We start from the raw sequence: 144,179 nt of genomic DNA on the forward strand, positions 1-144,179 counted from the left end.
CCCCCCCCCACCCACCAGCCAACCAGGAACCTAGGAAACTAGGATCCTGTCTACCAAACCCCCCCCCCCCCCCCCCCCCCAACACCGCCATGTGGAACTGCACTGTGACTGCGCAGCCAAACGTGTTACTGCTTCACATCAAGCCTGATATACTTGAATTACTGCATACTGCATATCAATGTAAATATACAGGTCACACAAGCACAAGTTTAAACTTCATGTAACTGTTAAGACTATAGAAATATACAACACAACTACCTCTATTTTTTTTTTATATATATGTCCTATATTTCTATTTTGATACATACATGTTCTATATTTCAGTCTTGCACTTTAACTTAATGTTTATTGTCTATGGCTATGTCCATAGTATGTCTATGTCTGTATTTAAAGCATGTCTATGTCTGCATGGGAAAGTAAGAAACGAAATTTCAATTCTTTGTATGACCAGTGCATGTAAAGAAATTGACAATAAAAGCCGACTTGACTCGACTTGATACTGCCACCTATACATCCTGCCTCAGATCATACTATACGTCCTGCCTCAGATCATACTATACGTCCTGCCTCAGATCATACTGCCACCTATACATCCTGCCTCAGATCATACTATACGTCCTGCCTCAGATCATACTGCCACCTATACATCCTGCCTCAGATCATACTATACGTCCTGCCTCAGATCATACTATACGTCCTGCCTCAGATCATACTATACGTCCTGCCTCAGATCATACTGCTACCTATACATCCTGCCTCAGATCATACTATACGTCCTGCCTCAGATCATACTGCCACCTATACATCCTGCCTCAGATCATACTATACATCCTGCCTCAGATCATACTATACATCCTGCCTCAGATCAGACTTTCTTGATAATCCAAGAAGAAGTTTCTAGAAGGTGACAAAGAGTTCAGATCCTTCCTCACTCTCTCAGGCTTGAATGTATTAGGGACATGTTCCTAACCTTTGCAAACACAGAGGAGCTCATCAAATAAGGGATTAAGATTTTCCCCCTTTTCCACCCTCACCACAGAGGACAAGTCTGGACAAGCAGGAAGAGGAGTGACCAATGTGGACGAGCAAGAAGAGGAGTGACCAATGGGGACCAATGGGGACAAGCAGCTCGGTGGAGTGACCAATGGGGACAAGCAGGAAGAGGAGTGACCAATGGGGACCAATGGGGACGAGCAGGAAGAGGAGTGACCAGCGCCGACTGGAGGCCGCTGCAGGGGGCGCTCAACGCTCTGGCGATCTCAACAACCCCCCGGCGGTCTTTCAAAACTCTCTCTCAATCCGGTCCTTGGAGCCCTTGGAGCCACTACTATTCTTATTAGCAGAAACAGAGCCGGGCTATTTTAGAGGGTCACCCTCCATCCTCCTAGGGGCTTTGTCCAAAACCTCGTCTTTGTTCCAAATGAACTGAACCTCTGTGGCAGCATGAGGGGGCGAAGAGGAGTGTGGGTAAGCAGATGGGAAGCAGCAGATGTCATGGGGTCCATCGCCATGGCACCCTGTGCTCCCTCCGCTCAGTCTCAGCATACAGACAGCTTCTGCTCTCATGCAGATAGACAGCTTCAGTAGACAGACAGCTAGTGGCCATTCACTAGTTCACACATAGGTCATCCATAGTGGCCTTTCACTGACTAGTGGTGGAGCATACAGTATAAGAAAGAGATACACGACTTTATGCTTATACTGTTTGAAAATGGGTGGTATTGGTGACGTTTTCACAAGCGAGGGCGTGTCGAGGTGTAATGCGGAGAGGCTAATGGCCTGACAGTCTGAACACAAAGGTCTCAGGGTCATGAGGCTTGACGGTCTGAAGCCGGCTATACACTCTGCAGTGACCATTTAAACACAATTGTTGCTGCCAGGCATCAGCCTACGAATTTTGTAAAAAAGTAAATCATGCATAATTAAAAGAAATAACTAGGCTTAGACTTAGGCTATCGTAGACCTCTTCCATTACAGCACAGCACACGCTCTATGAAGGAATGAAAGCGGCTGCCTTATCTCGCAATAAGCGGATGGAAATCCTGACACTCTTTCAACTACATGAAACTTAATAGTGAACCATCAAATACCCCACAGATTTCAGTGGTCATCAGTCCCGATATTTAGCAATATAATCAAACAGTCCAAACGTAAATTAAATCCCAAATCGAACATCTTCTGCTTTTGATAGCCTACCGGTATGCCGCTCCAAGCGAAGTAGGCCTTAGGCTATGTCTCACAATAAAACGCACCAGATAAGAAATAAAGGCCTAGCTGCCTCGAATACAAGCCTGCCCCAAGTAAAGGTGCTGTGCTTTGTGCAGCCTAAATGAAAGATCCCAGCCATAATTTGAGGATTTATGATAGTCTGTCTCCTAAACATTCCTCACCCGTTATCTAGACATGCATGAAAACATTTGAAAACAAAACTCACTGACATATTTGTAATATTTGATCGCTGTTTTGCTACAAATTATCTTTCACGTAATGAATTGCCTACTATGCGGTTCCTGATCGCTAAACTTTTGTTTTCCTTTCCTGTCGATAGCGGTTGATGTTGAAGCACCTAGGCTATAATTTGACTTCAGCGGTGACAAATCCTGCTGAGAGAGAGAGGCACCCGCAAAGTGGTCCTGCGTGCGTATGTGTGTGTCTGCATGGGGCTACATTCAATTGAAGTCAGAGTTGGTCCGTCCAGTCAATAGTCCCGCATTCAGGCCGCTCCATTATTAGATTAACGTTATCAGACTGCGCTGTAAAATGTGTGCGGGAATTTCTCGCATTATGATGGCTAGAGTTGCGGGACTTGCTTAATAACTTATACGCAATACCCGCAATCCCGTGCTGAAATTTACACCCTGGTTTTCAATGCACATCTTTTTCCACAGTGAAGAGATGTGTTTTGAGGTGTTTTTTGAACAGGCCCACAGAAGAGGCACAGCGGAGGAAAAGGCCCCCAAAGGTCTTCAGTCTGGTGCGGGGTGTAGCCAGCTGGTCCTTGTTAGAGGACCAGAGGGACCGCTGAGGGCTGTAGGGGTGGAGTAGGTCAGACAGGTGTCCAGGGGCCAGAGCACGGAGGGACTTGTAGGTGAGAGGCCAGAGCGCGGAGGGACTTGTAGGTGAGAAGCGGGATTTTGTAAATGATGCAGAATTTGACTGGTAACCAAAGGAGCATGAGGGTGGGCGCTGAGTTCTAGACACATTATATATCATATACATGCAATATATATAATATACATGCAATATTATACATGCAATATTATTGCAGCCTGTCCAGGGCCTTGGAGGGAGACCTGTGAGTATGACATTGCAGTAGTCCAGACGGGAGGAGATGAAACAGTGGATAAGGGTTTCGGTTACTAAGTCGGATGGTGAGGATCGAAGTCTTGAGATGTTTTTCAAGTGATAGAATGCAGATTTTGTGGTGTTTTTAATGTGGGATTGGAATGACAAAATATCAGTGCTGTTTTAAAACTGTTAGGACCCCCTAGTGCGTCTAGTTCATCATTTTTTTTCTGGGAGAGGACCCCCAGGACCAACACCACATCTGCAGTGCAGGTGGGCATGGAGCGGGCTGGTGGAGGAGGAGGAGGGGGCAAGCGCATGTGATCAGTGGTTTCATAAGGAATGAGTGAAGACGCTGAGCTGGATCACATGCACTCAGTTTGAGAGAGGGTGCCACCTGGTGGCATGAAGCTACAGTAATGTAATAGAACAGAGAAATTGACTACATATCCCATCGATCCATTCACCTCGGAAATTACGTTATTTCCTATTTACCTTCAGTTTCCCGCGCGCATTTGTTGCAAGTTGGCTGTCAGCGAGCGGACGGAAGAATTAAATTATTGAAGTAGGCTACTTAACGCATATTGCCATCGCATATACTGCTGCACAGATTGTTTTTTCCCCCTATTTTGCCGTAGACATGCCAGCCACAGATTATGATCCTGCCAGTTTACCAGACTTGTTACCATTGTACTATCGCCGCCTGTTCCCTTTCTCACAGTACTATCGGTGGCTAAGTTATGGAGGTGGTGAGTAGCCTATCTATATGTCTCTATCTGTATGTATCTGTCTGTATCTGTCTCTGAAATGAAACCCAGCTGCCCTGCCTACTAACTAATCAAAGATTCATATAGTAGACTTTATTCATTGTGAATTTATAAGGTAAACATCAGCCAACTAACTATGAGAAGTAAACTACAGCTAACGATCTCATTAAACTTTAAAACAACCAACCCTAACGTTACGCTGTTTGAAAGCTTACACAGCAAGTTGTCTGGGAAGTTCAGTGAAGGAACTAATAATATCACTTTTATCTAGTATAGTCTAATATTAAATTTAACGAGGCATCAGATTCGTTCGATTTCCAGGCTAAGATTGGAAAGTTATTATTCATCAGTAGCTTGCATCTGTGATGATCTAAACATTTCTGACCTGACAGTAACCAAGGGCTACTTCCAGAACCGTGAGTTCTCCTTCACCCTCAAAGATGACATCTATGTCCGATACCAGTCTTTCAGCACGCAGAATGAGCTGGAGAAAGAGATGCAGAAGATGAACCCATACAAAATTGACATTGGAGCCGTATACAGCCACAGGGTAACATTTCTACTATCGTATGAAATGACGCTGTCTTTATCTTCTAAAGGATGTCCACCACTCCCTTAAATGTATCTAAATCTAAATGTACTCTGTCTCAGCCTAATCAACACAACACAGGGAAGTTAAATGTATCTCTAAAACAGGGATGTAGTGGTAAAATAAGAGGTGGGTATTGGGTAAACTATGATTTCTGTGATCACGGTGAGGTGGGCTGTGCCATGCTGTATTGGATTCTTAAAGAAGGCATTCAGAACATGTTTGATGATGTTGGAGGTTATTCTTTCACACCACCTCGCGTCACAGACCTATGTCACAGGGCAATTCCATGCAAAGGTCATGGGGTTAAAGGTCACCATGGGGGAAAAAAAGGTCTTCATTTAGGTCTATATGTTATTGTTTGTAACTGATCTAATTGAATTTGATGAAAAATTACACTCTTTTTACATCATAAATATGGTGTGCAACCATACAGAAACAACATTTTTCACATGGTAATATTATACATATTTAAAAAGTGGATAAATGGACCCAAGGTTCAAACAAATTGTGTCATTTGACAAATTCCAGATTGACAAGGGAATGGTAGAGCAATGTCTATGCTCAGCTTGCCTTTAAGAGCACAACTCCTTACATTTGTAAGGCATTTGTTTTTAAGTCAGCAAGTTCCATGGCCATGTCACATCCATAATGTTTTATAGGAAAAGTTTATGCTACACATACAGTGTTGATGCAACAATGTCCATAGTGTCTGTGCAAAGCTGATTTATATCAATGTAAAGTGTGATGACCAAATTGTGCCTCTTTCTTACTTTTAAAACCTTTAATGGTGCGTTATGGATGTGACGTTATGGATGTTACATAATGTGAATTTACAAGACTGGAGACTTTATTATACCTCAAAGCCGATAAAACATCTGTTCTGGTGGCATGTCAGTTTCAACGCATTTCACCTTAGTGTTTACAATTGACATTTCAAAGATTATTAGATTGATCAAAACCACAGGGAGGCCTTGCCTAACCATTAGCAAAACAAACATAATATTAAAATACCTCCAGTGATTAGCCTAGCCATAGCCTATTTTCAAGTGGCCTAATAACGAAAATCGAAAAATTATCTTCCCGTAACTGTCATACTGTTGTTGTACAGTAACTGGATTATCGTGTTAGCTGGTGAAGATGGCTGACTTTGCAGCTGGAGTTAACATAGCAACCTCCTTCTGTTGCAGATCTGTTCAGCCTGCCGTTCACGTCTGCTTAACACAGTTTAATTAAGTGTGCTTGCTTGCAAAGCAGCACACTTATTGTTCTTCTTAAGTTTTATTATTATTATTATTATTATTATTATTATTATTATTAAGTGTGCTTGCTGCAAAGCAGCACACTTATTGTTCTTCTTAAGTTTTATTTTTCCCATCTCCCTAATTTTTTGTCAGCTCTAGCGCCTAGGCCCTTTGAGACAGAGACACCGTTCCAACTTTAAAACGTCCGGTCAGTACCGGTGTAAGTTGGTCGCGAAGATGACGTCAAGTGGGCGTGTCGTTCGTCCGCCATATTGGATTGAACAGAAAGCGAAACTACTAAATTTTCACAGGTCACAAATTTGGTCCGAACGCCACGAAACTTGACGTACATTATCCTTGGACCAAGCCTCACAAAAGTTACCAGAAGGATTTTTGATTTTCGAAAGCGTTTGCCCGTCACAGCCAAACGAAATCGGCGGCGAAGCTCCGAAACAGGAAGTCGTCCATATCTCAGGAACACTCGCATATCGATACCAAATTTTGTATTTGAACTCGGGACTCCAATGTGAGGGTGCATAAGCTAAAAAAAAAAAAGAAAACATTCCAAAAGTTTCCATCATTTGGCAAACCACCCACAGGTATTTGGTAACTCTCACCATTCACCTTCTATCACAATGCCTTCCAAGTATGGTCAATGTCTCTGGGCAGCCACAATGTCTCCGGGCAACCTTTCCCAATCATGAAATCCTTGCTCTGCCATGGGATAGTATGGACTTACGAACTGAAATAGCAAGGAGAACAGTAGCTATATATAGCTTACATAATAGAGTTGTTTTCACATTGACGGTATTCAAATTAAATTTTTCATTATTGTTAAATATCATGATGGGAGAGTATTATTAAAAATGTTACAAGTATGCAAATGCATATGTTTACGGGCATTTAGGTTTTACTGTATTGTTTTGTTGTAAAGACATGCAAGGCATTCTGGGCCGTAATGAACAGTGGTCGGCAGCACTCCATAGGCTATACGTATTAATATGAATAGGTGTTTCTGTAAACCTAGGGACAATAAACAGCTATCTCTGTTACAAAAACGAGCTGGTAATCGCTCATTGAAGAGGGAACTATGATAAAAAGATTGTTTTCCTAAAAGCATGGAGTTGACGAAAGAATAAGCAAGCAATGTCACGTTAATGTTAAATAGCCTACATCTGAACGCTAGGTGGCAACGTTGTATTGCATTTCACTAGTGTACTTGAAATATGGCATGAGCTTCACAAGTAAGGAAGGTGCAAATATTATGTAATTTATCATGGGATATTATTGGAAATGTTATTTCTTGTTTATTCTAATTTCAAACCACACACATCCATTCGTAATCACACATACACTTTTAATACCTTGAAAAGATTATAATTTTGTTTATTTGATGTTGCCTAGCAACAGTGTTCAGAGTAAAGATTCTAGAACAGAGCTTCAGAGAGACACGTTTTGAGTTCGTGGCCAAGTACCTAAAATATTGGTTTCCATGTGTATGTGCTGGATGGTGTGCTTCCTTTATGAAAGTAAGTGTTTTATAGAGTTACAGACATAATGAGTCATGTTGTAGTGGTCCACATAAATGTGCCCCTTCTGTTATTAGAATGCTAAGCGGAGATTTAACATCATTCATTTCTTGTGTGGCTAGAAGCTAGCTAGCTATGTCATAGGGAGGAGATTTTGCTGTAACGTTATGGAATTTAAATTTGATTAGCGTAATGCCAAATTTCAAATGTTTTGAAATGCGTCTAACAATCACGAGGGAACAGTTTTGCATTGTAGGCATAACTAAGGGATGCAGTAACACCACCACCAACAACAACCAAAACTAGCCTACTCATTGTTTACATGTACATTAAATATAACGTTTCATTGTGAATCAAATGAAAAGATTCTCCTCTTTGCAAACGTTGGCATAGGCATATGGTGACAGATTCATTTAATAATGTTGCTGCGTGAATCACGGTAAGCGCGAATGAAGTGGCCACTTCTTAATGGGACTCACTGTATGGAAGTAGGCTAAGTAAAATAGAGATGTTTAAAATAAGATAAAGTTAGGATATGCCCGCTTGACAACGGCAGAGATGACTGGCCTTTGGCCATAGCAACCATCCGTTTAGAACGACTGGCCTTCATAGCAACCGAGGATCTTAGCTGTGATTCATGTAGCTACAGTATGCATGCAATGTGATGCAAAGTATAGAAAGGTGATGAAATATACAGAGACCGGTCAAGAAATATAGTGCAATGTAGACAGTAGTATACAGTTGATTTACAGAAGGTGGTTTAGAGTAATATGAATTAAATATAAATATGTGCAGTGTATTAGCAGTTACAATAAGTAGAATAATGTATGTAGATGTAGCAGTAACATTATAATAGTAGAAATAATAATATAGATATATGCAGTGTATTAACAGAATATAATAAAACAGAATAAATATGGATATTCAATATGACATATATAACAGATATGTACATAACATACAGCTATGTGCAGTGTGGAAACAGTGTCATTGTAGTGCAGAAACAACATCATAAGAGTAGTAAGAATAAGTCTATGTGCAGGATGAATAGTATGAAGATCAGTAGAATAACTATGTATAAATGTAATTACAGTAGGCCTATGTACATTTGTAAATAAATAGAAAACTATGGGTGGGAGGGATAAATTAATTTTATTTAATTGTAAAAGTAAATTGCATTAAATTAAATTGCAATTAAAAATATTTCCAGTAGGCTTTAATGTCACGCAAAACGTACAACCAAAGCTGAGCTTGATCAACTACAACGTCTAAAGAACCAGAACTTCAGTGTAGTTTTTTGCTGGGTCCCAGGCCATGTTGGTCTGAGGGGAAATGAGAAAGCGGACAGTGCTGCTAAGCAAGCCCTCAAAGAAGAAGTCACAGAATGTCAAATCCGTGCCCCAGACCTTAAACCTATACTGAACTCTTACATCACAGATAAGTGGCAATCTGAATGGGATTAATGTACCAACATCAAGCAAGGAATGTGAATTTTGGCACGTTTTCATGATCCACTGGGTCGTTATGGGCCACACAAAATCACTGACCAAAATTGATGACAGTAAAAGAAAAAAATAAATTATTTTTTATATTTTAAATGACTTGTTGTCCTGATTCTTCCTGTGGATCTTAGTGGGCACTGAGGAATCAATAATTTCATCGCTAGTTTTTCATGATTACTATTTCAATTGTTTCATATCAAAATTCACTACTTAATTATGTGTTTTATGTAGTTTGTCGAGGACTGGTTCAGACATGTCACATCCATAATGTGAAACCGTCACATCCATAACGCCAGTTTTTCCCTACATAATGCATTACGAAAATGACGCATAGTTTCAAAAACACACTTTTTGTGTTCATTCAAGTCTCCTTCATGCTACATATATCATAGTTTCGGCAGTTTCCTTCAAAAACAGAGTTTGTAGAAAACCTGTTATCTCTCAAAAAATGTAGACTGGAGTAACTCAACATTTGACTCCTCCGATATGTTTAGTGTTCTAAAGACGTCAAATAGCCCGTTATCGTTACCAAATTGATAGCCAAGGAGCCAGAAGGGAACACGCATGTATGGCTATAAAAACTGTGCCTTCATTTTACAACTAAACACAAGAAAATACTTTTATAACCCTTGAGCCAGCACCTTACTATGTGATCTCAATGCCAATACAGCGTTTGTTTGCACCTTCAAAAGCATGGCGTACCTGGTTAACCCCCCAAAACGCCCTTAAACGCCCACAAATACCCATATGTTTGTGTGAAAGAATTGTCCAATGTTTATAACAATATGGTTATGGTTATGTTTACGCTTTTGTCCAAGTGACATACAAAACAATATAATACTTAAATTTAACAGGGAACAAATTAAGATGTTGGTCAGACTATAATAAGGAGAATAGCAATAATAAACAACAATGTTAATTCGATCAATAGCCTAATGAAATAAACAATGTAAATAAGGGAAAACAGCAATAATAAACAATGATATTCATTCAATCAATAATATAAAGTCAATAACATGGTAAGACTACATTAAGGAGAATAACAACAATAAACAACAATGTCAAATGAATCAACAGCCTGATGAAAATAAAACAATACTATACAAACCATAACGCATAAGAAGCGCTTAATGAACTAAGTGCATGTTGAACAGATACGCCTTTAGACCCCTCTTAAACGAACCAAAACTATCACAGGAACGGAGAGCACTGGGCAACTCATTCCACCAACATGGAACCACTGAGGAAAAGAGTCTTGAATTTGACCTGGCGTTCATGTCTGGTCGACACAACAGACGCTCATCAGAAGAGTGTGGTTGGGGATGTACAGTACAGTACTGTCTTGATAACTGAATTAAAATAACAAGGAGCAGATCCAGAGTCCTACGGCCAAAGTGAGAGATTTCCATTTCATTCTGGCTGCCCAGATAGCAAGGGGCGGCCCACTGGAGGCAGATCTGCTGCTCCGCTGGCATTTTGCTCATCGGTTCTGTGGCGGTCTGCTGGCATTTTGCTCATCGGTTCTGTGGCGCTCCGCTGGCATTTTGCTCATCGGTTCTGTGGCGGTCTGCTGGCATTTTGCTCATCGGTTCTGTGGCGCTCCGCTGGCATTTTGCTCATCGGTTCTGTGGCGGTCTGCTGGCATTTTGCTCATCGGTTCTGTGGCGCTCCGCTGGCATTTTGCTCATCGGTTCTGTGGCGGTCTGCTGGCATTTTGCTCATCGGTTCTGTGGCGGTCCGCTGACATTTTGCTCATCGGTTCTGTGGCGGTCTGCTGGCATTTTGCTCATCGATTCTGTGGCGGTCCGCTGACGGGTTGCAGACAAATTGCCCAATATTTTGCCACTATTGGTCTAAAATCTTTTTCATTTGTTCAGTTATACTCCATATATCATTTTAATAAATGTTCTTAATATTTATGACAAGTTAAACTGTTAAACAAGTTAAAGTGATGGTGGTCCAACGGTGGACCACAAGTGGCACGCCACCAGCTGTTCGCTATCTGCCAATCGGATTCTGCTATCTGGGTATAGGGGGCCAATGGGGAGCCAATATCAGTGGTATTGCTGTAAATAGTTCCTAGAGTGTACATATTCTGAATGTGGATAATACAGTGTGATTTTTAAATGTTAAAAGTTGCATTTGGTGAATAAACTCTTTTGAGAGGTGGATAGACTCTATTTCTGAAATTTCAGAGGTGGATAAACTGCGTATACTTGCGTTTAGCCTCCACCACTGCCCTGCTCTAAAGTCTAAATGTACTTTGTCTTAGCCCAATCAACACAACACCGTGAAGTCCGGAGCATTCCAAGCCCTGGAGAAGGAACTGGTATTTGATATTGATATGACCGACTATGATGATGTCAGAACATGCTGCAGGTATTGTACTCCCCAACACCCACACACACACCCACACACACAAACACACACACACACACACACACCCACACACACACACACACACACACACACACAAACATACCCACACACAGTGACGTTGGAAGTGGGGATGCGGCCCACCCCAAACTGCACCAAGACACTTGTCATTTTCTGTGTAAATAGACCGATGGCTACACTGGACATGCAACTGTGTTCTGTTCCCAGAGCTTTATCTGTCTATGATCTGCAGGGTTAGTGTGTGTGTGTGCGTGTGCAACTGTGTTCTGTTCCCAGAGCATGCTTTATCTTTTGCTTTATTTCTTGAATTTCCCCTGGGGATCAATAAAGTATCTATCTATCTATCTATCTGTCTATGATCTGCAGGGTTAGGGCCTCCTCGACGAGGAGATTGCTGGTCTGCGGATAATTTGCGGCACAATTTAATGGTATCAGACCCGCGGACCGAAAGAAAAGGAAACTAAACATTTTCCAGATTAGGAAATATTTTTTAATTTAGTGTTCTCAAATAAAGAGGTGTAGCATTAGGGGGTTGTGGTGTGGTTAGGGTTAGGGTCATTCAATGTGTGTGAGCATCTGTGCAAGTGAAACTGTTGAAACACTGGAGATAACGTAGGTAGCAGCAACAAACAACGTGATCTTCACACACATCATCCGCAGCTCCTCATAGAAAATACTTCCAACGTCCCTGCCCACACACACACACACACACACCTACACCTGAAGCCCACACACACACACACCTGAAGCCCACACACACACACACACACACACCTGAAGCCCACACACACACACCTGAAGCCCACACACACACACACACACACACCTGAAGCCCACACACACACATCTGAAGCCCACACACACACATCTGAAGCCCACACACACACACACACACACCTGAAGCCCACACACACACACACACACACACACACACACACCTGAAGCCCACACACACACACACACACCTGAAGCCCACACACACACACACCTGAAGCCCACACACACACACATCTGAAGCCCACACACATCTGAAGCCCACACACACACACACACACCTGAAGCCCACACACACACACACACACACACACACACACACACACCTGAAGCCCACAAGCCCACACACACCTGAAGCCCACACACACACACACACACACACACACACACCTGAAGCCCACACACACACACACACACCTGAAGCCCACACACACACACACACACACACACCTGAAGCCCACACACACACACACGCCTGAAGCCCACACACACACACGCCTGAAGCCCACACACACACACCTGAAATCTAGTCACATATAGTGACGCGAACACTAGTTACTTTTGACACTAGTGTTTGAAATCCCATTGTTGTGTTTTGCAGTGCTGCTGACATTTGTGCCAAATGCTGGACGTTGATGACCATTGCCATCAGAATTCTTAACCGGGCACTGAGAGGTTAGCATCAGACACGTCAGTGTAGCTTTTAACAACCTCATGCTATTTGGAAAGCCTAAGACACTGAAGAGAACATAAGGCCATTCCATTGACAAACCTTTGATATCAATAATCCTGTAACAACATATTTGATTCCTCTATTTGACTGATTCCAGAGGACTTTGGCTTCCGGCACCTTCTGTGGGTGTACTCTGGCCGGAGAGGGATCCACTGCTGGGTGTGTGATGATGCAGCGAGGAAGCTGTCGGTGGCGGCTCGTTCTGCTGTTGCAGAGTACCTCAGTCTAGTCAAGGTACGAGTACCTCAGTCTAGTACAAGTAGTACCTCAGTCTAGTACGAGTACCCCAGTCTAGTCAAGGTATTTCGTTCAAACTATAGACTGTATAGTTAGGTTGGTTCTAACAGGAAATTCTCATACATTCACCCACCCAAGTATTTTGTTTCTAAATCTGTATTGGATGTGGTCAGTTATTTCAGTGTTTCTGGTTTACTAGGGTGGTGAAGAGACCATGAAGAAGGTTCAGCTGTCAGATCCTCTACATCCATTCATCAGGTAGGGTGTTACTGGGTGTGTCTGTTTTATTGCTCTCCAAATATCACTTAGAAAAGCCAGGTTGTAAAATTGACCAAGTCAGACCACGACTTGTTTTACATAGCTTTGTAAATAAATACCATTGATTTACATTCTTTGCTGGCTGTAAACATGCTCAAAGTGGTTACAAATCTGTAATGTTATCAACTGTCTGTTTTTTTACAGAGAATCTCTTGTTGTGGTTGAGCACTACTTTCCCAAGTATGCCCTCACTGATCAGGACATATTGGGCAACAGCAAGACTGTGGACAAAGTGCTGGCTCTTGTGCCTGAAGATATCCTTCAAAAATGATGTTGTATATCAAGAAATATATGTTAATGCAATCAAAGGGGTTGGTAAACACTGATGCACTGTATACGGTTGTTGAGTGGTACAGGGAACACCATTGCCTGGCCTGGAGGTTAGCAGTTGGCTCTATTTGGCATTGGCAGTTCTCTCAGGTTGCACTAAGGCTTTGGCAGCAAAATGTACGAGTTCTGTTGTGAGGCTGTTTAAATTCATTGGTTCCATTACATTGTTGGTAAATGTTAAAATTAGTATACTGTCCATCAGTGGTCCCCAAACTACGGCCCGCGGGCCGAATACGGCCCACCACCTCATTTTGAGTGGCCCCCCAAAACATGTGTGTGGTATATAGCATCTGGCCCGTACGGGAGTACGACATCGTCAAACTATAACCTCCGTAATTTCCCCCATTCATTCTATATGGCGAGTCTTAACAGTACACATGTCATACTCCTTTTTTTTAGTCCACTGGTGGTTGTTTTGGCGCTGTTTCGCATTTGCCATCGAAAACGGAAAGAAATGTAGGCCAACCTGCAAACAATGTAAGAGGCCTATGCTGACTGCATCAGTGCTCAAAGTATTCTAAAAGTTTATCAATTAGTTAGTTATTAACAATTAACTTTTATTCAAGTCATATTTCTGGGACTTTCTGGGATACTTATTTCTATTTTTTATTCACTCGTTCAAATGTTCATACAGAGTTCACAAATGTTCATAGAAAGTTCTCTTCAGGTGAATGAAAGTTAGAATGGTGGTCATTTCAGCTGTTTTTGCCAACACTTCATAAAACTCTCATAGTTTGATGACTTTAAATTATTTGTAGGATATTGCTCGTTCACAACTTGAGCTATGTATGCAAAGAAACAGAGTTCAGAGTCTTTTTATTAGTATTATTTCATGTGAGCTACATTTTACACTGATATGTCATGATGGCAACATAAACATAGGCTACTGCAATTTAATACCATTGTTAGCTATGATTAAATGTAATGGAATATTCAACTAAGGTAGACTGCTGTTGTTAACTAGTAGCACTAAGCTATTTATGGTTGATATACTCCGAGTCTCTGGCCCTCTCTTAGAGCCAGGCATAGTGAGCTGGCCCTCGGAAGAAAAAGTTTGGGGACCACTGCTGTACATGATGTCTATTTTCCACACTAGCTCAGAGAGGAGTGGATCTGCTCTGAGGAGTGCGCTTTGTGACGTGTTAGTCCTTAACTTCATGGTGCTCTGAGGAGATTGCGCTTTGTGATGTTAGTCCTTAACTTCATGGTGCTCTGAGGAGACAGCGCTTTGTGATGTTAGTCCTTAACTTCATGGTCATACAGGTGCGAGAGGACTTGCAGACTCAGTTCCAGAGTGAAAAGAACCCTCAGAAGCGCTGGAACAGGCTCTGCAGTGTGGTGCAGCACCAGCGGGTCCGTGAACTACTGCTTCTGGAGTCAATGGAATGATCCGATGCAGATTTAGACATATTCTGAAAACACATCCCTAACTATGACCCAAGGCTTTACGCCTGTTAAGAATAAGGCTGTCATTAATCAATAAAATACCTTTTTAAATACAAGGCTTTACGGCCTGTTAAGAATAAGGCTGTTATTAATCAATAAAATACTTTTTAAATACAAGCACAGAAGTTTGCTCGGTTCTGTGAAACTGAATCTCACTTCACCTTTCCCCGTCTGCCCTCTGCCTGTGATGGGAGCGCAGGTGACGTCCAAGAAAGGATGCCAGTATATCGATAAGGAGATCATGCTGCAGTACTGCTATCCCAGACTCGACGTCAACGTCAGTAAAGGAGTCAACCACTTACTGAAGAGCCCTTTCAGTGTCCATCCCAAAACTGGTGAGGATGAGCGTCACACCTTTGCTCTGCGTTGCTTCTCTGGGGGCAGCTTCAGTAAGGGGTTGTATTGCACATTCTCTTTCCACTTTTTGAATGTTGCTCACAGCTACTAAAAAGCATCCTGGAGTGTTAAAACCTTAAATGTGTTTACTCATATTTATTTTGATTATTGGATCTGATTGCAAAATTGTTTGGAGTGACTAATTACAATACTATCCCGAATAATATGAGTAATAATTTGTCACACCCACAGGGCGAATCTCTGTGCCAATTGACCTTGAAGAACTAGACTCATTTGATCCTTTTGAAGTTCCAACAATCCGGTGAGTCACCAAAAAGATAAATGTTTTGGACATTCTGTCTCAGTAGAACCAAATGCAGCAGGCCTTGAGCATTATGGCCATTCTGTTTCTAGCCTGATCTGTGAGGAGCTGGACAAGCCCAGGGCTGCCGATGAGGAAGACGAGGGGGAGAAAGAGAATGAAAACGAGGTGGACGCAGCCGAGCGACGCAAAACCAGAGGTGAGACTTGTGTGGCCGATTTCAAGATTGATTTTTCTTCCACTATCTGGTCACCACAAGCATATTAATCAGCACAATTTTTGATTTTAACTTGGAGTATATTTGTTTAGAATAACAATGGCTTTTTATTCCCTGCCCAGACTACAAGAGAACAAGCCTCGCTAAGTATGTGAAGCATTTTGACCGATTCCTGGATGGGATCGCTCGCTCTCGCAAAGGGGAGATGCTGAGGAAGAGCGGTAAGATCGCTCGTCACTCAAAACATGCTCGTCATCGCTCGTCACTCAAAACATGTTTAAACGGCCAGGAGTAATCTATGTAGAGTATGAAAACAGTGTAATGTAATCACCACCTTTTTCAAGATATTTACATTTTTCATTTCTAATTTCACAGACCTCCAGAAGGACTTCTAACCCAGGGCTGAGCGTCCAGCCTTCACACCGCCCTGCAGACACACTGAATTCTGACCAGCTAACTGCCCCAGGAGACATGTTAAGTGCAGCAGGTTTCATGATTCCACTTGATGTACAGAGACATTTACTCAGCAGTGAAAAGGTTTAATTACAAACCTTTTTACTAAATTGTAAACTTAGTAAACAAGATATCACTATGCAGACTCTTTTCCATCTGTAAAAAGCTCTGGTGACTCACTTTTTAAATGAATAAAACAAGTTTATATATCAAAGAAGCGATTTATTAGAAATCATAATTCTGTTTCTGTAAGAGGGTTCACATTTACAAACTGTATAAAAACAGTACGAGCTGCAGCGTTCTATGTAACACCAACACATACATACACCAAGCCTCAGGCCTTTCTTCGTCTGTCTCGCTACTTGGCCATGTCGATGATGCTCTGGAGGGAGGTGGGCACCCAGGTCCTCTCGCCCTGCACGAACACCACGCCGCGGTCGATGTAGACCGTGATGCGGCCGAGCGTGTACAGCTGCTTGCCCTCGTGCCGCCGGCCCACCAGGGGCAGGAAGACGATGCCGTTCTCCACGGCCTTGGCCTGCACCAGGTCCTTGAAGTTGGTGGGCACGGCCATGGCACCGATGCCCCTCTGGGCCGCGCTCTCCGCCTCCTGCCGCTCCTGGGCAGCACGGTACTGGAAGTCCCTCCGACGCTCCGTGTGTGTGAGGTAAGCGATATTCTCACGCGCACCTGGCTGCATGTAGTCACCTGTGGGCAGTAGAGGCCAGGTAAGACAGTATAAGTATATATACTTTTTTGACCCTGTGAGGGAAATTTGGTCTCTGCATTTAACCCAATCGGTGAATTAGTGAAACACAAACAGCACACAGTGTACACACACTGAGGTGAAGCACACACTAATCCCGGCGCAGTGAGCTGCCTGCTACAATGGCGGCGCTCGGGGAGCAGTGAGGGGTTAGGTGCCTTGCTCAAGGGCACTTCAGCCATGGCCCACTGGTCGGGGCTCGAACCGGCAACCCTCCGGTTACAAGTCCAGAGTGCTAACCAGTAGGCCACGGCTGCCCACAAAGACACAGAGCATACGGACGAGTCCGACCGAATAATAATAATAATAATAATAATAATAATAATAATAATAATAATAATAATAATAATAATAAAGGCAACCAGAACCCAGGAAGGAAAGACTGGAAACCGTGATTGCACATCTAGAGACTAGAGGGTTTTGTACAGTGCAAGATGGCTGACCTATGCCGGAGGACACGGCTCTGTTCATGATGTCCAGGGCCTCGTTGAACTTGTCCTTCACCAGCGGCTGAGCCAGCAGTGTATCTGAGAACATGGACTTCCAGCCCAGATACCACTTGGTGATCTCCTCATAGTTAGGACTGTTACTGAGCCAAGAGCACAGCACCTACACCACACACACACAAACAGGCCATTGATTAAGATAAGACAACACCATCTTAAAAACAATGGTACAGTATTCATAGTACAATGGTATGCTGCAAGACAATATTCCTACTTGTACTACCATAGACCACACAAATTTCACAGAGACGCTGGTGTGTTTTACACGAGACGCCTGGGGGGTATTCCATCAACCTCGCTAAAGGCCAAACCTGGCTTATTTATAACTATGGGAATTTATGCCACAGAACTAACCTGCTCTGTAGCAGGTTAACTTTCAAGCTAAATTAAGCTGTGTTGCAAAAAAAAACAATCAGTCGGAAAACGGGTCCAAAAAGATGGTTCCGTCAACCTGTGCTTTCGTCACCTGTAGCCTACAACTTCAAAAATAGAAGTAGGCCCAGAAAAAAAAAAATTCCGACAGTGTCACCAAGCATGGATTTACACAGTCACTAGCTCCAAAGAATTTAAGATTATGACTTAAAATGTTTAACTTCACTTGCGTGTGGTTTTAGGAATCTTGCTACTCTGCGTCATTTACGTTCGGTGGTGGTGTAACGTGCGGCGAGACGGCATAGGAAAGGAATTACATTCTTGCGTGTTCGCAGGTTTGCTTCCCATACAGTTTCCCATACAGGCTCCATAGTTTATCACCTTGATAATGCCATTTTTAGTTATAATCTTTGATGAAAGACATATGTCTACTGCTGATAAAGGGTCATGCACATTTGGTAGGTTGTTCAGTGACAGCTTTGCCAGTGGGCTATATTATATCTGATGCAAGCCAAAGGATAATTCTATAGCCTAGGCAGCTAACAATTAAAACTGCTTCATGTGTCGACGATTGTTCATGAATGTCAAATCAACTGTGTGCTACACAGATTAAATACTAGGCATAAATTATCTTTTATCTTCAGCAGCACAAACCTGCAGCCATTTGCGGAAGAAGTTCTTGTCGAGCAAGCCGACCATGCAAGAGGGCGAGAGCATACCCTCCCAGTCCATCACCCAGTGAAACGGGTCCATGTGCTGCTGGTGCGGGTTGACCACCAACTCGGACAGACACAGTTCTGAAGAAAAGAGCGAATATGCACACAGATCAGGCCCACAAGCCCATCAAGAATGCCAGGATATGAAAACAGATTGGCCAACTCCCAAGGCTAAACCAGAGCTTCCGATGACTTGACCGACCTAGCTTGGGTACAATGTTCTTGACCATGAAGGCCTCCCAGGCGCCAGGCGTGAACACGTCCTTCCAGGGCTGCAGGATGAGGCGGGCAGAGCCGTCGCTGGGGTGCCAGCGCTGCAGGGCGTTGGCCAGCTTGCTGCGGATAGGCGGGTACAGCGGCTCCAGGCGGCCCTGCAGGAGAGGCAGCCATGGGTGCAGCCAGGCGTGGATGGGCACTGTGTCGGTCAGCGGGTTCCAGCTCTCCACCTGCACAAGCACAAGCCAGAACAAGCCTCAGAGAGCAGATACGTCAGGTAGAGTCCAACCAGTTACTAACACTAGCTAGCATCAACCATTTACTAACACTGGCATCAACCATTTACTAACACTAGCTAGCATCAACCATTTACTAACACTAGCATATCAACCATTTACTAACACTAGCATATCCACCATTTACTAACACTAGCATCAACCATTTACTAACACTGGCATCAACCATTTACTAGCACCATTTACTAACACTAGCATCCTATATTCCCAGGGCACTATGTTCCATGATCCCCAGTTAAATTTTCTGCTAACACACAGTGGCTGAATCTGAATGTACCCCCTCACAAATTTTGATTTCGGCTAATTTTGTGAGGACTTATAAATTGTGAAATTTATGAGGGCTCACTCACTCCCTTTCTGTGTCCTTTATATAAGTCTACATTTATGCACAATTTACCCAAAGGAATTACCAACCATTCATAATGTTGTGACGTGAAACACAGGGATACCCATTCATAATGTTGTGACGTGAAACACAGGGTCACCCATTCATAATGTTGTGACGTGAAACACGGGGTTACCCAAAGGGTGGCTACATGTTTGTGGTGTTGTCAATTCAACAGTATGTCACAGGTGATGTGCCAACATGTCACAAGTGATGTGCCATTCCTCTTATTATATTATTAGCTTTTTGAGCTCTTACAGCCTCTCAAACTCAGTTATCAATGGATATCACTTATCAATGGATATCACTTATCAATGGATATCAGTTAAGTTTTTGAGGGTTCAGGGCTTAGACCCTCAAATGCCCCTCACACAGAATCAATTACAACATATATGAATGTATTGAGATATATCTATATCTCAATACATTCATATATGTTGTAATTGATTCTGTAATTGATTCTGTGTGAGGGGCATCTGGCTCAATATTCTGCGTGAGGGACTGTGGGTGGTGTCTGGTAGGTGAAATTTCACGGGGAAACTACGATGATTGGTTAGCCTAGAAATCTAGACACACCCTAGCACCACAGCAGCAGCAAATGTAATTTGCAGCCAGGGTAGTCTAGCAACTCTCCGTTGGCTTGCGAGCTGGAAAAATTAAACTTCGATCAGGCCAATCACATTGTGTATAGAGTCGTGGACGGGCTTAACATAATGATGGCAGGCCGTGGCCTGTAAATTAAAGGCATAAAAGGCCAAAAAAAAAAAAAAACAATGATGGCAGAGTTGCAACTTGAAAACAAAGAAGATGGATGCTGCTGCTGGCGAACAGCGTGACTCGAGTTAAGCTATATATATCTATATATCTCAATACATTCATATATGTTGTAATTCATACTGTGATAATTACTAACAGCCAACTAAGTATTTAGTAATTTCAATATTTCATATTGATTTTTAAAATATTAGGTTACACTTCTCTTTAAAGTCATTACATTGTATTGGTGTTGTGTCAGTCTAATTGAGTGCCTGTCACTTTAAGGACGTGAGAGTAGCCTAATTACTTCTGAGTGGATTGGAAGGCTTGCATCTCACTGTGTTCGGCTACGAGTGGAAATAACTTTTTGCATAGTGCATTAGGATATGTGGATGCAATTCGATGTTTTCTATGGCATTAGTTAAAATAAATGTTAAAACTTCAATGAAATCTTTCATGGATCATAGAAATTAATAACATAGCAAGAAATCTCTTCTATCATTTTGGTAAGCACAACACAAACTAGGCCTACAAGCAAACATGACATGAGCTAACAAGGACATCTCCAGATGTAAAATTTGCCAATGGGTTGCATAGCCTACTCAAATGTCAGTAAACCAAGCAGGCCTACATGAACTTACTTTCATAGCCTAGGTAGGTTAACAACACCAGGTTTAGAGATGCAAGTAAGTAGATCGTTAACGTTAGCCTTCTATTTATTGTCATCAACGAACTAGGAATCGAACAAGTTATAGGGCAGTCTCTGGTGTCTGCAGAAGTGAGTGTGGCATCTGGCTCAATATTCTGTGCAGGGCTCCGAACCGGTTTAAGGAACGAAAACGAAAAACGAAAACGAACGGAATTTTACGAGGAGCGGAAACGGAAACAAAAACAAAATGGTCTTCAACTGTTCCGGAACAAAAACGTTATTCTGAAATCCACAAAACCGGTTAATAACGTTTTTTTTTTCGTTCTCTATACACCTTATTCAGCCCCGCCCATTTTTTTAAATTCCACATTGTCTTTAAACTTCCGGTCGGCTAGCTACGTCTAGTTAGCTTCATTGGGATAACACGGCAGAAGAGGATAGAGAGGCTAACTTACAGAACAGCCGCTCCAAAGTCAGTTTTTTCCTAACTTCAGATAGGAAAGCTGTATAACAGAAATGTCTTAAGTCACCAAAATCCTAAGTAAACGTTCCTAACTTTAGGATGACCCATTGTCACCCAGTCATCTCAATAGAGCTCTGCTATCTCAATGTATCGCAATGGATGTACTGCTCAATCGGAAGTTTGGAGACAATGTGGGCAAAGCTAGCGCCCCCATGTTTGCGCGCGGAATAAGGTGTATATATATTTTATAAAATTTCACAAAAGCATATCCTATGTCAGGGAGACTATTTCCGGTTGTGCGAAAAACAAGCCCGCATCTACACTGTTAATGTGAGCTAACAAGCCGCTATGTAGCCAACTACTGTAGGCGAACAGCCTAATAATTTGATTTCTGCAGTTTAAAAAAAAAAAAAAAAAAAAAAAAACGAATAAATGGACCTTTGGTCCAAATGTGTATATTTTGTCTTGCTGTTGTAATGTAACCTATCCGTCTGCCACTTCGGATCTTAGGCCAGCTCGTAGCGTAGGCTACTGAAACTGATTTGGAAATTGTTTGTAGCCTATGCGTAATAGCCTATTTTGCCTGTCCACGCCATTTTAAAGTCGGGATTTGAAATGTTTGCGCAATTATAGCCTATTCTATGTAGAAGAGTTAAACGGGAAATTTGAGATAGGCCTTGTCAGCAACAGACAGGTTCATTTATAAACAGGGTTGGAATTATAGCGCAAGCCTTTGAAGATCTCCATATGGATAAAACTTAGGCTACAACCAGGTAAAGAGTTTAGCACGTATCCAGAAATATTTTTGATACGAAATTATTTATAGGCATAGGTTAGGCCTACAGTAAGTCTGTAGGCTATGGGATGGATAGCATATCTGAATGTTTTTGGATGCCGCCTGTGATTTATTATTTTTGGGCATAGCTACGGTATAGGCTAAATCAAGGGGAAATAATGAGTACGTCTATTCTAAGGTAAAGTCCACAAAAATAGACTTTGTGGCCAAACACTGCCGGAACTTTAAGAACGAACGATTTTTGCGTTCCGAACCGGTTCAGGACCGATATGTTGGTGGCGGAACGCATGCAAGAACGAAAACGTTAAACATAGCCCTACCTGAACCGTTCGGAACGGAACGTTTGAAAAATAATTTCGTTTTCAAGCCCTGATTCTGTGTGAGGGGCATCTGGCTCAATATTCTGCGTGAGGGACTGTGGGTGGTGTCTGGTAGGTGAAATTTCACGGGGAAACTACGATGATTGGTTAGCCTAGAAATCTAGACGCACCCTAGCACCACAGCAGCAGCAAATGTAATTTGCAGCCAGGGTAGTCTAGCAACTCTCCATTGGCTTGCGAGCTGGAAAAATTAAACTTCGATCAGGCCAATCACATTGTGTATAGAGTCGTGGACGGGCTTAACATAATGATGGCAGGCCGTGGCCTGTAAATTAAAGGCATAAAAGGCCAAAAAAAAAAAAACCATAATGATGGCAGAGTTGCAACTTGAAAACAAAGAAGATGGATGCTGCTGCTGGCGAACAGCGTGACTCGAGTTAAGCTTTTTTTTAAGTTGCCAAAAGTTTGGATCAACTAGCCAACTAGCTCCTGGTGGGAAAACGCATGGGACTCATGAGTTGTAGTGCTATCCTATTGCAGGCAGAGGGAATTTGAAAGACAACCGTTTATCCCGCCCCTCGGATTGAGAACTGCCAATGGCGAGTTCCCAGATCCTACATGTTGATATGGATCTGGCTCGTCAGGCTAATGATTGGTCAAATTTGCGGAAAAGTTGTACAAAATTACAAGGCCACCCAGAATTAGTGGGGATTTGTTGAATTTGCATTAATTGTTGTGATCCCAACATTGCAAATTCCTGGAGGGACTGATCAACCATTTACCAACACTAGCTCAACCATTTACTAACAACCATTTACTAACACTAGCTCAACCATTTACTAACACTAGCATCAACCAGTTACTAACACTAGCATCAACCAGTTACTAACACTAGCATCAACCATTTACTAACACTAGCCCAACCATTTACTAGCTTAGTGCACTTCACCCGACATTGACTGCTGAACTCCAGCAATTAAGTGTATCCATGTGATAATTGAGACTTTATTGAATAGGCACCTATATTCTGTGATATTTCACTGACTATGACCCCAAATAAAGCAGGACTGTGACTTTGCCTAGAGAAACAGTGAGTGTGAGTGTTTGCATGTTACCTCTCTTTGTAGCCTGGGGAATATGAGCTGCTCCAAGACATGATCGAGGATCCAGAGCGGCAGAATGGGGGCCCAGCACTCTATGCAGTCCACCATGGGCCCCACGTTCCTGGGCTGCCACTGGGTCACCGCGGTCCTCATCACAGGGAGCCACACCTCCCATAGCAACCTGACCAACACAATCACGCATGTCACACACAACAGCTACCATAGCAACCTGACCAACACAATCACGCCGGAACCCAGGAAGAACAGATCGGTTTCAGGTCCCTAACAACCGTCGTCAAGAACAAACTGAAAGGACAAGCACTAATTTGTTAACACGGACAGCGCATAGAATGCAAGCTTGCTGAACTTGATATAAGATGAATAATAAAAGCATATTGTCTAAATATTTCGATGCCGAGTCTGGATTGTGTTCATCTAGAGGTGAAGCGGGTTTACCTATGCCTATACTGATGTTTTACGGAAGGTAGGCTAAACATTTGCCCTGTAAGATTAGGTCAGGCTTATATCGACTGCACAAACAATTAGTTTACATTTAGATCAAAGTGAGAACATTGCCTACTCATAGGCTACATTATGACAGGGGTGGCCAATAATTTTCCCCGGATGTCAGAGGATAATTACTTAGCCTAAAATAGCCTAAGCCGTGAGCCACACATTGGACGATTGACAGAAATACAATGCACAAAATGCATTGTGCTAGATGGTAACTGACAGGAAAGTAGTCTATAGATACATGACTGATTAGCTAGGTTAGGGTACTTTATAGTATGCATTAACGTTACTTGCAAGCCCATGTCTACTTTCTTAAAACAATCAACTCCAATGGAGCGTGAACTAAACTTTAGGCTACCCTACATCTTGTAATTTGTGTGAAATGTTAGCGTCCGGTCTCATTGAGCATAAAAAAGGAACAGAAACAAGCCTATATTAGCCTATATAATTTCAGTTTTTCCTCTTGAGCAAGATGAAGATGACATTTGTGGCATAACTTCGTAACTTCATAATGCTTCGTATCCAAATGTCTTTGGGCTTATTTGAAATAGCAATAGCCTACTTTATTGGCATTTTAATCATTTTTAGCTTTGAACTGACATGACAAAAAAATGATGTCCCTTGTAATGCACGCAGGAAATTCAGTCTTCTCTGTCAAACGTTAACTATTTTCAAGCCCCATGCGTCTTTGCTTCAATGTCTTGCTATACGGCTCTGGGTTTGCTTGTCCTCCGAGTTTGTCCTTAACGACGGTTGTTAGGGGCCTCAAACTGATCTATTGCTGGTACTAATGCCCCAGCTATAGATCCTATAGACAATAAACAAGAGCTACTACTGCAGAATGTCACACACGAATGCTACTACTGCGGAATGTCACACACAAACGCTACTACTGCGGAATGTAACACACACGAAAACTACTGCTGCGGAATGTCACACAGCTGATCTGAGAATTTACCATCTAGTAAGCTACTACTACTTCTATTTACAAACTTACTACACAGTACACAATTTGAACAGGACTTTGAACAATCTGTATTGCTGACTACTATTTGTATGACTTCATACTCCAGAGAGTGGATGTGTATTGTTTACTAATGAGGGGACAGCACTCCGGTCAGCACTGTTGCTCTGCAGATCTGATGAATGGGTTAGAGTACCTGTGGTAGGGGTCCATATTGGAGGCGTCAGGTGCGCCATGATGCATCTGGCCCGACTCTAGTATGGCTCTCCACTGGCCCACCTCCTCCAGTCCGTAAGAGCAGTCCTGCAGGAGAGGGGCGTTAGCATTAGCAAACCACTTGAGGCACAGTTTGCTGGAATTAACAGACAAAAGCTCCATTAAAGGTGCAGTCCATGACTTTAAATTAGTGCTGTCAGTTAAACGCGCTATTAACGGCGTTACCGCAAACCTATTTTAACGGCGTCAATTTTTGTTATCGCGAGATTACTGTTCTTTTTGGTCTAACAAACTTTGTAGTTTTTTCACATGCTGTTGCAACAACTAGTAACGTTAGAACAACTACAACACCACACCGGATCCAGCTAGACCGGAAACTAAACAATACGCACTGACGAATGGAATGGAACGTTGTATGTGCTGCACGTACACGCCCCCTTTTAGGGGAAAGATCATAGATGACTGGTTGGATATAATGGAAATCTATGCTGCATCGAAGTGGGGAGTGAAAAGGGCTTATATACTTACTAAATCTTGAAACAAACGTGAATAAAAGGCACAAAATAAGGTTGGTGTAAGAGTTATCTGTGTGTTTATGGGATTAATATGACCATTATGTTCCTATTTGTTGCTCTTGCAGTTTACTAACAGGAGTGTCATGAATGTAGGCACAGTCAAACTGCCCATGGCTGACTATAACTAAGTTAAAGCTTAACTTTACATGTCATAACATCAACTAAACATAAGTCACACATTCATTCTATCACTTGTAATATGAACGTAGCCTATTTCCTACAACTAGGAGATAATTGGCTATGTTATACTAAATTTCCTCAGTTAACTATAGCTAGCAAGCTAACCGTTATACATGGGATATTATGGTAAGTGTAGCTTTGAATGTTCTGTGAATTAATAACTAGATGTAACGTCAACGTGTGATTACTAGCTGTCTTTCCCATTGGAATCAATGATATAATGTTAACTTTCCGCTAAAATGGCGTGATGCAGATTAAATGTATCTTTATGATGATGCCCTGTTAGTAGGCTAGGCTATGTAAAGGCATGCTGCACACACTTGGTTGGGCTTACGAGCCGGCCAAAGAGTAGTAGGCTGACGCATTTATCGTGTGCCGGAAAATATTTTTTCCCCGTCACTTGTTCTGTTATCAACAATCCTCTTTGGCTGCTACTATTTTGACTCTTTGGCTTTGATGTCCTCAAACTGCCAGACACTTCCTAGCAGCAAATATTCTAAAAACTTTACTTCCTCCTAGTCCTCCTCCTCGTCGTAAACACCAACGCAGTTCTGAACTCCCGCAGTCGGTTGAATGGTGTTTTAAATTGCTGTGGACACCATTGCCGACATGAGTGCATGCACTCTGCTTTCGACATTCATTTACATTAGATTCCATTCTTTTCAACTGAACTCAAAGATAATGAATATAGTATGAATAAGTTATAGTATTTATACTTATAGTATTTTCTGTTTGTTATGGCCTTTATAATGTGTGTACATTTTGTGCATGCACTTCTGCGGTAGCATTTATTTCAGTTTATATCAGCTATATTTCTGAAGAATAGGCCTATATTGTGTTGCCTCAAGGCCTGCTGCACTTTTGAAATAATCAAATAGACCTACGTCTAAAGTTAAGTTAACTTGCTTTGCTTTCATTTGAATCCCAATCAAGATACACAATAATTGCTTTATATTGTCAATATGGACTCCTGGAAAGTTAAGAAATACAAAATAATAGATAAAATATGTGATTAATCATGATTAACAATAGGAATTCAGCGATTAATCGCGATTTAATCGTTTGACAGCACTACTTTAAATCCTTTACACCCCAAATAAAATGTCAGTCCTCTAGCTGTCTATGAGCCATTTGCGCTCCATTAAAGGGGCAGTCCACGACTCTAGCTGTCTATGAGGCGTTTGCGCTCCATTAAAGGGGCAGTCCACGACTCTAGCTGACTGAGGTGATTGCGCTCAAATAAACTCCTGTGTTTGAGCACAGGCCAGACTCTGTAAATCGGATACAAACATAGTGTATACCCATAACATCGTGGTTGAGACCAAACCATTAACAGTCCAACGCCAACCAACACATTGCTTTTATAGCACAGAAGTGCGGGGTGTAATTTAATTGGCTGTAGAGTTATTTTTAAAATGCGTTTGAGTATGAACTCGTTTTTAACCTTTAAAGGATTCCAACTGCTAAGCTTCCCCTTCAGTAAGGGGTGGAGCACTGACACTGCCAGGTCGGACAGCCCCAGGGTCTTGTACTCCTGGTAGAAACCAGTCTGCAGCTTCTCAAAGACCTCGGCGCACTCCTGCAGCGTGATAGGCTGGTCACCGTGGCCTTCCCCGGCCTCGAAGCGCTCCACCAGCTCCAGCACCTCCTCCAGCCGCCTCAGAGCCGCGTCCTCCTCACTCAGCCGCTCCTGCAGCACGCTGCTCTCATGGGACAGAGACACCACCGTGTCACGCTCGTGCTGCAGCTGACGCGCACTCTGGAGCAGGATGGGAGGAGAGAGAGAGGGGAAGAGGGAGAAGAGAGAGAAGAGAGACCGAGAGAGAGAGAGGGGGGGGAAGAGAGAAGAGAGAGAGAGAGAGAGAGGAGAGAGGGATAAGTGGAGACATACAAAAGGTTTATCCAAATCAATAGAATAAGGGAGCTGTGGCACAAATGGATGCAGCTTCCATACACACACACACACACACACACACACACACACACACACACACACACCCAGCTTCCATACTACATCCCAACCCACACACACACACACACACACACACACACACACACACACACCCAGCTTCCATACTACATCCCAACCCACACACACACACACACACCCAGCTTCCATACTACATCCCAACCCACACACACACACACACACACACACACACAGCTTCCATACTACATCCCAACCCACACACACACACACCCACACACACACACACACACAGCTTCCATACTACATCCCAACCCACACACACACACACACACACACACACACACACACACACACACACACACACACCCAGCTTCCATACTACATCCCAACCCGCACACACACACACACACACACCCAGCTTCCATACTACATCCCAACCCACACACACACACACACACACACACACACAGCTTCCATACTACATCCCAACCCGCACACACACACACACACACACCCAGCTTCCATACTACATCCCAACCCGCACACACACACACACACACACACACACACACCCAGCTTCCATACTACATCCCAACCCACACACACACACACACACACACACCCAGCTTCCATACTACATCCCAACCCGCACACACACACACACACCCAGCTTCCATACTACATCCCAACCCGCACACACACACACACACACCCAGCTTCCATACTACATCCCAACCCGCACACACACACCCAGCTTCCATACTACATCCCAACCCGCGGTCATCTCCCGATCCAACCCCAGCCCCCCCACTCACACACACACACACACACACCCCACGGTCATCTCCCGATCCAAACCCAGCCCCCCTCACTCACACACACACACACCCCCCCGCGGTCATCTCCCGATCTAACCCCAGCCCCCCTCACTCACACACACACACACACACACACACACACACACACACACAACCCGCGGTCATCTCCTCTCTCCCCCCACTCACTGTCCCTCTTCCCTATCCTATCTGAATGAAGCCAAAAGGCCCCTGAAGCTTCAGATCAGATGAGTGGGATGTACCTGTAGGATCTCCTGTTCAGTTAGCTCGATGAGCAGCTTGAGGTTGTGCTCGAGTTCTGGCAGGGCGAAGCCCGAGGGCTTCTGCTCCCGTACGGCTTCACTCAGCGTGGGTTCCTCAGGCACGCTGTGCTTCTGGCTCATCTGACTGTAGCTGTAGTAGACCCTCTGCTCCCTGCCAGTCATATCGATCACCTGAGAGAGAGAGAGAAGAGAGAGAGAGAGAGAGAGAGAGAGAGAAGAGACAGAATTCTCAGCGTTACAGACTTCTCACCAGACAGAGTTACAGACTTCTCACCTTGACCTTGGCCAGTTAGACTTCTCACCTTGACCTTGGCCAGCTCTCCAGCTGGAGTGACCATGCCCCTGTCCGACACCTTCCCATGAGCCTTCAGCTCCTCCACGGTTCTGTAGGAGTACTTTGGCTTCTTCTTCCCCACGCCTGGCTCTCGACGCCACTGCCCGAGCTCCTTCTGGAACTCCTGCAAACCAGAAGACACGAGGATGGCTGAAAGACTGAGCCAAGGCTACTGGAGCATACTGTCTCACTGGCACACTTGGTTACCTTCTCCTCCTCTTCTTCAGAATCTACCACGGGGAAGTCTTGCAGGGACTGCTGGGTCCGCTCCCGGCCATAGGCCCCCACGGCTCCTTTGCCTTTTCTGACCTTGGCCTCAATTGGGTTCACAATACCTAGAGGTAAAGGGGTGCAACACCATTGTTTACCACTGGCAGAAAACAACACTATGGTTCAACATCCTCTGTTCAACATCCATGGATCCACATTCCAAAGGGTATACTGAATGCCAAGTGGCATAGGGAGACGTTTGTTTACCCTGGGCGTTCTTCCCCAGGCCCTGGCCTGCTACGTAACCCATCTTCTGCAGGAGCTTCTGTCCGATTCCTCGAGTGTGCTTCTCCCACGTGCCCAAGTCCTGGCCGGGCCTGATGTTCCCAGCAAACCCCCTCTGGGAACTCTTGAAGTTGCTACCCTGGTCATTTCAAACAATAAAATATAGATCAATATAGATGAACATATGGTGAACTTCAGATGTAGACTGACTCAATGGTTAATGGGTTAAGACAGGTATGCTATTTAGTATTGCAACCAAAATCCCTAGCTGTATTAAATAAATATAAACAATAACAATGACAATAGCGTATGTGTAGCTAGTCTGTATTAACCAGAGGAATGGAACTCTGCCACAGATTATTCACCCCTTGCAGACACGTGACTTAAGTCACGTGACGGCTCCATGCTGGACAGCAAAAAGATGGGAGACGGACGGCAAATTACATTATGTCATAACGATAATGATGAACTGAACACCATTACTATAACATCTTTGTAGTTCAATGTATTGCTGTTTGGGGTCTGATAGTCAAGGAAAGATGCCAGTGGTGTTGTTAGATGAAATGGGTCATGATCGCAAATGTAAAGTTATTAAAACTGGTGGTAACAGCGTAAACAAGTGGAGATAACGTTAGGTCATAACGTTAGGCTACTGTAATTAACATTATGGTAAATGAACACCCATAAGTATTTCTAGACTAAAATATTGCAAAGCGATTTGGTTACTTTATTTGTCTTGCTTTTATCAGTTGTAACATAGTCAAAACGTTAAGAATGTCATAACAGAACATGAAATAATAACTTAGCTGCCACACTTAGAAGCTAGCTATTCTAGCTAATTTTTATCGTAGCTCATAGTGCTAGGGCTAATGTAACTCGTCAGTTTGTACGTTGCCCAGCGAATAAACTTACTTCTTAGGCCTACATGTCTTAAGTTAAAGAATTGAAAGAAATAGGACATAAAAAAACTTGAACGGTATTATCTGTTTACATTCAGATCTTGCCAAAGACTTTGCCTAAGTGCTATCTGCCGTCCTGTTCAGAGTCTATGGTTGCTATAGCAACCGCTGCTGTGCTTCATACACTGAGGAGATAAGCATGCAATTGTGGTTGAAATACTCCCGAAACACAAAGAAAACAAACCAAAATATATCTATGCAAGAACATGGGATGTTGTTGTATTCCAAACAATAAGCCAACAGTCGTGGAAGGGCATTACTACGGTTAAATCTCACTATAATCTCCTAGCTGTGCGATATGTCCCATTACAACCCATTGATTTGATTCGTGTTCTTGCCGTCCACTAGGCTATTTTGCTGTGGCGCGAACAAAACGTGACGTCACTTGCAAGGGGTCAATAGTCGGAGACTGAGAAACGGAGCTCACAGTTTGTAATTTCTTGGGTGCGGCAGCACGAGAAGGTGGGGGAGCTGGGGGAGCTTCTCCGTCGGCGTCTGATTCATCTGAGCCCTGTTCCTGCTTCTCTTCTGCTGCAGTCTTACGAATCCCAGCACTCACAAAGCTCACAGGTGCCGAGTAATCCTTGCTTCTGTTAAGAAAAAACAATATACAAATCATTTTCATGACATGTAAGTAAGTGTCGACATAGAATGATGGAAGTCTGATTCAACTAGATTGAGCACGGTCATGGTCGACAATACTTTGTTATCATCGTTCACCTCATCACAGCTTTCAATACAGCTGAACACGTACCTTTTCCCGCCGAAACTTGGCCGCTCCTCATCAGAGTCGTGCTCAGCCCAGATGCCATAAGTCGCTTCCTCTTTGGTCTGCTTGTGGCGCCGGCGCTCAGGGTTGAACTCGTTGGCCAGGTCCCACTCCGAGATCTCAAACTTCTCAATTTCCACCCCATCCTCCTCCTCCTCTCTACGCCCATACAGGTGGGACATCGACATGATCCTGTGGGGGAGTCAGGTGAGTCACGTGGTGTTATATATTTGAACTGAACAACTGCAGGGCTGTGGTGAGATATGACCTATGGATATGACCAGGCACATAATGAAATACCAGAAATGAAAGCAGTACATAATCAGACTATTAAAACTAATCTTGCCAACACAAGATATGACATTTCAATTCACTACAAGTTAAATTACAAGAATAGCTTAAACAGGCCATCAATAACAGTCGCTGCAACAGTTACATTAAACAACAATATGTTTTCTTCCTCAACCACACCTGGTTCGTTCATGCACTTTTCCATGATGCATAGATTGTCATTTTCTTTAGAAAGCCACAGGTCTTAAATATTACTGTCAATCACGTCATCAAAAATATACCATATAGTCCGGCAGCCCAATGCCATAATTTAGGTGAACCTGTTTTTTTGCTGTTTCTTGTTGTCAAGGGGTAACTCAATAAGATTAGAGAGGGTGCCCGGTGATATCCCTTGGGCATAGTCACATCACTCAAAAAATCCTCCATAGAAATGCATGGGGTTAGTTTGTAACGCCAATATGGCAGTTGTCTACACATATCCCGCCCCTTCCGCAGCAAAAAAGTCAACATGTGAATACATTGTGCCAATCATGTGGTGTGTTGTGAATACATCGTGCCAATCATGTGTTGTGATCTCACTGCTGGAGCAAGGTTGGTGTTGTGAAGTCTTGCGCACACCGAAATAGATGCCTGTTAAGTGCCCAAAAAGCGCTACAATATGGCTGCTGAGTGGAAGGACTTGCCTAAAAGGACTTTGGGTTTACTTACTGCGCAGCTATGTAAATGACTACTGTTGGCCTAAACTGGCCTCTTTTTAGCTGATTTCTACAGGGTGTCTGTTCTGCTGTTCTAATAAAATATACATTTATTTTTATTCTTTATTGCAGTAGTAGTCTATGCTCAGAGCCTAAACTCGTCATTCAAAAAGAGAATATGGGTCAAAGACGTGACGCTTGCTTTTTCTGTCCGACTGAACTTTTTACCAATTAATAAACATTAAAATTAATAAAATTATAGCATGTATGTCTACCATCTCCCTTATACATATGCCCACTCTTATTTCTTTAAAAATAATTGGCTATTGGTCATTTTCTGCCATCTGAAGTGTGAAAACATCATGTGGGGCGACCGTCCGGCCTTGACTTTTGTTTGGACAACTGGTTTTAAATCAAACTAAAATAATTTAAATATAATCCTTACCCTATTTGGCATAATTTTAAACTTGTTTTCCATTGATTGACAAAGTTATGAAACATTTGTACACACATTTCATTCATAATAAGCAAACAAATCTTGTCCGAAGATGTTCATTGTCTGAAATATCATCTGGGGCGACCATCAAGAAAATTAAGGGACTTTTATTTTGACAATCATCTCAAAGATGAAAGTTGCATCAGCCAGCCTCATGGTGAGGGTCCCACAGAGACAACTAGCAGGTGAGTAGTCACTCTCATTTTTACAAACAAATCCTCTTTAAAACTGCTGCAGTGTATACGTCACATTTTGATATCATGTGGGGCGGCCAACCTAAAACTGTAAATAATACGTTTTATACGCAAATCTTTATTTTTAATGTCAATTTGTCAGTGATATGTGGTGAGAAGAAGCTAGCTTGGGTTCTATAGCTAAGCATTAGCCTGTTATACTTGATTAAACTTGAAAACATCATCTGGGGCGACCGAGCATCATGTGGGGCGACCGCCACTGATTGCTTAAATGATAGAAAACACATATCATGTATTTGTAGTTTCTGTATGCAAATGTTTTCATTCATTATATGCATTTAGTTGTTTTAAATAACTTTCAACATTTCACCACATATTTTTTCTAAATTTCAATAATTTCCATCCTACTTCAGAGAGGACTAAGCTTACTTCTTTTTGATTATTATGTTTTTATCAGAGAAATGTGTGAATATTAAGCATTCATTCTACTTTTTCTAATTCCTTTTCTAACTCTGTGTATGTTTAAATATACTTTTTTTCTAGATGGCCCCACTAACAAGCAAAGAAAAGACTGCTCACTACAGGCAGCGGATCAATGCAGATCCTGTAGCAAGAGCTGACTATCTTGCCTAATATCCTGACTAGGGGTGGGCGATATATATCGTCTGCGATAATATCGTGATTGTTGTTTTAACGATGTGCAAATTTACATTATCGAGTATTTAAATTACTTATGGGGAAAGAAACACTCAAAATCACGCATTGAAACCCCATACATTCACTAAATCCAGGAGGTGTATGCAAGAGAAGCCCCGTTGCAGCAGAGCAAGTGTCACATGATCGCTAGTGGGTCCACGTTGTCACACGCAGGCCTAATGTTTATTTTGTGTAGCGAGATCCAGACGTAACCTACTTGGGATTTTGTGCAGCTACTTCTGTTCAAGTAGCATTAATGAGACAGTCACATTTTTTCCGACATGGTATTATATGGAGAGAAAACATTTGCCTTTGAGTATTTTAATAGTCAGTTGTAAAAAAAGAACTCTTCTCATGTAACCCTTTTGTAAATGGACTGAAGTTCGCTCTAAATATCTACGTGTATCGATTATGCTAACCGTTAGCATCTCTATGGGATTTCTCATATACATTAGCCATAAGCTAATGCATTAGTTTCTATTCTGTAACTTGGAATGCTAGCCTACATGATTTCTCTTAAAACAAAACATCGACGGAAATAACTTAGATGTACTCTGTTGGTCTGCTTAGTTTTACAGTGAATCCTAAGTAAAGGTTTTTGAAAGGAACTTCAGCTTCAGACTTTCTGTTGGGAAACTGTTAGGCCTAGTCATCTTCTTTAATGTAGCTGGCTAGACCATGCCATTGCCACACAAGTGGGCAAAATTGGAAATGTGTCATAGAGTGACAATGCATTGGTTGATTTGGTTAAAAAGTCACAGGATAGGTTATTGGTTATTATTGTATTGATGCTATTCATAAATAATGAGCTGTAAAGTAATTCAGACTTTATCGTCAAAATCACAAAAAATATCGAGATATTATTTTTTGTCCATATCGCCCACCCCTAATCCTGACTAATAGTGAGGAAACTGTTAATGTTATGAAATGTGTCAAATGAAATGGATATGCTGATTCTTCATAACATTTCATTAAATGTGTTTTAACTATCAAAATCATTGAATAGTCTTAATTGCTTGCTGTTTTTCATCATGTGGGGCGACCACTTGTCATGTGGGGTAACCAACCATATTCAATTCTGTAGTAAATTAAAAATGTTTGTCCATTTTGGTTGAAATATAATACATTGGTATAACATGAATAAGTGGATACTATATCTACACATTTTAAATCAGTTTTATGGATTATATGAGTAAAATAAATATGTAATTGCTTTATGAGGGTGACACTGCCATTATAGATAAAAATGTATTTAACATCATTTGCAATAAATGAAAGGACACATGAGTATATCTTTCTTAAACAGTTCAATTCATTACTGATACATATTAAAATATAACTTATGTAAAGGAAATCTATTAATTTTAAGATAAATTACGGTCGCCCCAAATGACTTTTTTAAGGTCGTTGCCCTATTCATTTGAGTTTAAAAGCACTAAAATATCTTTGTTTGAAGTTTTCACACACATGCATGTGTAGACTACAATCCAAATGTTTAGAAAATAGCCAAATATATTATTATTTCAAGTATTTTAAAAATGGGCCTCTCAAAGGCCTTATACGTCATTGACCCATATTCATTTTTAAGTATTGAAGTATTTAGAGCCTGAAACAAAGGAATACTTCAGTTGGAAATTCAACTGCCATTTGAAGAAAGATTCATTGATTCGTTACTGAGGCCAACCAGTCTACCAGAAAATGTCAAACTTGCAACAAACTGCAAGAGTGAAATTACAGGCAATATCTGAAATTATAAATTCATTATTTGACATAGAAAAGGGTTACATTTTCCCAATTTGAATGCATGAAGTATTGTCTGAACAACTATCACACTGCAAACTGTATTTTAGTATTCTATTTGAGTTGATTATTTGCTTTTCCTATTTTTTTTTTCTTCATGATTTCGGCACATAGGGCTTTAATGGTTAATGTAGGACATTGCCCATGGGATATCACTGGGCACCCTCCTAAATATTAAAGAGCCACCCCAAGTCAACAAGTCTAAGCAAAAAATGAATAAATAAATAAAACCAGGTCTGACCCCATGGCTCCCGGACTGGCATTATCTGAAATATAGAAATTCATTAATTCACTTAGTAAAGGGTTAAATTGTCAAAATGTGAATATACTGTCTGACAAACTATCACACAGAACACTCTATTTTAGTGCATTTTATTTCAGTTGATTTGCATTTAATATGAGTAGGCCTACTCATCTTGAAATTAGAGGTATATCCTATTTTTTCATGATTTTGGCACATTGGGCTTTTTCATATTTAAACATTAAATTACAGAAAACCTTTAATACAAATTTCCTGTGTAAAATACTTTTCATCTAATATGTAAACACAATGAAAACATAATTTTGAACCAGGCTTCATCTAATGTTCAGATTTTTTTCTTTTAAACTTTATGCAAATCAGCACATATTTAATTAGATTATGCCTAATTTGCATATTCAAACATTACATTTCATATAACTTGTAATACATGTTTTTCCATATTAATGCAAGTAATCAACTGGGGAAGTTTCATAGTGATATCTGATAGTTAATTTTTATGCCCTATTCACTTGTAGTGTCTCACCTTGTATTCAATACATTGAACAAGAAAGGGTTAATATACAAAATTGCCCAATAGTCCAGTCATTTTAAGCCAAAATAGGGGTCAAGGTTGAACAAATTGCAACACAAGCAAACTTAACTGATTTTGAATCCTCAATATGTCCTGAGTAAGGGAAAAAAAAGCCCCGAAGAATCCCAATAGGGGAAAGTTTCGAAAAAGACCCAAATATACCCTATTCATGCCATGCGCCTATACAGTATTTTTCTCACGTGAATAGGGGAAAAAAATTAACCTTCACATATCACCATGAAAATTACTGAGTTGATTACTTACATCAAGACAAACAAAAAAATGTATTAGAAGTTTTTTGAAATTGTTTGTTAACATGGGCAAACAGGGCATAATGTAATTACGTATAGTTAATTTATAAATATCACAACGGAGCTAATAGTCCAGGCAAAGGTCTGACCCAAAACTAATTGCAACAGAATTTATTTTCACATTTTTATATTTCAATTGGTGATCTTTACACCATAGTAAAAGAACATGAAAATCCAGTTGGTGGAAATATGTTAAAATGAGGGTTGTTTTATGCATTATTCTTCAGCAAATACTGACAAAACTGTAATTAGAATGTTGCAGAATACACATTCTAAAGAATATCTGACCCCATCTAACTTAAGTAAGGGATAATGTATAGAACGCCGGTCATTACTGGGAAAATAAGTCCCGACAGGGCGGACCGGACCCCGATGCACAGCGGAGGGGTCTTGTTCCGCCCTGAAGGGACTTATTTTCACAGTAATGACCGGCGTTCTATACATTATCCCGCTTATTATACGGCTACTTGCCAAAACTAAATAATAAACTCCCCACGATATGACTTTAGCCTACATAACCTAGCCTATTTGTTACCATTCATCGTAGCATTTGCTGAGAAACAAATAGGCCTAGTTCGCAACACACGCTGCTGAACTTGAATCAAACATTCTTTAGAACACAGCTGCTGATCAACCGTCTGCTTTCACGTTTGAATGAAGTTCCAGTCCTTGCGTAGTGATATGAAAGACATTAATCAGAAGCACAAAACCCGTTGCCATTGACAGCGGTGATTAAATGCTTTGCCGGTGATTTATGTATATTTAACATAGGCCCGAACGTTGGGAAGGCCCATTCATGTGAATGGAACGTTCTGCAGCACTCTGAAGAGCCGTGTAATAACATGGAATAAAACCATGAATAAAACATACATTTTAGAATCTTGCATTGTTGAGGAACATTCTTTTATTTTCAAAGAGTGAATTCCTTTAGCTTATTTCAGACTGGTTTGTTGCAAAATTGGTGTCTATTTTTACATTGTGGCCCTTTGAATCAATGGAAATGGTTGTTGAATCTTTAAATAGAGCCAAGTGGGTTTTTTGCATGTAAGTGTTCCACAATGTGTAATCTGTACAAACACATAGTTAGGCATTATTCAGCCTAGGAAAGTGGTTTTGGTGTTTACGTAATCGGATTTAGAGGTCACTGAAACATACAGTATATCACACTAAAGTATCAGTCCATCATTTTGCAAGTCTTATAGTAATTGACCTCTTGCCCAGGGGTGACTGATATACTGTCTGTCTAATCAGAGGGGCCTGTATGATGCCCCTTTACTTTGCACAATTTTTGTCTAAAACAATAATCGGACAGCACAGTATGTTTATGTTAGTGAATGCAGGAAAATTGTGAAGGCAAAGTTGAAGATGGACATGATCATGTCCTAATTCGACAGAAGGGTGCAGATGGGATAACTGCAGTTAGCCTCCAAGTGACTCTATTGTTGTGACATCTGGCAAAAATGCTATACTAATAAATATAGTTTAAGATGAATAATTAACAATGCATGCCTATGCATGGGTCATGGTTTTACCAAAGTCATAGAACAGTCAAAACTATACATATTCTAAAAGTATATGCACTGTACATGAAATATAGCATCAATCAACTTATGTCCCATCTTCCTCCATACCATGCATAACAGATACTCCTCTATTCTGTATAGGCGAATCAAGTGAACAGCTGATACATTTTGGCCTGCACTATTAAGGGAAACAAATTAAACACCCTAAACTATATATTTTCTATAAGCATATACCCTCCGGAGGAGATATAACACCATTTAAGACATTTCCCATCTTCCTCTATGCCATGCACAATACATTGCCCTCTATTCTGTAAAGGCGAATCTAGAGTAAAGTGGATACATTTTGGCCTATACTGTCCAGGCAAAATAAATTAAACACCATAAACTATATATTTTCTATAAGCATATACCCTCTAGATGAGATATAATACCAGTTAAGACATGTATTATCTTCCTCCATGCCTTGGACAATTTGTTTGTCAAATGTTGCAATTAGTTTTGGGTCACTATAGCTATACATAATTACATTATGCCCTGTTTGCCCATGTTAACAATTTCAAAAAACTTATAATACATTTTTTTGTTTATCTTGATGTAAGTAATCAACTCAGTAATTTTCATGGCGATATGTGAAGGTTAATTTTTTTCCCCCTATTTGCGTGAGAAAAATACTGTATAGGCGCATGAATAGGGTATATTTAGGTCTTTTTCTAAACTTTCCCCTATTGGGATTCTTCGGGGCTTTTTTCCCTTACTCAGGACATATTGAGGATACAAAATCAGTTAAGTTTGCTTGTGTTGCAATTTGTTCAACCCTTTCTCCTAAAATGACTGGACTACAAGGGATATCACTGGGCACCCTCCTAAATTTTAAAGAGATACCCCTAGTCTACAAGATTCTGCAAAAAAAAAAACTTTAACCGACAAAACCAGGTCTGACCCCATGGCTGCCGGACTAATATGAGTGATCATCTGTTTGCTACCACAACGTTAGTGACTGATCAGTTATCCCCAAATGTATCCATGCTTGCATTTTAAATTACCGGTAGTTACTGATTCATGTGTACCCTATTTCAAGCGCCCACTGGTAGTTTAAGATTGGGAAAAGTTGGATTAACATTACTTTATAGGTGATGAGGTTGCAGAGTAACAGTTAGCATACACCAGATATTGAGAGACTGCGTAACTGTAAACGAATGTGAATACACTCTATGCAGAACTCTGATTTTCACCACAGACGAATGATTAACGCCAACATTGGACGCTGGTGTGAACTTATCCCAAAGTACTGACAGCGCCAAGCTGTTGTTATCTATGGTTCTTACCTTACGAAGGATGAAACGCCAATGTTAGCTAGCTAAATCGCCTGGTACAGATGGTTTTCTAACAAACTAACGTTAGCTGCGGCGGATAATAAGACACAATGTGCCTCGCATAGTTCGTTTCTCTATAGCACCAGCAGACTTGGAAAACAAAAAATTACGTCAGTCGCAGTCACAGGAAAATAATAAACAAACGGCAACTCACCTAGCTTGTTAGCTGGATGCTCCGTGCTTCCTACCTACCGCAGTGTCGACCCGGAACAAGAAATATCGATAACTGTGATATCACAGCGCGTCTAAGGTCAGATTCTCTCTCTCACAGCCATCTTGGATCCCGAGTCCTGACCTAGTGAGTTGGTGTTATCAATCTACTTGCATCTAACATTTTAATCGCTTGTAAAATTGTCCAGTTTTCGATTCAGTTGTGGATAAGTGTTTAGTCGGTCGTTTGATATAAATATTAACCTGGACAACGCTTTGAATGAAAAAATATCCTAACTCAACCGATCGACTGTCAGTACAAAATGGGGGAGAGGCACACAGTTATTAGCTGGCTATCCTTTTCAGAGTTGGCTAAACTTGTTTGGCTCATGTTTTTGTGGAATAGTTAATTCAATTGATGTTGCTCTTGATGTTCGTGTGTAACATGAATATTATATGTTAGCCAGTAACTTGGTATTAGATCTAATCAGTGCTGTCGATTGACTGGTTATCTTGACTAGCTAGCTAGCTAGATATATTCCAGTTCCTCGAGAGGCTGAAAGAGGCAACTCGCTAACCATGCTATCCAGTATGGGCAGTGCTGTCAGTGTTATGATAACCCAAGTCTTTGTTCGCAGAGCTGCCACTGTAGAGTTGAGATTGTGTAGGCCAAAGCTACATTGTAGAGCAGTTTGTTTACACATTTAAGATACCTGCGTGTTGTCACCCGGTTCATGTTTTGGACTAGCACGCTGGCTAGAGCCATTCTCTACGAGTGAGCAGAGCCGACCCAACACTAACCTTAGTTACCACGTGAAAACTTGTAATACGGTCTCTTAAGAAAGCTCCAGAGTTTGGCGTAAGAAACTGAATTTAGAATAAATGTTTTTAGCAACATGGATCTGTAGGTGTGCAGCTTTTTAGTCTAACGCTGTAACGTAGAGCTAACTCTCCGTTTGGTTGTTACCTTTTTCTGATGAAGTTGGGTAACGCGATGCTAGGCTACATGTGAATTTAAGTTGGCCGCTATCTAATTAAGTGAAACACGTGCTTCTAACTGCGTCTTCTCATTCTGTGTATAGATATTTAGTCTTATAATCATTGTGGTCATTATGTTGCTGTATAAATGTGCAGTAGGCAAGTGTCGGGGAATGCTAAAGGAACATGACCGTTTCACTGGCTAATCCAGATTCATTTTTATTTAGTTATATAACTGACGTTTTCTAAATATATATCTAGTTATTATGTGATCTTATCAAGAGTGAAGAAAAAGGAAGAAAAAAAATACCCATTGATTGTGGAAGCTTATAAATGTGTGTGTGTTACAGGCAAACATGCCCGGTGAAGCCACAGAAACTGTCCCAGTGACAGAGCAGGAGATGCAGCAGCCACAAGTGGAGACGGGTTCGTAATTTTCTGAGCCATGCATGCTCCTACTAAACCCTCTGGCTAACAATGTGGTCCTGGAACTCAGAATCTATTCAGTGCTGTTAGGTTACTACTGATATTTAAACTGAAACACAAACCAGTTAAGGCAGGCTGTGGCCCATTTTGTCCCAGATACATTTGTTTCCGCTTCTCTCAGTTTGTCTACTCAGCTGTCACACCAGTCAAGAAAAGTTTTAGTTGGTTGTCGTAGCGTGCAAGGTCTTGTTCTGAGTAGGATTCCTGATCCAGGACCACTTTCCCCCTTAAAAAACACCTTGTTGCCTGCACTGAATGAGATTACACTTGAAGTTTGGTGATTAGATGTACAGAATTTCTCTGTGCATGAAACATGATGCATATTGCTGCATGAGTAGTGATGGAATGAAACTTACTTGTACCCTTTCAAAACATATTCATATTTTGTTAATCATTCTTTTAAGTCACCACCCTATGGATTTTCCATTCATTTATTTCTCATGGGATACCATATTTTGTATAACGTTAAAGTGAAGTTAGTTTCTTTTCTCATAGGAATAACTATACAATTCATTTATTCTTTGTGCTACATTCACCTTTGATAATGTTTCACAAAATATACACACATAGCCAAAACTTAATACATTTTGTTAGGCTGGGTAAATATCCATTTCCATCCAGCCTTGGACATGCAAAGCTTCTCAAGTGTAAGCAAGGCATCACATGAGCTTCCAAAGGATACATAGACAAAAGCGTATAGACGGTACTGACACAAAATGCTTCTGCGGTTACCCTTGCTGGAATCTTCTGTCCATTCGGTGAAGAATTGTATTGAAGAAGAGTGGACTTCTTCAAGACTGCAAGCAATCTATGAATGTTTTTAATAGACAACTGTACCTGTATTCTTCAGTCTGGTGCCATGGAACTTTATATAATGATGCCATTGAAGAGTTGAAGATGAAGAAGAATCAAGATGACAAGTAACCCATGGAAACACTCATAAAGATGGTTTTGGCTGGAAGAAACGGTCAACATTTTGCATAGATACTAATTTGGAAGCTCATGGTATGTCCTGTAGATGAGCTGTTCTAGCAGCACCTTGTAAAATTGCTATTATTTGCTTGTACTTTGGCTGGTTGGAATATCACATTTTAAAAAAGTAACGTTAAAGAGTAAACCCAGTAAAGTTAAAGCTTACATCCACTCGTCCAGTCCACTTGTTCTCCTGACTCCGCCTTCACTCTATTTCCCACTTCATTAGAGTAAGACTACCCTAGTTTTAAACCATTTCACACACCGCAAGGTGTTCTTTCAAACTGTCTGGGTATGCTACTAGGGGTGTGAAGATCCTCACACGTATTCTGAATGTAAGCACTGCATGGAGATGCTGGGAAAAGGGCACACTTAAACGTTTTGTTGTCGAACACACAATAACACTGAACATCAGAAAGCACAGTTTTCCACAACAACGTTAATATTCTTGAAAGATGTGTTGTCCAGTTGGTTTCTAAGCTGGTTGCCATTTTGTGTCAAAGTGATCAAAGTGAGAAGGCGTCAGAGTTCCTGATCTTGGTAAACATGACCGTATTCATCATCTACCTGCATCTTTAAGGAACATGTGTCTTTACACTTAATGATCACGTGGCACGAAATCTCCCCTCTTGCAAATTTGTCAGCTTTTGCTGATACTCTCGCTGTGACTACCTTTCCCCCTACTATTCCTGCTATTCCTCCTCTCCTTCCTCTCAGCTTCGGGGGTGTTGAGCGCCACCATCTCCCCTGAGGCGGCTGTGCCTGAAATTACCAAGATTGTGTCAGTGGAAACTTCTATTGTGGCTTCGGAAGCCACAGCGGTGGTAGACCAACCTGTGGAAAGCCCCATAACTCCAGCCGAAGTTGCGCAAGGTCAGGAGAATGGCGAAGTTCTGGCTAAACAAGTGCCTGAAGCTTCTGTGACTGCTGAGGAACAGCCATCTTCTGATGTGAAGCTTGAACAAGCCACAGAAGAAACTGCCCCGGCACCAGCTGCCTCCACAGAAGAAACTGCCACTGTACTAGCTGCCTCCACAGAAGTGTGTGTTTCTAGTGAAGTGCCTGCTCAAGATTCTGAAGCAGTCATCGAGGAGGATTGTGTTGCTAAGGAAGAAGTGCCCGCCACAGAAGAATTGATGGAGGCTACAGAAGAACCCGCCACCGAAGTGCCGAAGGAAACTGCAGAAGACCAAGAGTCTCTCAAAGATCTCTCTGCCCAAGAAGCCACTGAACCTGATTCTGCACCCGTTGCTGAAGAACCTGCTGAAGTTGATGGACCTGCTCCCGGACCTGCGGATAGTGAAACTTTGTCTGAGAACTTAAAAGCTGTGAGTCTAAATCCTACTGATGAAGCAGACTTGACAAAATTGGAACAGCCACCAACGGTTACCATCGACATAGCAACTCAAAATGGAACTCCTTTGGAGAAGGCAGAACCGGTTACCATCTTCTCTCAGGCTGTCCAGGCCAAGGTGGAGCCTAATTGCGCTGGCCCCTCCCTCACTTCACGGCACCTGTCAGGTGGGTGATTTTGTGTGAAGTCTGAAACTGCTGCTTCATTTGAAAAGCAGCTGCCTCTCTTGTCTCTTGCGTGTCCTCTGCAACATTCGTTAACCATTCTCACGACACCCAAGTATTTGCACTCGTCACATGAAAACGGTACAGGTTTTGTCTTAGCAGCTGGAAATCACTAGCATTTACAGGCACAATTTGATTTGAACAGAAATGCGGTCGGTCAGGCAGTTGCATCTTAAGGTTAAACCTCAAATGACGAAGCAGGTCAGTTATAAAGGCCCTACCATAACTTATATGATCTTGTTATATATTTTTGTCTTTGTTCTATATACCTCAGGCTTTGCGGTGTTGTAGACTGGAATATTAGGCGTTGTTCCTGTACTAATTGGTGTCTAACCTTGTGTGTTAGTGGGCATAACCAAAACTTTACAGTTAAACGTCTAATGAAATGCTTTTGAGAGATGGTAATATAAAGTGTCCTACTTGTCGCATGCAAGGAAGTGGTCCGCTTCACTCATTTTAGTTTGTAAATCTGACTTAAATTCGCCTGTAGAAGCACTTGTGAAATGGTTGCTCCTTCCCCAATCTTGATTTACTAGCTGTCATGGTCCAAGTTGATGTGCTAAATTCAAAATTTGCTGCTTAATTTTAACTTACAACTAAGCTAAGCTTGAATATTAGCTTCGTTGTGTGTTTGTGTGTGTGTGTGTGTGTGTGTGTGTGTGTGTGTGTTCACTGATTTGGCTTTGTCTAAGCCAAAGTCTGGTGAATGTGTAGTGCTTTTAACAGTTTTGGCGTTCCCTCCCCTTAATAAGATTTGACATGTTGTGAGGCATGGGTGCTACTTTGCATCTTTTGCTGCTGAGCCAGCAGGTTTGTGACGGAACACAAAGTTTGCACTCTAACACGTTTGTATTTGATCGCCCCTTGGCCCTCCCCAATCCGTCTAAACATGCATGGTTTGGGATTTGCTACCATGCAGTTAAGAGAAAACAATGTTTCCAACTTGAGTTCATTTATTTTCTTCAGCCACACCCTCTGCTCCTGCCGCAGCTGCTGCAGCTCCTGCCAAGCCCAAAGAGGGCAAGGCTGGACATAAGTTGTCCTCCTCCCCACGGTCCACTGCCCCTAAACCTGTCCCTTCTGGTAGAAGAAAACGTTCCTCACTGTCTGCTTCCTCTTCCTCACCTACCTCTCCCAAATCTTCTTCTGGTCCTCGTGGTACCCCTACTCTTTCTCCTTTGGCTTCCCCTCTGGCTTCCCCACCAGTTGGCTCTCCAGGTTCAAGTCATGGAGACATGGCTGCACCCAAAGTGGTCAAGGCCAAACCTGTGAAGCCCAAGAAGACTGAGTCCTTTAAGCCTGTTAGGTCAGAAGTCCCAGCTGCTGCACCAGAAGTTTGTGTCACTGCCCCTCAGCCCCCCATTTTGTCTGCTCCAGCTGAGTGCAAAGTAGCTGAAGTTGAAGCCAAACCAGTTGAATCAAAACCTTTAGTGCCTGAGGCTGAGCCAGTTGAGGCCAAACCCAAAGTAGTTGAGGCCAAACCCAAAGTAGTTGAGGCCAAACCCAAAGTAGTTGAGGCCAAACCCAAAGTAGTTGAGGCCAAACCCAAAGTAGTTGAGGCCAAACCCAAAGTAGTTGAGGCCAAACCCAAAGTAGTTGAGGCCAAACAAGTTGAACCTAAGCAGGAAGTTAAACCCAAAATAGTTGAGGCTCTGCCTGTAGACATTGAGGCCAAACCAGTTGAGGCCCTGCCTGTAGGAGTTAAACCCAAAGTGGTTGAGGCTCTGCCAGTAGAAGTTAAACCCAAAGTGGTTGAGGCTCTGCCTGTAGAAGTTAAACCTGTAGTGGTTGTGGCTGAACCAGTTGAGGTTAAACCCAAAGTGTCTGAGGCCAAGCCAATCGAAGTGAAAAAAAAAACATCGTTTCCTCTCCCTGATCTGCCATCCTCTCCCAAAACGGCAACTCCTGTGTCATTCAAAATTACCTCTCAACCAGCTGCTCCAGCTCCCAAGTCTTTTGCTGAAGCTGTGGCTTGTAGTCCACCTAAAATGGCACCGGTGTCTCCCAAGATTGCCCCTGAGCCTCCAAAAGTTCAACCTGTGCCTGTGGTGGTTGCTCCACCAACTGAGACAAAGCCTGAGGTCAAGCCCTCAGTGGTCGCACCTCTCCTTGATGATGATGATCTTCCCCCACTTATCCCCCCTGAGAAGCCAGTTACTATGCCTGTCTTCCAGCCCCCAACAGTTGAGCAGGCTCCACCTAAGGCCACTCCTGTTGTTGCCACTGTAGCACCCCCAGAGGCTGCCCCTGCACCTGCCCAGAAACATGTAGCAGCACCTGCCCCAAAGCCTACACCTGCTCCAGAACCTGCTCAAAAGCCTACTCCTACACCTGTAGCTGCCCCAAAGCCTGTGCCCACTCCTACCCCAGCTCCCACTAAAGCCCCATCAAAACCGGAGCCTGTGATCAAGAACGACAAGGGTACTTCTTTGCCTCTTATGTGTCTGTCTGTTTCTTTCTCACCCTTTCTGTGTGTACAGTCTGACCACTCTGCTCAGTAGTGCTCCACAGCTACATGCGCAATATACAGCTTCACAGTACTAATGTTTTCTATTTTATTTGTGTTGATTATAGAGTTTTCAATTTTGTACGGTTTTTTTTCCCCCTAAACTGGCCTGTTTCAGAGAGAAAATGGAGTGATGTGTTATGGGTGGTATGGGGTTTTCATTTGTTTTGGTTTATTTTGTATTATACATAATTTCATCTGAAATTTGTAGTGACGAGTATTCCATCCACAGTCCACACACATTATTTGCATTGCACATTGGCTCTCACCCTCCCCCAGTGTTGCAGAATTCTACATGTATTCAGTCGGTTATGTGAATTGTAAGCTGTTTATGTTGTGCTCAGTGGACTGCTGTAGAGCTGCTGCTGTTTGCAGAGACTAAAACTCTTCTCTGGGTGCCATGCAGGGTCTGGTACTGAATCCGACAGCGACGAGTCTGTGCCTGAGCTGGAAGAACAGGATTCCGCACAGACACAGACACAGCAGGCACAGGTAAGGACGCCACACAGGGCTTACAGCAGGCACAGGTAACCACACACCACCACACACCACACAGGGCTTATAGCAGGCACAGGTCACCACACACCACACCACATACACCACCACACAGGGCTTACAGCAGGCACAGGTCACCACATACACCACCACACACACAGGGCTTACAGCAGGCACAGGTCACCACACACCACATACACCACCACACAGGGCTTAAAAGAACAGGACCTATTTTTTGGATATTGCCTTATTTATTGTCGATCCTGGAGTTGGATAAGAGGATGCATACTCTTATCTGTGCGTGCAATAACCCAGTTTGACGCCGTTGGTGTATCTTGGCATAATTGATTGGAAGTGGAGTTGCTCAAGTTAGCCTATAGCTAAAAGCTATACTGAAACAGAAGAGCATACACCTCTTATCGAACTATAAGGTAGTCAGGAAATAAGCTTTCCATAAAGTTGGCATGTTCCTTTTAAAAAATCTTGGACTCTGCTGGAATTCAGACATGGGCCAGGTTGTTTATTGTATTTAGAATATATAATTGTTTTGAAGATTTAAACAGCCCTGCTGTGTAAGCCCTGATCAGAACTTTATCTGGTGACTCCAGGCATCAGAAGCCCTGCTGTAAGCCCTGATCAGAACTTTATTTCCTGGTTCAGTTTCACGCTCTTGGGTCTGTTAGTTGGCCTATACCTGCTACTGTCAATCATCTGATCTGTCGTAATTATGTATTTGAAGAGAATTTGATGCACCTCCTTCCTGTCATAGCTTGCAGCTGCTGCTGAAATCGATGAGGAGCCAGTCAGCAAAGCAAAACAAAGCCGAAGTGAAAAGAAGGCCAGAAAGGTATGTCTAACAGGCTAGTCATGCTATTGAGCACACATATATGAAGTCTAACAGGCTAGTCATGCTATTGAGCACACATATATGAAGTTTAACAGGCTAGTCATGCTATTGAGCATACTTATATGAAGTGTCTCCTGTGCTTTCACAATGCCTTTGATTCAATCACCATTAAGCTGAAAATCAGTCGAGTGTTAGATGTAGTATTTTCCATTAGGTGGGGATCACCTTGGCAAGCGTAGCGCAATGCTCAGACCAGAAGTTATCTCGTTCCTAAGTAACACAAACGGTTTGCCAAAACTGACAATGGAATACGCTCGTGTTGCGCTTTGAAAGTTGAACCAAGTTTAACGCTCGGCTTGTTCAACACTAGTTACGCTAGCGCTGCCACCATTCCACTGGCGAACTGTAGAGAACAATAGGAAACGTGCCGCTGCTCAGTGTGATCCACGCGTTAATCTCTACCCTCCATTTTTCTCAGGCTATGTCCAAGCTGGGTCTCCGCCAGGTGACTGGAGTTACCAGGGTAACCATCCGCAAGTCCAAGAACATCCTGTTCGTCATCACCAAACCAGACGTGTACAAAAGTCCCGCTTCAGATACCTACATTGTGTTTGGTGAGGCTAAGGTAAGGAAAGGAATCCCAGTTAAATTTTGAAAAGGGATCACTTGTGTTGTCTAAAATGTCTTGCCCTCTGTGATGATGTAACAGTATGACTTTCGTTCTTCTGAGTCTGCTGAAGCCAAATCCATCTGTGCTGAGGGGGAATCGTCCTGTTTCGTGTGTTTTGGTCACGACTCCACTGCCAAATCTGTAGGTTAAAAGATGTGCATTTGTCTGTCCTTCCTCTCGTCCGTCAGATCGAGGATCTGTCCCAGCAAGCCCAGCTGGCGGCTGCAGAGAAGTTCAAGGTGCAGGGAGAGGCCGTCTCAAACATCCAGGAGAACACGCAGACGCCCACCGTACAGGAGGAGAGCGAAGAGGAAGAGGTTGGTCTCTAGTGGCACCACTTATCACAAGGATCTTATTACTCACTACATAACAATGCTTGGACCCCCCCGCCCTATATGGCACCCTACTCTAGTATAGTATAGTCGAGTGTAAAATGCAAATTAAGACTGCAGAGGCTGAACAGTTTTTGAATTTGCTGATGCATAAGTCTGCAGATTCCACTAACCTTGTTCAGCTCTACAGTGAATACACCTCTACAAAGCAAAATGATCTGGTGAATTTCTTTATTTTTATTTGTTTGTTTATTTTTAGGTTGATGAGACTGGGGTCGAGGTGAAGGACATTGAACTCGTGATGTCACAAGCCAACGTATCGCGGGCAAAGGCTGTACGGGCCCTGAAGAACAATAACAATGACATCGTCAATGCCATCATGGTAAAAACCTGCTCTGTTGTTCATGCCAGTCTTTTTTTAAATGTATTATTTATAATAATAATAACATTATTGTTATTTTCCCACCAATACAAGAAATTCATCATATCCACATTTTTGCCAGTAATATACAGTTTGAACTGATGTCCACTCTTCGGTGATGACTTAACAGTATGACTTTCGTTCTTCTGAGTCTGCTGAAGCCAGCCTTTCTGTCCTGAGAAGAGCACTCCTGTTGTTTTGTTGGCTATATAAGCCCTGGCTTTCATACTTACCTCTGTGTTTTTCTTTCCAGGAACTGACGATGTAGGAGGACTCCAGTCGGGATTGAAATGAGATGTTGCTGATTTAATCTACTATTATTTGTACACTTTATACCCAAGCGAAATAAAGGTGTGGCTTGACAAAAAGTGAACACCCCCTCCACATGATTTCTTCTGGGTGCAGCTGATCCTCAGACACTGATGTATTTGAATGGATGGACTTGCGCATGCTAGACACAATATATGAACGCATAATGCTAATATATGAAAACTTAATGCTAATTTGCTCCCTAGAGCAGCTGATCTCTTCATGCAATAAAGTGTGAGTGACTTACAGAATGAAGACTAGCTACAATAGTGGGTGTGTTGATGACTTATAAAGAGCTTATGCTGCCAAATGCTGTCACTGTATACTTATATACTATACTCACTGGCATCACTGCTACTGTGACCTCGACAATCCAAGTCTACTCCAGAAATGGGACGTTGGGGATCATTTTTACACTGTTCCAACAAAAATTAAGGGAATACTTTAAATTTCACTTATCACCCGGAGAGAAGAAATACTCTTTTCTGATTGGCTGGTTATTCATTCTGAATAAACAGTACACCTATGAAGTAGATCTGGTAAAAAAAATGTAATCACCGTTCCATATCAATGGTTGTTATACAGTAGTTACCATTCATAAGCATAGTAGGATGACTGACAGCCTGGGAGCTGACTTGGCAACAATGAAATCAGCTACATTTCACTTAATCTTCCCCACCCTCTTCTCCACCCTCTTCTCCACCCTCTTCTCCATTCACAAACTAGCCCACTCACACAGAACCTAAACCAGCAGATCTTTTCAAAAGTGCAGCACGTCTTGTAAACAAATAATTGAAATGCAACTGTTTACTCAATTTCAGAAAGAAAAAAAAACAAATGCACATCTGTTTAAACCCTGCTGCCATGTGCTCTATGGAATGCACATCTGTTTAACCCCTGCTGCCATATGCTCTATGGAATGCACTGTTCCATCCCTCATCCTACAAGGCCAGCCCATGCCCGAGAAAACGCCGGATCCATTGAATCATGGGTTCAGTGATTCTCACTGGGTGAAGGGGGGAGCAATAGGTCTTAACCGATCCGCATTAAAAAAAAAGAAAACATATCTAAAAGGTTTTTTTATTATTTAGACAAAAACAATTAAAATGCTTTATATTAAAATTAAAAAAAAAAAAAAACTAAAACTCTTGGGAATTCACATCTTTGCTTGTGTCAGCCCTCATGGTCTTCTTGGGTAGCAGCTGAGCGTGGATGTTTGGAAGTACACCGCCCTCCGAGATAGTTACCCCTCCGAGCAGGGTGTTGAGCTCCTCGTCGTTCCTAACAGCGAGCTGGATGTGACGGGGTGAGATCCTCCTTTTCTTGTTATCCTTGCAGGCGTTACCAGCCAACTCCAAAATCTCGGCGCACAGGTACTCGATCACGGCAGCCAGGTAGACGGACGCTCCGCTTCCAATGCGCTTTGCATAGTTGCCTTTGCGCAGCAAGCGGGCGATACGACCGACAGGGAATTGTAGACCAGCGCGGGAAGAACGAGTCATGCTGGACTTGGCCTTAACGGCGGCGACTTTCTTTCCACGACCGGACATTTCTGCAAAGGAGAGGTGGTGTTAGTGGATAAATCTTTGAAAGCCAGCCAGCTGGGCAAGTTACAGCATATGTGCTTTATCTTTAGCGCAGGAGTGAGCAAAAATTAAACTTAAAACCAAAACAGAAATGGATCACGCTAAACGGCTTTGGCTACGAATAACAAATTAAGCAAATTAGACGGCATGCCTAAATTATAGTTCGGCCTAACAGATTATTTCTTAGAAACAGAATAGTGACTTTTCAATCAGTTTTTACACAATAAGTGTGAAAACATTGTAGGCCTACTTACTCAGTATTCAGTGCGCAATGAGGAAATTCAACAGGACAAATCCACTGCTGCCCAAACCCTGCCCGCCTGTTTTATAGCAACGTGTGCTCACCAATTCTTGATTGAAGTCAATTGCCAGCACCTGTTTTCAAGCAGTAGCCTGCCCTGTGCAACGACTTTATTGGTGCAATTAGTCCATTAAAGAGAACTAGAAATGCAATTCCAAGGAATTAGCAGTGCATAAAAATGCAAAAATTGTGATGTAAAATATAATAGTTAAAACAGATAATGCAGAGATGGTTACGCATGGTGGTTTCATAGTTTAATGAAAGTTGATAGTTTAAATGTAAATAATTTAAAAGTTGTTGATAGACAGATAATTTAATAAATGATGATAGACAGAAAGATCTCACATCTAAAGACAAGTAGTAGAGTTTTAAGTCACAGACTATGATTTTGCAATGACTAGGGATCTTGCAGGGTCACTATTTACAAGACTGCAACTAGATTCCTTTAAATTATTACCCATCATGCAATAGATAACAGCACCTGTTTTCAAGCAGTAGCCTGCCCTGTGCAACGACTTTATTGGTGCAATTAGTCCATTAAAGAGAACTAAAAATGCAATTCCAAGGAATTACCAGTGCATAAAAATGCAAAAATTGTGATGTAAAATATAATAGTTAAAACAGATAATGCAGAGATGGTTACGCATGGTGGTTTCATAGTTTAATGAAAGTTGATAGTTTAAATCTACCAAGCTGTAAGGTTGCTGAACTCTCTTCCTCCTCTCCCCCCTCCACCCTCAGCTACATAACATCCTGGACATTGGACCCACAATGGCCGCCTGCACTACTCCACTTGCACACTTGCACACTTGTACACTTTACAACTTGGTGTTGTTGTCCTGAAAACACAACACTTCTGCTGCTCTTACATAACTTGCACCACTATGCCACTTTCTTTATTACTTAGGTCAAACAGAACTATACCCAAGCCTTTTATTGGCCTGACTTTGCACTAGTATTTTATTGACTGTCTATGCACAATTTCAACCAAATTTTGCTGCTCTTATTTTTTCATTATTATATGTGCCCTCTTATTTACTTATTTACTTACTTTTTTGTTTACTTGAATGTTATGTTTGTCTGTGGACTTAAATTGGAAAAATATGTCTTGTCTTCACCGTGGGATAGTGAGAAACGTAATTTCGATCTCTTTGTATGTCTGGAACATGTGAAGAAATTGACAATAAAGCTGACTTTGACTTTGACTTTGAGATAAACAGGAACTAAAAATGATAGCCTACTAAACTCAAAGTCGTATTTTCATGTTTCTGCAGCATTGTTTCATGCGTGACATCCTTAACCGATACAGAGTTGTTCTGTCACGTGGAAGAGCCGACTAAATATCAAGTCAAGTCAAGTCGGCTTTTATTGTCAATTTCTTTACATGCACTGGTCATACAAAGAATTGAAATTTCGTTTCTTACTTTCCCATGCAGACATAGACATGCTTTAAATACAGACATAGACATACTATGGACATAGCCATAGACAATAAACATTAAATTAAAGTGCAAGACTGAAATATAGAACATGTATGTATCAAAATAGAAATATAGGACATATATTAAAGAAAAAATAGAGGTAGTTGTGTTGTATATTTCTATAGTCTTAACAGTTACATGAAGTTTAAACTTGTGCTTGTGTGACCTGTATATTTACATTGATATGCAGTATGCAGTAATTCAAGTATATCAGTACTTATACAAATATGTATAAGTAATGACAAATATTATAGCAATAACAAATAATCATAGGCTACAGCTGTTGCCTACTTTGCCCCTTCCTGTTTGGTGTTGGAGAGAGGTCACTATTGGTCTTCATATTGTTCACGTCACTATTTGCATGAGCCACAACCCAAAAGACTTGCGATAATATCAAACATGTTTGATATTGTCGTAACGGCAAAACTAGAAAAAGACTGACTCCGACTGACTTAAAACCGCTAAGATTGGCACCATACACTTAACGATCTAGTTGACGGGAGCGCGCTGCAATTCCAGTACAACTCCCATGAGAAAAAAGATCATGGAGAATAAAGAAAAAAATATTTAAAAAATCTTTGTATTTTCCCACAAGGTGTTTGGGTGCTCTGAAAATGAGAACCAAAATTATTTTTTAGACTTGTAAAGTCTGCTGTTCAGACCCTGAAGGAATTTATTTTCTGTTCATTGTTTTTTGTGAGAGTGTTTTTTACTTATCTCAGTAAGGAAAATAAATCAAGAGCCTATGTTGAGTACAAATATGTCTTCTGAAGGCTTAAACAGAGCCCAGCCAAAAACTCCAATAAAATTTGTATCAACTTTGAGGGACAGCTATGGCCATGCAGGATTACCAGACCAAACGTGACGATTTTGCTACATACTATTCCTATTTATGTACCAGCATGCAAAATTTGAGCCTCCTACATGGTTTAGTTCTTGCGCTGTGGGCTTGTCAGTATAGGCTGTTTCTGGGGCCTGTTTTTCCCCCTTTGAGTCACATATTTACCTCTATTGTGACATAGTTGTGGGTGTTTGTACATTTAATCTGTGTCTTTGTTTTCTGTTTTTCTTTTTACATGAATTGTGTTTGGCATGTGATTGCTCTCTAGGATCTGTGAGAGGGGCGGGTCTTAGTAATTGGTTGCTTCGGATCTAATTAAGCAATTAACACCTGTGCTCTGTGCCTGTACTAAACCAAAGTCCTTTTAGGCAAGTCCCTCCACTCGGCGGCCATATAGCAACGCTTTTTGGGCACTCATCGGGCATCCTATTCAGCAGAAATGCGCGTGTGCAAGGCTTCACGACACCAATCTTGCTCCAACGGCGAGTTCACAACACATGATTGGCAAGATGTCTTCACAACACACCATATGATTGGCTCAATGTATTCACATCACACCACATGATTGGCTCAATGTATTCACATGTCAACGTTTTGCCGAGGAAGGGGTGGGATATGTGTAGACAACGGCCATATTGGCGTTACAAACTAACCCCATGCATTTCTATGGAGGATTTTTTGAGTGTTGTGTCTCCTCATTAGAAAGTCTCTGACTAAACCCATTCATTCCTGCGTTGTCTTACTATGCCCTGAAGAAGGCCAAGCCGCTCTGCGTGGGCATTTTTAGATCCTTTTTGGGCATGTCCAATTTGTATTAAAGACATTTTAATTTCACAAGTCAAATCAAGTTTATTTATATAGCGCATTTCATACACAGAGGTCATTCAATGTGCTTTACATAAACAAAAGCAAACAGTAATAACAGATAAAAGCATAGAAGGGCAATATAGTCAAAGAATAGTTCAAAAGGTAAAGATCACAATAAAAAGAAAACATAAAACGTACAAGGTAAAATCATTTAAAAATAAAGAATAATTAATAAGCAAAAAAAGGCAAAAGTAGTAAAAAAAGTAATAAAAGTCAAGGTAGAATAGTTTTCAAGGCAGATTCAGAATTTGTAACTCAAGCAGTTAGCAGAAAGCATCTGAGAAAAGTTTGGTCTTAAGTCTAGATTTAACCCTTTTTGATGTCATCCGAAAGTTGGTTCCAGAGCTGAGTCGCATAGCAGCTCAAAGCATGTTAAGTTCTAACAGCAGGTTTTACTAACAGAGGGGTATTTCACAAAAACTATATGAGGGATTAAGCTGGGATTTTTGGGGATTTTTTCTCTGCACCTAGCCTGGTCGGGACAGCCAAGCTAAGTTAATTCTAATGGTAGTTATGTTGTCTTATTGGTTCAGCTAGCTGTCATTCAAATCAGACCTCTGTGTGAATTTTTAAGGAGCTTTATTCCATTTATATACTATTTGGTAAATGTGCAGTGAGGTGAAGCACACACTAATCCCGACGTAGTGACCTGGCTGCTACAGCGACGCTCGGGGAGCAGTGAAGGGTTGGGTGCCTTGCTCAGGGGCACTTCAGCTGTTCCTACTGGGTCATTCCACGTCAGTTTAACCAGGGCCCACGCTGATTTAATCTACTATTATTTGTACACTTTATACCCAAGCGAAATAAAGGTGTGGCTTGACAAAAAGTGAACACCCCCTCCACTTAATTTCTTCTGGGTGCAGCTGATCCTCAGACACTGATGTATTTGAATGGATGGACTTGCGCATGCTAGACACAATATATGAACGCATAATGCTAATATATGAAAACATAATGCTAATTTGCTCCCTAGAGCAGCGGATCTCTTCATGCAATAAAGTGTGAGTGACTTACAGAATGAAGACTAGCTACAATAGTGGGTGTGTTGATGACTTATAAAGAGCTTATGCTGCCAAATGCTGTCACTGTATACTTATATACTATACTCACTGGCATCACTGCTACTGTGACCTCGACAATCCAAGTCTACTCCAGAAATGGGACGTTGGGGATCATTTTTACACTGTTCCAACAAAAATTAAGGGAATACTTTAAATTTCACTTATCACCCGGAGAGAAGAAATACTCTTTTCTGATTGGCTGGTTATTCATTGTGAATAAACAGTACACCTATGAAGTAGATCTGGTAAAAAAAAATTTAATCACCGTTCCATATCAATGCTTATGAATGGTAACTACTGTATAACAACCATAGTAGGATGACTGAGCCTGGGAGCTGACTTGGCAACAATGAAATCAGCTACATTTCACTTAATCTTCCCCACCCTCTTCTCCACCCTCTTCTCCATTCACAAACTAGCCCACTCACACAGAACCTAAACCAGCAGATCTTTTCAAAAGTGCAGCACGTCTTGTAAACAAATAATTGAAATGCAACTGTTTACTCAATTTCAGAAAAAAAAAAACAAATGCACATCTGTTTAAACCCTGCTGCCATCTGCTCTATGGAATGCACATCTGTTTAACCCCTGCTGCCATGTGCTCTATGGAATGCACTGTTCCATCCCTCATCCTACAAGGCCAGCCCATGCCCGAGAAACGCCGGATCCATTGAATCATGGGTTCAGTGATTCTCACTGGGTGAAGGGGGGAGCAATAGGTCTTAACCGATCCGCATTAAAAAAAAGAAAACAAATATCTAAAAGGTTTTTTATTATTTAGACAAAAACAATTAAAATGCTTTATATTAAAATTTAAAAAAAAAAAAAAAAAAAAAAAAAAAAAACCTAAAACTCTTGGGAATTCACATCTTTGCTTGTGTCAGCCCTCATGGTCTTCTTGGGTAGCAGCTGAGCGTGGATGTTTGGAAGTACACCGCCCTCCGAGATAGTTACCCCTCCGAGCAGGGTGTTGAGCTCCTCGTCGTTCCTAACAGCGAGCTGGATGTGACGGGGTGAGATCCTCCTTTTCTTGTTATCCTTGCAGGCGTTACCAGCCAACTCCAAAATCTCGGCGCACAGGTACTCGATCACGGCAGCCAGGTAGACGGACGCCCCGCTTCCAATGCGCTTTGCATAGTTGCCTTTGCGCAGCAAGCGGGCGATACGACCGACAGGGAATTGTAGACCAGCGCGGGAAGAACGAGTCATGCTGGACTTGGCCTTAACGGCGGCGACTTTCTTTCCACGACCGGACATTTCTGCAAAGGAGAGGTGGTGTTAGTGGATAAATCTTTGAAAGCCAGCCAGCTGGGCAAGTTACAGCATATGTGCTTTATCTTTATAGCGCAGGAGTGAGCAAAAATTAAACTTAAAACACAAAATAAAACCAAAACAGAAATGGATCACGCTAAACGGCTTTGGCTACGAATAACAAATTAAGCAAATTAGACGGCATGCCTAAATAGCTAAATTATAGTTCGGCCTAACAGATTATTTCTTAGAAACAGAATAGTGACTTTTCAATCAGTTTTTACACAATAAGTGTGAAAACATTGTAGGCCTACTTACTCAGTCTTCCGTGCGCAATGAGGAAATTCAACAGGACAAATCCACTGCTGCCCAAACCCTGCCCGCGTGTTTTATAGCAACGTGTGCACGTGTGCTCACCAATTCTTGATTGAAGTCAATTGGCAGCACCTGTTTTCAAGCAGTAGCCTGCCCTGTGCAACGACTTTATTGGTGCAATTAGTCCATTAAAGAGAACTAGAAATGCAATTCCAAGGAATTAGCAGTGCATAAAAATGCAAAAATTGTGATGTAAAATATCATAGTTAAAACAGATAATGCAGAGATGGTTACACATGGTGGTTGCATAGTTTAATGAAAGTTGATAGTTTAAATGTAAATAATTTAAAAGTTGTTGATAGACAGATAGTTGAATAAATGATGATAGACATAAAGATCTCACATCTAAAGACAAGTAGTAGAGTTTTAAGTCACAGACTATGATTTTGCAATGACTAGGGATCTTGCAGGGTCACTATTTACAAGACTGCAACTAGATTCCTTTAAATTATTACCCATCATGCAATAGATAAACAGGAACTAAAAATGATAGCCTACTAAACTCAAAGTCGTATTTTCGTGTTTCTGCAGCATTGTTTCATGCGTGACATCCTTAACCGATACAGAGTTGTTCTGTCACGTGGAAGAGCCGACTAAATATGTATAAGTAATGACAAATATTATAGGAATAACAAATAATCATAGGCTACAGCTGTCGCCTACTTTGCCCCTTCCTGTTTGGTGTTGGAGAGAGGTCACTATTGGTCTTCATATTGTTCACGTCACTAGTTGTGGGTGTTTGTACATTTAATCTTTTTTTTTGTTTTCTGTTTTTCTTTTTACATGAATTGTGTTTGGCATGTGATTGCTCTCTAGGATCTGTGAGAGGGGCGGGTCTTAGTAATTGGTTGCTTCGGATCTAATTAAGCAATTAACACCTGTGCTCTGTGCCTGTACTAAACCAAAGTCCTTTTAGGCAAGTCCCTCCACTCGGCGGCCATATAGCAACACTTTTTGGGCACTCATCGGGTATCCTATTCAGCAGAAATGCGCGTGCGCAAGGCTTCACGACACCAATCTTGCTCCAGCGGCGAGTTCACAACACATGATTGGCAAGATGTCTTCACAACACACCATATGATTGGCTCAATGTATCCACATCACACCACATGATTGGCTCAATGTATTCACATGTCAACGTTTTGCCGAGGAAGGGGTGGGATATGTGTAGACAACGTTACAAACTAACCCCATGCATTTCTATGGAGGATTTTTTGAGTGTTGTGTCTCCTCATTAGAAAGTCTCTGACTAAACCCATTCATTCCTGCGTCTTACTATGCCCTGAAGAAGGCCAAGCCGCTATGCGTGGGCATTTTTAGATCCTTTTTGGGCATGTCCAATTTGTATTAAATGAAAAAGTAGTATGTTGGTGCGCACATCCAAGGCAGGTGCTGGACAAAAAGTGCTAGGCTATCAAAGAGTGGATTGTCCGCACACATGCTCCCATCAGGAATTTTTATTGATTTTCACCCGTGTGTAACGTTTCGAGCTAAACGCTCTTCATCAGACTTGAATATCAGACAGACAGTGGCCATATTTAAACAAGTACAAAAGGTCACATGACCCATCAGAGTGATATATTTAAATAGATTTACAAAACACTTACATACATATATACACAACGTCATAATATCTACAAAAAACATGCACTTATAGAAAAACATTTATATACTATACTTTGTAAAAACAATTTTTTTTAAAGAGTACAAGCTTCCACCCTATCAGAGTACTTGGCTGTGTATCAGGCCGCATTAGGCCGTCATAATAAGTAAACATGATATTGGCGTCTATTCAGTCTACAGGTTACTAATCATACATTTCTATAAAGGAGACTACATTCACATTTCGAAAATATAACCATATCCAAAGAGCACTTCACACCGTCGAGTCGAGACACAACATCACAAAATCAGTTACAGAAAAGGCCTAATACTGAAGTCTTCATTTAAACCTTTAGGTGCCATTGTATCCAGTGTGTAAATCCAGTACAGTTCACGTTTAAGAAGTAGAGTGTCAATATGCCCCCCCCCCCCCTCCGGGGACTCTTAATAGATTCTATTCCGATGTATTTTAGAGAAGCCACATTATGTCTAGCCTCTTTGAAGTGAACTGCCACTGAACTTTTCATATCCTGATTACGAATTGCGGATCTGTGTTCTGTTATCCTGGTTTTGAGTGCTCTTGTGGTTTTACCCACATAGGCCAATCCACAGGGGCAAAACAGCATATATATTACATTTTTTGTTTGACACGAGATGATGCCCTTAATTTTGTACTTTTCTCCTGTGTGGGGGTGATTGAATGTGTGTGTTTTGTATGTGAAGTTGCATTGTTGACAATTTCCACATTTATAGTTTCCCGATTGGACATTGCTGAGAAAGTGTGTAGGGGGAGGAGGTGGTAAGTCCGCCCTAACAAGCATGTTGCGGAGGTTTGGCTGTCTCTTATAGACAACACGTGGTGGTCCTTGAAAGATCTGTCTCAGTGTCGGGTCTGTATCCACAATATGCCAATGTTTTTTAATAGTCCGTTCGATATCTTTGGCGATGGGAGAGAACTGGACACAGCAAGTAATCCTAGGCACTTGATTCTGGGCTCTTTTCCTGCTCAGACTCTCGGATTGGGACATTTTATCAAATCTATTAGAGGCTTCTGTGATCCAGTGTTCTTTGTATCCCCTTGTTCTGAATCGATCTTTTAGTATGGTAGATTGGATCTGATAGTCCTCATCTGAACTACAAATTCTCCTGATTCTATTGAACTGTGATATGGGGAGGTTTTTCTTAAGAGACGTTGGGTGATATGACTCCCCATGAAGTAAAGAGTTTCTATCGGTGCTCTTACGATACAGATCAGTTTTTAGAGTATTTCCTTCCCTTATTACTAAGATGTCCAAAAAGTTCATTTTTGACTCATCCACAGACATGGTGAAATTTAGATGTTGATTACTTTCACACATGTATTTATGACATTCTTTTAGTTGGGTCTCATCCCCTTCCCATATGAAAAAAATATCGTCCAGGTACCGTTTCCAATAGGATATGTTCTGTATGTAGGGATTCTTTTGTGTGTCGAAGATCACCTCTGATTCGAACAGTCCCACGTAGAGAGATGCAAAGCTGGGGGACATTTTAGATCCCATCGCCACACCAGAGATCTGGAGATAGAAATCAGTGCCAAATAAGAAATAGTTACATGTTAGGACACACTCAATCAGATCAAGAAGGCATTCAGTTTTTGGGCTATTGATAGACCTTTTTTCCAAGAAAGATTTTGTAGCCTGTAAGCCACCCTGGAAGGGGACATTTGTGTACAAAGATTCAATGTCCATTGTTACCAGGAATTGTTGGGAATTTTTCAATTTTACAGACTGGATCATTTTGATAAAGTCCATGGAATCTTTCACATATGAAGGGAGCGAGACGACCAAAGATTGTAAAGTATGGTCTACAAATGATGAGATTTTTTCAGTCAGGGAGCCAATAGCCGCAACAATGGGGCGTCCAGGTGGTGTATCTGTAAATACTTTATGGATTTTAGGGAGAGTGTAGAAGACTGGAGTAATAGGGTAATCCACCTTCATGTATGCATGTTCATGTTTGTTTATATGTCCCATCTCCATTTGTTGGTTTAATTTCTCATGCAGCTGGTTCCTGAATTTCAAGGTAGGGTCAGATTCCAATTTCCTATAAAATTTGGAGTTTTTCAGCTGGTTCTGTATTTCCCTCACGTAACAATCACGGTTTAAGATCACAATAGCCCCGCCTTTATCTGCACTTTGAATAATCAAATCTTTATCCTCTTGTAACGTCCTCAATTCTTGCCTTTGAATTCTAGTTAAGTTATTTCTAACTTTATAATCTGTTTTGTTGTGTGTTGCAGTCGCTCTTGATTTATTTTCCTTACTGAGTGGTTGGGATTCAAACTGGCAACCCTCTGGCTACAAGTCAAAAGTCCTAACCAGTAGGCCACAACTGCCCCAGTGGTGGGTAGGGTACTGAAAATGTATACTCAAGTACAAGTACTTCCTTCAAAATCATCTATTTGAGTAAAAGTAAATATTCCAATTGGACAAACCTACTCGAGTAAAAGTAAAAAAGTACTTTGTTATTAAGTTACTCAAATTACAAGTTACTTTTCATTTTTGTATTGAAGTGCTTGGATCAGTGAAAAAGACATAACAGGCCCTATTTCTAATGTATGCATGTAACTAAAACACATGGTCACTAGCAAATAGCTTAAAGGGACACCGGGCAATGTTTTCATGTTAATTAATCATCGACATCTTCGTAAGTCGGCATATGGTTAAATGACTCATTACAGGATGAATGAAGACTCAGACATCGCGAGAAGCAGGATCAGTTTACATCCTGCATCCCCAGCACAGAGGCAGGCTAACGAAACGCTAGCGATTATTGCAAACGTGTGTATAATGGTAGAGCGGGCGAAGAAGCAGCGAAAACCCTTGACGGAAGATGCAAAGGGAAATGTTTAAGCAGGCAGCCACTTACAACAACCGGACAGACATAGAGGAGTATACAGACACTGTAACCTCTTACATCACCAAGTGCATCGATGATGTGACCCACACAAAAGACATCATCACTCGGGCTAACTGGAAGCCATGGCTGACAGGGGATGTCCTCAGGCTGCTGAGGGCCAGAGACAAAGCCTACAGAGCTGGGGATGAAGCTGGCATGAAAACAGCGAGAGCCAACCTGTCCCGTGGCATCAAGGAAGCAAAAAAGGAATACACTCACAAGATAACCACCCACTTCAAAGACAGCAGGAACGCACAAAGCCTATGGCAGGGCATTCAGGCCCTCACGGACTACAAGCCCGCGCCACAGAGCTGTGAGAGCAACATCCCTCTGCTCAACAACCTGAACCGCTTCTTTGCTCGCTTTGAAGCACAAAACAGCACCTGCCCACAGAAGACCCATCCCCCTCTACATGAGCAGCCCCTGTGCCTCTCTGCCGACAGCGTGAAGAGGACACTTGCTGCTATCAACACCCGTAAGGCAACAGGTCCAGACAACATCCCAGGTCGTGCGCTGAAGGACTGCGCAGGGGAGCTTAAGGATGTCTTCACAGACATCTTTAACACTTCCCTGAAGCAAGCCATCGTCCCATCATGTTTCAAAGCTGCCACCATCATACCTGTGCCGAAGAAAACTACTCCATCCTGCTTCAATGACTACCGCCCTGTGGCACTGACACCCATCATCATGAAGTGCTTTGAGCGGCTTGTCATGTCACATATCAAAGCCATTCTCCCCCCCACCCTGGACCCCTTCCAGTTTGCATACCGAGCCAAGCGGTCTACAGAGGATGCAATCTGCTCTGCCCTCCACCCAGCCCTCACCCACCTGGAAAAAAGAGACTCATATGTGAGATTGCTGTTTATAGACTTCAGTTCTGCATTCAACACCATAATACCACAACAACTCATCTGCAAACTCGACAAACTGGGACTCAGTACCTACCTCTGCAACTGGCTACTGGACTTCCTCTGTCAGAGGCCCCAAGTAGTACGTGTTGGCAACAATACCTCAAGCAGCATCACACTGAGCACAGGGGCCCCCCAAGGCTGCGTGCTCAGTCCGCTGCTCTTCACCCTGCTGACGCATGACTGCACTGCAACCTACAGCAACAATCACATAGTGAAATTTGCTGACGACACAACTCTGGTGGGTCTCATCACCAAGGGCGACGAGACTCAATACAGGTTGGAGGTCGACCATCTGACCACGTGGTGCAGGGACAACAACCTCCTGCTGAACGTCAGCAAGACCAAAGAGATTGTTGTTGACTTCCGGAGAGGTCACACCCAACACCTGCCACTGACCATCGACGGTGCTGTGGTGGAGAGAGCGAGCAGCACCAAATTCCTGGGGGTGCACATCAGGGAAGACCTCTCCTGGACCACCAACACTGCATCACTGGCGAAGAGAGCTCAGCGCCGCCTGTACTTCCTGCGGAAACTCAGGCGAGCAAGTGCTCCACCAGCCATCATGACCACATTCTACCGAGGCACCATCGAGAGCATCCTCTCCAGCTGTATCGCTGTGTGGGGCGGAAGCTGCACTGAATACAACAGGAAAGCCCTGCAGCGCATAGTGAACACAGCTGGAAGGATTATTGGTGCTTCACTCCCCTCCCTGAAGGACATTTACACCACCCACCTCACCCGCAAGGCGACCAAAATTGTGAGTGATGCAAGTCACCCCGCTCACAATCTGTTTGATCTACTGCCCTCTGGGAAGAGGTACAGAAGCCTGCGCTCCCGCACTACCAGACTCACCAACAGCTTCATACACCAAGCCGTAAGGATGCTGAACTCTCTCCCTCCTCTCCCCCCTCCACCCTCAGCTACATAACATCCTGGACATTGGACCCAAAAATGGCCGCCTGCACTACTCCACTTGCACACTTGCACACTTGTACACTTTACAACTGGTGTTGTTGTCCTGAAAACACAACACTTCTGCTGCTCTTACATAACTTGCACCACTATGCCACTTTCTTCTTACTTAGGTCAAACAGAACTACCCAAGCCTTTTATTGGCCTGAATTTGCACTAGTATTTTTATTGACTGTCTATGCACAATTTCAACCACATTTTGCTGCTCTTATTTTTTCATTATTATATGTGCCCTCTTATTTACTTACTTTTTTGTTTACTTGAATGTTATGTTTGTCTGTGGACCTAAATTGGTAAAATATGTCTTGTCTTCACCGTGGGATAGTGAGAAACGTAATTTCGATCTCTTTGTATGTCTGGAACATGTGAAGAAATTGACAATAAAGCTGACTTTGACTTTGATAAAAAAAAGAAAAGGAAAAGAGCTTCAGACCGAGCGAGGGCTCAACACGTACAGACGCTAGGGGGAGATTCGTAGAAAAAAAGCATCAGGCTTGCCTGGTGTCCCTGGATTTGTCCAGTCCACATTCAGGGTGGTTTTGTTATCAAATGTCAGGCGCCTGGCGCAAAAAGGCGGCTCTTATGTTTCTTAATCAGTCTTGGGTGTGTTTTGGGCGTAACATCCTTTAAACCAATCAGAATGACATCTGTCATTCCCTATAACAGCAAGCAGTGCAACTTCAAACAGCGCAGCGGTATTTTGATAGTCAGCGGCGCATTCCAGGCTGGAAGAGAGGGATAGTGGCAGAGAGAGAGAGAGAGAAACAATAGGCCATCAAACACATTTACACCAAAAATGTAATTTAACTTCAGCTCTGTGCATATAACAAAAGGCAAGAGCTTTGTAGAAACACAACTGCCAATGAAACACTAACCAGGCTGGTGTAGCGTAGTAGGCTAATGTAGCCTAGCAAATGTAGCCTAGGTTTAACAAGCTGCAAATTCACACTGGGTGCAGCAAAAATCCCAGCTATCCAAAACTTTCTTACATCCCATGTCTACTTAATTATAGTCATATGCGTTGGATAGCCTAATGCGTAATACAACCTGTCCAAATCCAGCAGTTAGGGATCATTATTTGTGTAGCCTAAAGTGCCTCAATATTGATTCGCATTGTTTATTATCACATATAAACATCACATTAAATAACCTAGGACTTCAGAGACAGGGCAAACTTCTACAACCATTCCCAAAATGTTATCCCAACCAATGAAATAAATTTGCGCTTATAACGAGGTGCAGCGGCTGCAGGGGGAGGGCTAGGCATCTGCAAGCGTCTACGCGCCGCAATAATGGACACATACCGTAAGTATCCAAATCTTTCAGATAGAAGTTATGTTGCCCAATCTCAATGGGATAGTGTCGCTCAGCAACATTGCCCAAAAAGCTGTCCCGTGATTTATCACCTTTAGGTAGAAAAAATTTCAATAATAAACAGAATTAAATTGAAACGATTTCTATAAAGCACCCCTGTTACAGATAATGTACAGGGTAGGGGAGAGTGTGTGAGTGTGATTGACACTTAGTTCCGAATATCAGGGGTTTGCACGGCGTGTCATCAGATCGGGACGTCGCCATATTGGAGATACACGCTCATTAGAAAGCATTAGGCACTGAAGTAAATCCCTAACATTGTCAAGGAAAATGGTTAATTATTGCTGTGTTTTAGGTTGTACCAATAGGTCAGACCGAGAAAACATCTGGAGTAGGTATCGACTTCCAAAAGTTCTTAAAAAACCAGGGAGAAAGGAGAATAATGCCTGAAGTTATCAGAGGAAGGGGGGCGCTTGTGGTTGGACTTGGTACTGCGTTTCCTTCACCCAACTAATATGGATCTGCGCTGCCAATAAACCGTAATTTCTCGAAATATCGCCGCTTTTCTTGTGGTCCAAGTCCTGCCCTATATGCCTTTGCATCTTGGACGCGTTTTGATGAGCTTTTCTGTAGTTTCTGGTCATAATCACTGGTCAGGTATCCAAAGTGCATAATACTCAGTTTTTATCCCCAGGCCATCCGAACTCTGAACTCACACTATACTGACTTTGCACACATTCACTCTTCAGCACTCTCAAACATTTCCCAACTCTGAACTCACACTATACTGACTTTGCACTCATTCACTCCTCAGCATTCATGACCCCCCCCCCCCCACACACACACATACACCTACAAGACTTTTAGCACTTTTACATCCCTCACCCTATGCTATAGACCTTTTATTATTTTCTTATTTCATCACACGTCAAAACACACACACACACACATATCTGACTTTCTCCAACTTTTGCACATCTCCATAGAACTTTTTATTTATTATTTTTGATTTCTCCTCCATCTACCCATGTCCTTGATTGCCTAGCCTTTCTGCCCCCCCCACCCCCATCCCCAACACACACACAAAAAACACACACACTTACATCATCACTGTCATCACCTCACATACATACAGCACACTGCTTGCTACAGTAAGCCTCCTCTACATACTTGCTGCATACTGCCCCCCCCTCCCTACATACACAGCACATTGTCTTCAGGATCTTCTCCAACACACATCCTCTACATACTTACAGCACACTGCCCCCACCTACCCACACACACACTACACACACACACACAGTCACTGCTACACTCCCCTCCCGCCCACACACACATCTTCATCACTCACATACATCATACATACAGTACTCTGCTTGCAATAGTAAGTCCCTTCACCATACTTGCAGTACACTGCCCCCCCCCCCCCCTCTCCCCTACATACACAGCACATTATTTCATCAGGAAGCTTCTCCAACACACATCCCCAACATACTTACAGCACACTGCCCCCCCCCCCCAATACACAGAACATTGTCTCATGAGGAAGCTTCTCCAACACACATATTGCACACTGCCCTCTCCCCACATACACAGCACACTATCCCATCTCCCCTGTCATCCCCCCCAACACACACACCAAGACCCCTGGCAGTTGGGTTAGCCCCTTGAGCCGTGGATCTGCCCAAGGTTTCTTCCTTGGTAAGGGAGTTTTTCCTTGCCCCTGTTGCTCTTGGGTGCTCCTTGTTGGTGCCCCCCCCCCAATTCCAATCCTCCCTCACCTTTCTTATGCAGCCCTTGCCACTTAAAGGAGAATTCCGGTGTGATATTGACCTAAAGTGTATTGAAACATGATACCGAATACACGAAGCACCACTATTGAAAAAGCTGTTGGTAGCATCGGCTAACTAGCGCTAGATTTTGGAGTGCAGGCGACAAGGCGAGATGGGCTATGAGACATACGTTCACACTCGGTATCATGTTTCAATACACTTTAGGTCAATATCACACCGGAATTCTCCTTTAATCTACTAAACCCCTCTTCTACTGCACTTTTTACCCCCCACTCCCCACTATATGCATGTGACAATAAACTTCCTTGTACTCCATTGTGCTTCATTCAGTTCTTTACGGCGAGTGCCTCCAACATGGCCATGCATGCAGCTGGGTTACCGCCCAGAACGTGTCAAACACATATATCACACAGGTCCTGTCCTGGAGAATGGAGCTCTTATCCTCTGCAACACTCAAAAGTTCCTTTACCAATGTATCCTATTTACACATTAGGCTATAGCCTATTTCATAATGTTCTTTCATGACAGCCCTTCCGGTTGACAAACTGTTGTCAGCATCGCCAGAGTAATTTGGTGAAGCCCCAAGTAAACGCACTTGTGATTTAACAGGCGACACAATATAGTAACATTTGACTATAAATGAAATCAGTGCCTGTTTCGAGAAAGGAGTCTGTTACATACATCGTACACACACCACTGTCTAGAATGGGCAGATTTACTCGGACATGCGACTTTAATCGCATACCCCTTTAAGACAGATTCAACGTAATATTGCGCATCTGGTTTAGCCGTTTACGTCCGTCATCTCTCACGCGGCTCTAAAACAAATCTCATGCGCCATCATCCGCCCGCGCCACCATCCCCATTCACTCGTCCTCGCGCGCAGAGGCGCACCGCTTTGGCGGAGTCCTTTGCCGGGGACGAGTATCGCGGGGCAAGCACGACGCATCTCTATGAAGGAAGCTTCCGCTGAATGGGGTGGGGACATTCAGGTAAGAAGCAAAAACTCTGTCATACTGTTTTGCCAACAATGCAGGGTGAAATGCGAATTGGAAAATACCACATCTTGCTTATTGATGCAGTCTATTAAAAATACCTGAACTGAAGTGGAGTCCTTTCACTCTATGCGGAGAGGAATGCGCTTTCAAGGACGTGACATGGAATGGAAGCTCGTTTCACTCTACGAGGTCACGGTGACATTATGCAACGTTAACTGTTATTGTTATGTTTTAACGTCAGTTTAGTTGTTTGTGCACCTGTAGTTGACGTCGGCGCTGTAGAGATCAGATGTTGCAGTTGAGGTGGAGATATATGATGATGCAGGTTTGTGCCTTGGGTACCTACGTGTGTGCGTGTGTTTCCATGTGACTGAGAATCCACGTTTATGCAAACTTGTAGCCGAACAGTGACGTGTGGTCGTTCTATTTTGTCTCCCATGCCTTTTTCATTGAGCCTAAATCTATAATAACGTGGCCTAGGCTATTTCATGACGCCGATCATTAGGTTGACAGGTGTTTTGCATTTTTGACCTTGCAGGATAAAGGTATTTCATATAGACAATTCGTTTGTCATGAACTTAGTTAAAGCTGCAACACATTAATGGTTAAGTCATGTGACAACCGCCAAAATATGTTGTATCCTTTTGCAAATGTATTTTCGCTCAGTATGGACGAATGGCTGACGATGCCTGTGGTCGCTCATCATTTTAAAACATAGTAGGCTACTTGAGCTATGCTACAGCATCAGCAGTAGGTCCATTTATTGCGATGTAGCATTTTCACTCAGGGTGACCACTTCCCATGCACACGCGCAGCAAGCCAATCGCAGCTCATGTGCTGCTTATGAGTAGACTGTAGTGGTTAAATGACCCGTCTCCATGGTAACATCCTTCATCCCCTCAGCGTGGTGTTTGGCACCAGCCAATCCCCTCCTGTCCAATGCTCACACCTCGCCCAGGCTGCTGCTGCTAGCATTGTGATCAGCATGAGTGTGATATCAATGTGTCCCTCTGTGTCTTTACAGGGGCATATAGAAGGATAAAGGCGGTGTGTGGACATCCACTCCTAGTGTTTAGTGTACAGGCTGTGTGTTACACTCTATGGCTGTGGACATCCACTTCTAGTGATTGAAGTGAAAAAGCCATTGTTAGATAATTTTGTATGCTTTGACGCAAAAAAGACAGGAGCCAGTGGTCCAAAAGAACAATACAATTGTATTATCTTTGCAAAGAGAGAGAATGAGACAAAGCAATGGTTCGTACCCAAGCTCTGACATGTTCTGCAGGCAAGCTTCTTTTATATCATACAATCAGGATGTGACAGTTAACACATGGCCTAAAACATGACATAGCTTGACCCTCAGGTCAGATGGCGCATTCCGAAATTGTGACATGAGCTTCTCTCCGTTCCTCTGTGGTCAGTTTTAAACTTTAACTCGGACGACTCTGCATGTCTGGATGCATGTGAATCCAAACAGCATCATAAGGATGCATGTCAATCAAAACAGCATCATAAGGATGTATGTGATTCGAAACAGCATCATAAGGATGCATGTCAATCATAACAGCATCATAAGGATGCATGTGAACTAAACTAAATCAATTTAAAACCCTTAAATGTTTTAAGGCAGTGCAATAACTAAAAACATATAACTTATAGGTGTTTTAAAACGGTGCAATATTCTTTCCTAATTATCATTATAAGGTAACAGATATATAAAGAGTTTATATTTCTCCATCCACTTCTAGTGATTAAAGTAAAAAAGCCATTTAGTGTAATATAGCATTTTATACTAATCAGAGAGGACAATTAGTGGGAGAGAAAGATGGGGCGAGATCGGGAAATGACCGAGGGCCCCGAACCTGAGTACCCGTGGGCACCTGGACCCAATGCCCACCCAGCCATGCCCACATACCCACCCAGTAGTGCTGGGCGGTATACCGGTGTATATTTTCGCTATGATGTGAATTTTTAATATACCGCCATACCGGTGTATTTGATTACACAACGTTTGGAACGCTGCACGCGCGACAGTGTTTCCGACGGGACTTTTTTCACACGCACGCATGGTGCCACTGCGAGGCGTAGTGAGGGTTAACACAAAACACCTTAAGTTTTCCCCCTGAAGTATGACCCTTAAGGCTTACTTTCTCCTTAGGTAAGGGGTTTATTTATGGGTGTTGCACAGAATACCTTAAATTGTTTCTTTAGTTAAGGAAAAACGTTAAGGGATACTGGATTGAAAGGGATTTACCGTCACGGAAATTCTATTGAGATTTTTCAACAGTTGTAACTAGCTGGCTAGTAGGTGATGTCGTTAGTTAGCAACCCACCGAACACAGTGAAGTTTAATGATCTTATCATTCATCTCACCTTAAGAATATTCGCTGAAATTATCCAGGTAGCAAGTGAAGCATGTTATAGACATGAACTGAGCAATACTAGCTGGCTAGTTAGAAATGAGCCTGACCGTCATCGGTGCACCAAAACAAACTTTTTTGTTAATGTTTTGCCTAGCGAACCGAACCGAAGCTCATGGCAGGCTAACAAGACATCCACATCCACATGATGTTAACGTTAGCCTACCACTAACGTCATGCAAACCACACAATAACAATAAGGCATGTTTCTAATAGGCCTATTTGTCAGAGTAAGCATATTAGCAGAGAGGTTTTATTTTAAATTGTATAATTTTCAAAAAAGTATAATTATTGCAAGTTGCACTACTTTTTGTATTGGTTTTATACAAGATGTTTGTGAAATTTGCACAGTAAAAGTTCTGTATTTTGACTGCAATAGTCTTTGCATTCTGTTTAGATTCTTCATTAGAATCATGAGTGGCTCTATGTAAACAGCATCATTTTCTGGGGCCATGCAAAACTGCATTACCACTAGTGTGGAGTTATTCTACATCATAACAGTAAAATAGACCATCCTTAGTCAATGTACTGCAGCAATTCCTCTCTCAACCTGTAGAAAATGCTGAACATCTGATTATGCATGGAAAAAAAATACCGTCATATACCGTGAAACCGTATTAAAAATATATTGATGTATATCACGGTATAAAAATACCGTGATATACATTTTTGGTCATGCCGCCCAGCACTACCACCCAGCCATGCCCACATACCCACTTACCCAGCCATGCCCACATGCCCACCCAGGTGTTAATAGTGACATGTCACATTGTTGTTACAGGTACTTGATGCAGAGTCTGATTCATGTTCTCAGATAATTGATCACATTTAGTCATTTCCTCATCTGTCCTGGGGGATATTCCATCAACCTCGCTAATGAAGGCTGCGCTTAACAGAAATAGCCTGGCTTGAACTAGCGTAGACTTTCACTTGGGGCTGAAGCCGTTCCATTAACTCAAGTTAGCGGCATCTTGGCCTCGTTTATTCAAGTGAGGTTTAGTTCAGCTTCATCTCTGCTCGTGCACGAGGTAGAAAAGTAGACCAAAACAGTAGATTGACGAAAAGACGATATATGTCGTAAAATTAAGACAATACTAGACGATTTCTGTTCGATAGGCAAGCGCCATCTACAGGATTTTCATCGAAAGTCATCAAATTTAACATCGAGAGAAAAAAATAGATTGCCTACAGAAATTGGAGAAAAATGAAAGCATAGGCCTACATTTAAAATAACAATGCTAATGGTTTGAAATCAATTGCGAGTTTGATTGGCTTCCCTCTTGAACACATCTAGACTATACAGTCTATGCTTGAACAAAACGAGTGAATGAATAAATAGTATAAACTCAAAAACAACTTTGGCATATATTCAAAACTATCTATAGCCTACGTTCTTATATTAAAAGAGTTCACTCCAAATTATTGTCTAGGTGTAGGTGGTCATAAAATAAATTAGTATCAACATAATAGCCTATTGTCTCCCATAAGTCCCAAAGCGTTTGAAATAAAATTATCTGAAATGCAATGGCTTTCAATTCAATTTATGCCTAGTATTTAATCTGTGTAGCACGATTCGCTTATTACAAGTTTGTTTACCATCAGATTGAAAATCTGGCATAGTATGCCTTTAATGTCCTTATTTGCTTATACATTAACATAGTTGGTTTAGCCTGAAGTGTTCCAGGGTAGGCCTGCACAATAAATCATTATAAAATCGTGATCTCGATTAACCCTTGTGCACCATTTAATTTGTAAATGACTTCGATTCTCATTTAATTTTACGAGCCGACTGCATCGTAAACTTTACTACTTTTTTCTGTGAGTTTTAAAGTTTCGAAGTTCAGGGCTTCACCCTCAGCCAATGACAAAGATCCTTTTAGTCACGTGTTTCACTGGTGGAGCGAGCGTCAGCCAATGACAAAGCACCTTTTAATCACGTGTTTCACTGGTGGAGCGAGTACGGTAGTTTGACGAAAGCCTTCGAGGCTGCAGCTTTGTCGAACTACTGCGACAGGAAATAAACAAAACCAGGTAACCTACTATCAGTGTTGGGGGTAATGAATTACAAAGTTACTGTAATTTAGTTACTGTATTGGTGTTACGGTTCCCCAGGGAAAACTGTCACATAAATCGGAAAACACAGGTAGGAATTTCAGGGGCCGTAACAATTGGGTAACAAAGTCAAATAACGCATTACAATTCAAATTTCAGAAATTACAGTTAGGCTGAATAACTCGTCCATCCCTGAGTTACTCACAATTTCTCTAATATACTTATGTTTTTGCAAGCAATTTACAAAAGATTCACTGAACAAAAATGCTGATGTGGTACATGAAAATTTAGCTAGCTGAATGCAATGCAATCAAGCATTTTGGACGATATATTGTCACAAGCTGGCAGAATAGGCAACAGGCCGATGTGCGTTTTATTTGGAGACTGTTTTGCGAGACAGAGACTGAGTTTGCTGCTGATATTCTGGGGATAGTCTACAATAGTGATGGGGACGAGACCGTCTATGCCGAGTCCGAGACAAGACCAAGTCTTTGAAGGGTCGAGACCGAGTCAGTTGGTTTTCAAATACAGTCGAGTCCGAGTCAAGACCGAGTCTTTGAGGAAGCAAGTCCGAGTCGAGACCAAGACCATAAAAACATGTCAGTTTTCATATTCATGATTTAATATCACCCCAATTAATAATCAACAGTTAGGCCCAGGCTTGGAATTTCACCATTTTAGGGGCAAGGCCACTTGGCCTTCAGTTGGGCATATTTGGTGGGGGGCACAAAGGCCACATGTCAGGGCACCAAGGCCAAAGTTAACTATACAGTAGTAGGCTATACATGTGTCTGTGTGATGAGTAGGCTTACCGATTGCGAGTATTTCAACTGAGAAGAATGGGTGAGTTTGGACGCACTTTCTGTCTTGCCATGCGCTGTCATTTTCTCCACTGTGTATAACTGAATTAGTTTGCGCTGTGATGCTCAGATTATTTTGACAGGCTATAGGCTAAATAAAAATCGTTATTAAACGGACGCAAAAACAGAATATTGAAAGAAGGGGGCACCAAGGCCGACGCAAGGGGCAAAGACGTGGCTGCCGTGAAATTTCATTTTCAATTTTTTTTATATGAACGTAAAAAAATGCGCTGGTCTCGAGGACTCGGTCTGAAATTACGAGTCCTTCTCCTCCTACTGTGGTCCGAGACGAGTCAAGACCGAGTCTTTGAAGGAACGAGTCCGAGACGAGACCGAGAAAGCAGAAATCGGTCTCGAGACCGGACTCGAGTACTACATCACTGGTCTACAACATAGCCAATGTACGACTTTAGCCTTTTAATATATTTGCTGCATTGGATCAGTCTTTCTAGAACAAGAAAGGGCTTTCTAGCCTCACGTCAGCAGCGCTGCATCACCCATATAGCCTACATTAAAACAACCAGCGGATGGTGGGCGGGTGCAGTTTTGAAAATTGTTAAAAAAAACTTTGCTGCTGATGGATGGCTGATGGATGATAAGTTTTGCTATGCAGTTATGGTTGAAATAATAGCCCATCAGCGCATCTCTAGTGTGTGTGTGCCTCTCTCTCGCTCAGAGGGGAGGGGGAGGCTGAGGGGTCGATCAAGCATGGATTCTAAACTCTGTGGTGGATAGGATCTACAATTAGGTGTTAATTAATATTACTACGCTAGGTCGATGTACTCCCAGTGCTATTGCGCCACACATTGTAGTTCTCCTGTTTATTCCTTGGAAAATCGCCACGTTTCATGTTGTGTGACCGTAGACATTTTTATCAACTACTCGTGCAACTGTATTTAAGTCGGGAAAACGTGGATGTTTTTGATTACTTCTACGTCTAGCTACGTCTGAGCCCGCTAGCATAGCAATATGCTAACACAGTCGTGCCGTGCACCAGAGCGGTTGAGTGCACGTACCGACACGGGAGAGGTATGACTCAACTTGTGAAAGTTAAGGTAAGAACATATATTACTACTGACATTGGGTGGCGTGTTCCTTTAAGTAGAAATTTCACGTATCTGTACTTTACTTCGGTATTTAAATTTATGTCAACTTTCACTTTTACTCTACTACATTTCCTAGATAAAATGTATACTTTTACTCCGTTATATTTCCACTAAGCATCTTCGTTACTCGTTACTAAAACATACAATTAGAAGAAATGTGTGCGACTGCAATAAGGGAGGTTTGGTGAATCACTGCTCCTAGATTGCATTACGCACGCTCCGCACGCTGCGCACTCTATTTCAGCGCTTGTTTGTTGCTAAAGGAGGAGGACGCACAACTGAAACCGCCATGAAGCACGAGCTGGAGGACTGGAGGACCTCCCGTTATCATAGACGACCACCCCGACGATAGTGGTGAACTCGGTGAACAGGGTAGTGGTGAATATAACGTCATACAACCGTGGCCGTATTTGCAAGAAATGTTTCTGTACATTGGCAGCTTTCTGTGAAGCTGAACACTCCGCTACCTGCCTCAGCGGCCTGTGAAAGGCTATTTAGCATCGCAGAACTTGTCTTCAGTCCAAGAATAGTAAGACTGAATCAGGCCCGGGGTGGGTAATCAGGAGAATCGGGAGAATTCCCGGTAGCCGCTTCACTTTTGGGCCGGTCGAGGAAAAAAATATTGACACGTTAGTCTATCTTTTCAGTAGGACACGCTCCGCATTCTGTGCATGACACCAATGCAATGCCTCTGCATGGGTTGTAGCCTACGTGAGGGAGTTCTCCCCTCCCAAAAAGAGTTGGTTGGGTCCATATAGCCCATCTTTTCCAAAAAGTTTTCTCAGATACGGATAGCCGAGCCGGCCCTACAGTAGACACAAGCGTCAGGAAGGATGGATGGTAGAAAGAGGCCAGGAGAGACCGAGCAGCAGATCAACCAGTCGACCACTGAAAATAATGAGCCCGAAATTAGTGATGAGGAGGCCATGACTACAGGGACAAGTAGAGAGGATAAATTAAAGTTATTTAATGTAAGAAAGAGCAATTACCCTACATGATAAATATGCATTGTTTGCTCAGAAGAGGGTGTAGTAAAGGAGTAGGTTAAATCACCAAACAACAATATAGCCTACCCATGCAAAAAACATGTAGCCTAAATATTAGTTCAATATGCCTCTTTGTGGAAGCGTGGGATAGGCTACATTTCAAAGGCTTTCTTTCTTTCTTTCTTTCTGTTTTTGTTAACTTGTGGAATAGTGGAATATTTTTTGTTAACTTCTCAGTTGAAGTGAATTATTATATAACCTTTACTGTACACATTTGTTGAACCATGGTACTAATAAAAACTACAGGATAGTAAGAGCTGAAATGTTGCTTCATTTATCTAATTTCCACCACTATGGAAAACGTTGGCCGGCCTATGGCCTGAAACTCCCGGGCACTGAATTCTGTCAACTTTGAAAACCAGCTTCTTTTGAAGATGAACAGATACCTTTTCAGTTTCAACTATGACTGGCATATTAGTAGCTGCTGGACATAGGTGGCCTGTGGGTGTGTGAGAGTGAGATGGTGACCTGGGGAGTAAGCCCTAGAAATGCTCATACCACATGACCAAAATGTTCTCCCTACCAGCAGGTAATTTTTATTTTGAAAGAAATAAGTTATTAATTTTTCATTTTTACCTGAAGTTCATACAAAAGTGGCATTTCTGTTTCTGTTTTTTTCTTTGATGTCAGCTTTAAAAATATGCTGTTTGTTCTTTGAACTTAAGAGTCCTAGAAAAGAATGTGATTTTGATTTAATGAGTGAGATTAAGAAGATATGGGAACCCTGAATATGCTTTACTACAGTATAAGAAAGCCAAAATAAAGTTCACAAAAGTTCAAAATAAAACCGCTTGCTTTTTACTTTTTACTTTTACTTCAAATACATTAAATATCAGGAAATTACTTTTGATACTTAAGTACAGTATATATCAGATACTTTAAGACTTTTCCTTAAGTAATATTCTAAAAGGTAACTTTCACTTCTACCAAAGTCTTTTTCTGGTACGATACTTGTACTTTTACTGAAGTATTGCTTTCTAGTACTTTATACAACACTGGTCGGGGTTCAAACCGGCAACCCTCCGGTTACAAGTTCGAAGTGCTAACCAGTAGGCCACGCTGATGAAAGGTGTGTGACTGCTAGCTGTCTTTCCCATTGGGATCAATTATATGATGTTAGCTTGCTTGCTAGGGGCTTCTCTGTGACGAAACGCCGGTTGTTAGTGATTGGTTGAAAGTTTAAAGGGACACCAGGCAACGTTTTCGTGTTAATTACTCATCTTCGTAAGTCGTTTTATGGTTAAATGACTCATTACAGGGCGAATGAAGACTCTCTCGCCCGCCCCTACTGCCTGTAGGAAGAATATCCCGCTTGCAAGTTCAGTGTATCGTACCCGCCGACCGAAGCAGGATCAGTTTACATCCTGCATCCACAGCACAGAGGCAGGCTAACGAAATGCGATTGTTGCAAACGTGTGTATAATGGCAGAGCCGGCGAAGAAGCAGCGAAAACCCGACGGAAGATACAAACAAAAAGGAAAAAAGCGAGCGAGGGGGAGTTTCGTAGAGAAAAAGCATCAGGCTTGCCTAGTGTCCCTTTAAAGTTAGGGTCTGTTAATGTTCCCATGAGTTGTTTATGCCTAGTGTCCCTTTAAAACATGGGACTAGTGAAAAAGCATCAGGCTTGCCTAGTGTCCCTTTAAAACATGGGACTAGTGAAAAAGCATCAGGCTTGCCTAGTGTCCCTTTAAAACATGGGACTAGTGAAAAAGCATCAGGCTTGCCTAGTGCCACCCACTTCAAAGACAGCAGGAACGCACAAAGCCTATGGCAGGGCATTCAGGCCCTCACGGACTACAAGCCCGCGCCACAGAGCTGTGAGAGCAACATCCCTCTGCTCAACAACCTGAACCGCTTCTTTGCTCGCTTTGAAGCACAAAACAGCACCTGCCCACAGAAGACCCATCCCCCTCTACATGAGCAGCCCCTGTGCCTCTCTGCCGACAGCGTGAAGAGGACACTTGCTGCTATCAACACCCGTAAGGCAACAGGTCCAGACAACATCCCAGGTCGTGCGCTGAAGGACTGCGCAGGGGAGCTTAAGGATGTCTTCACAGACATCTTTAACACTTCCCTGAAGCAAGCCATCGTCCCATCATGTTTCAAAGCTGCCACCATCATACCTGTGCCGAAGAAAACTGCTCCATCCTGCTTCAATGACTACCGCCCTGTGGCACTGACACCCATCATCATGAAGTGCTTTGAGCGGCTTGTCATGTCACATATCAAAGCCATTCTCCCCCCCACCCTGGACCCCTTCCAGTTTGCATACCGAGCCAAGCGGTCTACAGAGGATGCAATCTGCTCTGCCCTCCACCCAGCCCTCACCCACCTGGAAAAAAGAGACTCATATGTGAGATTGCTGTTTATAGACTTCAGTTCTGCATTCAACACCATAATACCACAACAACTCATCTGCAAACTCGACAAACTGGGACTCAGTACCTACCTCTGCAACTGGCTACTGGACTTCCTCTGTCAGAGGCCCCAAGTAGTACGTGTTGGCAACAATACCTCAAGCAGCATCACACTGAGCACAGGGGCCCCCCAAGGCTGCGTGCTCAGTCCGCTGCTCTTCACCCTGACGCATGACTGCACTGCAACCTACAGCAACAATCACATAGTGAAATTTGCTGACGACACAACTCTGGTGGGTCTCATCACCAAGGGCGACGAGACTCAATACAGGTTGGAGGTCGACCATCTGACCACGTGGTGCAGGGACAACAACCTCCTGCTGAACGTCAGCAAGACCAAAGAGATTGTTGTTGACTTCCGGAGAGGTCACACCCAACACCTGCCACTGACCATCGACGGTGCTGTGGTGGAGAGAGCGAGCAGCACCAAATTCCTGGGGGTGCACATCAGTGAAGACCTCTCCTGGACCACCAACACTGCATCACTGGCGAAGAGAGCTCAGCGCCGCCTGTACTTCCTGCGGAAACTCAGGCGAGCAAGTGCTCCACCAGCCATCATGACCACATTCTACCGAGGCACCATTGAGAGCATCCTCTCCAGCTGTATCGCTGTGTGGGGCGGAAGCTGCACTGAATACAACAGGAAAGCCCTGCAGCGCATAGTGAACACAGCTGGAAGGATCATTGGTGCTTCACTCCCCTCCCTGAAGGACATTTACACCACCCACCTCACCCGCAAGGCGACCAAAATTGTGAGTGATGCAAGTCACCCCGCTCACAATCTGTTTGATCTACTGCCCTCTGGGAAGAGGTACAGAAGCCTGCGCTCCCGCACTACCAGACTCACCAACAGCTTCATACACCAAGCTGTAAGGATGCTGAACTCTCTCCCTCCTCTCCCCCCTCCACCCTCAGCTACATAACATCCTGGACATTGGACCCACAATGGCCGCCTGCACTACTCCACTTGCACACTTGCACACTTGTACACTTTACAACTTGGTGTTGTTGTCCTGAAAACACAACACTTCTGCTGCTCTTACATAACTTGCACCACTATGCCACTTTCTTTATTACTTAGGTCAAACAGAACTACCCAAGCCTTTTATTGGCCTGACTTTGCACTAGTATTTTATTGACTGTCTATGCACAATCTCAACCAAATTTTGCTGCTCTTATTTTTTTCATTATTATATGTGCCCTCTTATTTACTTATTTACTTACTTTTTTGTTTACTTGAATGTTATGTTTGTCTGTGGACTTAAATTGGAAAAATATGTCTCGTCTTCACCGTGGGATAGTGAGATACGTATTTCGATCTCTTTGTATGTCTGGAACATGTGAAGAAATTGACAATAAAGCTGACTTTGACTTTGACTTTTAGTGTCCCTTTAAAACATGGGACTAGTGAAAAAGCATCAGGCTTGCCTGGTGTCCCTTTAAAACATGTGACTAGAGAAAAAGCATCAGGCTTGCCTGGTGTCCCTTTAAAACATGTGACTAGAGAAAAAGCATCAGGCTTGCCTGGTGTCCCTTTAAAACATGGGACTAGTGAAAAAGCATCAGGCTTGCCTGGTGTTCCTTTAAAACATGTGCCTAGTGAAAAAGCATCAGGCTTGCCTACTGTCCCTTTAAAACATGGGACTAGTGAAAAAGCATCAGGCTGGTGTCCCTTTAAAACATGTGACTAGTGAAAAAGCATCAGGCTTGCCTAGTGTCCCTTTAAAACATGGGACTAGTGAAAAAGCATCAGGCTTGCCTGGTGTCACTTTAAAACATGTGACTAGTGAAACTCAAATGATTTTAGAAATATTTAGCCAAAGCCAAAAAGTGTTACTTTGTGCCCCGGGGGAGTTTCGTAGAGAAAAAGCATCAGGCTTGCCTGGTGTCTCTTTAATGATTTTAAACTTCAAACAAGTGCCCTCTTACCCGGAGGAAAAAACGAGGCCAGACGTGCGCGTGTGTGTGTATGCGTGTGCGTGTGTGTGTGTGTGTGTGCGTGTGCGTGTGTGTGTGTGTTATTATCCGTCTCGGTCTGGAGTGTGTGTATGACTTTGTGCTGGAGGACACAGACTTTGATCCTGTGGCGTTCTGACTCACTGTGTGGGTGTGAGTGTGTGCGTGTGTGCGTGCGTGTGTGTGCGTGCGTGTGTGTGTGAGTGTGCGCGTACAATGACTCGCAGTATGTCTCCTTAGAGCTGTGAGTCGTGAGTGAGCCTTGCTGCATGCACACACACACACACACACACATACATGAACATTTATGAACACAACTCTGTGTGTGTGTGTGTGTGTGTGTGTGTGTGTCTAGGTCTAGCTCTCTCTCTCTCTGTGTGCGTGTGTGTCTCTGTGTATGTGTGTGTCTAGCTCTCTCTCTGTGTGTGTGTGTGTGTGTCTGTCTGTGTGTGTGTGTGTGTGTCTCTCTCTCTCTCTCTCTCTCTCTCTCTCTCTCTCTCTCTCTCTCTCTCTCTCTCTCTCTCTCTCTCTCTCTCTCTCTCTCTCTCTAAGGACTTTCAGATATAACCTCCGGAGTACATGAGGAGGTTTGTCAAATGGAGGTTCTACCCTTCGGATGATTCAGATATGATGCTAACCTGCGGACCTTATACGGACCTATGTGTGAACGACATACACGCACATTACAGAATCTCTGTGTGGTTGTCGAGTGAGGGGAGGGGGCTTGCAGAGTTCGCAAGAGGCGAGATATGACACAGAATATGTGTGTGTGTGTGTGTGTGTCAAAGTCAAAGTCTGCTTTATTGTCAACTTCACATGTCAAGACCTACAAAGAGATCGAAATTACGTTTCCTACTATCCCACGTTGGAGACAAGACATATTTTACCAATTAGGTCCACAGACAAACATAACATTCAAGTAAACAATATAAAAAGTAAAAGAAGGATAAGAAGGCACATACAATGAAGAAAATAAGAGCTGCAAATTGAGTTGAAAATGTGCAATTGTCCATACAGTAGACAGTCAATATAATAGTGCAAAAGTCAGGCCAATAAATGGCTGAGGTAGTTCTGTTTGCCCTAAGTAAGCAAGTGGCATAGTGGTGCAAGTTATGTAAGAGCAGCAGAAGTGTGTTCAGAAGTGTTTTCAGGACAACAGGACAACAACAACAAGTTGCAAAGTGTGCAAGTGGAGTAGTGCAAGGCAGCCATTGTGGGTCCAAAGTCCAGGATGTTATGTAGCTGAGGGTGGAGGGGGGAGAGAGTTCAGCATCCTAACAGCCTGGTGTATGAAGCTGTTGGTGAGTCTGGTGGTGCGGGAGCACAGGCTTCTGTACCTCTTCCCAGAGGACAGTAGATCAAACAAATTGTGAGCGGGGTGACTTGCATCACTCACAATTGTGGTCGCCTTGCGGGTGAGGTGGGAGGTGTAAATGTCCTTCAGGGAGGGGAGTGAAGCACCAATAATCCTTCCAGCTGTGTTCACTATGCGCTGCAGGGCTTTCCTGTTGTATTCAGTGCAGCTTCCGCCCCACACAGCGATACAGCTGGAGAGGATGCTCTCAATGGTGCCTCGGTAGATTGTGGTCATGATGGCTGGTGGAGCATTTGCTCGCCTGAGTTTCCGCAGGAAGTACAGGCGGCGCTGAGCTTTCTTCGCCAGTGATGCAGTGTTGGTGGTCCAGGAGAGGTCTTCACTGATGTGCACCCCCAGGAATTTGGTGCTGCTCACTCTCTCCACCACAGCACCGTCGATGGTCAGTGGCAGGTGTTGGGTGTGACCTCTACGGAAGTCAACAACAATCTCCTTGGTCTTGCTGACGTTCAGCAGGAGGTTGTTGTCCCTGCACCACGTGGTCAGAAGGTCGACCTCCAACCTGTATTGACCTGTATTCCTCGTATGTGTGTGTGTGTGTGTGCGTGTGTGTATGCATGTGTGTGTGCGTCTGCGTGCGTGTGTGTGGGAGGCTGGGGGTCAGTGGGGGGCTGGCTCCTGGCCTGGTACCTGATCACATTTATCCGTTAGAGGGTCTGACCACACAGCAGGGTCCTAACACCATCTCAAGTGCAGGGTCCTAACACCATCTCAAGTGCAGGGTCCTAACACGCTGTTCACCATCTTAAGTGCAGGGTCCTAACACCATCTCAAGTGCAGGGTCCTAACACGCTGTTCACCATCTTAAGTGCAGGGTCCTAACACCATCTCAAGTGCAGGGTCCTAACACGCTGTTCACCATCTTAAGTGCAGGGTCCTAACACCATCTCAAGTGCAGGGTCCTAACACCATCTCAAGTGCAGGGTCCTAACACGCTGTTCACCATCTTAAGTGCAGGGTCCTAACACCATCTCAAGTGCAGGGTCCTAACACGCTGTTCACCATCTTAAGTGCAGGGTCCTAACACCATCTCAAGTGCAGGGTCCTAACACCATCTCAAGTGCAGGGTCCTAACACGCTGTTCACCATCTCAAGTGCAGGGTCCTAACACCATCTCAAGTGCAGGGTCCTAACACCATCTTAAGTGCAGGGTCCTAACACCATCTCAAGTGCAGGGTCCTAACACCATCTTAAGTGCAGGGTCCTAACACCATCTCAAGTGCAGGGTCCTAACACCATCTTAAGTGCAGGGTCCTAACACCATCTCAAGTGCAGGGTCCTAACACGCTGTTCACCATCTCAAGTGCAGGGTCCTAACACGCTGTTCACCATCTCAAGTGCAGGGTCCTAACACGCTGTTCACCATCTCAAGTGAGGATGTTATTATTCTGCTCACAGCTGTACTTGTGCTTGAGCCATTTCTCCGTCTGCTCTGCAGTCAGTCTCGGTTCTGTGCCTGCCTGAGCTTATATTTATGGCCTTGTTTTGATTCCATGCATTGCTCTCCCATGTAGAACCTACAAAGCATCAAGCCTACTTTTCATGTGCTCACACGAAACTTTCAAGTGCTCACACAAAACCTTTTCATGCGCGCACATGAAGGTTTTGAGTGAGGACATGACACTTTCGAGTGAGGACATGAAAGTTTTGAGTGAGGGCAGGAAAGTTTTGCGTGAGGGCAGGAAAGTTTTGAGTGAGCACATGAAAGTTTTGAGTGAGGGCAGGAAAGTTTTGCGTGAGGGCAGGAAAGTTTTGCGTGAGCACATGAAAGTTTTGCGTGAGCACATGAAACTAAACTAGATTTTTTTTTTTGCTCATGTCCCCTTAGAGGCTCCGTACATTCCTTATGTTGTTTACTTTTTTTTGGTCTTTTCCTGAAACTGCTTTTTATTTTTAAACCATTCCAACCGTGAGGTTGTAAACAGAACAAAACTAAACATAAACTATTTTCTGGCATTTTATCCAGAAAATTCTAACTCTTTGCTGCCGCTGTGTAGGCTGGTGCACAATTTCACAAAATGAAAATGTAGTACATTATATCATATCATATTATGTATATATCTACAAATAGGAAAACCTTTCACCCAATCAGCAAAACATTGTCTTGCAAAAGCTAACACACCTTGCTTAACTCTTCACACCTTCGTAAAAATTATGTTTTCGTATCAAATGGTAAACACAAGCCATCACAATAATAAGCACACAATGTGCCAACAACACACTGATGGTCTGAATAAAAAACACATCTGGCTTTTGCTTTCTCTGTGCACAAGGTAGACTATGTCAGTTTGAGGTCATACTTTTGTCATAGTTCTGTAAACATACAGGGATCCAAAGTATTGATGTTTATTTACACACATCAAAACAAACACAAGTGTGTGTTTCCAAGTCAAAACACAAAATAGCAATTTTACTGAGACAAAACAAATCGGTCTACATCGGGTCGTCTCTCTCAAAATTCCGTGTACATCACATGCAATGTCCTAGTCCAAGGCACCGGGAAAAATATATTCTGGAATGACGTATCCAGGCCTGACATGACAATATCTTGCCAACTCTACCCACATGTAGACTGTTTTGTCTGTAAAAGGGCTATTTCTTTCTCTTCTCACTCTTCCTGCTCCCTCCATTGTACCCATTGTACATGACCTGTGGCTTATTTATAGTGCTTAGGCTGATTGCAAAGTGAACTAATTATCTAAAACAGTTTTCACATGAGAAAGTGTGCCAGAGAGTTGGCAAAATAGTGTAAATAATAGCCATACATGTGTATGATTTGCCAGGAGTGTGTTGATCATTTGGAAATTGAGTGTAAAACAGTGAGTTGTGTTTACATTTCCGCAAAAACAGTGCTATGCAGTGAATTGTGACTACAGTTGTGCAAAATGTGTGTTACAAAATTGCAAACTGAGTGCAAAGCAGTGTTTGTGCTTTTAGTTTTGCGAACTCAGTGAGTGGTTTTGCTATAAGTATTAATAGTTTTAGAAATTGTGCTATAAGAATCACAGTTGTGTTTAAGCATTCAGAAAAAACTGTATTATTAGGCTGTAATCTCCCTTTGCTGTCCAAACAATCTACAACAGGGGTTCCAAACATTTTTCATTAAACGGACCGGACAACAGTTGTCACATTTCTGACGGACCGGTAGCAGGGACGTTGACAGTATTTTGTGAGAGGTGGTGCTGATCATATTACTGGGAGTTCGGGGGTGTCTCCCCCGTGAAAATTTAGAAATTTAAAATACACCCTTTTAATGCAGTTTGGAAGGGGCATACAAACTTTAACAGAGCAAGCAGGGTCCGTTTTCTGTCTGACTCATGAACATTGAACATGAACATTGGCTACCTGCATGATAAGGTTTTCACTTCACTGCTGCGTGACACTACCTTGCATGGAGACATATTTCACGTTAACAGTGGAGATGTTAGCAAAACTATAGCGTTTGGTAAATCGAGATGCAGATTATCTCCCTAATTAATTTCTTTGCAGCCCACATTATGCACTCACTCCAGCGACACGAGTGAAATAAATGTAGGCAAACACGCATACACATTGAATGAGCACTCCTAGCCTATTCCACCTAATGTTATGCCTCTACATTTTATGAATTAAGAAGTATTTATTGATCAGGAAAACATTTAGTTTATTTTTCTTTCGGTCCGCGGTTCCATAACACCATTCAGTTGTGCCGCAAATTAATAGACAGAAGCACCGGGCATAATCTATCCTAAATTCATGGCAATTTTTTTTTTTAATCTGAGGGCCCCCATTGGCTCAGAGCCCCTGTGCCAACCACTTGGCACAAGCCATGATCCGTCCCTTGGTGGTTGTGTGATATTGTGATCTTGTGAGGTGACTGTGTGATCTTGTTAGGTGGTTGTATGATATTGTGAGGTGGTTGTGTGGTATTGTGTGATTTTGTGAGGTGGTTGTGTGATCTTGTGAGGTGGTTGTATGATATTGTGAGGTGGTTGTGTGGTATTGTGTGATCTTGTGAGGTGGTTGTGTGATATTGTGAGGTGGCTGTGTGATCTTGTTGTGTGATCTTGTGAGGTGGTTGTGATCTTGTGAGGTGGCTGTGTGATCTTGTGAGGTGGTTGTGTGCCTGGATTGCATTGTGTTTCATCCGAGTAGAAGACAAGGACTGTTCCTCTGCACATTGACTGCAGTGTGTGTTTGTGTTTGTGTCCATCTGGACATTGACTGCAGTGTGTGTTTGTGTGTTTCTCTTTTCAGGGTGGCTGAAGCCGAGGAGAGAGTAGACGAGAGAGAGAGGAGACGCAGAGTGACGAGGAAAAGGGGAGAGGAGAGAGAGTGAGCGGGTCGCCATTTTGAAAGGCCAAGTTGGACAACAGGCCGGCTGCCTTCATGTCTGCTCCTGTCAGTAAGAGATCTGCTGCAGGCTCACACAGGTAAACAAAACAAATAAAATAAAATAAAATAACTGACAAAATGTCAGAAAAATGTCAAATTGAAGTTTATTTTAAGTAAACAATCGTTTCGAATTCAGATGTCTGACTGTCTCATACACTAATAAGCATTTCAGGGAACCGAGAATGTGGGTCATGCCACCAGCTCTTGTGTACCTGTGTAGACGAACACTAACTATCACCTCTCTTGTGCAGCTGTGTAGACGAACACTAACTATCACAACACTAACTATCACCTCTCTTGTGCAGCTGTGTAGACGAACACTAACTATCACCTCTCTTGTGCAGCTGTGTACACAAACACTAACTATCACCTCTCTTGTGCAGCTGTGTACACCAGATATGGGGACTCGAGTCTGAGACTCGGACTCGAGTCGCACCAACAGTGACTTCAGACTTGACTTCCGACTCCACATCAAAGACTTCAGACTTGACTCGGACTCGAGCTTCGAGACTCGTGAACAACCTGTATTTCATGCAATTATTGCTTTTTTAAACGTAAATGTATTCATGTATTTCTATTTAATTTTATTGGTGCATATACGTTGGTGAAACGTACAGTATGGCGAGCTGTCCTCTTTGTTTGCCATAATGTGGAACGTACATGCGCTATGTGCGCGCACTCACAGATCAAACATGCATTGACCATGGCGACACCAAGTCCTCCCGGAGTTTTGCGTTTTTTGTCATTAGGCTACTTTTGGTTACAATAACTTGCACAGTGAAAATAAGCGAACAGCTACATGCAAGGTGTATAACAATAGGATAATGATGCCGGCTCAACAATGTCAAATTTCATCAGCCATCTCAAAACGCACCCAGACAGGTCAGTCACTTACTGATGTGAAAGAGATGTTAAACTTAGCATACAATTTATCGTCACAGGTGACTCGCATCAAAAATCAAGTGTTATGCTAATGCTGGGAACAGGAAGATTGCATATTTATAGTTGGCCATATGATGTGACAGACTTAGGTTAATATTTCACAAGGTCCGAGGGCTAGAGGGATGTATTAGCATTAGACTATACAATGTTCTAAATTGGAGACCCAATGTAAGTTCTGGATGTAAAGAAAATTAAGCTAACTCCATTAAAGCAGTTTCACATCCACTCTTGGCTGCCCACATTTTATTTCAGAAAAAAATATGATCGAAGTTGCCAGGGTTGGAATTTCACTTTCATTGCCCCTTGCATTGTCCGTGATGCTCCTTTGAAAATCGGAGGTTCGCAGGTCAATGTGGCCTTGCTGCCCCCTTTTTTCAATATTCTGCTTTGCATCCGACTAATATCAATTTTTATTTAGCCTATAGCCTGTCAAAATAATCTTAGCATCCACAGTGCAAATTAATTTAGTCTTTTACGCAGTGGAGAAAGTGACAGCGCAGGCAAGAAAGAAAGTGTGTCCAAATTCACCCATTCTTCTCTGTTGAACTACTCGTGAAGCAGCCTTTTATCATATTCCAGTAGCTTAGAAATCTAGACACTCGTCAGGCTACCATTCCAGTGTAATCCAGTTTTGAATTTGCAGTAAATTTCTACATGTATGTCTCCAACTCTGGGCTTTAAAGGAATTATCCGGAGTAAAATGCACTTTAGATCAATTTACGGATGATTGGGAGTACATACGTTGAGTTGACATCCAAATCATGTAATTTGGATGTGTTTTGAGAAAGTTCGATGTTACCGTTTTTAGTCAAAACATCGTTAGCGTGGAAGTGAGAAGGGCATATTAAGTGTGCTCTGGAAATTCACAATTCACAAAAAAAAAACATCCAAGTCCAGTCCATACAACTTCATTTCAATTTCAAAAGAAATACTGGACTATGTTTTTTTTTTTTTTTTTTTTTTTTTTTTTTTTTTTTTTTTTAAACGGCGACGAAATTGTGAATTTCCAGAGCACTTGGCAATCGACTCCTACGGACTTTCCCCTAAAGATGGCAACATTTCCGGAAAGGTACTGGCTTGATGAAATTCATTCTGGACTCGCTATCCGACCACATAAAGACCTCGGGATACTTCGGTTTGGCTTTAGGGACCCTCTACTCACTACCACGTAAGTGCAATGTTGTTTGGAACTGTAGAAGAGGTATTAAAATAGCGTTTTGTAGCAGCGAAATAATATGCCCTTCTCACTTCCACGCTAACGATGTTTTGACTAAAAACGGTAACATCGAACTTTCTCAAAACACATCCGAATTACATGATTTGGATGTCAACTCCACGTATGTACTTCCAATCATCCGTAAATTGATCTAAAGTGCATTTTACTCCGGATAATTCCTTTAAATTTCAGTCACAGTGTGTTTAAATTGTTCAGTACATTATTTCATAACAGGCCAAATTCAAAACAAATGTTACAAATATCGCCTAGATATCTGTCAATAAAATCAGAGGATATACAGCTGACTAAGAGTTTGTCAAAGTAGCCAATGATCACAAATGTTAAGCATGCATGTAGGCTACTTGAGTTTCTTAAAGCTAGGCTATGCTTAAATTGTTCAATACATGATTTCATAACCGGCCAAATAGAAAATAAATGTTAAATATAGCCTAGATATCTACAAATATTCAAATCAGATGATTTTGATCATATTCTATGTAATATGTCATGTTTCATGTTTTTGTCATGTTTCATAGTGATGCAGGTCTACTGCTGTGAATAGGCTAAATACAACTTTGATCATTTTTATGTAGAATACTGTATAGTTAAGTTTGGCCTTGGTGCCCTGATGTGTGGCCCTTCTGCTCCCCGCCAAATATGCCCAACTGAAGGCCAAGTGACCTTGCCCCTAACATTATGAAATTCCAAGCTTGCACATTGCAGTGTTAGAATCATTTCCCCCCAAAACACTACACATATGTCAGTTGTATCATGCAGATTTTATGAGTGGCAAGCAAAATAAACAGAGTTCTTAATTTGTGTTTCATCAGATTGCAGAGCAGGCAGGAACCCCATGAAATTATCCTCCCTGCTGAAAAAACCAGCCTGACCAGCTAAAGGTGGTTTGCTGGTTGACCAGCTTGTTTGACCACCCTATGATGGTTGACCAGCTAGACCAGCAAATCTCTTGCGAAAACATACCTTCAGCTGGTTTACCCACCTAACGATGGTAATTCAGCTGTTTTTGCTTGTCGTACCACCTCAAGCTGGTCATTTTAGCGGGTGTTGCTGGTCTACAGTGACAGGGCCGTGCCAGCTTATGTTGGTCAAACCAGCATGACCATCTTACACCAACAATGTCAAGCTTGGCAGGCTGGTCACCAGCATGACCATCTTGCACCAGCTGTATCTCACATGACAGGCTGGTCAAACCAGCATGACCAGCTTCCTCAGATGGTCACGGCAGCATATCCAGCTGGTGGTCCAACCAGCTACACCAGCAAAGACCAGCAAGAGCTGGAAGAAAACCAGCAAAGACCAGCTAAAACAGCTAAAACCAGCTACCAGCATAAGCTGGTTTCTAGCTGTTTTTTTCAGCAGGGCTACAACTGATTTTGATACTGTACTGTATGGATGGTAGCTACACAAGATTTAACAATACAGTGTTAGGGAGAAATCAGATGCCCAAAGACTTGAGACTTGACTTGGACTCGAGCTCAAAGACTTAAGACTTGACTTGGACTTACAAAAAATGACTTGTGAACATCTCTGGTGTACACGAACACTAACTATCACCTCTCTTGTGCAGCTATGTACACGAACACTAACTATCACCTCTCTTGTGCAGCTGTGTACACGAACACTAACTATCACCTCTCTGCAGTGGCCTCTGTGTACACGAACACTAACTATCACCTCTCTGCAGTGGCCTCTGTGTACACGTACACTAACTATCACCTCTCTGCAGTGGCCTCTGTGTACACGAACACTAACTATCCTGTGTACACGAACACTAACTATCACCTCTCTGCAGTGGCCTCTGTGTACACGAACACTAACTATCACCTCTCTTGTGCAGCTGTGTACACGAACACTAACTATCACCTCTCTGCAGTGGCCTCTGTGTACACGAACACTAACTATCACCTCTCTGCAGTGGCCTCTGTGTACACTAACTATCACCTCTCTGCAGTGGCCTCTGTGTACACGAACACTAACTATCACCTCTCTGCAGTGGCCTCTGTGTACACTAACTATCACCTCTCTGCAGTGGCCTCTGTGTACACGAACACTAACTATCACCTCTCTGCAGTGGCCTTCTGTGTACACGAACACTAACTATCACCTCTCTGCAGTGGCCTCTGTGTACACGAACACTAACTATCCTGTGTACACGAACACTAACTATCACCTCTCTGCAGTGGCCTCTGTGTACACGAACACTAACTATCACCTCTCTGCAGTGGCCTCTGTGTACACGAACACTAACTATCCTGTGTACACGAACACTAACTATCACCTCTCTGCAGTGGCCTCTGTGTACACGAACACTAACTATCACCTCTCTGTGTCAGCTTCTCTATCTACATCCATTTCCCTCCCTGTGTGGACAAGCTTGATTTTGCCCCGTTGTTAGCCTGGCTATCTCTGCTGGGGGAGGCCATGGACATCGCCTCTAGAAGTAGAAACCCATTTCTCACGGGTCATGGTTGTATCAGCAGTTAGAGGGACATTCATGCAATTAAGTTTTTCTTGTTTATGGCCGCCCCTCTCAGTAGCCATTTGGGAAATCTCCAAGAGATCTGATCCTTTTAGTTGTGTTGATAAATGTCCAAGAGATCTGATCCTTTTAGTGGTGATGATAAATCTCCAAGAGATCTGATCCTTTTATTTGTGATCCCAAGAGATCTGATCCTTTTAGTTGTGATGTGCCATCAATTGCAGAATACATCACTATTCATGTGATTGTAGATGAAGATGATGTAGATGCAGTAGATGAAGATGATGTTAATGCATTAGATGATGATGTTGCATTTAACATCAGATGTTGTGTTTCTAATGAAGCTGAAGGCCAGATGTTTAATGTGTTTCTAATGAAGCTAAAGGCCAGATGTTTAATGTGTTTGTAATGAAGCTGAAGGCCAGATGTTTAATGTGTTTCTAATGAAGCTAAAGGCCAGATGTTTAATGTGTTTGTAATGAAGCTAAAGGCCAGATGTTTAATGTGTTTGTAATGAATCTGAAAGCCAGGTGTTTAATGTGTTTCTAATGAAGCTGAAAGCCAGGTGTTTAATGTGTTTGTAATTAAGCTGAAACCCAGGTGTTTAATGTGTTTGTTTTGACTAGAGTTGCCCCCTGCTCTCCAGAATGTTCACTGTTCCAGAGAATCCAGAGAAATCTTTCCAAAAAAGGGACAGAGCTTAAAAACAATATTGGATGGCCGTGATCTTTTGGACCTCAGGTGGCACTGCATTAAAACCAGCCCTGTTTCTGTAAAGAAAAGCATTGTATGGGTTCAGGAAAACTTCTGATAGCCTAACCGCTGTCTATGAACACAGTCTGATACTCAGCCAAAACACATTGCAAGGGCTGAGAGGGAGTAGGACTGGCTGTTTCTCTGGTGCCTTCAGAAATGAGAACACCAGGCTTTACGTTTCTTCACAAATGCTTACCCGCTTCAGCTTGATGCTTTCATCTGAGCTATGACAAAATGGTTGCCTTTGGGTTCTTTCCACAATTTATTTTGTGACACACTAAAAATAATCGGTATAGAACATACCAATATATCCATCCAATAGATTATAGCATAATAAATTGATTACTGCCTTGTGCATTTGAACTTAGTGCAGTGAATTCAACATATGCACATACCACAACCGAAATGTTGTACATACCACAACCGAAAAGCAGTAGGTTATGTTGTTAAGAATAAGATTTTAGGTGGAAGAAGCTAATTCTCCAGTGTGACTTACTGTTCTGAAAACAAATGACTAGAGATAAACATATTCTGGTATGGTATAAGCAGCACCACAAGTGCTTCAGTAAATGGAGTAGCTGTGTTCCTCTAACTCTAGTCCATGTCACGGAGCAGTGCAGACTGCACATGGACCTTGGGGCACAGCTCTGGTTCTCTCTGGTTCTCTCTCTGGTTCCCTCTCTGGTTCTACCTTGGGGCACAGCTCTGGTTCTCTCTGGTTCTCTCTCTGGTTCCCTCTCTGGTTCTGCCTTGGGGCACAGCTCTGGCTGGTTTTCTCTGGTTCTCTCTCTGGTTCTCTTCTCAGGTTCAACCCGCTGAAGTCTCTGCAGCCCAAACGGCGTCTGCAGCAAATGCTGTTGGCTCAGTCCGCAGCTCAGTCAGCACCCGCGTCTGCCCCCCCATCAGCGCCCCCCCTCCCAGCGTGAGACACAGCTCTGTTTACTCCCCCCCCCCCCCACACACACACACATCAGCTCTGCGCTGCACGGGGTGTGCTGACGGCCCACAATGGCTCCGGTCAACAGCACCAGTCATTCATGGCTCCGGTCAACAGCACCATGCACCAGTCAGTCATGGCCCTGGACTAAGAATCACTGGGGCAGATGTGGTTTCCATACAGAGCATTCTTCTGCATTAGTGGATACAGTCACTCCAACTAAACTCTCAGCATTCCAGCAGCAGCCATTGAGATCTGACTGCCAAAAAGAGCGAAAAGCATCCTTGCCTCATTTGATTCTTGTTTAGAGTATTCATGTTGTCATGTGACTCCCTGATGCTGTGTCTCCACCATATGCCCCCCCCCCCCCATTCAATAGCAGTAGTGTTATTATGGGCTGTAGCCTCATCCCACCGCCTCTGCACACTACACACTCACCCCACTACACACCCACCCCACTACACACTCACTCCACTACACACACACACCACTACACACACACCCCACTACACACTCACCCCACTACACACCCACCCCACTACACACTCACCCCACTACACACTCACCCCACTACACACTCACTCCACTACACACACACACCACTACACACCCACCCCACTACACACCCACCCCACTGCATACTCACCCCACTACACACTCACCCCACTACACACTCACCCCACTGCATACTCACCCCACTACACACTCACCCCACTACACACTCACCCCACTACACACCCACCCCACTGCACACTCACCCCACTACACACCCACTCACCCCACTACACACTGTACACTCACCCCATTGCAAGGCCACACTCACCCCACTGCACACTCACCCCACTACACACCCACTCACCCCACTGCACACTCACCCCACTACACACTCACCCCACTACACACCCACTCACCCCACTACACACTCACCCCACTACACACTCACCCCACTACACACCCACTCACCCCACTACACACTCACCCCACTACACACCCACTCACCCCACTGCACACTCACCCCACTACACACCCACTCACCCCACTACACACTCACCCCACTACACACTCACCCCACTACACACACACCCCACTACACACTCACCCCACTACACACTCACCCCACTACACACCCACTCACCCCACTACACACACACCCCACTACACACTCAGCCCACTACACACTCACCCCACTACACACACACCCCACTACACACTCAGCCCACTACACACTCAGCCCACTACACACTCACCCCACTACACACACACCCCACTACACACTCAGCCCACTACACACTCACCCCACTACACACACACCCCACTACACACCCACCCCACTACACACCCACCCCACTGCATACTCACCCCACTACACACCCACTCACCCCACTACACACCCACCCCACTACACACTCACCCCACTACACACTCACCCCACTACACACTCACTCCACTACACACACACACCACTACACACACACCCCACTACACACTCACCCCACTACACACTCACCCCACTACACACCCACCCCACTACACACCCACCCCACTGCACACTCACCCCACTGCACACTCACCCCACTACACACCCACTCACCCCACTGCACACCCACCCCACTGCACACTCAGCCCACTACACACACACACCACTACACACACACCCCACTACACACACACCCCACTACACACCCACCCCACTGCACACTCAGCCCACTACACACTCACCCCACTGCACACTCACCCCACTACACACTCACCCCACTGCACACTCACCCCACTACACACTCACCCCACTACACACACACCCCACTACACACTCAGCCCACTACACACTCACCCCACTACACACACACCCCACTACACACTCAGCCCACTACACACTCACCCCACTACACACTCACCCCACTACACACACACCCCACTACACACTCAGCCCACTACACACTCACCCCACTACACACTCACCCCACTGCACACTCACCCCACTACACACTCACCCCACTACACACACACCCCACTACACACTCAGCCCACTACACACTCACCCCACTGCACACCCACCCCACTACACACTCAGCCCACTACACACTCACCCCACTGCACACTCACCCCACTACACACACACCCCACTGCACACTCACCCCACTACACACCCACCCCACTGCACACTCACCCCACTACACACTGCACACTCACCCCACTGCAAGGCCACACTCACCCCACTGCACACCCACCCCACTGCACACTCACCCCCACTGCATACTCACCCCACTGCAAGGCCACACTCACCCCACTGCACACTCACCCCACTACACACTCACCCCACTACACACCCACCCCACTACACACCCACTCACCCCACTACACACCCACTCACCCCACTACACACTGTACACTCACCCCATTGCAAGGCCACACTCACCCCACTACACACTCACCCCACTACACACCCACTCACCCCACTGCACACTCACCCCACTGCACACTCACCCCACTGCACACTCACCCCACTACACACTCACCCCACTACACACCCACTCACCCCACTACACACTCACCCCACTACACACTCACCCCACTGCACACTCACCCCACTGCACACTCACCCCACTACACACTCACCCCACTACACACTCACCCCACTACACACCCACCCCACTACACACTGCACACTCACCCCACTGCACACTCACCCCCATTGCAAGGCCACACTCACCCCACTGCACACTCACCCCACTGCACACTCACCCCACTGCACACTCACCCCCACTGCACACTCACCCCACTGCACACTCACCCCCACTGCAAGGCCACACTCACCCCACTACACACTCACCCCACTACACACCCACCCCACTACACACTCACCCCACTACACACTCACCCCACTACACACTCACCCCACTACACACCCACCCCACTACACACTCACCCCACTACACACTCACCCCACTACACACCCACTCACCCCACTACACACCCACTCACCCCACTACACACTGCACACTCACCCCACTACACACTCACCCCACTACACACTCACCCCACTACACACTCACCCCACTGCACACTCACCCCACTACACACTCACCCCACTGCACACTCACCCCACTACACACTCACCCCACTACACACCCACCCCACTACACACTGCACACTCACCCCACTGCACACTCACCCCCATTGCAAGGCCACACTCACCCCACTGCACACTCACCCCACTGCACACTCACCCCACTGCACACTCACCCCCACTGCACACTCACCCCACTGCACACTCACCCCCACTGCAAGGCCACACTCACCCCACTACACACTCACCCCACTACACACCCACCCCACTACACACTCACCCCACTACACACTCACCCCACTACACACCCACCCCACTACACACCCACCCCACTACACACCCACCCCACTACACACTCACCCCACTACACACCCACTCACCCCACTACACACCCACTCACCCCACTACACACCCACTCACCCCACTACACACTCACCCCACTGCACACCCACCCCACTACACACTGCACACTCACCCCACTACACACTCACCCCACTGCACACTCACCCCACTGCACACTCACCCCACTACACACTCACCCCACTGCACACTCACCCCACTGCACACACACCCCACTACACACACACCCCACTACACACTCACCCCACTACACACCCACTCACCCCACTGCACACTCACCCCACTGCAAGGCCACACTCACCCCACTGCACACTCACCCCACTACACACTGTACACTCACCCCACTACACACTCACCCCACTACACACTCACCCCACTGCACACTCACCCCATTGCACACCCACCCCACTGCACACTCACCCCACTACACACTGCACACTCACCCCACTACACACTCACCCCACTGCACACTCACCCCACTACACACTCACCCCACTGCACACCCACCCCACTGCACACTCACCCCACTGCACACTCACCCCACTGCACACTCAGCCCACTACACACTCACCCCACTACACACTGCACACTCACCCCACTACACACTGCACACTCACCCCACTGCACACTCACCCCACTACACACTGCACACTCACCCCACTACACACTGCACACTCACCCCACTGCACACTCACCCCACTACACACTGTACACTCACCCCATTGCAAGGCCACACTCACCCCACTACACACTGCACACTCACCCCACTACACACTGCACACTCACCCCACTGCACACTCACCCCACTACACACTCACCCCACTGCACACTCACCCCCACTGCACACTCACCCCCACTGCATACTCACCCCACTGCAAGGCCACACTCACCCCACTGCACACTCACCCCACTACACACTCACCCCACTACACACCCACCCCACTACACACCCACTCACCCCACTACACACCCACTCACCCCACTACACACTGTACACTCACCCCATTGCAAGGCCACACTCACCCCACTACACACTCACCCCACTACACACCCACTCACCCCACTGCACACTCACCCCACTGCACACTCACCCCACTGCACACTCACCCCACTGCACACCCACTCACCCCACTACACACTCACCCCACTACACACCCACTCACCCCACTACACACTCACCCCACTACACACTCACCCCACTACACACTCACCCCACTGCACACTCACCCCACTACACACTCACCCCACTACACACTCACCCCACTACACACCCACTCACCCCACTACACACTCACCCCACTGCACACTCACCCCACTACACACTCACCCCACTGCACACTCACCCCACTGCACACTCACCCCACTGCACACTCACCCCACTGCACACTCACCCCCACTGCACACTCACCCCACTGCACACTCACCCCCACTGCAAGGCCACACTCACCCCACTACACACTCACCCCACTACACACCCACCCCACTACACACTCACCCCACTACACACTCACCCCACTACACACCCACCCCACTACACACTCACCCCACTACACACTCACCCCACTACACACCCACTCACCCCACTACACACCCACTCACCCCACTACACACTCACCCCACTGCACACCCACCCCACTACACACTGCACACTCACCCCACTACACACTCACCCCACTGCACACTCACCCCACTGCACACTCACCCCACTGCACACTCACCCCACTACACACTCACCCCACTGCACACTCACCCCACTGCACACACACCCCACTACACACACCCCCCACTACACACCCACCCCACTGCACACTCACCCCACTGCAAGGCCACACTCACCCCACTGCACACTCACCCCACTGCACACTCACCCCACTACACACTCACCCCACTGCACACTCACCCCACTGCACACTCACCCCACTACACACTCACCCCACTACACACCCACCCCACTACACACCCACCCCACTGCACACTCACCCCACTGCAAGGCCACACTCACCCCACTGCACACTCACCCCACTACACACTCACCCCACTACACACTCACCCCACTGCACACCCACCCCACTACACACTGCACACTCACCCCACTGCACACTCACCCCACTACACACTGCACACTCACCCCACTGCACACTCACCCCACTGCACACACACCCCACTGCACACACACCCCACTACACACTCACCCCATTGCACACCCACCCCACTGCACACTCACCCCACTACACACCCACTCACCCCACTGCACACTCACCCCACTGCAAGGCCACACTCACCCCACTGCACACTCACCCCACTACACACTGTACACTCACCCCACTACACACTCACCCCACTGCACACTCACCCCACTACACACTCACCCCACTGCACACTCACCCCACTACACACTGCACACTCACCCCACTACACACTGCACACTCACCCCACTGCACACTCACCCCACTACACACTGCACACTCACCCCACTACACACTGCACACTCACCCCACTACACACTCACCCCACTACACACTGCACACTCACCCCACTACACACTGCACACTCACCCCACTGCACACTCACCCCACTGCACACTCACCCCACTACACACTGTACACTCACCCCACTGCAAGGCCACACTCACCCCACTACACACTGCACACTCACCCCACTACACACTGCACACTCACCCCACTACACACTGCACACTCACCCCACTGCACACTCACCCCACTGCACACTCACCCCACTACACACTACACACTCACCCCCACTGCAAGGCCACACTCACCCCACTGCAAGACACACTGGAAGCCTGGCTGCTATTGGCTGCTCTCTCTCCTGTTGGCTTGTTCAGGTCCTGTACTCCCATATGATTTTGAGGCTACTAGAGTGACCGTTCCTCCCCTTATCGGCTTTTGCTGCTCTTGCTGCTCTCCCTCTCTTCATCTTACCTTTTCTCTATATTTTGTATGTAATTGCTTTGTTTCATGTTATGACGTTTTCTGTCTTGGCTTTTTCCCACCTTAGTAGCCATAGACATGATGTTTTTTTCCACATTTGATAGTCTTGACTGTTTAGTTGACTGCAGGTTATGAACTAAACTATAAAGAAGTCCCTGGTCTTATCAAGGCTGATTTCAGAGACAGATTATATTTGATGGACTGTGATTGTGACATTTCCAAATGAGGCAGTGAATGAAAATAAAGAGCTGAATGGCATGCCATGATTAAATATTATCACTATACATAAGCCTAGCTTAAGGCAGCTAAAGCCAGCAGAGGCATTGCATGAGGGACTTGACTGTCTGATGAGGTCTCTCTGGCTAGACACTCCTCACTGCGTTTTCTTTGGCACAGATTTAGCGTGATCAGATTTAGATGCAAATGCATTTCTCTGACTGTCATGACTACTCACAATGTGCTTGAAAGCTTTATGCTGGAGGAAGACCACAGTTAAAGTTGCACTGAAGTTAGCACTAAGCAGGACTGTGTTTGTGTATCAGCACAACCTCATAGAGCCTCCATACTCATCTGCCAGGGGACACTGTGTAATGAAAGAGGAGATGAGAACTGATTTTAGATTTGTCCTCCGAAATTCTGCCTTAGCATTTCTTTTTCTGAAGGATTATGAGCTTCACCTTTCCCTTGATAGTTGGACTCTATGCTGCTTCATTCTAACTAAGAGGTACTGTAGCCATGAACAGTTTCAGGGATTTTGTTTTTCAGGGGTGCTATTGTTTTTCAGGGATTTTGTTTTTCAGGGGTGCTAGGATGACCAGACAACGCTTTATTGCTTTATCACTTATCTTGGATTTCTTAATTCTGCCTCTGTGAAATACTCCACTAGCTGGACCAGGCTGTTTTTGTTGTTGTTTGTTTGTTTTTGAGCCTGGGCTGTCCACAGAAACCTCTTTTTTACAGTGTATTCAGGGCACAGCCAGCTAGCAGATCTTGAGAAGATTTGCTGATTTTGCGTTTGCTGTATGTGACAAAAAATGTTTTAGCTTAGAAACCGCATAACATAACTTAGAGCCCATGACGAGACTTTTAGTCGACTAAAACTTGACTAACAAAAATGATATTTGAATGACTAAATATGACAAAGACTAAAAAGGACATTTCGTCACAAGACTAAGACTAAATTAAAAATAGGTGACAAAATTAACACTATACTTGGGATCGCTTGCGGACCACCAGTGATCCCCGGACCACACTTTAAGTGGTCCAGTCAAATCTTTTACTGTCTATGGTCAAATCCCAGCCGAGCTATAACTGTAGCATGTAAACATACCTGTGCATGTAAACATACTGACTGACAAAAAATCAGAATGAGTAATTATTAGTAACAGACGAGTAGCCCTGTGGACACACAATATTGTTGGAAAATTGAGATGTGTGAAACACTATTTGACTCAAATGGTAATCAGAAATAATTTGTTATAAAAAAAAAAAAACTAAAATGTGTTGACTAAAACTGACTAAGACTAAGATACCTTTAGTTTTCTTTTGACTAAAACTAGACTAAAATGACGAGACTTTTAGTCGACTAAAACTTGACTAACAAAAATGATATTTGAATGACTAAATATGACAAAGACTAAAAAGGACATTTCGTCACAAGACTAAGACTAAATTAAAAATAGGTGACAAAATTAACACTACAAGTAGTCTGCGAGCAGACGTGGTAAAATATAATATAGATGAGTTGTTTGCAATATTGAACCAACTTGTATGTAAAAACAGTTCTGCAACACTGTCTATGTAAGATATGCCAGTTTAAATCATACAGTATGAATCCACACAATAAGCAAAGTGCAAAGACAATAAGCAAGGTGGTTCAGTGAGTAGGCCTATTGTGTAGACTAATTAGGCTACTGTTGAAGTAGGTCTAATCTTTTTTTTTTTTTTAGCTAGGGTTAGTTAAGTGGTCCTGAAACTGAAAAAGTTTGAGAAACGCCGTCATAGGCCGAAGTATTAATGTTTTACTCCGCCTCGCTAGATGGCGATATGCGCCCAAACACGACACATTCCCCAAACAGACTCTCCATCTTAGCCATAGCTAACTTGCTAGCAAACTTTGCATCATCAGTCTAACTAGTTAAATAGTTGACATTACATGATGAACATTTTCGTATGGACATTCTGGGGGATATTAATTTGTATGAGAGAAGCTTCAACTTCTGGGTATGTAGCATTGTGGCATAAAGCTTAGGTAGTTACAGTAGCTTGCTAACTCTGGCAGAAATCTCCAGTGTTCTTGTTCCATGTAGTTTCGTGTTGCAGCCACAGGGTTGCAGCAACAGCACGTAGACTAGCCTACAGGAAAGCTGTTGCGTATGAACTCATTCGGAATATTTTGAAAACGTAACAGCTAGATATTCTGTCTTCTCATTTTGTAGATGAAAATGAAGAGAGATTTTATCTTAGTTTTTATTTCATGCAAAACATTTTAGTCTCGTCTTTTTTCATCAACAATAATGCATCTTAAGATAGTCTTAGTCAGTGTTTCAGGACATTACTGCCGTCTCCTCATCGTCTCGTCTTAGTCATGAAAAAAAAGGTCGTTGACGAACATATTTCCTCTCGTCTCGTCTGACGAAATTAACACTAACACAGACACAAAGCTAGCCTGCTCTTACACAGACACAAAGCTAGCCTGCTCTTACACAGACGCAAAGCTAGCCTACTCTTACACAGACACACCGACAAAAAGCTAGCCTACTCTTACACAGACACAAAGCTAGCCTGCTCTCACACAGACACAAAGCTAGCCTGCTCTCACACAGACACAAAGCTAGCCTACTCTTACACAGACACAAAGCTAGCCTGCTCTTACACAGACACAAAGCTAGCCTGCTCTTACACAGACACAAAGCTAGCCTACTCTTACACAGACACATTATATTACATTACATTACATTACATTTAGCAGACACTTCTTGACCAAAGTGACTTACATATGTCAGCTATATTACAAGGGATCACATTGTCCCCGGAGCAACTTGGGGTTAAGTGTCTTGCTCAAGGGCACAACGGTGGAAGCCAGGAATTGAACCGACAACTTTCAGGCTACTGCACGCTAGCCCAGCTCCTTAACCACTACACTACCACCGCCCACACACAAAGACACAAAGCTAGCCTACTCTTACACAGACACAAAGCTAGCCTGCTCTTACACAGACACAAAGCTAGCCTGCTCTTACACAGACAAAGCTAGCCTGCTCTTACACAGACACACAGACACAAAGCTAGCCTTGTCCTAATGCAGGTGTTCACTCTGCCATCACTGTCTGTAACAGTGTGTTTTTTTGTGGTCAGTTTTGACTATTGCAGGTTTATAGAGCTAGACTACATTCCCATGGAGACGGGCTATATGGTGTCCATGCGGCCCACGCAAGGATATCTGGCACACAACTCTCCTGAGCGCCACTGCCGGTCAGCACCTCATTGCTTTCTTTCTTCGTTCTTCCTTTGTCTCATCCATTCATCCTCCACACATCCTGCCTCAGCGTCATCTCTGGGTTCTGTCTCTCCACTGAGGAACACTGCCCCTCTGGGACCGGAGTGGGCTCGCAAGGGTGCAACTACATTTCTTTCCTGGGTCGCACTGGTGCACCTAACGTCATAAGGGTGAGCGCCTACTGTAGACTTTCGTTGCATCTGCTGTCTCTCCACAAACTACGCGTTGGTTCTCCTTTGACTAGTGTTTGACTAGAAAAGTATCGCAATACCCTGAAATTAGAAACGTCACAATACCTCAATTTAGGCTACGGTAGGCGATAATTTTAAGAATGATAGTCTTGTTTTGCAATAAGATACGTATTTCTTATTTCTTCTGCTTCCTGTAGCCTATGTGTGTTTTCTCCTCACACACACACACACACACACACACACACACACACGCAGCTTTCAACCTGCAGCTGTCATGTGATTAACTATCAGCCATGTCTCACTGCACTTAAGTGATGCTGTTAAGTATTGCACCTCTCAAGTTTGTGTTGCTGCTAACCTACCTAGTTCATTTAGGCCTACCGCTGGGTTTAATGACATTTCCCAAATAAACTATGTAGCCTATTGGCGAACTTTTACATCTGGAGAGAGTTCCTTCTAGGTATGCAGATCAAAAAATACTATAAATATGACAAAATATAACGTTTATGAACTCCAAAATATGAAATAGAAACATATGGCATAAGCCATCGTTTTTTAGTGGGAGTGGAGGGTCCAGCAGAGACTAGGATCGTCCCTGATGTGAATGATCACACAATATTCCATATAACTGATGGCGTCAAGATGGTGGGGGCCCCCAAATCAAATCAATCTTGTCATTCCCGGTCCATGTTCTGACAACAGCTTAGACACAGAATGTATGCGGACAGCGATAAAAAAATGGGACCTTGGAATTGTGACGTTAAAGGCAGGCAATGAAAAATTTGGGTGCACCTACATTTTGTTCTGGTGCACCACCTAAATGACAAAGTTAGGCACACCAGTGGGTGCACCTACATTTTGTGCTGGTGCAAGTTAGGTGCACCAGCTAAATAACATAGTTAGACGCACCAGTGCAACCAATGCACCAAGTTAGTCTGAAGCCCGGCTGTGTGTGTCGTCAGGAGTGAGCATGTATTGTCAGAAGTGTGTGAGTATCGTCAGGAGTGAGCATGTATTGTCAGAAGTGTGTGTGTGTGTGTCGTCAGGAGTGTGTGCGTATCATCAGGAGTGTGTGTGTGTTGTCAGAAGTGTGTGAGTATCGTCAGGAGTGAGCATGTACTGTATTGTCAGAAGTGTGTGAGTATCGTCAGGAGTGAGCATGTACTGTATTGTCAGAAGTGTGTGTGTATCGTCAGGAGTGTGTGTGTGTTGTCAGGAGTGTGTGCGTATCATCAGGAGTGTGTGTGTGTGTTGTCAGAAGTGTGTGAGTATCGTCAGGAGTGTGTGCATATCATCAGAAGTGTGACGAGTGTGTGCGTATTGTCAGGAGTGAGGATGTGGTGTTTACATCGGCCGGGCCATCCCCTGACACTGCGGTCAGATCTGAAGGGCAAATGTTCTGGTGGACAGATTGAACCCTGAGTGACAGGCTACCATTTACTACCTCAGTTACTGCGGACAAGGATCATATTTCAGCACATTCATTCTTTAATTATGCTGGTCTGCATGCTCTCTGCTTTTTCAGCTGATGAAAAGGAACCATGGCTTTGTTGATGTTTTTCTTTTGATGTCTGTAAGTGTTTTGGGCTGTTAATCACCATGGATACGCTACATGGTGGAGGAGTCACCTTTATCATGTTCATGCATCCTGCTTGTTTGCTTTCAGGTGTGTTTTGAAATGCTGGGCTTCTTTTAGTGTTTGCAGTGATACTGGTGGACTGACCCGTCTAGTTTCAGGTGTATGCGTTGTGTCCGTGAGCATGTTTATGTGTATTTCTGGGCATGTTGTGTTGTCTTATTTTGTGGTCTCCTTCAACATCTGTGTTTGGATAAAAGGCTGTTTGTCAGTAAAGGCTCACCTCTTGGACTCGGGTCAGTTTGGTGTGTGCTAAACCCGGATCAGTTCGGTGTGTGATGGTCTCGGATTGTGCACTGACATCTCCATGGTGATATTGCAGACGGTCCCCAGCCCCAGTGAGCAGCAGAGATCCCTATGGCAACGCTTCTCTCAGCAGCAGCAGCAACTCGGGGTCTTGCAAGGGCAGTGACTGCAGCCCAACATCCAGGTGAGGCAGAGGGTTAGGGTTATTCAGCCCAACATCCAGGTGAGGCAGGGGGTTAGGGTTATTCAGCCCAACATCCAGGTGAGGCAGAGGGTTAGGGTTATTCAGCCCAACATTACATCCAGGTGAGGCAGAGGGTTAGGGTTATTCAGCCCAACATTACATCCAGGTGAGGCAGAGGGTTAGGGTTATTCAGCCCAACATCCAGGTGAGGCAGAGGGTTAGGGTTATTCAGCCCAACATTACATCCAGGTGAGGCAGAGGGTTAGGGTTATTCAGCCCAACATTACATCCAGGTGGGGCAGAGGGTTAGGGTTATTCAGCCCAACATCCAGGTGAGGGCTAACCTGGAGTGTACAGTGTAATGTCCTACATGGTATTGGTGTTGAAAATATTCAGTTACGACGAGTATTATCTCAATATTGTCACAATGTGTTGCTGATGATGCCTTGTTGTGAGTCCATAACATGAGTTATAAGATATGTAGGGTATATGTGACTGGGGGGTATATATGTGTGGGGTATATGTGACTGGGGGGTATAGAGCATATGTGGGGTATATGTGACTAGGGTATATGTGACTGGGGGGTATAGAGGATATGTGGGGTATATGTGACTGGGGTATATGTGACTGGGGGGTATAGAGGATATGTGGGGTATATGTGACTGGGGTATATGTGACTGGGGGGTATATATGTGGGGTATATGTGACTGGGGGGTATATATGTGGGGTATATGTGACTGGGGGGGTATATGGGGTATATGTGACTGGGGGGTATAGAGCGGGGTATATGTGACTAGGGGGTATAGAGGATATGTGGGGTATATGTGACTGGGGGGTATATATGTGGGGTATATATGACTGGGGGGTATATATGTGGGGTATATGTGACTGGGGGGTATATGGGGTATATGTGACTGGGGGGTATATGGGGTATATGTGACTGGGGTATATGTGACCGGGGGGGTATAGAGGATATGTGGGGGATATGTGACTGGGGGGTCTGAGTGTGGTGTATGTATGTTAAAGGCCTGGTCTGGGGTGTATGTTAAAGGCCTGGTCTGGGGTGTATGTTAAAGGCCTGGGCCCAGTTTCCCGATAACGACGGAGACACGCTCTTACGAGGGTTTTCTACGATTCATTTTACGATCGTTCGTTTGGTTTTTCCGACTGTTTCCCGAACATGCTCGTAGCGTGAACGCGCGTGCACTGCTCTTAAGATGCTCTTAAGAGGAGCTGTCCACGTTAATAGTTCTGAAATATCCTCTGATTTAATGGTGATGTCAGGTGACTGCACGTCACAGCTATAGGCCTACCATTTAAACTTCGGATCTACACATTAATTCACATCAATACGAAAATAGAAACACTTTGACATCTGCATGTAAGCATCCCAAGTAGGTTATATACCACACAGAGACATAAATAATTGTAATTATTTTAAGATTAGATTGTTGCACCATGCAATAATTTTTCGCGGTGTCACTTAAGAACACGTTTGAAGATAAGAAAGAAGTCGAGTAAGAAAGAGAGGAAATGTGTAGGCTTAGATTTTGATGCAGTAGGCTACGGACTAAACCACATGTTGCTTTCTCTGCTTTTACTTCATAGGCCTAATAAAATATTCACTTAGCAAATATAATGTCAAACTATTCTGGCAACGTCTCGTTTCATAACTTGATTGCATTTTTGTCCGCTTTTCATCACATTATTATGACCATTAAATGTAGGCTATTTTGCACGCTAAAATCTGATTCATCAGGTAAACACAATAAAGAATGGGAACGTAAATTGGATTATGTATTCTAAGTTGTAATTCCTCTGTATGTCCTGTTGGTGACCTCAGTGAGAAGTACTGTTAAGACGCTCTTAGCCGGTAACGAGTACTCTGGAGCACTCGTAGATCTACGAGTGTTTTCACGACGCTCTTAAGCTACGATGGTTTTGGGAAACAGTTGGCAAATCTTAAGACGTTCGTAAGAGGGACTTTATGACGCTTTTAGGCTTAAGATGCTTTCGGGGAACTGGGCCCTGGTCTGGGGTGTATGTTAAAGGCCTGGTCTGAGTGTGGTGTATGTATGTTAAAGGCCTGGTCTGGGGTGTGTGTTAAAGGCCTGGTCTGAGTATGTTAAAGGCCTGGTCTGGGGTGTATGTTAAAGGCCTGGTCTGAGTGTGGTGTATGTATGTTAAAGGCCTGGTCTGGGGTGTGTGTTAAAGGCCTGGTCTGAGTATGTTAAAGGCCTGGTCTGGGGTGTATGTTAAAGGCCTGGTCTGAGTATGTTAAAGGCCTGGTCTGGGGTGTGTGTTAAAGGCCTGGTCTGAGTATGTTAAAGGCCTGGTCTGGGGTGTATGTTAAAGGCCTGGTCTGAGTGTGTTAAAGGCCTGGTCTGAGTATGTTAAAGGCCTGGTCTGGGGTGTATGTTAAAGGCCTAGTCTGAGTGTGTTAAAGGCCTGGTCTGAGTATGTTAAAGGCCTGGTCTGGGGTGTATGTTAAAGGCCTGGTCTGAGTGTGTTAAAGGCCTGGTCTGAGTATGTTAAAGGCCTGGTCTGGGGTGTATGTTAAAGGCCTGGTCTGAGTGTGGTGTATGTATGTTAAAGGCCTGGTCTGAGTGTGTTAACCCTTTACATCTTCATTTCAAAAGGCTATATCTTAAAAGTGATAAGAGATAGACTTTCTGTAAATTAGAGAAATATTAAGGATGACCCAAAGTTTATGTAGAGATTAAATGTTTATATCTAATTTGCATATTATGACGTCATATGGTGGCAGCCATCTTGGATTATAGAATTTTCATGAAAAGTTGCATGTTTGAATGATAAAATGCACCACTTATTTTCCCCCAAAATGTCCCTCACCTTCTGTATGCTATATTGCACAATACTGAATGCTCAGGTAAATAGTAAGTAGTAAACAAACTGGATAAATCATTACTAATAAATGGCAGAAACAAACCAAATGCATGTAGCGGTAGGCTGGCCTTTTGCTGTAGAGATTTTCCATTTACTACATACAGTAGGCACTCTGATTCCATGTATGGGGCACATATATATTATTCAGATGACACACAAACACAAGTAGACAAGACCTGTTTAGTTCAAAAGCTCACTTGCCACGGCAAGGCACAGATCAGGAGTGAGATGACGAGACAAGACAAGAGACAATGTTAGTATTTGTTTTCTTTTTGTTGTTTTTGTTGATGGTTTTTTTTTTTTTTTTTTTTTTTCTTAGCTGACAAAGACACACACATCACAAGGACATGAACACACAAAAAAGAACACATGTCCTAAATGGTCAGGAAAATAGATAATCAACAGTGTAAATCATTACTAATAAATGGCTGACAATTTTTTTTTTATGTAGCAGGCCTTTTGCTGTAGAGATAATGACTATCCATATCCATATCCTATCCATACAGGGCCGGCATTCCCATCATCTTGTGATAGACTATGCATGGCCTAATGGCTCTCCTGCCCCGTGTCACCACCTCTGCTCCTGTTGCGAGCAGCATGGCCAGATCTGCCTCGCGCTCGCGTCGAGTGGAGAGAATTTGCGCAGCTCGGACTAGGCCTACTGTCATTCTCATTGCGACTCCCCACACTGCCACTACGTTCCCCCCTAACTGTCCTATGAGCACTTCGACCTCGTCTAACATACCCAATGGCGTTAGACAAAGGCTCCACCACGTTACTGTCGCCGCGATTGTGGAGAGGCACACGTTCAGAAGACAGAAGCTAGCGCTATGGACATTAGGCTACCTCCAGCCTCGTTCGCCACACCACTAACACCCTGCTAACTTCCCGATGAACACTCCGAACCCGTGAAACATTATTCCCACCAGTGACATTGGGCAAACGATTCAACGTTTGTGCTTGGTGTAAGCTAAACTATGGAGTAAACTCACTTTGTCCAGCTGCATCATTGCAAGGCAGGGACGCATCTGAAGCCTCACTAAACGAATCACCGTCATTTTATGAAGGCAGATATTCCCCTTCAGAATCAGGATCCGCGAATAGAAGACCCAACACTTCATTTCAGGTAAACTTTTTTGATGCCATTAGACGATAATCTAATGCAAATATCGCTCTGACAAAGTGGCTCACATGCACACTAGCTCCGGTATTTCACGCACTGATTCAATGCGCTGTAGCTAGAAAGTTTTGTTTAAAGCATGCCGTTTTTTCGACTTGGGGATGACGTATGACATGTCTGCCATCTAGTGGAGTGGAGGTCGAACGAAATATGACACCCTATTTGACTAAATCGGCCGTTTTATTCAGTACCGCATCTTGTCGAGTAAACTCGACCGTGGCGCCTAGAGGGTTAAAGGCCTGGTCTGGGTGGTCTGAGTGTGGTGTATGTATGTTAAAGGCCTGGTCTGGGTGTGGTCTGAGTGTGGTGTATGTATGTTAAAGGCCTGGTCTGAGTATGTTAAAGGCCTGGTCTGGGTGTGGTCTGAGTGTGGTGTATGTATGTTAAAGGCCTGGTCTGAGTGTGTTAAAGGCCTGGTCTGAGTGTGTTAAAGGCCTGGTCTGAGTATGTTAAAGGCCTGGGGTGTATGTTAAAGGCCTGGTCTGAGTGTGTTAAAGGCCTGGTCTGAGTATGTTAAAGGCCTGGTCTGGGTGTGTTAAAGGCCTGGTCTGAGTATGTTAAAGGCCTGGTCTGGGTGTGTTAAAGGCCTGGTCTGAGTATGTTAAAGGCCTGGTCTGGGTGGTCTGTCCTCTCTGGCAGGCGTAACGTGAAGTACACGTCCTGCACAGACAACCACGGCATCCGCCCCCCTCCCCCGGAGCAGTACCTGACCCCCCTGCAGCAGAAGGAGGTGTGCATCCGACACCTGCGTGCTCGCCTCAAGGAGACTGTCGATAGGCTGCAGGACAGGTGGGTCACCTACACATAGCTAGAGCATTCACAAAGGGTAGTGCACATAGTCACAAAGCATAGTGCGCATAGTGCACATGGTCACAAAGCATAGTAATAGTCATAAAGCATAGTAATAGTCATAAAGCATAGCCTGCTGAAAAAGACAGCTAGAAACCAGCTTATGCTGGTAGCTGGTTTTAGCTGGTTAGGCCACCAGCTGGATATGCTGATGTGACCATCTGAGGAAGCTGGTCATGCTGGTTTGACCAGCCTGTTGTGTGGGATACAGCTGGTGCAAGATGGTCATGCTGGTGACCAGCCTGTCAAGCTTGACATTGTTGGTGTAAGATGATCATGCTGGTTTGCTAGATTGACCAACATAAGCTGGCATGGCCAGTTAAACCAGCAGTGTAGACCAGCAACACCAGCTAAAATGACCAGCTTGAGGTGGTACGACAAGCAAAACCAGCTGAATTACCATCATAAGCTGGGTAAACCAGCTGAAGGTGGGCTTAACATAATGATTGATGGCATAGTTGCAACGGTTCGGCGTGAATTCCCTGTTACTTGAAAACAAAGAAGATGGATGTTGCTGTTGGCGAACAGTGCAACACGAGTTAAGCTTTTTTTAAGTTTGCAAAAGTTTGAACTAGCCAACTAGCTTCGCTGGAGAGAAAACGCATGGGACTCATAGCGCTGTCCTAATGGGACTCATAGCGCTGTCCTAATGGGACTCATAGCGCTGTCCTAATGGGACTCATAGCGCTGTCCTAATGGGACTCATGAGTTGTAGCGCTGTCAAAGTCAAAGTCAAAAGTCAAAGTCAAAGGCCGTCCTATTACACGCAGAGGGAATTTGCGTGTCCTATTACACGCAGAGGGAATTTGAAGACAGCCGATTATCCCGCCCCTCGGACTGAGCACTGCTAACGCTGAGTCCCCAGACCCTACATCTTGATGTGGGTCTGGCTCGTCAGGCTACAATTTTACAATTTAAACTAGGGTACAACCGGGACGATTGAAACGGGGGACGAATGAAACATTCCGTTTTTTTCCGAGTGCAACGATGATGGACAGACATCATTTGGACAAAACATAGAGCATATTAACCTCCGTTGCTCAGCCAAATGCCATCCTGTTACGTCCTGTTATCACGGAGTTACAGGCGATAAACGATTTTTGATGGTCACAAGTTTACTTCATTAGCGGTTTATTTTTTTTTATTATTAAAGTGTTTTTCATTTAAAGGTTTGACTTCATGGATGCAAAACAGCCTATAATTCTAAATGTCTATGGGGGGGACGATTGAAACACCTGTTTCATTTGTCCTGACCAGGCAGTAAACCCCATTTATTCTAAGTCAATGCACACATATCTGTGTTTATACTATGTTTTATGCAGGTGAGACATGGAAAAGCAGTTTTAAAAAGATGCAAATATATTTGGGGCTATCAGGTAGGGGGTTGAGTTTTGCCATGTTAACCTATGGAGACTGACGGCCTGTGGGTCATGAAGGGCACTTATTTGGATGTGTGGTGGCTTTAACCACATAAAAATAGAGTGAAATAACATTTTGTACTATAGAAACATTATATAATTCGAAACATGCATTATTCTAGCTATATTAATGGCATAGTGCATGCTATTTCCATAACCGCGAAATACGTGCATCACCATGACGGCAATGAGTTGTTAACAGACATGAACCAGGACATATAGCCCAGCAGCAATCTATCTAAAATAACACATACTTGAAGTACCATTCATGGTAGGTTGTCAAATATTGAAGCTGTGGGAAGTTTACGTAATTTAAGCTGTATGTTTCATTCGTCCCCCATGCTGTTTCATTTGTCCCAGCCAGGAGGGACGAATGAAACAAAACGCACGTTCGACTTCTCCTTAAATAACTCTTGAACGGTTTTGTTCAGAGCTGTAAATGCAACTGTATTTGACAGAGGACAGATGTAGGTTGCTAGTGACAAAATATTAACTTTCAGTGTTTTACAATGTCTTTGTAAATTACGTTTAATTAAAAAGTGTTTTATTTGTCCCGGTTCTCCCCTACTCAACTATTTAACTGTTCCAACTGTCAGTTATCATCAACTATGCCTCCAGCCAACTATATTAAACCACCACCTACCTAGCAACCAACATAGCAACCATTGAAATATAGCTCTAAATCTATGTCAGTTTCCATAGCAACCAACATGATTCAACTAGCAAACCACTATAGTAACTTTTTTTTTTTCTGATAGTAGCCACAATGGATACCCTAGCAACAACCTAGCAATGACCTCAAGTACCCTAGCAACAGCCTAGCAACCACCATAACTACCCTAGCAACATCCTAGCAACCACTTCAAGTACCCTAGCAACAGCCTAGCAACTATATCATATATCCTAGCAACAGCCTAGCAACCACTTCCACAGTTACAACCTAGCAATCAATATAGCAACCAATGAGATTAACAGTAACCAGCATAGTAACCATAACAACTAACCTAGCAACAGCCTAGCAACCACCTTAAGTACCCTAGCAACAACCTATCAACCACTTCCACGATGACAACCTAGCAACCAACATAGCAAACAACATGATTATCCTAGCAACCAGCATAGCAACCACCATAACTACACTAGCAACAGCCTAGCAACTACCTCAAGTACCCTAGCAATAGCCTAGCAACCATGTCAAATACCCTAGCAACAGCCTAGCAACCACTTCCACAGTTACAACCTAGCAACATATATAGCAACCAATGAAATTAACCTAGCAACCAGCATAGCGACCACCACAACTAACCTAGCAACAGCCTAGCAACCACCTTAAGTACCCTAGCAACAACCTATCAACCACTTCCACGATGACAACCTAGCAACCAACATTAATACTGTACTATACCACTTGAGTTACTATAGCAACCACCACAACTACCCTAGCAACCATCTTAATTAACCTAGCAACAACCTAGCAACCACCAATATAATGTTAACCTAGCAACCAACATGATTATCCTAGCAACCAGCAGAGCAACCACTTGATTTTCCATAGCAACCACCATATGTACCCTAGCAACACCTTAGAACCCATCCTAATCACCCTAGCAACAACCTAGCAACCAACATGATTACCCTGGCAACCACCATAGCAACCACTTTATTTTGCATAGCAACAACCTAGCAACCTCCACTACAATGTCAACCTACCAACAACCATAGCAAGCAACATTACCCTAGCAACCAGCATAGCAACCACTTCATTTGGCATAGCAACCATCATATGTAGTTTAGCAACACTATCATATGTACCCTAGCAACACCTTAGAAACCATCCTAATCACCCTAGCAACAACCTAGCAACCAACATGATTACCCTGGCAACCACCATAGCAACCACTTTATTTTGCATAGCAACCACCATAAGTACCCTACCAACACCCTAGCAACCATATGATTTACCACAGCAACAACCTAGCAACCTCCACTACAATGTCAACCTACCAACAACCATAGCAACCAACATTACCCTAGCAACCAGCATAGCAACCACTTCATTTGGCATAGCAACCATCATATGTACTTTAGCAACACTATTGTAACTATCTGTGCATTATCTGTTTTTACTCTGTATTATATTTTACATCATAGTTTTTGCATTTTCATGCACTGGTAATTCTTTGGAATTGCATTTCTAGTTCTACTCAATGTTGTCCTCCTGTTTTTGTCCTCTCTCTATCTCCACTGCCATCACGGTCATCTCTCTCTCTCTCTCTCTCTCTCTCTCTCTGCGGTCCAGGGACTCAGAGATCGATGAGTTGCGGACGCAGCTGTCGCGCATGCAGGAGGACTGGATCGAGGAGGAGTGCCACCGCGTGGAGGCGCAGCTGGCGCTGAAGGAGGCGCAGCAGGAGATCCAGCAGCTGAAGCAGGTGGTGGACGTGGTGCGCTGCAGCCTGGGGACCCACCCGGACACTGGCATGCAGAAGTGCTTCCAGGACATCAACCTGCAGAACCACAAGCTGGAGACACTGCTGCACAGCATGGAGCTGGCACAGACTGGCACCGCGCACAAGCTGCCGCTGCCACCCGGGGAGGAGGTGGCGCTCAGGGCAGCGGTGGGCGCGGCCGTGGGGGGAGGGGGGGGTCCGGCTGCGGTGCCGGCGGAGCTGGAGGTGGGCGAGGGCCAAGCGGGGGGGGTCATGTGACGGCTCTCCCGCCCGCTCGCTCACCCGCAGTTCCACCTACACCAAGCTCAGCGACCACGCCCCCCGAGACCGCAGCAGCTGCGGCAGGTGGGTGCTTTAGTGACCTTGTGGCTTTAGTGACCTTACAGTGACCTTGTGGCTTGATTAAGAGTTCTCTAAGCATGGTTGGGTGACGTCATTTCGGTTGATGTTTGAAGTATTAGACCCTGTTCACACCGCAAGTCTTAAAGGTTGTATCAGCGATAGCGGGGATACGTCACTTCTGTTGATGTTCAAACAAAACAGAGCTAGCTCGCTACTCCCTCCTCCTCCCTCCCGTACAATTAAAACTCTCCTAAACGTGCATCTCATTGGTTATTGGTTGAAACACTTTTTTTTGCTTTTGAGGGGTTGCCAACCCTTGTTGGTAGCAATTGTTTTCGTGTACAGATCTCAGAGCCTAAGCTGCCTACAGAGACGCGTTGTTTTGACGGCCTGCTTATGGGGCAGGCAGCTAGCGGATCTCAGAGCCTAGGCTGCCTACAGAGACGCGTTGTTTTGACGGTCTGCTTATGGGGCAGCTAGCGGATCTCAGAGCCTAAGCTGCCTACAGAGACGCGTTGTTTTGACGGCCTGCTTATGGGGCAGGCAGCTAGCGGATCGTTAGGAAAGATGAATTAGATGAATGTGATCATTTATGTTTGGGTCTTTTTTGGGCCTGAAATCGCTGATACAACCTTTAATGCTCAATTCAGATTTTTTGCTCAGATCCGATTTTTTTGTTTAGCTGTTCACATTACCTTTTAAAATGTGGCCTACATCAGATTTTCAGTGTGAACTGTTTGTTGTTCCGAACTGACCCGCATGCGCAAAAGAACAACAATGACATCAGCTACCTCCCACCGAGTACCAAAACCATGACGTAGCGTTGTCAAGGCAGCAATTTCACTGGATCAATCTAATCATAGTATTCAGCGGTGGCTTTCTTCTAATCTATTTAAATAATTTTACAACGATTCCAAGATGTTTGTATATTTTATTTACACAGTAGGAATCACATACTACAACATATATTCATACCAACACGATCAAATTTGTGACTACAATGTTTTATTATGACCGCCGCTAGCGAAGCGCTCATATAGGGATTGTCAAAGTTTTTTTTTTTCCCGTGTACTTACTGAATTTTTTGTCAACGATACCCGGGACACCGAAACACCGGGGCACATGAAATTTGGTGGGTATGTAGCCCCAACTAGACTTTTACGGAAAAAAATTGTTTGGTCCCCGGGGGTCACCCCCCCCGCACTGGGCCCCCCGAAACCCAAAACATGCAGTTTTTCCTAAATAACCGTGGCACTGAGGATGAAGAATTTTTATGGTATGTTGGTCTCAAGGGCCCACATCAACCTACCAAATTTTATATGTATGATTAACCTGGCATTCTCTGGGGGTATGCCAAGTTTCATAGAATTTCATCCATGGAGGGGTCTAAAAAAAATTAAGTTATGTGTACATTTAGTGACTGTACACTCATTGGCCTGTAGATGGCGGTGCACACATATACACACACAGGCACGCACATACTATCGGTATCGGCAATTAGAACGGCCAATACATAATTACAAATTCAGTAGGATTAAAGTAAAACCAAATATTCATCATCATCATCATGGCTGCATTTCCAGTATTGGCGATACGTAGTCGTTTGACCACTAGATGGCGCATCGTTGCAGTGAGACGTAATTTTGTTGGAAGTTAATCTAAAGTGGGTTGGAAAAACAATGGACGCTTCCTACAAGGACTGTAGTTTACCGCAGAGGAGGTCTAATAAGGATAGGACGATGTTCACATGAAATGTAATTCCCATTTCTTCTTGAAGCCGAAATAAATCTGAGAATGTTTATCGGACATGCTTGGTTTTTACTGCAGGTACTTTAATCTTATAATATCAATAGCTATAGGACCTAGGTACAATAATGTTACCGTTAGCATTGGTTGAGTGATGGAGGCCAATTTGATTGCATTTGTAGAAAACTATAAATGCGGTTATACCAAGCAAATTGATAGCAGCACTGTAATTGTATCTTTCGACTGTCATCTCATTCTGGCCTACTAACAAGCTAAGTAAGTAAGCCACAACGTTTCTCTAACGCGATGGAAAATATACCTGAAAGATAACCTGTCTATGATGCAAACACCGGGCTGGGACATTTCTGCTTGCTAAATAGTTTTTTTCTGCTGTTGATTTGGTCACAGTCCATGGTGGCCCTGTCAGTGCTTTGTAAAGTGTTGCATTAAGACCACAAAATGTCTCAAAAAGCATCTGAGCTAACGTTCATTCCCAAACATCCACTAGGCTACTTCAATACTCTATTTTCAAAATTAACGCACCCTTGATGATCTACATCTAAACCAAATATTTTAGAGCGCATGTATCAAAGGCAGGGCTGTACACATAATCGTGCTACAAAAATCATTCCGTGCAATGGATGATTTACCAACGTTACACCGGTCCGATACAGTTTTGCCTATGGCTATACATGCGTGAGACTGAGACGCCTGTTTATTTGTTTTAAGTGCGTGCAGGGTGTGAGAGTGGAATCGATGTGCTTTGATTCCAGCTTGGTAGTTGTAGTCTGTGAGATTAAAAAGCATGTGTGTGTGAAGTATCCAAACAATGACACCTTCATTATGGCTTTCATTATGGCTGCTTTAGCAACAGACCTTAAGCTAAGCTAAGGTCCCATTTAGAAGTGGCTACTTCATTCGCGCTTTCCGTGATTCACGGAGCTGCGTGGATTTTATTACAACTTTTCGCCACGATGTGGCAGCTTAAGTCCGCTTGATACTGTAGGCGTAAGCCATTGGTTTCCAAAGGAGATTTCATTTGTGTCGCCAGCATAGCCTATTGACAATTTATGTTGTAAATAGGCCTACTGTACCTTATACCTGTAGCTTAGGGAAGCTAACAGCTTTCTATTAGGATCTAGTTTGTTAACAGTCACGGTTTTGTCATAACTCCCTGATGCATTTTTGCATTTAGAATAGCCAGAGCGTGGATATCTCAATCGGAAATTTAAACAATATCGGGCGCCTACCATGGACTAGGCTGGGTCAACCCAGCCTGATCTGCCGGCGATTTATTTTTTGATTTCTTAAAAGATTGAGCTTGGTCTGGTGAAAGCTAGACTAGCCATGGACCTCAGTTACACAATGCAAGGGAACATGAATCAGCCTATATTTGCACGAACAATAACGGAATAGCTCTTCAACTTGGCCCGTTAAAATGTGTATGAACAGTCTAGCGACGCATTTGTAGACTTATTAGAGGATACGAATTAAAAGGGAATGTGAAGGGTAAAGGGAAACCTATAGCCTACACACATAGACAGAATAGATAGGCTGACTAATAAGCGTGGATATAAGCTATTTCCCTTAGTGTGATTGACTGCATAGGATACTTTGACTCCTCAAGTAAGCATTCGCATTATTGTTGTCACACTTGTGTGCAAATAGATACGATCCAGAAATCGTAATATTGTGGCGATGTGGCCTGGATCAACTTTGTTTATTCCACCTCGAGTGCACGATGCGTGCTAGCCTACTTGGACACAATTAATTTAATGTTTTTTTAATTAATGCAGTTGTGTTGTAATGGTTCAAATGCATCAAACCCAGTTATGCGAACCCTGTCACCTACTTGCAGACTGATCAATAATTCTGCCATGGTCTCTGACCCTATAGCTAGCCACTGCTACGCTCTGCCACTACTGTTTTTTTTTGTTTTGTTATTAATTACAGATGATAAAGACGTAAGATTCTTGCTATTTCGTCGGATAAACACTTCTACCTCGCATTCGCTGGAGATAAACTTTTTTTTATTAATTTGATGATTTCAATTATTAAACTTTGGAGCAGGTTCGAGTATGAATGGATCCACAGATGAGTTTTCATTGTTATTAATATTGCGGGATAGGCCATTTTGTCTTCGCGGAGGTCTGCGCTCTCGAGTGGCCTCCTAGTTAGCATATTAAAATGAGTGTGATTGAGGGAGGAGAGAGGGTGGAGTGTAATGCTCGTGCATGTGCGCTTAATTTCACGTTAATCCGGATGTACAAAGAAAAGCTGCGTGGAATGCTGCGTACGCACAGTTTCATACATCAGAATTTTTTCGTGCGTATGCCACTTTTCAGGTTTGCACGTACGCAATGTTTTAGTATGAAATCCACGCAAGTCTTTGTACATGAGGCCCCTGGTCACTTGATCCCCAAAAAATCAGATTTGGGCCACTTTTGCCTGCAGTCTGAACGGGGTCTTATTCAAGTATTTTTTTACAGCGTATTCAGGGGACAGGCAGCTAGCGGATCGTGAGATGTTTGCTTTATGTGACAAAACATTTTCTAGCTTAGAAACCCTTTAAAGCACTATATAAAAAGGCAGTGTGTTGTTGCTACTACTTCACTGCAGAGAGGTCTTTGTGGCTTGATTAAAGCACTATATAAAATGGCATGTTTGTTGTTTTGCTGTTGTTGTTATTTTTGTTGTTGTTATCTATGTTGTGTTGTTATTTTTGTTGTTGTTGGCAGTGGCTGCGGGAGTGCGTGCGGCAGCACGAGTGGTAGCGTACGCGGCGGCGACGACTTCCCCTGCCTGTCGGCCGAGGGCACACAGGACAGCGGCTTCGTGTGCTGTGGAGAGAGTGCGGCCGCCAACCACGCCGACCTGCTGCTGGAAGCCGCCTTCCTGTCCAAGGAGACGGCCTCGCTGCTCAGCTCCTACCGCCTGCCCCACGCCTCCACCTACGAGCGGCTGGTGCCACTGCACTGCGGAACGGGCCCCTCGGCCAGCGCCAGCCACCCCTGCCTGTCCCACCACCACCTCTACCTGCACCACCTGCGGGAGCAGGCCATCCAGACGGACTGCGCGCCTGCGTCGGCTCCTGCTCACGGCTACGGGCCCGCGGCCTCGGATCTGGATACCATCGCCGAGCAGCGCACCTTCCGCTCGCAGGCCTGCAGCCCCACCTCCACCTGGTTCTCCGATGAGGGCGATGACCTGGACCTCACCACGGTGTCCGTCACCACCACCACCATGACGGCCACCACCACCGCCCCCGAGGCTGCGTCAGTGCTGCTCCCCATCGACCCGCCATCAGAGCTGCCCCTGCCCCTGGACCCTCCAGACCCGCCATCAGAGCTGCCCCTGCCCCTGGACCCTCCAGACCGGCCCTTACCCAGCCCCACCTCCTCCTCCGAGGCCCCTCCCCAGACCTCCCAGCCCCGGAGCGTGGGCTCCCCTGTGCCGTCCAGCGAGGCCCTAGTGGAGGCCGGCGTGCTGGTGGTGGAGGAGGGGGGGGGAGAGAGTGAAGCGGCAGGTGAAGCGGCAGGCTCCTCCCCCATGGGTCCGCCGGTGAAGAGCTACTGGAGCCGCCACTTCCTGGTGGACCTGCTGGCCGTGGCGGTCCCCGTGGTGCCCACGGTGGCGTGGCTGTGCCGGGCGCCGCGTCGCGATGGTCAGCCGCTCTACCACTTCGGCTCGCTGCTGCGGGGCTGCTGCACGGTGGCCCTGACCTCCCTGCGGCGCGGGGGGCGGCGTGCGGCACTATCCGGCCGGGGGGGGGGGGGGGAGGACCCCCCGGGGCGCAGATCTGAGATCAGCAGGAGCCGCGGCTGAGACTGATTTAGCCTCTAGTCCCTGCTCCTGAATCAGATCGGAGAGTTCATCTCCGTAGAGCACTGAGCCCTGTTTCCACTGCATGGCGGCGCTGCAAGGGTGGAGAAGGAGCTGATGCCTCAGCGTTCTGACAAATCTTGACTCAACCATCTTACTGCAAAACGAGAGAGAGAGAGAGAGAGAGAAAAAGAGAGAGAGAGAGAGAGAAAGAGAGAAAGAGAGAGAGAGAGAGAGAGAGAGAAAGAGAGAGAAAGAGAGAGAGAGAGAGAGAGAAAGAGAGAGAGAGGCCATGGTGGCTGGCGGGGGACAAAGGAATGTGAGTTCATAAGAAGACATCATAAACACCATCAATACAAACAACCTCATAGAACTCCTGCAAGTCTTCTTTTGTAGCCGATCACCATCTCTGGCTCAGCAGGCCTGACTGTGTGTGTGTGTGTGTGTTAGGGCTGGGTGATATGGCTGAAAACTGTATCACGATATACGTTTTTCATATCGGTCGATATCGATAATTATTGATTTTTTTAAAATCTATTTTAGATAAGGACCAGAAGGGGGAAAAAAGTTCAATTTAAACACTTTTAAACACTTTTATTTTAAACTTAACCTTCCTTTAAACTTAACACTCAAATAAATAATTGTGCACATAAGTCTGAATGAGCAGCACTGGTTGAAGCCTGGAAATATTGTAAACAAAGTAATTTGCTAGTTTATCATAGTAAGTCTACTGGTTAGACTGTTCAGTTTCCCCACGTGTGTTTAAGTTTCAAATGAATACTTTTTCTTCTTGGGACAGGCCCTTTTGAGTCTTGGAAAATACTTTTCCATTTGCATCGGGATTGAGTTGATTAGAATTTGGCAGTTAATTTGAATGCAACAGTTTTGAACAAATTCGTGCAGCGTGCTAATGATGCTAACCGGATTTAATAGCAATTCAGTCGTCTTGCACGATTGTGAATGTTTGGATTACATGCGCATGCTGAGGAAGGATGCACCAGAGAATGTCTAATAAGGGGAAAACTGCCACTCTCGGGAAGCTTCCGGTTTCTGAACTGGTTGCAGTTCCAATTCTGGTTCCACATGAGGGCGCTCACGAATAAGTGCAGAATGAATGGAGGGCTATGGAGCTGTACCCCTCAGATCCACTTTGCTAGGGATATAATTTTTTGGCCAGAAATTTGAATGTTGCATGCAAAGAGAGGGCAGAGAAAATACACACCGGTGAGTATTATATTTTTTGAGTCACTTATTTGTTCTAAAAAGCCTTTCAAATGTGTCAATGACGTCATTCATTAGCAGAAAGCTAGTGAGTTGTGGGCAACAATGACCCAACCTGTAAGAAATCGAAAGGACGTAAGTACTCGTTCATTCAACTTTTGACCTATAATCCATATTGATCTTGCAGAAACCACAATTCAATCTTCGATTTTTCAAGGACAACCAGGTTAAAGAGACAAATTTAGCCGTATAGCTACATAGACCCCCATTGTTTTTGCACTTATTCGTGATCGCCCCTAGCGGAACTGCAGCAGATTGCAGGTACAATGGAGTTAATAGGGAGTGATCCGGCTCTCCGTAAACGGGCTCTGGATGCACCTAGAGAGAGAGAGAGAGAGAGAGAGAGAGAGAGAGAGAGAGAGAGAGAGAGAGAGAGAGAGAGCGCGCACGGGGCAAGAACTCATTGAGAGTCTGTGTTGAGGTAGGCCTACTTCTATCCCTACTCTGGTAGAGTTGCACATACTACTGTAGCTACAATGCAAGATATATTTAGCCTATTTATTTATGGACAACGTAAGGCGGGAGGTGTGTGTTGCTTTTAATTATCGAATGTTCTATCTAACGCATTTTTTATTGATATCGATTACAAGTATTTTGCGATACATATCGCTATCGTTTTATCGCCCAGCCCTTTGTGTGTGTGTGTTTGTGTGTGTGTGTAATAGCATGTGTAAGACGCTGAATGCAAACCGAAGGGATGAATGCAACCGAAGCTGATTGGAGCACAATTGTGTGTGTGTGTGTGTGTGTGTGTGTGTGTGTGTGTGAACAGCCAGTCTGACAGAGAAGCTGCTGAATTTACTTTTTTTGAAGTTCCTGCAATTTGTTGCTGAGATATGCTCTGTGTGTGTGTGTGTGTGTGTGTGTGTGTGTGTTTCTGGCTATCCTATAGTCCTCATTGCTGTGGTTTGTGCTCTCACAGTTGAGTAAGTGACCTGCCCTTGGCATGTCCACCATCTCCAGACTACACAAGCTGCAACTGTGCTATTTATGTGCTTCGCATCCAAATGGTGTCCTGTTAGTTCCCCTAGCTGTGCTGTTAGTTCGCTAGTTCCCCTAGCTGTGCTGTTAGTTCCCTAGTTCCCTTAGCTGTGCGTCAATCCCACATTAACACACCTTTTATAGTAGACCAAATGTAGATGTTTCATATTGTGTGGGAAAAATGAAATCCTCATTGGTGTGCTCTAGTGGGTGAGGTTGCTCAGACTACAAGTTGATTTTTATTTAATGACATTTTGTTTGCTTTCAGTGAAAGTCAAGATGATATGAAATGATCGAATGTAGCCTATAAGGCTGTAATTGTTGACAGGGTTTCAGGTAAGTTGGGTCATTTGATTGAACATACAGTAGCATGATGGCTATGAGGTCTGGAGAATGTTGTAATCTACTGAAATCTGACACAGAGCTTACAGACACGTGTCCCTGTAGCTGTTACGAGTACTCAGTGTTGTGTCTGGATATCTCATGTACTCAACCCAAATGATTATTGTTTGCCACTGAAATGTACACACATCCTTTATGCTGTTTTCTGTCCATTGTGTTGGAAAATCCTTATGTTTTTGTAAGATGTTTCATGTTGTTAGTGAATATGGATATGTACATTGCACTATTGTTCACTTTAAGAGGTTGACAATTACTTGAATTTAAGATTGTGTTTCCTAAAGTTGAGGGCATCCATTTTGAATTTGTGGCTTAGAGGCATCTGTCTGCAATCTGTCTCACTCAAATATGTATTAATTGTGAATGCTATGCTATCGTGAGTATACTGGTCAGACACATGAGTTTAATCTTAACACTGATAGGCTAACCTAGCTCACCTAGAAACCAACATAGCAGCGTTTCAAATGTGCTGGATGTTCCAAGGTTAACGGCTAAATTAAACAGAACACACACACATTTTTTGTCTTGATTTTCAACTCGGAACTGATTGTGTGTGGGTCAGTTTACTTGATGTGCTTCAGTCACCTGCTGGACCTGATTGGTTAAGGGGGAGGGCAAGAGGGCGGAGTGTGAAGTACCAGGTGATTGGTGTACCAGGTGATTGGTGTACCAGGTGATTGGCGTACCAGGTGATTGGCGTACCAGGTGATTGGTGTACCCCTCTTTCATGTCCTAATCTCACAAATCTGACATAAACCTAGTCAATCTGCACCCTTGATCTCAATCCAAAGCACATTCTACACACAGCCTTGCACCAACACACACACACACACACACATATATAGCCTTCAGCGCTAGCTGCCCCCTGTGTAATCTGCCTTAAAGGGTGACGCTGTCGCACCAATAACTCAGTGTGTGTGTGTGTGTTATGAAGTGGGAGCAGCGTTGAGCTGCCCTGAGGGCCAGTGGTGCACGTGACTTCTGGGTCTGCTGTTCTGCCACATCTAACACATTTCCACACCTGCACCAGGAGGCTCATCACACAGATCACACACACCTGCACCAGGAGGCTCATCACAGACCTGCACCAGGAGGCTCATCACATACACCTGCACCAAGAGGCTCATCACACACACCTGCACCAGGAGGCTCATCACATACACCTGCACCAAGAGGCTCATCACACACACCTGCACCAGGAGGCTCTAGTCTCCTCTCAGCTCTGGCATGCCTGAAATAATAACACTGGTTTCTTGGTTGATGTGTGTAAACCTCCCAACATTCCCTTAGTGTGTGGACTGGTATGGGGGCAGAACATCTATTACTTTGTTTAGATTTTAGTCTGAATGCTGTCCGCAGAGCTAAACAATTAATTTTGTTTGTTTACTTCTGACATCTGAAGCGGTAGTGCTATAAAAAGGCAGCAACAAACAACAGAACTGCTCATCAAAACAGCAAGATATATCCAGGGATGGGCAAAAACACATCAAAATGTTTTTTGAAATAAAATATCAAATACACCAATACATTTATCATAAATACTGCCCATCCCTGGATATACATATTACATCTTTGTGTTCTCAACACAACAGGCATGGCACCCTGTGTAGCAATATTACCAGCAATACTGCACTACAGATTTGCTTTGTAAGGCTCTTACTAGGTGACTAAAATGATGTTCATTCATGTTGGGGTGTTGTGCTGATGCAGTATGCTGCATCTTATTTGATAGTAACTGAATGATGAATCCACAGTATCTGAAACATTTGCATAATTTTGCTTTATCACTTTAAATGACATGTATACCATAATAATAATACTAATAATAATAAGCTTTATTTGTATAGCACCTTTCATACACAGAATGCACCTCAAAGTGCTTTACATTTGGAGCGTGTAACTCAATAATAGTCAGTCATTATCAGTCACTCCTCTTCATTGCTGTGGCTGTTTATGATCCAATTGAGCAACATGAAACATAGAAATCCAAGCTGCCACCTAATGCCAGTTAAAACCACAGGGTTAAAACAGATTATATCCCAGCACTGGGACAAGAGCAGAGTATGTGCAAGATGTGTGTTTGAGAATACTTCTAACGGAGGAAGGGTCCAGAAAGTCACATGATATTGATTTGTGAGTCATTTGTTTTGTTTATACTCTATGTATCAAGAGTTCTGTGTGCATTTGATATCTGGATTCATTCTGTTAGATGTAAAACTATGAGCAGAAAGGGTTGCTTAAGTATAATGATGTCGGTGTCTTTCAAGTAGTTAATGTTGGATGCCTCACTGGTGGATCTAGCAGCCATTGCTTTTATTGATATCAATAAGGAGCATATATAAACATATATATATAAACATTGTAAATTAAATATTTTACTGGCAATATTGTGTGTACAGATGTGTCTGACCATAAAATCCAACTCTATAGAAACCAAAAAGTCTATTAAACAGCATGGTGAAAAGTGACCACTGTCCTGTCCTGTCTTTAATGCTCTTCTGATGCTCAGCACCTACTTGTGGAACTCCGGACCCTCTGCATTTGACCTTTAAACAACCACGTCTCACTAAGTTCCAATGTTTGTGTAATTAGGTTATTCTGTTGATAGATTACATGCATCCCCTGGCGATCAATAAAGTATCTATCTATCTTTACTTTTTAAAGACTAGGGCCATTGTTCTGATCAGGGAGAAAGGCAACTGCCAAGCTGTGTTGAAGTTCTGAAGTGTTGTGTTGAAGTTCCAAGTCTTTCAACAGGGATTGTTCTTCACTCTGCCTCTGATTTCTCCTGACAACTGAATGATCAAGGCCCAGTTTGGAGAAAGACTAGATCAAACAAAGGAGTCTCCACTTTGTGTAATCTTCTGAGCAATCTAAATCCCGTCTGTCCTGCCTCTCTCTGGGCTCTGATGCGTGATGAGGACCTGGACCCTCTATAGACCTCTGAAGTTCGCCTACAAAAAAGAACCAAAACGGCCATCTTTGCCCATATAAGGAGATCCGGTTGTTAATTGAAGCTAACTACCTATGGCAGGTTGCAAGTGTAGCAAAAATCTAAGTGTGCCGCCTTCACGTACCGGAGATCACAGTATCCACTCGAAGGCAGAGGACAAAAGTGTGTTCAGGAAAACGTCTGCATTTCAGACTTTTTCATCCCCGCGAGAGTTTAACAGGTGAGAAAATTCAAAATCCCCATGTTATTTTCCCATAGGAAAAATTAGTTTTTCTGTTTGTTTTGTTTTCAGGTTTTTAGGCCAAGTATACTTGCGTATACAAGAAATTTGGTCTCTGCATTTATCCCATCCGTGAATTAGTGAACACACAGTGAGGTGTAGCACACACTAACCCGGAGCAGTGAGCTGCCTTGCTACAGCAGCGCTCAGGGAGCAGTGAGGGGTTAGGCCCGAAGCCTAAGGGACTGTTCGTTATTTATTGAAGGGGCCACCGGAGGGATTTTTAGTGCTTCAGTCAAAAGTTGCATGACCCTCCCTTGCCTGCAAAAAATGTTTCAATGACCCTCCAACAGATTTTTCAAAAAAGGCATGACCCTCCCCTGCCAATTGTCGATGTCTTCCTCCCGCGCTACTTTGCGCTTTGAAGACACACTGTCATAGCGTTCTTACGAGTCAACCTCTGCTTTCGTGCTTTTGTAGTTGGGGAGCGTGTGGCGCACCCAAATAGGTGACCACAGGTGTTGTGGTTTATTTACTGCATTTGTATTTTTATATTATTCATCTAGAACGGCACTATGCCTAGTAGGACTTTTATTTGTCAATATTATATTATTACTGTATTTTTATATTATTACTCTAGAACGGCCTAGTGCTTAGGAACATAAGCGTGTGACACAGGAGGTGCAGTTGCGTCTGGGTTGCTATGGGAGCGGACCACCGCTCTGCCCACAGATCAAGGGGGCAGGCGAACGTTCGGAGAGCGTAGACACTATGGCGGATCTGAGGCTAAATAGTTGACCAGTTCCACCTAGCCATCCCATTGAGCCCCATTCAATTTGGCGCCATTTTGACATCAAATAACGTTACAGCTGAAGCGTTTTAAGCCTTTATATGAACTTTTTCTATTTTTGGAGTAATACAACATTGTGTGATACATTGCGTCATAACCTCGTAACTGACTTACCGGCTGAGTAAAACTTTTTTCCGAAATCAATGCTAACATGACGTCATTTAAGTAATGAGCATGCGACCAGAGCAGGTGCAAGCGTTGCATAGGAGCAAAATAACCGCATTCTCTGGATAAGAACGAAAGCATCGGAGCATAACATTTCAGCAAAGTTTTGATGGATTGATACGGTCAATGAATGTGGCGAGTGCTGTTTATATGAAATCACATTTATCTACGAACAACTCGGACATTCAGAACAGTAATGTAGACGTGGTGGTAACAAAGTAAGGGGCTACATAACCAATCTCTCGGTGCAGCTATCACAAGAGTTACATGAGTCAGACTACGTGCCTACGTTACATCTACGTCCCCTGAGCCTGCGCAGAAAGCCTCGTTGACCAACAGGAAACGGTTGAAATAGAGCATCACAGTCCCGCCCACAGCCGATTCTGGAAGTAAGAATTCAATACAATTTCTCCATTGACAATTGGGGTATAAGCCATAAAAACGTAACCATACATGGTAGACTTAAAACCAGCTACGGCTGTACTAAGCGATTGTATATGCTCATATAGAGGCAGGGTCGGACTGGGAGCAAAATTCGGCCCTGGCAATTTTCTCCTGGACCGGCCCACCACTGGACCGACGACCCCCACCCCCCAAAAAAAATAAAAAATAAAAAAATCCCCTCCTGATTCCCCCCATAAATAGCAAACACACAGTATTATAGGCCTACTGTAGCAACACTTCATAAACTGCACCCAAACATTTACATTTGGACCTAGATTTACCTTTGAACCTGGATTTTTTTTTTTTTTTAAATTATGGCTAATCACACCGTTTTAAAGTGATTTGAAATTGAGAGGGACAGGATTCAGGGATAGGCTACTAAAGACAGGCTCATCTTCTGTCTGTCTCACGTCATGTTACCCCATGCATTAAACCACATGTCACTGATTGACTAAATGAAAAATATAGGCTACTGAACAAGGACATCGTCATAATTGACCGGAATTACGTTTTGTGCCAACATGTTGTAGAAACACAAACACACTATTACGACTACGATTAACATTAACTGTAGGCTATCACCACAAGTGTAGGCTATACTAAACGTTTTTGCCCTAGTTTGTGTGCCGTCATCACATTTTGCAAAATTAGGCTACCTTCGTTACTAACCTACCTACTTTTTATCTGCATCGAATCGCGATTGATTGTGCATCTAATGTAACACTCGGTGGAGAGACCACTTTCCAAGTTTCACTTTCACTGTTGTTGTGAGCTAAAAGGCTAGGCCTACTATATGGGAAAAACTTTGAAGAGCCTTTTGAGTAGGATCAATGAATGGTTTTCTTTAACCTGTGCTACACTTTTCCACCAAGTTGGGCGAAAATTGTAGGCTACCCGTAGTTTTTTTTTTATGTTGACAGAACCGCACTACAGTAGCCTATATGGTGCAGTAAATTGAAGCTCTTGGTAGCGCGTGCATCTAACGTCTATAGGCCTATTTATGGAATAAAACTAGACCTCTGATTGCTGTTTACGGTTAAACTGCGATAATGTGAACAAATCAGCCAGCGGAGGGCACTTATACAGCCTAGGCTACAATGCACTCGAACTAGCGGCTGCTTGGACAAATCCACTTGATGGGTGGGGCAGGGGGCGCGATCATAACACACACTGAACCTGTAATGAAGAGGCCAAAATGATTGACCTGTCATCCCCCAAGGCAAATGGATGCAACTGCATTTATAGGCTAGGCCTAGGCCTACACGACGAGCCGCAAATAGGCTAAATAACTTTTTAAAAACCGGTAAGTAACATGTAGACCGGCCCACCGGGCATTTGCCCGGTTGTACAGATTACCAGTCCAAGCCTGTATAGAGGGCGAAACTTCAAGGGGCACTAACCTTGTTTTGAGATGAATGTCTTTTAATCGCAATGTCTTGGATAAGTACTTCATTACCCACAATCCTGAACAATCCCACAGTGATGCCTCTGATTGGTGGAAAGGCCGTTATGATCATAGTTTGAAACTTTCTCAGCGAAAATTATTGACAAAGATGGCGGAGTCTTTTACTGCCTGTGGCGAAAATCTTAATGTGAATAAAAACTTTCTAGACGAACATTGGTACTTGTATCAACAAGGATTGTGGTTTATATATCACACAAACTTAGTCAGGGCCAATACACCATCAAATAGAACACTGTAAATGCTAGTTTGAATGTCGCAATTGCACTAGTTTTCACAAAAAACAAATCCTCCCGAGCCACAGACAACACAGAGGCAGTAGTAGTATAATAACAACAATATTTATTAGTACAAGCAGCATAAAACACTGTTCGGCATAGGGGGAAGTGAGATCTAGAACACCACTAGGGAGCAGGAGCACGCACAGCACACGAGTTTAACCAGCTTAATATGTACAGTATACACACACACCAAGAAACCTGTTACCATAGCAGCACACACATCGCAAGATAACACAACAAAATCTCACTACAAAACATCCCACAATGGGCAAACACACCAGGGCACAAAATGCACTCAGAAAAAGTCACCCGCCACACGGTAAGGCGAGAGCAGCAGACAATGGCAGGGGGATGTAATGTGCTGTTCACCCCTGGTGGCGCCACTGTCTGAAAAGACAGGCCTCCCTCCGACCAGTACAAAAGTATTTCTGGAAAACACAAGTTCAATCTGTTCAGCCACTCACACAGTCCCTATAATGTAGTTCAACTCAAAGCACAGGTAAGGGAACCAACAATCAACGTTCCTTTCAAAAATACTTAGCGGGCGTAGTATCAGTGGTCTTCAGTCCACATAGCCACTTCCGCGTCTACCGATCGCCCGGCCCTCGGTGCGTTCTTGCGTTGGTTCACCCCCGTCCCCCTCCTCTCTTTGCAGGCCTGTATTTAAAGGGAGATACAGCCTATCCGCAAGCATCAATTTCAGAGACGGCCAGTCAACAATTAGCCATCGAAACAGAAGGGGATCACCACCTGAACAGACAACCCCGTATGAAGTCCAATTAGGGTATAATCAAAAAAGCGTCCATATCATATAAACGTCCATCCATATACATAAATGACACCCCATTCAGCCCACAGATAGTCCTTTTATCAACACATATATAAGCCACTTTACATGAACACTTAACTTTTCAGGTAGCCGATAGGCTAATCATTAGCCTTTCAGACATTAGAATGTCATTATAATGCTGCTAACATTAGCCAGCATGCTGCAACACAGGTATGAAATATATTATGTTTTAGTGACCTTGTTGTTTCTATGAACATGAATTGTTGTTTATAGGAAACATCAACTTAGTCGAGGCATAAAAAGCCCTGTATATCCCCATTAAGTACTTAAACCTTTGAACTAGCTAGCTAGCTGATAGCACAAGCTGGATGCATTGCAGTAAAATGGTTAGCAAACCGTCCATGCCCCCGTGAATATTTCACTGTTTCAAGGATGAAATCAAGAGTGTCCAAAGGGGTGAAACCCACTTTAAATCGGGTCACATTATTGACTGTTGTGTGTCGAGGGTCAGCTTGTGGGTTTTGTAAGGGCCAGCATGAGGGACAAGACCTATCAAACCTACGAAGTTGTGTGGTGAGTTTTGCAGGGAGGTTGGTAATGCTAGTTAACATTAGCTAGGCTACTGTAGCCTTCATACTGTACGAGTCATATAATCAATTAACCTAGAAATACTGTAGCGTGTCTTAAGTTCCTAAAAGTAGTGGTCTAAGTTTCTAATGTGTGTATGGTTATGATAGGCTCTGTTACCTGGGCCAGGGTTGGGGTACCGCCCCCTTCCGGGGGTAATGTGTGTAGTTTTGGGGGGGAAAAACAGTAAGGAAAATTACGATGAGGTGTGTGAGTTGGGCTCCTATACGTGAGTGTAAAACTTGTTCTTGTGGCGTGACTGTGGCCGACAACAGTCAACATTAAACCCAGTTATGATAAACGGTCTCTTCATTGGCACAGAACGTTACAATACTTCTTCGTACATGTAACATTTTGTGTAATAATTCATAGCAAGTTAATAAACTGAATATGGTGGTCCAAGAGCAGACCATGCACCGGTCCATGATGGTGACTATGGCTAACGTCACTTCGGATCAATATAGCAGAGCCCTTTTACTTCACCTATCAACTGGCTAATGCTAGCATAATTTAGCATGCTATAAGCTAATATACTTAGCATCTACGAAAGAACAGCACATATCTTTTTTCACAAAGAATCTGTCACAACTAACAACGATGTCTCTTACAAACAACTACACAATGTATGACTATCAATATGTATTTAGTCAGACTGTGATAAGATATAGCCTAATGATAAATACAGCAACACTTATTTAGGTTAGATTATGTGTCGAAATCAAGTGTCGTTAAAATAAGTGAGCGATGACGTGGTAGTGTCTGCAGCCTAGACGGTAAAACATAATGGACAAAGCGTCGTGTCTGCAGCCAGCCAGCTGTCAATCATAGGTGTAAACACGCCCTTTTTAGATTTGTTAATATAACATTAAAAAAAAATAATTTCAGCGAGAAAAGAAAAATTGTGTGTATTGAAGCATCTTGAAAAATATTTTTTCGAATAAAAAGTTGTTGATACAAAAATAGTTTTAGGTGAGAAAAGTGACACGGAAAGTTGGCTACTTGGCCATTGAAATACATGGGGATGGGCGGAGTTACATATTGTACTGCAGCCAGCCACCAGGGGGCTCTGGATTAACGCTCGCATCACTCTTAACAGATGGCACACTGTCCAGTTCTATATATACAGTCTATGGTTTTATAGTATTGAACTGAATCTTTGTGTGCTATTCTCTGACTTTTGCTACTTTAGAATTCTATTCGATATGAATGGGTAGTCAGGTGATTTGCTGCAGGTAGCCTAATGGAATGTCCATGTTATTGCGCTATTCAAACATAGTGGCCTATTTCTCACAGGTGTAAAGACAAAAATGTGAATGTATTAATGTGTTTTTGGGATACATGAGCATATGTATGTAATTAATGTATTGAGATACATACATTTCAAAATGTAATATTGTAAGTCTATCTGAGTAATTTAGCCTATATAACTTTCCACCTCACTTGACTCCGTAACCGTAGCTGCACAAATATTGTTACATTCACGGTTCGTTGCCATGTCAATATCAAACAAAACTAGAAATGCAATTCCAAGGAATTACCAGTGTATGAAAATGCTAAAGTTGTGATGTAAAATATCATTTATAGTTAAAACAGATAATACAGAGATGGTTACTACGGTGATGCTAGGATAGACATGGTGGTTGCATAGCTTAATAAAAATTGATAGTTTAAAAGTAGACCGTTTAAAAGTTGAAGGTAAATAGTTTAAAAGTTGTTGACAGACTGGAAGTTTAATGAATGTTGAAATTCAAATAGTTTAATGGCTGTGTATAGGTAGATATTTGACGATAACTGAAAGTTGGAATGGCTCTAATGTTTGCTATCAGTTATGCTAAGATTTTTAACTATGCTAACCATACTACTTAGCTAATGTTTTATAGCAGTGCTAGCAATGCTAACATGCTAACCAATGCTACTTAGCTAACATTTTCTAGCAGTTTTGCTAAACATGTTAGCAATGCTAACTGTGCTAACCATGCTACTTAGCTAACTTAACTAACGTTTTCTAGCAGTTTTGCTAAACATGCTAACTATGTTAGCAATGCTAACTATGTTAACCATGTGACTTAGCTAACCTAGCTTATCATTTTTAGTAGTTATGCTAACTAGCATGCTAACTATGCTAACCATGTGACTTAGCTAACCTAGCTAATCATTTTTAGCAGTTTTGCTAAAAATGCTAACAATGCTAGTAATGCTAACCATGCTAACTAGCTACAGTGGGTAGGAGTCATAGTTGATGACAAGTGTCGACATAGTTGATGACGAGTTAAAAGTTGTTGATAGACAGCTAGTTTAATAGATAGATAGTTTAATGATAGTTTAAAAGTAGACCGTTTAAAAGTTGAATGTAAAAAGTTCAGTAGTTTAATGGGTTACATTATTTAACAGTGGATTATTGTAGTGAGGACTTTTATTTTGAAACAGTTTTGGGCAGAGGAAACAGTTGAATAGGATGTGTAGTCTTTTTCATTTTCAATATGCATTTTCATGCATATTTTCCAACTCCAAGCTATATAAACTTGAATGCTAATTGGATTTAAGCATTATCAGGTGATGTGTATTTGTGTAATGAGGGAGGGAGTGGCCTATAGTGATCAACACCCTATATCAAGGTGTGCATAATTATTAGGCAGCTTCTTTACCTCAGACAAAATGGGCCAAAAAAGAGATTTAACAGACTCTGAAAAGTCAAAAATAGTACAATGCCTTTCAGAGGGATGCAGCACTCTTGAAGTAGCAAAGATATTGAGGCGTGGTCACCGAATAATCAAACGTTTTGTTGCAAATAGTCAAAAGGGTTGCAAGAAACGTGTGGAGAAAAAAAGGCTTAGATTAACTGCTAGAGACGTGAGAAGAATTAAACATGAAGTTACCAGGAACCCATTGACATCCAGTGCTGCCATATTCCAGAAATGCCACCTACCTGGAGTGTCCAGAAGTACAAGGTGTTCAGTGCTCAGAGACATGGCCCAGGTAGGAAAGGCTAAAACACGACCACCACTTAACAAGACTCATAAGTTGAAACGTCAAGCCTGGGCCAAGAAATATCTGAAGACAGATTTTTCAAAGGTTTTATGGACAGATGAAATGAGAGTGACTCTTGATGTCTAACAGTCTTTCAGTCTCGTCAGACTGAAGAACTGTCTCTCTGACACTGTGATCTGCAGCACCGGAGCGCCACAGGGAACTGTGCTCTCTCCAGTCCTGTTCACCCTGTACACATCTGACTTCTGCTACAACACCGAGTCATGCCACATGCAGAAGTTTTCTGATGATACTGCAATTGTGGGGTGTATCAGGAACGGGCAGGAGGAGGAGTACAGGAGCCTGGTGGTGGATTTCCGCAGGTCTAAGCCCACTCTGCTACCAGTTCACATTGATGGGGTCAATGTGGAGGTGGTTAGCACCTACAAGTATCTGGTTCTCCACCTGGACAATAAACTGGACTGGTCATCCAACACTGACACACTCTACAAGAAAGGGCAGAGCAGGCTGTACTTCCTGAGGAGGCTGCGGTCCTTCAATGTGTGCAGTAAGCTCCTCAGGATGTTCTACCAGTCTGTTGTTGCCAGCGTCCTCTTCTATGCAGTAGTATGCTGGGGTGGAAGCACAAGGAAGAAGGATGTGGGGCGAATTGACAGGCTGGTAAGGAAAGCTGGCTCTGTAGTGGGAGCTGAACTGGAGTGTATCACTTCACTATCTGACAAAAGGACCCTGAACAAACTGATCAACATCTTAGACAATGAGTGTCACCCACTCCACAGCACTATTGTTAAACAGAAGAGCCTGATCAGCTGGAGACTTCGCTCACTGCCTTGCACAACTGACAGACTGAGAAAGTCATTTGTCCCCAGGGCCATTGAACTGTTCAATGCCTCACTTAAGGGAAGAGGAGAGATAGACTTCTCTGCATAGTCTGTCTGCCTCTTCATCCCCTCCATGTTTGGTACTGTCTGTCCACTAGCCACTTGTACCACTGTCTTTATGCCTCGCTGTTTGCGTGCTATATTAGCACATCAGCACATATGCATAACCCCCCCACCTCCATGCCACAGCCGAACTGTGGCCACACTTATACATTTTCTTAAATATATAGATATATAGACTTTCCTTTACTTTATTTCTGCATTGTTGCACTGTTGACTTACTCATTTGCACTAACACCATGACCACTATCACCATTGCACTACCACCATGACACTCATTCACACAGAGCACCTTAGAGCACCTTACCATACCTTACTATGCACAGAGAATCACAGGCTCAGTCCCTGCCTCAGTCATTGCAAGCGCCTCTGATTTATTAATCACCACTATGTGGATACTGTTTTTAGAATTGATTTAGATTAAGTGTTAGTATAATTTGTAATTTTGTTATTTGTATTTTAGTATATTTTTATATATTGTATTAAGTGTTAGTATAATTTGTATTTTAGTATATTTAGCATATTCTTTATCTTCTACTGTCCTTACTGCTTAGTTGTGTTTTTATATTATATACTTTAATTACTCTTCTGCTGTTAAAGAATGTGTTTGTCTTGTATGTATGCTGCTGAGACCTTGAATTTCCCCTGGGGATCAATAAAGTATCTATCTATCTATCTATCTATGGACCAGATGGATGGGCCCGTGGCTGGATCACTAATGGGCACAGAGCTCCACTTCGAGTCAGACGCCAATAAGGTGGAGGTGGGGTACTGGTATGGGCTGCTATTATTAAGGATGAGCTAGTTGGACCTTTTAGAGTTGAAAATGGACATAAAATCAACTCCCAAAACTACTGCCAGTTTTTAGAAGATACTTTCTTCAAGCAGTGGTACAGGAAAAAGCCTACATCCTTCAAGAAAGCCATGATTTTTATGCAGGACAATGCTCCATCACATGCATCCAAGTACTCCACTGCATGGCTAGCCAGCAAAGGCCTTAAAGATGACAGAATAATGACGTGGTCCCTTTCTTCACCTGACCTAAACCCCATTGAGAACTTGTGGGCCCTTCTTAAACGTGAGATTTACAGTGAGGGAAGACAATACACCTCTCTGAACAGCATTTGGGAGGCTGTGGTTGATGCTGAACATGAAAGTTGATCATCAACAGATAAGAAAACTAACAGACTCCATGGATGGAAGGCTCATGACTGTTATTAAAAAGAAGGGTGGCTATATTGGTCACTGAATATTTTTTGAAATGTCAGAAGTGTGTATTTGTACATACGGAGTTGTTTATGTATTATGAGTTGTTTATGTATTATGAGTTGTTTATGTATTATGAGTTGTTTATGTATTATGAGTTGTTTATGTGTTATTCTTACTCCTAAGCAATGAAAATAAACAAGTGAGATGGGAACATTTTAGCTTTTCATTTAGTTGCATAACAATTCTGCACACTAATAGTTGCCTAATAATTCTGCACACATAGATATTTTCCTGATGAAGCCAAAACTCACTTTTCCTCTGTTAAATATTCAGATTTGAGGTGTATTAACATTTTTGATTGACTGGGAAAACTGTATTTGTTCAACAATACAATAAATCCTCAGGAATACAACTTGCCTGATAATTTTGCACACAGTGTAGAGACATATAAACACATACCTAAAATAAGCGGACATGCAAACAAATAATATCTATGCAGAATGTTTTCATTTACTTTGTGGTTGCTTTGCCAGGGATTATCATACAAGCACATATGATGGCTTGTTGAAAAGGTGGGGTTGTGCTGAATCTAGCAATACCAAGTATGTAAATATAGCATGGCGAATCAGGGTGGTCTGTCACTCGATGTATGAGGTGTCCAAATGAAAGAAAATGGAACACTGACCAAATTTACTCTCAAGTCCAAATCACATTATCAGTGGTTAGAAGAATGTTGAGAAATTCAAATATAAGATACATTTAATAATAATAATGACATTTCATACAGTCCATATGGAAGCAAAGATTAAAATCGAAAGATAACACCTTACCATAGCACAAACAGGAGACCAGGAGTCAGGATTGCAGTTTGACCTTATTCATTTTTAATAAAACTATAACTTAACTTCACACAATACAAATGAAATGACTGTCTTAAATCAAACAAATTGCAATCTAACAAAATAAACACTCTGAGGGGGAATGAGCCCTCTCCTCACTGAATCTCCAGCTTTTCTCAGGCTTTTTTCCTCTAGCAGCCACCCATGATGTTACAGCTGCAACACACCACTGTCACTCATCCACATTGTCATCAGTGACAAAATGGGTCATATTTGGACAGTCTGGGCAAGGGCAAGAGCACTGCAGGTCAAGCCCACTGAAAGACACTGACATTTGGTGACATCGCTGCAGTTTCCATCTTTACAGTAGAGGTGGGTGATGTCTCTAACTTCTTTAGGTGCTGGTGCCTTCTGGAACATCACAGGTTCAATGCACCCATCTCCTCTGAGCCTCCATCCTCTACCAACTGGGTTCCAGAGAAGAGGTTTGGCCAGGTGGCTGTGACGCCACACTGCTGTTTGGTACAAGGCTCTCAGCACATGTTGCTGGAAGGCATCTTCTGTTGGAGGCAGATTTGCTGCTGACAAATCTGTGGTAGATGCTAGTGTGTACCTTAGCTCATCCAGGTTGGTGCAAGGATGCCCATCCACCTTTTTCTTTTGGCCATACAGGAGAAGGGCATACCTTCTTGCCACTGGCAAAGCCTCTTCCAGGCTACCAGACAGTCCAAATTTGGTCATTTCCTGTAACTCACAAAGATGGGTCTTCAGTCTTGTGAGGGCAGTGGCCTTCCCAATTCTGTACAAACTGCTTGTGGTGTCACAACCCGTGAGGGCATGGCATGCAGGTAAACACTCACAAAGCACGAGCACTGAGCGATCAAACAGATAGGGACAAATCTTTCCTTAAGGCCATGTCCAGAGTGCATAAACACTGCTGAGGATCCAAACATCCCTTTGCTTGAATAGTACAGAAGCAAAACTAATACATCTGTATCATCACATTTGACAATTATACGAGAATGTGACTGTGCAAGGTGTATTGCATGTAACACCAGCCTCGTGTCAGCCTCCTCCTGGTCACTGTAAAGATCTGTCAAGCAGTCAATGCCTGACTTGCTAACCCTCTTAACCTCCTGACCATTTTCAAAGCCACCTGCCAAGATGACAGTGTTCCCTGAAGAAATTCTTGTTGGACCAGTACTGATGATGTAGGTGCTGACAAAGCTACATAGAGCAGCCTTGTTTCCACTGATCCTGAGGTATTTTCTGTAGTTTGGAACACTTGTTTGTCCTGTGATGATATGTGTTCGTTTGCTGGTTGAATGGTGGTCATATCTATCAAACACTATAACGACACAGCTGTTGCCTTCTTTTCACATTAAAGTTGCAATCTTTTTCCAAACACACTCACCCAGGTCACTGAACGTTTGAAAGGCTGAATCATTGAGACTCTGTAGAAGAGCCATGCCATCAATGATATATGCTGATGGTTCTTCAACATTTGGAAGTTGCTGTGTCTCTTCAACAACAGCCTCAAGTTTCTTGGCCAGGTCAGCTTTTGTTGTCTTCCTCATGCTTCCATCATCATAAAACAAAGAGGGCGGGACAGCTGCGAGTTTGTGAGACATCACAGTCTCCATGGACACCTCTCTTTGCTTGGAGACAGCCAGTAATCTTCGAAAGAGCACGTCTGAGTCCATGTGAACCTTTCTAGATATGCTGCCTCCAACTGATGTTTTCATGTCCTTGAAAGTTGCACACTGGTTTCTTTTCTCTGGCTCCCAGAAGCTCTTTGTTCTTTTTGATTTTGCCAGACATCGTTTAATAAAGATGGCATTCTGCTTCGCACCATCTTGGAGGAAGCTTGAGAGCTCTTTTGCAACTTTCTCAGATGCAACCTGACCACTTGCAATATTGATCAGTTCCTCTGGAATGCTATCAAGATCAAAGGGATTCTGCCTCTGCTCCACAGCTTCCATTATCTTCTGTATGTCTCTTTCGTCTCTGTCCATTCTGGATGCTCCATGCTCCTTGTGTGCTTTCAGGCTCTGATCATCAGTGTCATAAAGCTCTTTCATGGCATCCACACATGCTGTGGTCACATGTCTTGTCATCAACCATCTTGTGAGAGCTCCTTTTCGTAATGTGAAGCCAACAACTCCACCCTGACTCTTGCCTTCACGATTAATGGTTTGTTCCAGTGCTTGATCAGTAGCCACACCATAGGTGCCAACTCTCACGCATTGGCCGTGAGACACACGCATTTGATTAGTTTCACACACTCACACGCCACACCGCCGATTTCTCACGCTGAAGTGTCAACCCGGTCGGTCAGATGCCTGAAAAATGAGTTTAGCCTATCTATAGATCTACCTGTTGAGCCACGGTTATGCTTTCAGAGACGGTGAGAGGGTTCAAGAGCACCCCCTGTCTGTGGAATTTTCTAAATTTTCTCTCATTTGCGATATACTTCAGAAGCAGTCCCAGGCGCATTTCCCCCGCATTTCCCCAGCTTCAGGTATGCTTTGAGTATTATTGAGTATTTTTCACGCTGAAGTGTCAACCTGGTAGGTCAAATACCTGGCAGATGAGGTTCAACTAAACTAAACCTATACATATGATATCACACATCAGGTGAACGTGCGGAATCTAAGCTTTCCAATGATATTAGCGCCAAGTTGCTGTGATAAATGGTTCGCGAGAAAATTAACATTGAACCGACGTGCAATTTAGGCTAATCATATTTGGATTTTGCACACAGTGCACACCCGTTACTCTCGGTTTAATATTTCACTAACCCTTCACACAACACGTGGCAAACCCAATATCACAATAAACATCAAACCGTACCGAATACGAGGATATAAAGCATGCCTCTGTGCAATAAGTGGTTCCTGAGTAATCCGGTTTTGAAATTGCAACACATTTCTACATAGCCTCATTGGGGCGAAATTATAATGTATTCTAATGTAAACTATTTGTCAGTAGGCCTACATACATTTTTGTAAATTGCTCAGCCATAGATTATCCCACCATCATGGTTCTTATATTGTCAGGTTCCAGCCAATCCCATTACAGATAAATGAATATATTTATATTGGCATGCTTCCTAGTGACATTAATGCAAAAATATGAAGAAAATCAAATAACGAGACACAAATATTGATATAAAGCCTGACATAAGCCATATGCAAACATTCACATCATGCAGATATGGGTACATCCTGAAAAAGGAATAGCATGTAGGCTATAGGCTATGGCCATTACAATGACCAATATATTATCTTAAATAAACCAGCTGAATAACACAGGTGACCACTTCTGCATAATTTCATTGAGTGCTGAAATGTACACACATTTTTGAACATTTCTGAACTGTGAAATGTAGCATATGTTTTTGTGGTTGTGAACTTATTGCAATATCACCTATCAACTATTCCACCTGTGTGTGCATGGTTATAATTCTGAAGTGCAAAATAGCTTAGGCTACAGCACAAATATTTCCATAAAAATAAGCAAGTTTGACCTCTGAATTTATTTTGAAAGTGCACCTGATTGATGCATTTAAAAGTTAAAATATACAAACATTTCTTAAATTCTTACAAAACACCCACCCACTTTTTTAAATTGTTAGTTTGCCCCCCCCCCCCCACACACACACACACACTTTTGCCGTGCGATATACCAGTGCTGTTTTCAGCATCTGTTTAGTGCTTCATTGTCATTTTCATTGGATTCTCCCATTTGCGCGTAAATCACTCATAAACTTTTTTTTTTTGTTACACGCATTCTCCCATTCCTCTTCTGTCACACACACAGTGACAAGCGCCAAATCCCCCGCAGTGTTGAAGAGATCAGTCATCCCCCTCACTTTTGATAAGGTAAAAAGCCTTATAGGTACGCCAAATAATAACCTATAGGTTTACGCTAGGCTATGTAAAACTCCCCATTAACAGCATCACGTCACTAACCACAGCTAAGACTGCACAATCTCTATTCACTCTGTTGGATATCTGAAGCCAGTTTGTCTACTTAGATACTGTAAATCCTCAAATTATGGCCGGGGTCTTAAGACAAAGTACAGGCCTTTAGGGGCAAGATTGTATTCGAGACAGCCCTTTATTTCTTTTGAGACATGCGTTTCTTGGAGCGGCATACTGGTAGGCCTTCAAAAGCATGACATTTTCGGTTTAGTTTGATATTTAATTTACTTTTGGACTGTTTGATTATATTGTTAAATGTTCGGACTGATGGGCACTGAAATCTGGGGAGGTATTTGATGATCACTATTACGTTCCATGTAGTTGAAAGAGTGTCGGGATTTCATGCGTTCATTGAACGTCTGCGGTGCTGTAATGGAAACCTTATTGCGTAGCCAAGTAGCCTATTGAGTTATTTTTAAATTATGCATGATTTACTTTTTATTAATTTCGTAGGCTGGCTTTATTTTGTTATATAGAAGTATCTAAATAACCTGTTAAAATGGACCAGAATTCAGGAAATTTCATCTAGTCCAAAAAATATTTTCTGGGGGAGGACCCCCATACCCCCCCTCTGAAATGTCCCACCCACTTTCACAATGCCTCCGACGCCCATGGTCCTAGTAGTAGGCTAGATCCTTTTGATACCAATGTTCATTTAACTCTGGGACCCTGGTCCCAGGGATGGATTACTGCACGGGCATTCTGGGCCCAGACCCAGGGGCCCAAGGTGTCAGGGTGCCCTGAAGCCCAAGCCTTTGCATGGAATCATTGCCTCAATATCAACACATCAGGATGTACTGTAGGCTATGAATCTGATTGAATTTAGTATTGGCCATCCCCAAAATGCTAGCCTGACGAGCCAGACCCACATTAAAATATAGGGTCTGGGCACTCACCGTTCGCAGTGCTCAGTCCGAGGGGTGGGATAATCGGTTGTCTTTCAAATTCCCTCTGCACACAAAAGGACAGCACTGAGTCCCATGCGTTTTCCCACCAACGGAGCTAGTTGGCTAGTTCAAACTTTTGCCATCTCAAAACAAGCGTAACTCGTGTCACACTGTTGGCCAACAGCAATATCCATCTTCTTTGTTTTCAAGTAGCAGGGAATTTAAGCCAAACCGTTGCAACTCTGCCATCAATCATTATGTTATGCCCCCCTAACGACTCTATAGACGATTTGATTGGCCTGATAGAAGTTTAATTTTTCGAGCTCACAAGCCAACGGAGAGTTGCTAGATTTCTAAGCTACCAAAATGCACCAGAATACAGGAAATCACATCAAACAAATGAAGAAAATTCTGGGGGAGGACCCCCAAACCCCCCTTCCACATGTGCGACAATTAGTGGGGAGCCCTTAATACATGTGGGCCCAGGGGCCCGAAAGTTCATAATCTGTCCATGCCTGGTCCCTACACCTGAGAACCACTGATGTACGTTTTTTTTTTACTGTACGGTATAATGCTGAATGAGCCAAACAAAAATTTCCGCAGCAAAATTTTGGTTGGCCCCACCAAATCTCACTCCAAGGTTTTTTGAAAAGTTGGCAGCCCTGCACACAGTTGAAGCTTCGATGCTCAGACCGGCGAACAACAAACCCACCTTGCTGCATGAATGTGTAGGTTGTTCATGTTCAAGTGCTTTCATTTCTGCAACATAGACTGGCATGTACTTGCCATAATTGGTCCTACCAGCAGCTCTGAACCAAGGCATGACTTCACACATGCAATTCAAGTGAAGCTGAAAGTCAGCTTCACGCTCCGAACGAAGAATCCTTAGCAATAGATCAGCGCCATTGAGGAACATTAACCAATATCCAAAGGTTGCTGATTGCTTAACTCCCTCATTTGTGAACATCTGGATTCTCTTCTGGATCTCTTGAAGTTCAGTCTCCACCTCACTGATGAGCTGTTGCGCAGTGGCCTTGTCATTACCATGAAATGCATGCTGTACATCTCGTAGGATTTGCTCTTGTGCTTCAGTCATTGCACATCGTCCTTGTTTTTCAAGCCATGATTGCATGGCTTGCCAGAAGAGCCTGAACAGAGCCTCAGAGGCTTGATGCTTCTTACTCCTCTTGCCAGCTGTTTCCCTTGAAGCAACTGTCGAGCTGTTCCCTCTGCATACACATCTGACTCAGTTAGTATGTCAAAGAGTCCACCATCACCATAGAGCTTTCCAATGCTTGCTAGGTAAGCCATCGTGATATGCATATCTCCCAGTCTCATTGTGATCTTTCCTTGTAAGGGCGATGGTTTGCTCCACAAGATCTGTTGTGCTTTACTATAAATAGCAAGGTCTGCTGTCACAAGAATATGGTGCTGTCCCAGTTCTGCAGCAAGCTGTACAAGTCGTATCATAGATGTATAGATGGTGGACAATTCTGAGGGTGATTCTCTTAAGAAGGGCAGGTAGAGTACACTGGCTACTGAACAAGCAGTGTCTGACGTGAAGGCATTAAATGCAGACCAAAAAGGGACATGCTGCTTATTCTCAATTACATTTCGGGATAGCTTCCATACCAGATCTCTGTCTTCAGCTGCTTTAGAGATTGTTGTGTTTGTGTGCAATAGCTCAGGTTGGGCAAGTTCGGGTGGTTCGGGTCGCTTTGTAGATTTGATGTATCTGTAATCACAATTGAAATGAGAGGATAAGCTTATGATCATATACATTAGATATCAAATCAACCTCAAAACATTCATATTGAACATTAATTTGTATTAATCTTTAGCAATTCATGTGACTAAGCGAATACCATAACATGAAAACAAAAACAACATGAAAATATATTTTAGAGATAAAAGAATGACAGTGTCCCTGTAAAGTTTATCTCCATTTATATCAAACATGTTTAAGGTGGTGAGGGACCTCTGTGGAACCCGTGCTAGGCATTTATCTGCTGTGGAGACTTGGCCTCTCCGGAACACAACAGACGCCATAGCATGAGTTGTACGCTTCACATCCAGGGTGTCTTCATTTTGGTCAAAGTTGTCGATGGCAGCATCAACAATTCCATGTTCAGCGACTCCAGTGAGGCCCGTTGGGATGTAGACACTACTCTCTGTCCTTGATATCTGGTCGGCTGCCACAGATGTGAGGAAGTGCCTAACCTCTGTATAGGAAACACAGTGCCCCATTGCACTGAGCTCATTGATGAGTGTCTTACTACCAAACTCATGATGTATTAAAATGGCAAGTCCCAGTGTGATTGGCGTATGGATGTGATGGCTCTGTTCAATGAGATCATGACAAATTGCAATAACACACAGATTGTCCTTTGAAGCTGGGTCATCATCACATGTAATCTCTGTGGGCATGTGAATCAACACACCAGTTCACAAAGTCATACAGGATGTTGGGTACATAATTGCTGCATTGGAGACGAGATAGATGGTCACTACTGACATATGATTGACTGTCATTCTCTACCTGCTCCATGCTTTTCCTCAATACGTCTGCAGCCCTGTGTAATATTTGGATTTCGGAAAGACTCTGATTCTGTGGAAGTGTTATCTCACAGTCCACTGGTCTTTCTGTGAGTTTAGCAGCTTCCCTCAGTGCACAATATGGTCATACTATCTGAGCAGATCAGATCTGACTGTCCTGGACGTGGAACAAATGCAAGCCTGTCTTTGTAATGCTCTATCAGCTTTTCCTTTAGTTTCCAGGATCTATATTTTTTCTGTTGAACTATGGACACACCTTCTTCCTCAGCAATGGTCTTTAGTATGCTGTCATAGCTAAAGAGTCAAAGAGTTGAGAGTCCTCACTTTCATATCTTTGGACAATACTGTTGTATCAACGTCTTCAGTGAGCTTAATAAAGGCTTTGTCATACACATTGGTCTGCTTTTCTGACTCTTTTCTTCGTCTGGCTGCTGCTATATTTCGTTCAGAGATGTAGTGTGCAAGGCACATTTTATGGTATTTGGCATCATATGCAAAGAGATCTGGGCATGAAAGAATGTGAACATGTACATCTTCATCAAGCCTTTTAGAAGCTGCACGAAGGACCTTGTCTCTGGTACTTGCGCCTGTACCAGTCGAAATGGCTGTCAGAGGTTCTGGTCTAGAGCTGGCCTTCCCACAAATGAAACAATCTCTCTGTATTTTAAATGATGATGTATCAGCCCTACTCAGCCTTCTTGGTGCAGCTGTGCCCTCACTCTGAACATCTGCAACTTGCTGCTCACTGATTTGTATCTTAATGCAGTATTTCGCTCTACATGATACATGATATGAAACTTTGACTTTGGAGGACAGTATGTCATCTGTATATGGAGCCATAGTTTTATGGTCATCATCATCTCTCTGCTGAGCAAGGGTTAATATGCGTTGGAGGCCTTCTACTGTGGGGTTTTTTCTTGCCCTTTTCAAAATGTTTCCCACAAATGATACAATGCTTTGGATCCAATTTCTTTAAGACATTCTCCATAATTCAAGAGACTAGTGAAAAGGAAAAATTATATACAATTCAGAATTTTCATTGAAATGCAAATCAAGTTGAATTATACTTGCAACATTAGGGCTAAGTACTTTCTTGGCTAGGCTATGTAGTTTCTACAACTAGCTATTTAGCTACATGTATTAGGCTAGGTCAGCCTTTTCATATGACATAATATTTGTAAAATACAGATTTACCTGTCTGGTTAGGAAGGTATCAATAAAGACAATCAAGTAGCTACCTACTGCTGGATCCAACCATTAGTTTAACAGTAGTCAACTCACTATCTAGGTCTAGACCACAATACTCTTATCAAATGAAATAATCTAATATCTTATTCTTATCTAATCAAAGATCACACCAATAGGGTGAAGTAAGCAGTGTAGGCTCTACTGCCCACTGCTGGTCT

At 43.4% G+C, this 144,179-nt stretch overlaps 6 protein-coding genes and 2 non-coding genes across 14 annotated transcripts; 5 read left to right on the top strand and 3 right to left on the bottom strand.

Annotated features, from left to right (window-relative positions):
• The first annotated feature begins 3,786 nt into the window (after positions 1 to 3,786).
• Positions 3,787 to 16,700, top strand: prim1 (DNA primase subunit 1). The gene is made up of 13 exons (XM_042098624.1): positions 3,787 to 4,034; positions 4,445 to 4,602; positions 11,189 to 11,295; positions 12,689 to 12,762; positions 12,918 to 13,054; positions 13,257 to 13,315; positions 13,520 to 13,629; positions 14,967 to 15,058; positions 15,351 to 15,486; positions 15,740 to 15,809; positions 15,902 to 16,008; positions 16,149 to 16,247; positions 16,402 to 16,700. Exons 1-13 carry the CDS (start codon positions 3,926 to 3,928, stop codon positions 16,419 to 16,421), a joined length of 1,278 nt encoding a protein of 425 aa, XP_041954558.1. The 5' UTR covers positions 3,787 to 3,925; the 3' UTR covers positions 16,422 to 16,700.
• Positions 16,681 to 40,317, bottom strand: tfip11 (tuftelin interacting protein 11). Of its 3 annotated transcripts, none has more exons than XM_042098615.1 (14): positions 40,227 to 40,317; positions 31,843 to 32,049; positions 31,516 to 31,678; positions 30,112 to 30,268; positions 29,842 to 29,969; positions 29,603 to 29,758; positions 29,280 to 29,471; positions 27,716 to 28,030; positions 25,497 to 25,603; positions 23,836 to 24,004; positions 19,042 to 19,285; positions 18,778 to 18,920; positions 17,689 to 17,854; positions 16,681 to 17,187 (listed from the first exon to the last, which is right to left on the bottom strand). In XM_042098615.1, the coding sequence occupies exons 2-14, from the start codon at positions 32,043 to 32,045 to the stop codon at positions 16,838 to 16,840; spliced, it is 2,493 nt and encodes an 830-aa protein (XP_041954549.1). In that variant the 5' UTR covers positions 32,046 to 32,049; positions 40,227 to 40,317; the 3' UTR covers positions 16,681 to 16,837. The 3 variants fall into 3 exon arrangements, with proteins under 3 accessions (XP_041954549.1, XP_041954550.1, XP_041954548.1); XM_042098616.1 differs by lacking the exon at positions 40,227 to 40,317 and adding an exon at positions 40,025 to 40,202; XM_042098614.1 differs by lacking the exon at positions 40,227 to 40,317 and adding an exon at positions 32,329 to 32,594.
• naca (nascent polypeptide associated complex subunit alpha) lies at positions 40,233 to 49,880 on the top strand. 5 transcript variants are annotated; one of them, XM_042098620.1, is made up of 10 exons: positions 40,233 to 40,370; positions 41,551 to 41,626; positions 45,203 to 45,795; positions 45,838 to 46,657; positions 47,149 to 47,234; positions 48,007 to 48,084; positions 48,563 to 48,709; positions 48,943 to 49,071; positions 49,346 to 49,468; positions 49,761 to 49,880. In XM_042098620.1, the coding sequence occupies exons 2-10, from the start codon at positions 41,557 to 41,559 to the stop codon at positions 49,773 to 49,775; spliced, it is 2,061 nt and encodes a 686-aa protein (XP_041954554.1). In that variant the 5' UTR covers positions 40,233 to 40,370; positions 41,551 to 41,556; the 3' UTR covers positions 49,776 to 49,880. The 5 variants fall into 5 exon arrangements, with proteins under 5 accessions (XP_041954554.1, XP_041954553.1, XP_041954555.1 ...); XM_042098619.1 differs by having other exon boundaries at positions 45,203 to 45,690; positions 45,733 to 46,657; XM_042098621.1 differs by lacking the exons at positions 45,203 to 45,795; positions 45,838 to 46,657 and adding an exon at positions 43,376 to 44,179.
• On the top strand, positions 48,773 to 48,848 carry LOC121714647. The gene has a single exon (XR_006033381.1). It is a non-coding gene; the product is annotated as a small nucleolar RNA SNORD59 (small nucleolar RNA).
• Positions 49,617 to 49,691, top strand: LOC121714645. Its single transcript, XR_006033380.1, has one exon. It is a non-coding gene; the product is annotated as a small nucleolar RNA SNORD59 (small nucleolar RNA).
• Positions 49,881 to 50,880: 1,000 nt separating the features above from the next.
• LOC121713739 (histone H2A, sperm-like) lies at positions 50,881 to 51,792 on the bottom strand. The gene is made up of 2 exons (XM_042098626.1): positions 51,657 to 51,792; positions 50,881 to 51,368 (listed from the first exon to the last, which is right to left on the bottom strand). The coding sequence occupies exon 2, from the start codon at positions 51,364 to 51,366 to the stop codon at positions 50,956 to 50,958; it is 411 nt and encodes a 136-aa protein (XP_041954560.1). The 5' UTR covers positions 51,367 to 51,368; positions 51,657 to 51,792; the 3' UTR covers positions 50,881 to 50,955.
• Positions 51,793 to 56,708: 4,916 nt separating this feature from the next.
• LOC121713740 (histone H2A, sperm-like) lies at positions 56,709 to 57,663 on the bottom strand. Its single transcript, XM_042098627.1, has 2 exons — positions 57,523 to 57,663; positions 56,709 to 57,212 (listed from the first exon to the last, which is right to left on the bottom strand). The coding sequence occupies exon 2, from the start codon at positions 57,208 to 57,210 to the stop codon at positions 56,800 to 56,802; it is 411 nt and encodes a 136-aa protein (XP_041954561.1). The 5' UTR covers positions 57,211 to 57,212; positions 57,523 to 57,663; the 3' UTR covers positions 56,709 to 56,799.
• A 10,272-nt stretch (positions 57,664 to 67,935) lies between these two features.
• snphb (syntaphilin b) lies at positions 67,936 to 119,407 on the top strand. The gene is given in 10 exon segments (XM_042098617.1): positions 67,936 to 68,103; positions 85,578 to 85,753; positions 91,935 to 92,051; positions 101,802 to 101,918; positions 104,093 to 104,200; positions 108,927 to 109,076; positions 112,854 to 113,247; positions 113,249 to 113,349; positions 117,831 to 118,827; positions 118,829 to 119,407. Coding segments are annotated over 9 exon segments (2,148 nt in total). The 5' UTR covers positions 67,936 to 68,103; positions 85,578 to 85,709; the 3' UTR covers positions 118,949 to 119,407.
• Positions 119,408 to 144,179: the final 24,772 nt, after the last annotated feature.

This window comes from Alosa sapidissima, chromosome 7, assembly GCF_018492685.1.
Source record: "Alosa sapidissima isolate fAloSap1 chromosome 7, fAloSap1.pri, whole genome shotgun sequence".
NCBI classification, from domain to species: domain Eukaryota; kingdom Metazoa; phylum Chordata; class Actinopteri; order Clupeiformes; family Clupeidae; genus Alosa; species Alosa sapidissima.

Excerpts from the sequence above, each read along its gene's own strand:
- LOC121713739 (XM_042098626.1), bottom strand. The coding sequence starts at position 51,366 with ATGTCCGGTCGTGGAAAGAAAGTCGCCGCCGTTAAGGCCAAGTCCAGC.
- LOC121713740 (XM_042098627.1), bottom strand. The coding sequence starts at position 57,210 with ATGTCCGGTCGTGGAAAGAAAGTCGCCGCCGTTAAGGCCAAGTCCAGC.
- naca (XM_042098618.1), top strand. The coding sequence starts at position 41,557 with ATGCCCGGTGAAGCCACAGAAACTGTCCCAGTGACAGAGCAGGAGATG. Across the intron at positions 41,627-45,202 it reads GCAGCCACAAGTGGAGACGG|CCACACCCTCTGCTCCTGCC; the intron begins GTTCGTAATTTT and ends TATTTTCTTCAG. Across the intron at positions 49,072-49,345 it reads AGGAGAGCGAAGAGGAAGAG|GTTGATGAGACTGGGGTCGA; the intron begins GTTGGTCTCTAG and ends GTTTATTTTTAG.
- prim1 (XM_042098624.1), top strand. The coding sequence starts at position 3,926 with ATGCCAGCCACAGATTATGATCCTGCCAGTTTACCAGACTTGTTACCA. Across the intron at positions 11,296-12,688 it reads GATGTCAGAACATGCTGCAG|TGCTGCTGACATTTGTGCCA; the intron begins GTATTGTACTCC and ends TGTGTTTTGCAG. Across the intron at positions 13,630-14,966 it reads GCTGGCTCTTGTGCCTGAAG|AGGTGCGAGAGGACTTGCAG; the intron begins ATATCCTTCAAA and ends TCATGGTCATAC.
- tfip11 (XM_042098614.1), bottom strand. The coding sequence starts at position 32,360 with ATGCATCATGGAAAAGTGCATGAACGAACCAG. Across the intron at positions 31,679-31,842 it reads CCAAGTTTCGGCGGGAAAAG|AAGCAAGGATTACTCGGCAC; the intron begins GTACGTGTTCAG and ends TTTTCTTAACAG. Across the intron at positions 28,031-29,279 it reads CTGAACAGGAGATCCTACAG|AGTGCGCGTCAGCTGCAGCA; the intron begins GTACATCCCACT and ends ATCCTGCTCCAG.